Raw genomic sequence first — 115,640 nt, 5'->3', positions numbered from 1 at the left:
TTTATAGGGAACTTACTTGGTAGCATCATGATTATAATGAGATAAATTAGTATTATTGCGTTCATAAAAAGTAGGGCCACAATAATCATGATAACAACCGTTAAACCCACAAATCTGGAGCGTCGACACGAAATTTGATCGGTTCAAACCTCGGACGTGATATGAAGTCAAACTTTGTATTCCAATAAAGTTGGTTTTAGCATTTCAACTTTGTTATACCTACACAGATATCTTTTGGAAAAAATTTCTCCACTCGTGACTTATCAAAACTAATCTATTCTAATAACTGTAATCATATTATTTAAGTCAACTTACATATAATCATCATCATAAGTTTGACATTAATCTCTTTATAATGTAGATATTTATATCCCCAAAAAAAACTATAAAAATATCCTCTCCAATTTTCTCTCCCTCTTCACTCTTATCTTACCCTTAACTTTTATCTCTTTTACATAGAAACACCGGCCAACAAAATTATTTCACCGACAGCAATTCCTCACCTAAAAAAAACCGTCAACAACCGATGATATCAAATTACTCCCATCAACAAACTTTACACTCATTTCTCAACAATTCTTTTTTCTTTTGAATAGGGGGAGACTACAATTGTTTGTCTCTAATTAATACTTACCGAAGGAAACAATTACTGGTAAAGCTTGGCAAGCTCATCACATCCTTCTACCAAAACTGATTTAACATTTCAAGAATCTGCCAAGGTTCAATTGTTTTGGAATAAACCCAACATTAGTCTTTAATTTCCAGAACCAAATGGAGTTTAAGTGGATCCATCAATCTCTCTAGGAGATATAACTTGTCAGCATCAGTCCATACACTCGAGTCTCGTCCAATGGCCCATGCTTTTCTAAAGATGATGCACTATACCTACAACTTAACCTTCCGTGTTAATTTAGTACGAATCAAACAATCTCAATGATTAAAAAATTATTGTTATCTTTTAAAGTTTTGGATTTACATACTATGTATGCATAGATATAAACGTTTAATGTTAAATTATTGAGAGTCTTTGAACAGATAATAACTTGTACTCACCCTAAACCAAATGCTGAGAATTTGTAAGTATCTAATCTTCATTCTTTATTAAAGTTGAAAAAATAATTCGGTTGTCTTGATGATAAAACATGTGAAATTGAATTACTAATTTTTGTTAATAATTTGTTGTATATAAATAATTAAACTATTTAGTTTTATTAACTTTTTACAGATAAATTATTAAGTTTTTGATTTTAAGGTTTACAGTTTAATAGTATAGCCCAGTAATATTATCCAATGGAACAAACTTTTCTGCATAAAGTAACCAAAAATAAATTTTGACAAATTAAGGTGAACAAACAAATTTCTCATTTTCATAAAGTGAAAAGATAAAATTCAGGGTAACGTTTACAAATGATTATTAATGTATGATAAAATAATTTTTTAGACATCGAACTTTTAAAAGTTATATAATGGAAATTTAACTTTAGATTTTGTTATAAGTCATCACGGATGACATGATATGTTAAATTAATGGAAAACATCTCATTTATCTTCTCAATTATAACTTGATGATCAAAGTTAAGTTGTGATGACTTTAGACAGTTCACCCTTTTGGTTTGAGTAAAGAGTCACAGTCGATTACTTGATGGATGAAAAATAGAGAACAGACAGGCTGAAGCCGATAATAAACAATCGACGAGAGAGAGAAAACTCTAGAAAGAGTAAAGTCCTCTTTTTTAGTCTTACATGGTAACTTCTATATTAACCCTTAGTGTTAGTGTGAGGCCTAGGGTAATAATGATTATTTACAGGTTGACAGACTAAATAAATATGACTGACATATCATGAATTGCATATAATATGAATTTGTTAATTATCATATGAAGGTGTTATAGTTATGTCACACCCCAATTTAGGAGCTAAATTCTATTAATTTAAAGTATTGAATTAAAATTGTAACAAGGAAAAGTTGAGGACCAAATTGTGAAATTTTTAAAACTTGCTGCTTCGTTTCAAAACTCTGGGAAATTTAGGGGCTTAACCATGAATTTTCCTATTTTTCCTTAACAGTGAAAAATAACAAAAATACACAAGTTACAGCTGTGGGATCTCGAACCCCTGACCCCTACCTCAGGGAAAGGCCGACCATGCCCTAGCTATTTAGGCTAGGGCATTGTTTGAGATATTTCTATTAAATATATATTATATTAGATTAAACCCAGTTAACCCCAAAAATCCCTAAATCAAAAACCCCTAAATTTCTTCCCTAGCCGAGCCCGAGCCGTTTCCCCTTATTTTTCCTTCGTTCGACCACTGTCTTGCGCGTCATTACTCCCAATTGCTTCGTCGTCAATCGACGAACAAAACCCCCTAAACCCCTCGTCCAAAATTGAAGTCGTTCAACGTAAAACCTGTCGTAAAGCTTCATCGTGTCCACCCCCGATCGCCTCAGTTTTATATCGATTTCGGCCAAACCCTCAACCTTTACGCATCACCTTCCTCTCCATTACATTTGCCGGCGTCGTGCGACCAAAACCCGATCAGATTGGTTCCTCTTCGTCGTGTCGCCATCAATCGCCGTTGGGGGGTAAGATTTGAATATTTTCGATTGATTTAAGTTGTTTTGGGTTGGTTAAATAGATGATGTGGATTATTTTAAGTCTATTGTTGCTCAGGGAATAATCGGTCGTTCAAAATGGCCCTCGTCACCATCGCACGTGCTACCAAACACCTGTAGTGCGGGTAGGATTCGTCCGCCGATCCAAGAAGCTTCTAGAACCGATCCAGTCAGACCGAACCGATCAAGTCAAATCGGTCTTGAACCGAGTCAACCCCGCCTAACCTATTGACATTGACCGACACGTTAACTTTGACCTGACCCATTGACCGTTGACAGGTATGACCGTTGATAGTTGACTTTGACAAAAAAGTCAAAATTTCCGAAAAGTCATATTTTATGTTTTTCGACGTCTTGAGCCCAAATCCGAAGTATGTTTTTCCAAATTTGCAGTCGGTAAGCCGTTTTTCAGTTTTTTATCTGCAGATTCAATTTGGTTTTTCGATTAAGTTCAGTTTTTGACGTAAATTTGTTTGTTATGTATCTGAGACATTATGGGATATGTAATTAAAGTTTGAGGGAGATCAAATAGAGTTTAAATGGTCGATCAATATGACTTGTAAATCGAGGTAATACCTTACTACCTCTTTGCATATTTGTGGAACATGTTGATAATGGATAAATGCATGGATGTTTATGATTGGTCTATTATGCATGTTTGGTTATAGATGGATTCGAACCGAATACGATTTAAGTGATAAATTGGTTAAGACTTGACTGAATTACATAAAGGAATTGGAAGATTGATAAGAAATTATTACAAGTACAATGATTAGTCTGAAGAGCAAATAACCTCAAAATCTCTAAATTTTATTTATCATCACTAAAACCTTTAATACTGAAATAATTATGAAATTGCCCCTATGAAGTAAAAGTTGCTCAGACTGACCTGAGAGCTAAAGTACCTTGAGAATTTGTATTTTAATTCGATAAATCACTGTTCCATCTGTTAAATTCTCGATCTGTTCTTATAGTCACTGATAATCGGATCCTAATATTCGAGAAGGTACAAGACCTATAATTGTTGATTTATCAGCAAGCATCTAAAGACTAAAATATTGGAAGTACTATTCAAGTTTGAATTATTCAAAAAATTGAATTAAATGAAAATATTGGACATAAGGAAAATACTGGAATACCCTTGAATTATAACTTGACCAAAATGCCCTTGTACTGTGAAAAGACCAAGATTACCTCTAAAAGCAAAAAATTATGTTGAGCGGATATATCTGACCAAATTACCAGAAAAGGTACATATATTTGGATTGACCAGAATCACTGAAATGTCCTTGAGCTGCGAAATAACTAAAATAACCTTCAATGTTCAAATGACTAAAATACCATGAACTCTAAAGGAACCAAAAGAACTTAAAGACTAAAATGATCGAATTAACCTTGACTATTGAAGAGGGCCATTTTTCTGACGAATTAAAATAAGTGGATATTATTGCAATTCATGAATAAATTAAACACCACCAAATTATTGGTTCATCATGTGAAGATATGGTCGATGTTGATTATAAAAGAGGTTCGTTTAACTAGTGCAATTAGAACTGGGGTCAGGAATACTTGTTCGTCTTCTTAAGATCTATTCAACGATGATTCGAAAGATGATCGATTCGACTAGTGATGCCAGTATTAAAGTGTGAATATCCTTGAAGTGCATCGGTTTGAATGGTCGACATGTATCAGAGTGCTAGGATTTGTTCAGTTCGAGGTGACTCGCTATCCTGATAAATCAACACGAATCTTAATTACCATGAATCATTGCTCTACCCTTATTGAGTTAAATTACTGAGAATCCTCTAAGAATCAAAATGTACGAAATACCCATATTTGCTTGAATAATGGGAACACTCATGTTATTTCTAAATCTTCAATAACTCTGATGTAAAAGATTTTGAATGCCTTCTTGATTACTCAATTGCCTTTGAAAAATATCTGAATACTATATGATCTTGATAAATCGCTTCCTGAATTGTTGAGTTAATTGATCGATGGAATTGGCCAAGAGGGGGTGAATTGTCAATTAAAATTTTGGTGGAAGCTTTTGTAGAAAATTGAAAGTAATTGCACAACGATTTAGAGTGGTTCGACTTTCTTAACCAAAATCTACGTCCACTACCTTAGCTATCCACACTAAGTTTTTCCACAAATTCACTAATTTGTCTTTCTTTTGAGGACAAAGAGTAACCTTACAAATCCCTCAAGAATTATACCCCAAATTATTGAGAACACTCTCTCCCAAAGAGAACATACCTTAGCTATCCACACTAAGTTTTTCCACAAATTCACTATTTGTCTTTCTTTTGAGGACAAAGAGTAACCTTACAAATCCCTCAAGAATTATACCCCAAATTATGAGAACACTCTCTCCCAAAGAGACAATACAAATTTTGCAAACTTATAAGAAATCCTCACAAGGCAAGATGTTTGCATAATTCTAGAACAAGAAAGAACACTCAAGAATAATACAATTGAGAACAATAAGTGTTCTTGAAAGCAAAAATGAATATTGAATGAAATAGGCTTGAAAATGCTCAAACTTGAGGTTTGATGCTTTCTCTTTGATTCTCTCTTGATTCTTGTTGATTCTTGTTTCTTGTTGTTGATCAATGGCTTCTAAGCTTGTTTAAATACACCTTCAAATGATTCTGAACGTTGGGGATGATTAGTGGAGTCAATAGAGCCGTTTTAGTGTGAAATCAAATTAAAAACACTTGGAGCGTGGGGGGAATCGGTACCCCTCTGGGGAATCGGTTCCCTAAGTGTAAAATTTAAATATTTCGACCGTTGAACAGGGGGAATCGGTACCTTGGGGGGGAATCAGTTCCCTCCGAGCATTCTGTTTTCTCGGAGCCAAACACCATTCAGGGGAATCGGTTCCCTCTGAGCAAGATGGAATTTTTGGCTTGAAATGGTTCGAAATATTTTGTAAAATTGTTTTGAAATTATTTTAAGTTTAAAACTTTATTTTACACTTGAGTAAGGATTAAAAATGACATTTGAAAGATTTGGAGTAATATTTTGATATTCAAATAATTATATCGAATATACTTAGAAAATCTTTTGAAAAATATTAAAATTCATTTATCTTAATTTGTTATATCGAAATATCAAAATGTTTTCAACAATCTCCCCTTTTTTGATATAACAAAACATTTTAGTATTTTAAGATTTGAAATCAAGTTTTGAAATACTCCCCCTTACTCTAACACTTCTCCCCTTTAAAACACTTTAACATTTCTCCCCCTTTTTGTTAAATCAAAAAGACTTTTAAAAGATTTTAAACAAGGTTTTGAAATTATTTAGCCAATTGATGATAAATATATATAGCTTAAGCTGCTAAGATAACAATCAAGAGAAACGTTAGCCATTAGTTTCATAATCAATATTCATAAACAATATGACATGGCAAAATTGGTCATATATCTAACATGATGTAAATGATGCAATAATGAATAAATTTAACCAAACCAAATATATATAAGTTCAAACATCCATAATCCATAATCCATCAAACAAATTCAAACATCCAACAATCTAAACACTAGGAATGTCGGGGTACAAGCGATCAATGTTAAATGGTTAAAAGTTATATTTGAACATATATTACCTTATATATTTGTACGAATTGTAGATTTATATCTATACGCAGGGACGAAGCTCCCTTAGGGCCTCGGCCCCTCTAGAAATTTATATATTCGATAAAATTTGGTATACTATTATTTTGGTTCATGTAAAAATAAATATAAAATTTATTAAATATTTAATTAAGTAGGGATCGGAATAAAGATGGATAATCTCATGTTCTCAAATTTTTTAGTCTAATAAAAATTTAGGTCACTGTAAGTTTAAATATTATACAAATAGGCATTGTCTTCTGAATTTTGAGTTTAAATAACTAATAAGTGATTACATTTTTCTTAAAAATTCAATATTCTGACCCGTCAATATTTAATCCTAACTTTATCCCTGTCTATATGTAATAAAACTTCATTCTAATCAACACCATATCGCATATCATGAATTTTTAGAAATTCACTTAAGAATACCTAGGAGAAATCATTAAATCTTAGAGCTCTCATTTTGATTTGTCAAAGCAAATTCAGAAAAAATCACTTAAGAATACCTAGGAGAAATTCACTTAAGTTTAAAATTATTTAGAAAACGAATATTAATAAAAAATCATCATTTTAGATTAAAATATCGTATAAAAAATCTAAAAAAATAAATATTATATTTAAAAAATCAAATTCTGATCTAAAAAAACAAAATCACTCAAATAAGTGATTAGAAGACAGAATCGTATCTCAATTATAGAAAAAACTCTTATCTCAATCGAAGAAAAAAACATTATTGAAGGGGTTTCTATAAAAATCAATGGAAGAAAAGCTTTGAAGATGAAGAAAATATATAAAGTTCTTGATAGAGTTAAAAATTAAGAAATTGTTAAAATAAAGCAGTTATTGGTCCTTAAACTTTCAAATATTTTAATTTCATCTTTAAAATATGATTATTATTCTAAATTAATCCTCAAACTTTTAAACATTTCAATTTCATCCCAAAACATAACCTTCATTCTAAAATTGGTCCCCAAACTTTTTGAACACTCCAATTTCCCCAAATTATGTATATATACTAATCACATCCCTTTTTAATAAAATCGCTAGTCCAAGTTATGTATATATACTAATCATATTTGTATGAATTTGGGGAAAATTGGAAGATTCAAAGTTTGGGGACTAATTTAGAAAGAGTCATAGTTTAGGGATGAAAGTAGAATGTTCAAAAGTTTAAGGATTATTTAAAATAAGTTATAGTTTAGGGATGAAATTGAAATATTCAAAATTTTATGAACTAATTTAAAATGAGGATTATAGTTTGGAGAGATGTGATGTAATTAGCTCTTTGTTAAGACTAAAAAATAGTAGAAATCGATTGCAATAGAAAATTTTATCAAAGCGTAACTTTTTAAGTTGAATAGAGTAATATTTTTTGTTGCAACAGAAAATATTATATTTTTCATAATATTTTATGTTGTAAGCCTTAAATCATCGAAAATATTTTAAATTTATATAAGTTTGTAAGTTAAATATTATAACATTTTAAATTAAAAATCATCTTAAATTAATCTTATATTAAACTGTCCCATGATAGAATAACCCGAAAAAAAAGTATAGTTTTTAGATGCATGGAACAAGTGATAAATTGTGAAACCCCATAGCCATCCACAACGACGTCACCAAAGCAAAAGGACATGATATGTGTTTGGATAGACGTTGGCCATGTTAGTGGTGAAGTAAAAACAACATGGCACATGCCATCATTCCTCATTTCTTTGACTTGTACACTTAATTTTTTCTTCTTTTCTATTTGCTTTAGGGATAGTTAAAATACTCGAATTCGATCGGTCTCGATCTGACTCAACCATAAAGGGACAGATTTTTCCCCGAAATTTTGGAGCTCGGGACGAGTTATGTAGTATATAAGTTATGAGTAGGGCAGAGTCGAGTTTAAGATGAAAAATCTCTTATTCGACCCGACCTGTTAATTTATAATTTTTATATAAAATATATTTAATATTTTAGATATTTTAATTTTATATTATTAAGATGTGATCTTTAATTATTAAAAATATAAAATATATTATTTTAATAGTTTAAAATATAATAAATAATTATAAATATATTATTATAAAATATATTATTTTAAAATATTAATATATTCGAATCAGATTGGGTCGAGGTTTTAGTCTAAAAATCAGAACGGGTTCAGAACAAAAAAAAAACTAAATTCATCGAGGCGGGATGGGGCCGTGTATAAGAAATATGATTTCGTATATGGGTCGGGACGGCCAAAAACCCGACCTATCTTGTCCCGTGCCAATCCCTAATTTGTTTAGCCTGGGCCCTAAAAACATTAAAAATACTAAATATTGATTTTAATTTTTTGAAATATAATATTATGATATCTCAATTTTTTTAGTTTATTATAGTATACTACTATTTTTAATATTAAATATTATGAATAAGTTTTGAATAAAATATTGCTTGACGCCATCAACTGTGAGGAAAAAGATGAGTAATTATAATTTTAAAAAAATATTTTTTTACTTTTTTTAATGATATATTGATTTTATGTTTAAGTTACGCCAGTTAATTTATTATTTGGAATTTTAATTTTTTTTATATTTTCATATTTAAGTTATTTTGTAGGAGACAAAAATAATTGTTAACTAATACAAATAGAGGTGGGGAATTATAAGGAGTAAACTACGCATTTAGTATTTAAACTATCAGTTTTGATTCGTTTTAAAAGATATACCTAAGTTTAGTTTTTGTTTCATTTTAATACATCGCCATTAAGTTTTGAAAAAAAAAGTCTAGGTACCAAAACACGTTTAGTACCTAAATAATACTTAAGTTTTGAAAAAAATTAAAAATTTATGTATTAAACTGGATCAAAACTGATAGTTTATGTACGAAACACATTAAGTTTTTAGCGATTGAGTATTAAAATGAAACAAAAAATAAATTGTAATTATGATTTTGAAAAAATTAAAAGTTTAAGTACTAAAACAGATTAAAATTAATAATTTAGATACTAAATATATAATTTATTTACCCGAATTATAATTTGGTGGGTACAATTACTCTTTTCACAAACCGCAAACCAACGGACTTCACCAATTTATATTGATGATTATAACTACCTACCTTTGACTGCCTTCGACTTCACCGGCCAACATTGACTCGGTCGGCTGCATAGGTTGGTTTAGGGGCGAGTAAATTCAATTCGATTCGAAAAGTTAATTTTTTTTTAATTAAGTATGTAGTATATTATTTTTAAATTTAAATCGAGTCTCTTAACTTTATATGATATATGTATATCACATATGAAAAAATATAAATAAATATATTGTATTGTATATGGTCCATACTCCAGCAGGTTTCAGCTCCATATCAGTGGTAAAGGGTATAATCATTAACAAACCAGTTTCATCAATGGGAAGAATACACTTATTTGCGGGATTTGCAACCGGCGTGGAGACGACAGCGACAGATGAGCAAGTGGGCGGAGACGACGATCAGGATTTGGGAGAGAGATTTTCCGATTTTAGGTTAGACCAGATCGAAAGATTCCTAAAACTTTGAGATTTTTCTGAATTATTTAAAAATTAAAACCAATTCAATAGAATGTGTAAGTTTTGAGGATTAAAACTATTATTATACAACGTCACGTCACCACTTTCGTTATGCCAACTATCAGATCTAATGACGGATTACCAAAACAAAAACGAAACGTTAGGCACAAATATTTAAATAAATAATAGTAGAGTGACCGAAATAGAAACAAGGTAATAGATGGGTACCTAAATAGATAGTTTATCCTAGAATTAAACATGAGAGTGAGTTTAATTTGGATCCTTTTAAAAATCAAAGTTAAGCCGAATATGAACTCATCTAGTGACCCTAATAATAAAAAAAGAATGTTATTATCTTTAAAGGTCTTGGATACGAGCCATAGTCGGTGTGTTTATGTTGTCACCCAATAGGTTAAGAAAGTTGAGATTGTGATCTATAATCAAATCCATTCAGCATTGCAATATTCCATTTGATATTTAGTTGATGGCTATGAAATAAACAAAAGCCAAAACAATGGAATACATATATCTTCATCCAGTGTTTTACTTAAAACTGCATGTAGACCACAATTTCTTCAATCACTTTAGAGAAGAAGAAAAAAAAAGGCCTAGCGGGTGCCCAATTAACCACCTCAGCAATAGACAGCCACCATTTGGGTTTAGGGTTTCTCAAATACCTTCCCCTGTCTCCAACCATGGCTATTGCAATTTCCAGTAACTACTCTAGAACTGGCCACCTTCAAATGTTTGTCCAAACTGCCAATTCCCAGGTGTCACGTTGTAGCTGGTGACGGTCCTTCCGTCACTAGTTGTGACTTGGAAAGACAAGCTTTGTCCATTCAGGTAAGAGTTGCTCTGCCAGTTTTGGCCCCAGTTTCTTGACATTGATTGCCATCCTGTCTTGGAGCCCTTGATCGACACAGAATGGACATCTCCTGCACCTCCAACGTTTGTGATCAACACCAAGTTGAAGTAAGAGTGGCCGTTGACTGTAAACCTGATTCCTCCTTTCTTCACACCGACGTAAATATGCTTGTTGATTATCAAGAATGTTTATGGATTTAAGGGTGTGGATTGTGGATGCTTACCTTCTGAATGAAATCGGAACGATTCCGGCGCGGTATTGAGCGATTTGCAAGAAGGCAGGGCTCGGCCATGTCGAAGTGTTGGAGGGGAGGATTGCACCACCCACCTTTGTCGTTGGACAATGCCAAGTTAGGGGGGCAGAAGTTGGTTGCGGTGACGATAATGGAACCGGGCAGGCACCATTTAGGGTCATTGTCACACCTCATTTCATAGCTCGAACCGCAGCTCAACCCATTGTTGAACAAGGCTGTGCTGAGTGCTGCGGTGTTGGTCCCATACCCTTGGCTATACAAGTTGCCGTATCCACAAGCACCTCCTGAACATAGCATAGCATTATTCATTAAGCCATTTGATGTTACTTAATTACTGCACTTTTTGGAATTGAAACTTTGGTTTAAAACTCACCCATTGTGCCGGATGCATCACCGCTGCCGTAGAACGTAGCATGGCCACCTTGCCATCCTCCACCGTAGTCACCGAAGACGCTTGAGACGCAAAAGTTGAAGATAAATAGTAGAAGAGAAGTTACAGTGCTGCCATTGCCATTGTGAATGTTAACTAAAAGGGTAGCGTGTTTAGTGATTGATGGTTTGAGTTGTGGGTTTATATAGGAAATGAATGGGAAAAGTGTAGGGGCGGTAGAGTTGAATAGAAAGATAGACGTAAAAATTTATGTTAGGAGTGAACTTAAGAAATTCTATTAAAAGTTTTAGTAAGTGTGAAGTTAAAAAAAATTTAGAATGTGTGAAATCAGATAATCAATAAAACATATGAAAAAAACTTAAAATATAAGAAAATTTAAATTTTTTAAAAGCGTATCATCCACCAGTACCCTGTCGATTCATCCCTGTTTACCAGGGATCAAAACCTGCACATGGTAATGTTCCAGTTACACTACCAACCCTCTCATGGCCCCCACCTCCACATTCATTTCTCCCTCCCCTTTTTATCTTATTCTTGCCATTTCTCATTCACTATCCATAAATAAGAGAAGACTCCTAAAACAATATGATTACTGTTATACAGGTGTATACGTCCATTATGCACCATCTAAACTACTGTTTTGGAGTTAAAAGAGCCTTGATGATATAATCTTTTCTTGTTGCAGCTATGGTTTCACAGATTATGTTCTACAATTCGTTATTACAGTACAATATACGAAAGATTCATGAACAATTCGTCGAACTTCTATTCATTTACACACTTACTAATAACAACGTCAGGTCTGATCTTGAAATGTGAATGTATTTTTAATGGCTTTGATTGTAGAAAAATAAAAATTCCCCTTTTGTCTTTCAGTACAATCGGAACCTTCATCTTCAGCTATCTAAACAGGGAAAGCTTACCAACCTCAAAGCAAAGAGCATCTGGTCTTAAAACCTACTAATATTTTAATACTACATGACACCGTTGAAATATTTTAAAAACTAAAATTTCATTACGTATATATCCATGTAGTAAGAGAGAGTAAGTAAAAAGAATCATTTGTCAGCAATTTGATGATCATTATGGATGATTGAAATCATTAGCATACGTGGAGATTTAATATTTTCTATAAACTCTCGAGGCATGATTAAGTTAAAGGTGATTGTAAAGTAATATATGTTCTAAGTATTCTCAATTATTTAATAATCAACGCTCAATCATCCTTGTAGTTACTTGTGCTCGAATTCGTAACATCTATAAACAATAATTATTCTTTAAACCATTGAAATAAGTTAATTTGTGTTATCGTAATAAATTCGTAAAACATGAAGAAATTGGATTTCATTAAATTTATGTTAAAAAGAAAAGAAAATATTTGATTACGGATGGAAGGGTCCCTACCATGTTAGGGAGCACATGGAATCCACTTGGTTCACGGTCCATGCATCCTTTTCATATGAATTTATTATATGGTTTCCAATTGTAATTCGGTACTGATATGAGAATAAATAAAAGGGATTTGCACATGAATGTGATGTTGATTAATAATATATTTCACATCAGTCAGTAGGTAGGAAAGATTTGTGAACAATAAAAGCTACCACCCCAATATTTTATGGGGACAACATTAAGCAAAGCTTCAAATAATAATGATATCCACAAAAAAGCCATGGGGGATATTCTCCAAACGTTATGTGCTAGGAGCCACTGAGAGTACCCTTCACAAGGGATTGTCTCATAGTCCCCCACTTGGAAAGAACCTAACATCATCTCTTTTCCCTACAAAATCTCCATTTCATTGGAATGGGGGCCCAAGTGAATAGTCAATTACTCACTCATTTCAGCCACAAAATAGAACCCACTTGGGAGCTTAAGAAGGTTGAACCCCTTCACATGTGCATTTAATTGGAACCTCTGGATGTAGGGTTGCTTTGACCCTTTTAAGGTGGCAAGCTTGTTAATTTTTGGTGTCCGAACCCCTGATTTTGTCTACTATTCAAACTATACGTTCCATATGGTAAAAGGCATCACCTTCCTACCACAATGGATTTATGATCCATTTTGTTCTGTGAAAAGGAAATGCCGACCTTGGATGTACAGGCTTTTATACCCCAACCCATTGTAATGATCATTTTTTAATATTTATTTTAATTTTCCAGAAATATAAGATTTTAAAAAAACGGAATCATCATCGATTATATAAGTTAGATTTGATCGATCACCTATTAAAATTAAATATAAAATACACATAATATTAATAGTAATCATTGAGAAATTTTCTTGAATTACAAAAATGATTATAAATTCTAAAGATTAAATAAATATAAATTTTATTTAATTGAGTAAAACTTTTAAAATAAAGTGTAAAATATTTATTCGAAAAAGACAGTAGTTCAATCAGTTTTGAAAGGCCTTACTTTTTAGCCTATTTCTTTTTTCTATTTTGTATTTATTTTCTCTTTTTTAAATGAACAAAGAAATAATTTGCTTATTTTTCCTCACACTGTGCTCCTCACATTCAAAAAGAATGTTAATACTTCATACATATTTTATTAAAAGGAACATCTTTTATTAAAATATTAAAATACTTGGTTGAAAGGCCCAACCAAAAGTCTGAGTTCAAGGCTAGAAATAACCAAGACTCATCTCAGCTACAATACAAACTATACAAATATAATTCGATCCCCTTTCATTTATTCCTTTGTGTTCTCTTTCATATTCCATTTCTTCTTTCTCTTCTATGTGTGATACAGAGTTTACGGTACAGAACCCATCTTGTTCATCCTATTGTCTCGGCTCGTCCGAAATACAATAAAAAAAGTCTCTTCCAAAATAGAGAATCTCAATGATGTATTATCTTTTTTTCATTTTATTTATTAGCCTATCGATAAGAATATAAATGAAACCTCAATTGTTTGAGCTATAAGAGAATGTACAAATATTCCTTGAATATTTGAAGTTGTAATTTAGTTTCTTATCATTCAATGAGCGTCTTGTATTTCATAAAAATTGGGGACAATATAATCCTTTTCCTATGTATCTATAAGAATCAATATTATTACATTCCAATTCCTTACAGATACCCCCAAGGAAAATCTTGAATTGGATCCCAAATTGACGAGTTAGTGTGAGCTTATTCACGCGGTAATACACTATTTGAATAGGAATCCATTTTCTAAAAGACCATGGCTTTCATGCTTTGGCGAGTATTCGAGATCCTTTCGACGATCTATGTTGTGTTGAAGGGATATCTATATAATCCGATCGATTGTGAAAATTCCGCAGTAGCAACGAAACTGGGAAAATTATATAGAAAATATAGTTCTTTTCTTTCTGTTATATTAGTATTTCTATTATATTAATATTTTCTATTCTATTTTTATATTCTATTAGTATTAGATTAGTATTAGTTAGTGATCCCGGCTCAGCGAGTCATTTTTTTCGTGATTAACTGATGGTGCCAGTCCTACATTTTGTCTCTGTGGATCGAGGAGAAAGGGGGCTCCGCAGGAAGAGGATTGTACCATGAGAGAAGCAAAGAGGTCAAGCTCTTTCAAATATACAACATGATTATGGAAATGCAATGGAGTTAGGCTTTCATGCAGATCCGAATGAATCATCTTTCCATGGAGGTAGATCCTTGCCCGCTAGGTAAAAAGATAGCAAGTTACAAATTATGTTTCGATATGACATGCATTTCTATTACTATGAAATTCATAAATAAAATAATTAATCGTGGGGTTACCTCATGTTTTTAGTGACGAACCTTACATGTGTTCCTAAGAAAAGAAAATGAATTTGTCAAAATTTTAGGGTCTTAAAGGGTCGTGGAAACACATAAGAACTCTTTAATGGAACTGGAAGAGAGATGTAACTCCAGTTCCTTTGAAATAGTAAGATCTTTGGCACAAAGAGAAGGGGTTGATCCATATCATCTTGACTTGGTTCTGATTTTTTTAAGAATACTGCTTCTCCTACTCGTATCGAATAGAACATGTTGAGGTAAACATTTTTCATGTAAAACCTTCTTGATTTAGATCGAGAGAATCGTACAGTTTTATGAAATCATGTGTATATGGCTTGAGTCCGTAGTCAATCCTATTTCCGATAGGAGCAATTGACAATTGAATCTAACGTTTTCGATTATTTTTGTATCCATAATAGTGCAAAAAGAAAGCTAAGCTCCAAGTTGTTCAAGAATAGTGGTGTTGTTGAGTTTCTCGATCCTTTGACTTAGGATTAGTTAATTCTATTTCTTGATGGGGGCAGAAAAGGAATATAACTCAGCGGCAGAGTATCAACTTGACTTAGGGTCTCCTCAAATCTTCCATGAATTTCTCTAATGGGGAAATTACGCTATTTGTTTTCCTCTTTTTATACAAAGCTCAAAAATCTATTTTTTTAAACTCTAATTAGGTTAATTTCTCATCTGATTGAACTCAAATTCAAATAATAGAATCTCTATACGAAAATAATCTATTCGATTGAACATTAAGTCAACGTTTGATAGTTGACACAAAATTCGGGTTGTTTCACAATTTTCATGTAAATATTGAACTTTAATACTCTTTGTGATTAGGGATGACAATTTAACTCGAAACTAACAGATTTTGACCCAATACAATATGTTTTTTTAAGAAAAATTGGGTTCTGGTTGGGATCTATATAAGAAGAGGTCGGGTTTGGGTGGAGGTGAAAAACCTCAAACCTAACCCAACCTGAGGGTAATATTATAATTTTTTCATTTAAATTTATTGATAATTGTTGTAATACCCCCTCTCTCTATAGTTTTTTAATTAGGCCCTTATTTTATGTCGAGTTGGATCAGGTTTACACTCCAAAATTTTAAGTCAAAACAGGTTCAGGTAGAGGAAATATGTAACACCCCAACTCATATTCGACCCGAATACAAATTCAAAGTGCCACATTGACTTTTCAAATCTTTAACTTTTAAACAAATAGTTGACAATAAAATTTTCTTTTGAATAGTAGAACATTTTTATAAAAGATAAAGGGTACTACTTTTAAATTTAACTGCAAAAGTATAATTCATCATTTACATAAACACCATAATATTTTTCATTTACAAAAACCTGATCAGAGCATTTTCATTTAAAGCAGGGATACATGCCAACAAAATGAACAAAACGTAACAACCTACTATCTTAAATGATTATGTTATGATCTTCACTACTTATGATGTCATCTCCTACTCTTCACTCTTCAGATCTCTTTGAACCTACGTGGAAAACAATCCACACGCTAAGTCTTTGACTTAGTGAGGCAATAAGTAGCATAAAACATTTAAAACATCTTTTCTATTTAATATATAAACCTTTCCTAATTGAATGAAATTTGGTTTCTAAAAATTCATTAACTCATTCTTTACTCATCTTATAACTTTATTCACTTAACCCAATGTATAACACTGAGAATTTAGGATATCTGAGTACACTAAGGTTGTGCACAATTGTTGTCACCACAACTCATATAATTTGTATCGAAGTGCCACGTAGAATTTGTACCGAAGGACTGCGTAGAATTTGTCCATAAGGACCACATAGAAATATCCTGAAGGATTATATAGATTATCCTGAAGGATCACATAGATTATCCCGAAGGACTGCGTAGAACCCTCGACTCTTGTCATGCAAACTAGACCCCTAATTCTCACATATACACTTTGGGCTTTAACTTATAATTATTTTAAGTTTCACCATTTAAAGTGTATCTTATTTGTATATATATAGCATTTTCGTAGATCATTTACACGTAGGTATTTCGCATTCACATGTCACATGTTCATATTCAAAACAATTAACCATAAAACTTACCGTAACATATAATTGAATAAACATCATAAAATATAGCATAAAAGAATTGAAAGTAGTTTTTGATCGAAAACTTTGAAGTTGGCTTATCGCAATCCGTCCTCAAATCCAATATAAAGCAATTTGATTGCACTCATCTTTGCCTCACTAAAGTCCTTTACTCTTGTGTTCGAAACTTATAATATAGAGTTATCCGAAGGTTGATTTTGATCACAGTCTACACAAAACAATCGAAAATAAATATCGAATCACTTAGCCCAAATCATAATAACTTAATCTGCAAGAAACACTAAATTTTCTCATTTCATACTTAGTATCGGTACTTCCCCAACAGTATCGATACTTCCCTTGGTTGGTATCGATACCTACCTTTGGTACTGATACCATTATTACATACTGGAATTTCGGCTTTAAAATTGATAATGATACCTTACTATTGGTATCGATACTCCCCTTACAATATCGATACCCTAACAATCAGTACTGATACTTATCCTTGATTTTCAATTTTTTAAGCCTTGAAGTATCAGTAATGTTCTTATATTACCGATACTTTAGCCCAGATTTCATTTTTCCCACTTCGAATTTTAACCCAAAATCATCTAAATTCTTTACTTTTAACTCTAATCATCTCCTCACTCTAACTAATACTCATACTAATCACTTATCTTCACTAATTCTCTTATAACATCCAAATTTCTCAATAATATTCTTAAAACTAAGAATCATATAATTTCATCAAACATGTTATTATTTATTTCTTAGCTAAGACTTTGACAAGTCACCTTTAGAATTCATTAATCAACCAATTTCCAAATTTTCACTTCAAAACCCAAATTATTCGTTTCCTAATAACTCCTTATTAACTTAGTTTTTCTTCATTTTCAAGCTTCCTTAATCTTCTCTATCTCTTAAAGCTTTAATACAACCCATAATTTAAGAGAATCAATAACTTAAAAGAAACTCGCCTTAACCCCCAAGAAGGAACGAACCAAGAGAAGAGAAATAAGGAAATAAACTATCCAGAATTTTCCCCCTTCCTTATCCACTTAATATCTTAATATAATATGGATAAAAAATCTATATGCTGAAAAAGACCATCTTGTCCTTCTTCTCTTCCTTATTTGATATTAACTCCTAACACAAAATATCCAACCATTAGTCCTTGAACTTATCACTTAATCCAATTACACTACTAAATTTTAAATTCCTTACATTTCGATCATTGACCCAATGTTTGGGATATTACAAAATATGCTATGTAACACTAAAACTTAGGGCCTAAAAAATTCTTAAAATTCTTTTAAGGACTAAATTAAAATTTAAACTAAATTTAGGGGCTAAAGTAAAATTTTGATTAAATTTAAATCCAAATTTAGAAAGTATAAAAAATTATAGGACCTAGAGTGTAAAAGGATATAACTCCCAAATCTGGAAAGCTTTCCTTATTTGGAAACCCTATTTTCTCACTTTTCAAGCTTTCTTCTTTTAACAAGAAATTTCAATCGTCGTTTCGTCATCAACCGTTGCTCTGTTTTTGATACCTCCCGCACCATCGTTATAACATCCTAAAAATCGAGCTAGTGACTAAAATGTAAGTTTTGAAAATTTGAGGCCAATTTCAAAAACTTTTAAAAGTTTAAGGATTTAATGGGAATATTTTGTGAAGGATTATTTAGCAAAAATTGAATGATATAAGGGCAAAATGGTCTTTAGGTAAGAAATAAATTTAAAATTCATTTTTACAAGATATTTATGCACATAAGAATGAAGGAAAGAAGTATCTAGAAAGTGGTTCATGTTTCTTCTTCTTCTCCCTTTAGCCGTGAGTGTTCATTCCAATGGCGAGTTCTTTTCAAGTTGATTATTTCTTGAATTTTAAGTTGGGTTTTGGTCTATGGGTGATACATAAGCTTAAGGAAAGCTTAATGTTGTTTAAAACTAAAAGATGGATAAGTTATGAGGGGATTTGTAAATAGGGTTTTTGAGTGAATATATGAGAAATGTTTAGGAATTGAATTTAAAGGTTAAATTTGACTTGTCAAGGGTCTAATTAAGAAGTTATAATTTTGGTTATGGGTGATACATAAGCTTAAGGAAAGCTTAATGTTGTTTAAAACTAAAAGATGGATAAGTTATGAGGGATTTGTAAATAGGGTTTTTGAGTGAATATATGAGAAATGTTTAGGAATTGAATTTAAAGGTTAAATTTGACTTGTCAAGGGTCTAATTAAGAAGTTATAAGTAATAGAAGTGGATTAAGAACATGTTGAATAATTGGTATGATTTTTGGCGCTAAGTGTTCTATGGGAATTTTGGATGTTAAAGTGTGTTAAAGTGATATAAGTTAGTTTTAATAAGCATATTTGAGTTTAATGATTTAAAAGGAGTTAAAATAGTGGAAGTTAAGTAAGTTTTGGAAAATTTTTGGGTAAAATAAGTAAGTCTTTGACTTAGTGAGGCATATAATGCATAAATAAAACATTAAAACATTTAATCATATACTTAACTTTTATAAACATCATAGGTTACAGAAACCATCATACATTTCACCAAACAAGAACATATAACATCATGCACTGTCATTTATGTTATTTTTTTATTAGCCCAATGTATATCATTGAGAACTTAAGGTATGTGAGTGCATTGAGGTTGTGCACTAATGCAGTCACCACTGCTCATATAAATTGCACCGAAGTTCCGCGTAGAATATGGACCGAAGTGCCACGTAGAAATGTTCTGAAGGACCACATAGAAATATCCCGAAGGACCACGTAGAAATATCCCGAATGACCACGTAGAATTGTCCCGAATGACCACGTAGAACCCTCGACTCTTGGCATGCCAATTATACCTTTAGCTCTCATATCACATACTTTTGGGCTTTATCATTTATACCATTTCACATAGCTTATATCACATAGAAAAATAATCACATAGATCATGTCACATAGCTTATATCACATAGAAAAATAATCACATAGATCATGTCACATAGCTTATATCACATTTTCATATAATCACGTAGTTCAATATCACATAGCTTATATCACATTTTCACATAATCACATAGATCATGTCACATAGCATGAAATATAAACAATGCATGTTCACGTAGTAACATAATCAAAATTATGCTTATATTCATGTAATCATATAATCATATCATTTCATTAACTTTCAAACAATATTTTAATCAATTATTGGAAATAGACTCATCGCAAGTCTTCTTTCCATAAGACAATATATATAGTAGTATGCACTCACCTTAGCCTCACTTAGTCAAAGAAAAACTCTTATCTCTCTCTTGGTCAATCTTATATCATCGATTCGTTCGGAACTTGCTTTTGTTCGATATCTTCACAAATATATGATCGATATGAATATCGAAATTTGAATCACTATTAATCAATCATCAATAACTTAAGCTAAAAGAAACACTTAATTCAAAATTTCATTTTGAATAGTATCAGTACCCCAGGCCTAGTACCGATACTTTCTCACTATGGTATCGATAATATACTTCAGTATCGATACTCATTCTACATTCTGGAATTTCATCCCTAAAAATGGTACTGATACTTATCCATTAGTATCGATACCTTTAGTATCGATGTTACTTCTTTGGTATCGATATTGTTCTTATTATTCGTACTATTTCATCTTATGGTATCGATACTATTTTTCCAGTATCGATATTGTTCTTCCAGTATCGATACCCAAACCCAGTTTTCACCTATTTTTGCTTTGAAGTATCGGTATTGTTCATCCAGTACCGATACCCCTTGCCCATAACTTACTCATTTCAACTCAAAATTTAACAAAACTCATATAAATTTCCCACTTTACTCTCCTTTTAGGCCTTTAAACTTAACTACACTTATAAAAATCAACTTACATCACTTTAACATACTTAAACCTCCAAAATTCCACATAATCACTTGAAACTAAAAATCATACCAATTTATCAACATGCCCAAAATACTATTCCAACACCTTAGATTTCTTATTCCAACTTATGACAAGTCAAATTTCACTTCAAAATCCATTTACTAACACATTCTCATCAATTCATTCAAAAACCGTTTTATTTCAATCACCCATAACTTGTAAATCTTTTAGTTTCTACTTCTTTTTAAGCTTTCTCAAGTTTTCCTAATACCCCAAGAATCAGAACCAATCAAAATTTACAAGAAATAACTAACCTGAGGATTTCTTTCCTTAGCTCAGAGACTCACGGTGGAGAAGGAGAAAGAAAAGATGAAGAAGATAGAATTCTAGACTTCTTGCTTTAACTCTTTCCTCTCAATCCCACGTGTATATAATTCACCAAAGAATAAATTTTAAATTCATTTCCTTTTCCAATGACCATTATGTCCTTCCATATTTCCATATTAGCTAAACCTACACACAAAAATTCTAATTAAGTCCTTAAACTTTTCAATTTTCCACTTTAATCATAAAATTTTAAAATCTTACACTTTAGTCACTAGCCTAATTTTTAGGATGTTACAGCAAGCATCGAGTTAATCTCGATTGTGAAACCAAAAGAGTTGTTCAGAAGACTCCAGATAACTGAAAGATTGTGATGATTAGGGAACGTCGTGGATTCCTAACCAATATTGTGTCTACTTTGGTAGCTATGAAGGGTTCCAAGGTGTTTCTTGAGTATATTCAAGATACTAGGAGTTCTCGATCTGACATTGAAGGCATCCAGATTTTAAGTAATTTCCCAATGTTTTTCCTGAAGAGTTGCTCGGATTACCGCCGGATAGAGAAGTTGAGTTTGAGATTGAAGTCAATTTCAATTTCGATGGCTCCTTACTGTATGGCCCCCAAAGAAACTTAAGGAACTGAAAATCCAACTCCAGGAGTTGTTGGATAGGGGATTCATTCAACCCAGTGTTTCACCGTGGGGAGCCCCAATTCTCTTTGTCAATAAGAAAAATGGGACATTGAGACTTTGTATTGATTATAGGAAACTGAACAAGCTCACGGTTAAAAACAAATATCCTCTACCCAGGATCGATGATCTGTTTGACCAATTTCAAGGGGCTTCTATCTTTTCAAAGATAGACTTGAGGTCTGGTTATTACCAACTCAAGGTGAAGGATTCTGATGTGCTACAAATTGTTTTCTGTACTCGATATAGGCATTACGGGTTAACTAATACCCCTAATGCTTTTATAGATCTGATGAATCGGGTGTTTTGACCTTACTTGGACCAATTTGTAGTTGTGTTCATCGACGACATACTGGTGTATTCTCGAACTGAAGTAGAACATGATGAGCATTTAAGGATTGTTCTGCAGACTCCAAGGGAAAACAAGTTATACGCAAATTTGAGCAAGTGTGAGTTCTGGCTTAGCGAAGTGGCTTTTCTTGGGCATATCGTTTCTACTGAGGGTGTCCGGGTGGATCCGAGTAAAGTGGAGGCTATTTTGAACTGAAAGCAACCCAAGAACGTCTTAGAAATCCTTAGTTTCTTGGGCTTAAATGGTTATTATTACTGTCGTTTTGTTGAGGGGTTCTCCATTACTGTAGCTCCTCTAAGGAAACTATTAGGGAAAGATGTTCCATTTGTCTGGTATGAGGACCAACAAGCTAGCTTTGAGAAACTGAAGATTGTTTTGACTCAAGCCTCAGTATTGATTCAGCCTAATTCTGTGAATGATTTTTCTATCTACAATGATGTTTCTCACTCTGGATTAGGATGTGTTTTGATGCAAGATAGGAAGATTGTTGCTTATGTGTCACGTCAGTTAAAGATGTATAATCGCAACTATCCACTCATGATCTGGAGTTAGTTGTCGTTGTTTTTGCTTTGAATATCTGGAAACACTATCTCTACAGAGAAAAGTCTTATATCTATACAGATCATAAGAGTCTGAAGTATCTGCTTACTTAGAAAGATTTAAATTTAAGGCAACGTCGCTGGTTGGAGCTTCTAAAGAACTATGATTGTGAGATAGAGTATCATCCAGGAAAGGCTAATATGGTGGTCGATGCCTTGAGCCATAAGGTGATATCCGATCTGAGAGCCTTGTTTGCCAGTTTGAGTTTGTTTGATGATGCAAGCCTATTAGTAAAGTTACAAGTTAAACCCACTTTAGCTGAAGAGATTAAGGCTAAACAACTCCTAGATAGCTTCTTACTTCCCATGATTGGGTAGGTTGAGCAGGGAACGAGTTCAGAGTATACTTTTGGTCATGATGACATTATGTGCTTTCATGGTCGTTTTTGCGTCCCTAAAGATGATGAGTTAAGACGTGTTATTCTTTAGGAGGCTCATAGTAGTCCTTATGCCATGCATCATGGTGGGGACAAAAAGTATAAGTATATCAAGGAGCGATACTTTTAGAGTGGCATGAAGAATGATATTTCAGAATTTTTGGCGAGGTTTCTAACTTGTCAACAGGTTAAGGCAGAGCACCAACATACATCAAGATTGGCAATCTATTAAGATTCCTGAGTGGAAGTAAGTGCGTATTACGATGGACTTCATTACAGGTCTTACTCTTACTCCTTCCAAAAAGGATTTTGTTTGGGTGATTGCGAATCAACTCACCAAGTCAACTTATTTTATTCCTATTTGGGTTAATTATTCTTTAGACAAGTTGGTTAAATTGTATAACTCTGATATCGTTAGACTCCACGGTGTTCCATTTTCCATCATCTCTAACCAAGATCAGAAGTTTACTTCTAGGTTCTGGAAAGCTTTTCACGAGGCTCTAGGTACTCATTTGAATTTCAGTACAACTTTTCACCCGCAGACTGATGGTTAGTCTAAGCGAGTGATTCAGGTGTTGAAAGATATGCTATGGGATTGTGTGATTGAATTTCATGGTAGTTAGGGAGATTTATTTCCTTTAGCAAAGTTCGCTTACAATAACAGTTACCAAGCAAGTATTCGCATGGCACCATATGAGGCTCTATATGGACGTCGATGTCGTACTCCTATCTGTTAAATTGATTTGCATGATAAAAAACATTGGGTCCAGAGCTAATTCGACAGACTGAAGATACTGTCAGATTGATCCGTGATCGCTTGAGAGATGCGTTCGATAGGTAGAAATCTTATGCAGATAAGCAATGGAATGATATCGAGTTTGAGGTTGGGGTTTAGGTCTTTTTGAAAATATCTCCATGGGAAAAAGTGTTGAGATTTGGATGTAAGGGTAAATTGAGCCCGATATTTATTAGGTCATATCGTATTCTGAAAAAAGTCAGACCTATTGCTTATCAGCTTGAGTTGCCTCCCCAGCTCAGTCGCATTCGTGATATTTTTCATGTATCTATGTTGAGGCAATATCGTCCAGATCCAAGTCACATCATTCAGATTGATGAGGTAGAATTAAGACCTAATTTATCTTATGAGGAGGAGCCCATTAGATTTTAGATCGGGATGAGAGAGTTCTTCGGAATAGGCATATTCCGGTGGTCTAATGGAGTATGGCCTCTCAGAAGCTACTATGGAGATATTGGAGTCGATTGAAGCTCAGTTTCCGCATCTATTTCCATCAGGTAAATTTCGAGGACGAAATTTCTTTCAAGGGGGAGAGTTGTCACACCTCAACTTAGGGCCTAAAAGTTTTCTTAAAATTCTTATGAGGACTAAATTAAAATTATAACTAAAATTTGGGGGCCAAAGTGAAATTTTGATTAAACTCGGATCTAAATTCAGAAAGTATCAAAAATTAGAGAACCTACAGTGTAATTTTTCCATGTTCCTTTTTAGGGAATATATTACCCCTAAATCTAGAAACCCTAAATCTAGAAAGTTTTCTCATTTAGAAACCCTATTTTCTTTATCTTTAAGTTTTCATCTTTTAGCAAGAAATTTCAATCATCGTTTCATCATCGACCATTACTCTATTTTCGACACCTCTCGTACCATCGTGTTCCTTGCGTTGTCCCAAGTCTATTGGTGTCCACTTTGTCTCCGTTGTCGCTGGCGTGTGAGGGGATGAGAAATTTTGAAATCAATCTCTCTATCGTTTATCGTTGTGAATCGAGCTCGGTAATTGTCTCAAAACCCTTTAAAAGTACATAGAAATTTTTTTGTAATTTTTCAGACCCCTGAAGGCTCTGCATGCACCCCCACGCGTCACTTGTGCACGTGGGGAAGTTCCACCGCCTGGTGGCCTGCTTGATGATGGGTCAATCCGACCCGCTTGTCCGACCTGATCTAACTCGACCCGAACTGGTCAACCATTGATCGTTGACCGACGTTGACCTTTTTTTAAAACCTCCATCTTAACATTTTTTGACTTCCTGATTCCAATTCTGCGAACCGTTTTGCCAGATTCTGACCCGAAAGCCCCAAATCGAGACCGTTAATCTAAAAATATTTAGTATTTTTAGCGTTTTTGCTTATGTAATTGAGATTTGATTATGGAATTGAATCGAGAATATATTTTTATGAAGGTACTCGTATTTCACCCGACTGAGGGTCTGTTAGATCTGATGCTTCTCGTTCGTCAAATCCACACGATCATCGTTCCTTGAGAGTTACTCGTGGGTATCTTTAAATTGTATAAATAGGGTTTATTATTATTATTCATATTAGGATTATGGTATGGATTTTTTTGATTCATAGGATCTAGTACTGTCACTGATTGTGATCGGCAGAATCAGTAGCAAGCCCGCTTATCAGACTACTCAGATCGGTACATATGTGTTTCCTGATGGTGTTACAATACTGTTTTAAATTGTTCATCTGAAATACTTTAGATTTATGATAATATTGAATATTTTTATGACACAATATCTGATTTTTTTAATATCGTTTATCTGATATCTGATTTACTGTACATTTCTGGCATGATCTCTGATTTCTGTATTTTTGTATCTGATTTCTGAGTCTAGAATATTTTTGTGTTTTACTGAATTAAACTATTATTTTCACTCGAATACATACATGTTTATTACTGTCATTGGGGGTATTATTGGAGGAAGTATCTCAGGCCTAGTTTATGACTTGTAAGTCCTTACCGCAAGCTCCTCTGCTTTGTTCTCAGGGTAAGTCCTTACCACATGTCCTTATGTTATGTGTATAAGGCTCTTACCGGGTGTATAGGTGGGTGTATGGTTATGGGGAACCTACACATTATGGTGATCGGATGAGGGTAGTGTTCATATTTTTAAAACATGTTTGATAAACTGATTTTATTGAAGTATTTTATTTGTATGTTTTTGTACACCGTAAAGAGCACACTGGGCTTTTTAGCTCATTCTGTAAATTTTAACCTTTTCATATAGTAGCATACCGTAGGCTAACAAACTTGGCATCAGGAGGACCGGCTACTCCTATTTTTGTATCACTATATATCTCTATATACCTTTTTGTTATACTTTGATGACACTTGTTTTTGCTTCCGTCTCGATATATCCATACTACCAGTATTTTTCTATGTATATGTTTTATATGGTTTTTCTGATATACATATATATTGATATATGGACGTTTATCGTAAGAACTTTTCTTATGACTAATTTCATATTATACTATATATGGATTTGAACGTTATTGTAAATATGAAAAGAAATTTCTAAATAAGATATGTAACCGCCTAGAATTGGGCATAACGCCCAGGCCGGAATTAGGGGGTTACATGCTCTTCGAGTCGGGTGGATGGTATATATTTTTTGACCCAACCCGTTGACTTCCCTATTTATGATTTAATCCCTAACTTCTAAATTCTCACATTTTACTATTTAATCCTTTATCTTTATTAAAATTGATTCCCTTCTAATTCTAGTTATTCAAATTTAATTTCATATCTAATTTAATTCTTCTAGAATTCTACATAAGCATTAGAATATATTCTCTGATCATATGAAACCAGAAAATACAAAATCGATTTTAGGAATGTTACAATTTTAGTTGCCCTTTTTGAGTTATCATACTTAAATCCATTAGCAATACATGTAAATATATCATTCATAGATATATAAATAACATGTGTATGTCTATCATACATATGAACAACAATATTTTCATGTCATGCTTGTTTTTAGTCTATCTTTATAAATCATCAGTAACATGTGTATGTTATACATAGGAACATCAATGTCATCATGTCATATTTGATTTTGATTAATCATCATAGTTTATAATTAAGGATGCCTAAAATAAACTATAGAATGGGTTTATCTAGGTGACGCGGGTCAATATCGGTATAAATGTCATGAAACTCAACATCAATATGGAACCTATCGCACAAGGTGGATGAACCCGTAGGTCCAAATGCACCATAGTCCTAACTCAACATCAAGCGGAATAACTCTTGTAGGATGAATGAACATAAAGGTCCAAACTCATACCAAACAGAATCAATCACGTAAGGTTGACGAACCCCAAGGTCCAAATGTAACTCAACATCAAGTGAAACTCTCAAGCAAGATGAACGAACCCGAAGGTCCAATATCTAGCTACTCGACCCTAAGCATACAATTATACCACGTGACCTCCATCTAATTTACTTGAGCAATAATATAAACATCATAAACCTATAATCATTTATCATGTCATACATACTCGAACTCGTGATAATTTCATGATTCATGAATTGTTCATCTTTTATATATGAATATCTTTGTGTCTATATATTTTCATGAATATTTTCATAAATGCACATACAAGATGATACGTACAATGCTCTTAATACTTTAAGAACATGAAGTCTCTTACCTTGTCATGATTAACATAATAAATAGGATGAAGCCTCTCGAACTTCATGCAACATGTAATGCAATGTAGAATGCTTCTTAATGACTACATTAGATATACATATAGTATGACAACCAATACTACATCATCAAGTGCTCTTTTAGTAATGTTATGCTTTTAAAACACATTAACAAACGTTAGGGATATTTTGGTAATTTTTTATACATATGAATATTTAAGTAATTACTACGTGTAGTGGATTTGTGCAATGGATTTTCTTCACCGTTGAACCAACCCGACCGATGTTTAATAATTCTCTTGGGTTTTCATCACCGTTGTTGGCATACAAAAAATCTAATGAGGCTTGTGACTATATTTTTGTACAAACATATATAATTCACATCTTCTTGTACATTAAAAAAAACGTAATATAAAAATAAATGTTTAAACTATATCGTTTTTCTCATTTATGTGTTTAAATTATTTTTCGGTCAATATAGATGTCCAACGTTGCAAACGTTATAATTTTAAGTACTCCGACCGTAATAACAATTAAAAAGTCTCGTTAAGTGGAACATATCATATTCTATTAATTTTGAAGAATTTATTTTTTAAAAAAACTTAAAAATAAATTATTATATTAAAAAAATTTAAAAAAAATTACCCACCAAAAAATAGTTTAGACACCTAAATGGAAAAAAATGGTATAGACACTTATTTTTATATTAAGACTTAAAAAAAATACAAACATGTAACTAAAACAACAACAATTTGAAGAAATTCACCAGCAATACAACTTTAAACAATATTTAATCGACAATGCAATGGGAGATGCTGGTTTGAGATGTTGCATTGATAAACTCCTATGGATAAAACTTGTAACCCCATATCATTTCTCCCAAAAGGAAAAAAATGAAATTCACAACAAAAGAATGACATTAAAGGAATTGAATTCAAATGATTAGTACCTTTTCATGTCAACAAGGTCAGTCTATGAACAGTCCAACAAATAGGGGAGGGCAAGGTATCGTAGATCACAGAATCTGTAATCATACTGTTCCACTGCTTTCGGCGGCAGAAATTGAAGGGCCTTCGGATTTCACTAAGTCGAACCCTTGCTACCAATATCAAGCCCTTGCAAGAGGCCAAGAGGATCTTGATGCATTATATCGGCAAAGGCATGGAAGTTGGAGTTGGATGCAGCTACCATAGAAGGACATGGAGTCAATAAGTTAGATTGGAAAGGATGAAAAGGTGGTATTTGTATATTCTGGGAAGGAAGGAAAGACGATTGGGTGTATGATATATGCTGCATTCCTAAATTAAAGGTATCAGTTGCTGTCATTATTTCTCCGGTAGCAGTCTTGAGCCTCTCTACTTCTTTCTTCAACGCTTCATTCAGAGCTGTAATAAAAAACGGACTATAAGAAAAACTATAAATGAAATACCAAGGAATAGATACAATCATAACTCCCTGCCTGCATGTAAATGGACAATATTAAATTTAATGCTATCCAAGGCACGAGCTTTAAAATTAATGCCTAGAACACTAGTTAAAATGGGCATCCATAGTTTTGACTAATTCAATGCCATTTATTATTATTACTAACGTTCAACTTCTATAGGAAATGAACATGCCCATGAATATGATTGGGCATACAATTCTGAAAGCATGCTGCCTGGACAGAACGTACCATCACATAGGTGAGCTTGTTGTTCCATTTCGTGTAGCCGACGCTTAAGCTCAGTGTTCTCAGTAGTTAAGCCTGTCGTATCTCTCTAGAGTATACACAAAAATTTAGACAGTTAACATTCAGGTGTTATAAAAAGCAACATCAAATGGCCAACAAGGAAGACTGATCTCTCTACTATCCCACTTTTAAGGATTTAGAACTAATCCTCGTACTAACCCCTATCCTTTATCAAATGCTGACGGTATAGATTTGTTATTGTTATATATGGTGGCATGAGAAAGTTGTGGCCACCTGGAATGACACATGGGATTATTTTAGTTTTTATTCTTTATCATAATTATATAATAGAACTTGATAGAAAAGTATTCAAGAATAGAACAGAAAAATAACAAAGAAGCATGTGGCCATCTGGCCGAAAAATTGCACTTGTTCATGCCACATCACTCAATCTGACAGCAGGAATTCACATCATGACCAATTAGACTGTATCACATTTGATAAAAGTACAAGGATCAAATTCAATGAAATCACAGAACAAGGAACTAGAACCTAAAATGTGAGATAGTACTAGAGCATATCCAAAAAATAATGGCATTTCCGGAAAATTGGATGCCTTCGACAGATTAGAAGCATGTGAAATCAGGAAATGATAAGAATTAAAGCCCCAATTGTAAAAAGCTTTTGATTTATTTGAAAATACAATTGCCGATTATTGATTGTTTAATGTGTAGATATGAGATTCTCATAAGGTATGCAAACAGCAGCAAAAACAAGACCCAAAATTATGTAATGAGACATGCAAGTGTTTGACAAAAACCTGGAACAGGGTTAAGTGTGTGGACAGAGTAGTTGCTTCAGTTTGAAGTGTTTGGACTTTCCTCTCCAGTTCAGACATATATAGTGCTTTCCTTTCTTTAGAGCGAGTAGCTGAACGCCGATTTGCAATGATCCTACAAAAAAAGCATGTACTTTGTTAGCAAAAACTTCAGTTCAAACCCATCTCACCACATGATGAGATTTGCCAAATTTACTTTTAGAAATTTTTGTTGCAACTAAGGTGAGGTGTGTTGAGTGGACAGAAGAGAATCCCTCTTAAAGTCAGCGCTTAGGCAAGATACAGGTTATCATTCTTACATATGAGAAAATGAACAACAAAAGAAGTTATAGCATTCCAGGATGTATGAAATCAGTGCGCAATTCCTTACCAATCCACACTACCGCAAATTCTGAAGTTTAGAAAGAACAGCTTATTGCTTTAAATCAAACTTAAACGAAACTAAAAGTGCTTGAATGTGAAAAATTCCAATTATAATTTTAACGAATTCCATAACTACCAATAAGTCATTTTATTGACGGATCGAGCGATATTGAACAGGTCGGTAATTTGCGATATGCTAATGGAGTAATGGTAATGTAATGAGAAATTGTGCAAAGCAAATTCTGATCTAATTTACTAATAATAATTAATCTGTTCGGTATTCATGACATCTATTAAACGATAATCAAAGCAGAAACCTCAGGAAAAATAAAATTATAAAACATTTCCGAAGGAAGGAAATGGAAAAAGAAGTGAAAAAAAGAAGAAGCAAAGCATAGAGAAGCCCATATAAATTGAAGACAAGTTGTAGTTCACATGAATTTGATTCATAAAATTGCATACATATAAGAAGTTCTCCGAAATCAAACATCCTACTATAAGAAAATTTATTTCGTCATGGGGTGAGAAAAGTGAAGGGAAAACAAGAAGTTGAGCTAAGAAAAATCAATTTGTAAGCAGAACTTATAATTAGGAAATAATTTATATAATTGAAATAATTTGAATAAATAAAAAGAAATACTTTTAGAAATTCTACCAAACCTCAATTTCTTTCTAAATTGAAAACAAAGTTTCAACTTCGTTCCTCACTTTACTTCCTAAACTGTCCAAAACTCCATTCATACAAAGTCAAAAAAGAAGATTTAAAAAAAATCAGCTTCACCATCATGATAAACAAACACTTTAAACAAAATCATCATAATTTTCCGGGGGGGGGGGAAGAGTCAAATGTATTTACCATAACCATTTATAACCCAAAAATACAATTTCTTTCAACAAAAATATGTCATCCTCTTCTAATAGTTCCCATGTATACTCCACATAAAACAAAATAAACAAAAAATAACTTTATACTAAAAGTTGCAAATTTACAACTTCTTCAATCCCATAAGTACCTTAAACCAAATGCATTAAAATCCGAAAAAGTTAAATCCAAAAGTGGGGGGGAGGGGGAAAGAAGAAAAAAAAAAGTGATTCCCAAACCTTTTAGCTCTCTTTGGGTCTATAGCCCACAATTCAGCAAGCTTATCAGGAGCCATGGCTTTCTTAGCTTCAATTGACTCCATTATGGAGAACCCATCAACCGAATTACTATACCTATGCCTTCTATTATTCTTCTCCCTGTGGTCGGACCCACCAGTCATTTCCTCTCGTTTGGGGTTCTGAGCCGATCCACTGGAGGAATACACAGCAGCTACCTCTCCTTTGTCGACTCCTGTTGATGAGCCCCCTAGCTTCTCAATGTCCATGTAACTACAAAACAAGTCGTCTTCGGATCCCAACCCTTCGAAGGGGTCGGAGACGAGATCCAAGTCGTGTGGAATCCGAAATTGGACTTCGGATTGGGTTCGCCTGTGGTAAGAGCCCCGAAGGATAGGGAAAGACGGCATAATTTGCGGGGTTGCTGATGTATTGGAGGGAATTTGCGGATCCGTGTTCGTGTTCGTATTCATATTTTGCGGATCCTGCATTTCTGGTGTTTCTTTATAGATTTGAGATCAGTAGGCGAACTCTGAGAGTAACAGAGCTGACCCAAATACTTTCCTTTTAAGCTTTTTTTTAATCACAAATGATCATTAAATTATAGGGCAAACTCAAAGTTTACTATTCTAACTATCACTTTTATTCTATTTTGGTCACCTAATTGTTTTTTAAATTCATACATAATGTTACATTTTGGTTCATTTCAGTCACCCACCATTAAAAAGTTAACTGAATTGTTGATATGGCATTTTTATTAAATGATGATGTGGCATTATCAGCATCACTATTAATTTTTTAACGATTGGTGACCAAAATGAAATTAAAACTAAACGTTGGTATGATTTTTGAAAAACTAATTGAGTGACCAAAATAAAACAAAAATAATAATTGAGATACTAAACATGTAATTTACCTTAATCATATAAAAATTAATAATTAAATTTTAAAAATTATAAAATAATTATCAAAATTTTAATTTTATTATAAATAATTATTGCAAATTTAGTTATCATCCATTGATATATATTAAATGAATAATATTTCAAATAATCCCTCCATTCAAAATAAAATTTTATTTAATATTTTTAACAATAAATTTATCTATCTATCTATATATCTATCTATTTATATATCTATTTATCTATTTATCTAACTAGCTATATATATATATATATATATATATATATATATATATATATATAAACTATTTTCAAAATTATTGTTTTAAAATATCTTTACAAAATATTTTTTTTAAACCATTGAATTAAATTAAATTAATAACCAATCTACTTCATGTGATAGCTAAACACAATACTAATTGATAATTATGTTTGAATTTCATTCTCTTGAACCATATGATGTGTTGTAATAGATTCTTGTAACGTTATTTTTAATATTAAAATAATTTTAATATTATAAAAGTTTAATGCAAAAATAAATGTCTGAAATATATTTAAAGTTAACTTCAGTGCCTAAAGTATTTTTGTTAAAAATAGATACCTAAAGTTTTCTTCGTTACACTTTTAGGTGTCTAACTTTTTCAACGTTATATTTTTAGGTGTCTAGACTATAACAACAGTTAAATTCAACCATTAAGCGACATGTGTCAAGAAAAATAAAATTTTATTTAAAAAACACTTAAAATTAAATTTTATTTTTTAAAAAAAAAACTCCAATATTTCTAAAATTATAAAAAAAAAACTCCAAAATCTCGAAAAGCCCTAATTTCAATCCCTTAGTACCGTCGACCGCCACCAATGTCGTCAATCAACCAAATACCCGACGTTGTTCGGCCGACCAACCACCCAAAGATCGAAACCTCTTATTTTCACATTGCAATCTTCGATTGATCGATGCAATTAGAAGTTGGAGCAAAGGTTTCGACTGTTGGAATGTTGGAGGTCAGCGGTGGCAAAGGGATTAAAATTAGGTTTATAAGGAAGTTTGGAGTTTTTTCTAATAATTTCAAGAAAATATGATTTTTTTTAAAAAAAAATTAAAGTGTTTTTTAAATAATTTTTTTAAAATTCTATAAAAATTGACACGTGTCACTTAACGATCATATTTAACGGTTGTTATAGTCTAGGGACCTAAAACATAACGTCGGAAACGTTAGGTACCTAAAAGTGTATTGGTGAAAACGTTAGACTCTTATTTTTAACGAAAAATACTTTAACACCTAAAATTAACTTTGAAAATACTTTGGGCACCTATTTTTACATTAAGTCTGTTATAAACAATGAGTGATATCTAGAAATACATTTTACTACCTAAGTTATGAGAAATCGTTTGATGTAGTATATATTTTTCCTCTTAATATCTAGGTTAGACCCAAGTCATGGAATAATCACACTTGTATAGTTCATCTCATGTTTCTCGATATTTGGAGTAGACTTTAAAAAATAAACAAATGTGATATCTCATATCAATTTATTTGAGTATGACCATAAATTTCTAGTTTTACTCAATCAAGTGTAACAAATATAACTCTCATTATGTATGAGATAAATCATTTATTGATCAACCATATCACATTACATATATTATAGAGTATCTAACATCAATCTTTATAGTACTACCAATTATAATAGACGTTTGAATGTTTCAAAATATATGATTCACGATGTTGGGATAATAATAATCTCAAATCAAAGGATCGTATATATAATTATCACTTAAGATAATGTTGCGACTATTACATAATAATTCAAAAAACATATTCATAGTGGGTCCGTCCAATAATGTTCTATAATACATACTCATGAATTGATTTTGGCATCCCATATTATTGACAATGATTTATTATCAATAAATTACATAGTAATCTTAATATATTATTATTGTTCAAACCCACAATAATAATAATTAATTAAGGTCCTTTTAAGGAAAATTATATTTTCACAAGATTTTATTATAAATCGGATCATTTATATATAAAAGATAAACTAAAATAATAATGACATTGTTTTTTAATAAATAAGGTGAAACAAATATGTATTTAGGGTCTGTTTTCATTGAAAATAGTTTTCGACAAATATTTTTCGTAAAATGAAATATATTTTCTAAAAATCAATTTTTGAAAATTATTTTATGATGTTTGGATGATATTGTGTAAACTATTTCTACTAATTGGTAATTTTTTTAGAAATTATTTATTATAAACATAGAATACAATAAATAATATTTTTTATTATAAAAACTCAATATTATTATTTTTAGAATATTAGAATAATTTATTCAATATTATTTGTACACTCTTATAAATAAAAAATATTAAGACTACTATATTCTATTAAAATAAAATATTATAAATTATATTAATTATTTATTAAAATTATATATGCTATATTATATTTTTTTAAATAATGTATATTATTAATTATATTAAGTAATTATTAAAATAATAATAATGATATTATAATATTATAAATTATAATATTAAAATAAAAATATTATATTATATTTAAAAATTATTAAAAAATATATTTTGAAGAATTTTTTAAAAATATTACTATATTATTATATTAATGTTAAGTGCATAAAATAATATATTCACTATTGATAATTCAATAATATTGTTTTTATGAGATTAATAAAAATATTAATTTTATTAATAATTTATTATATATTATTAAAATAAAAATATAATATCATATATTATTATAATATAATTGAGTATACTGTTACAATATTAATAAATGTTATATTATTAATAAATATATTTTAAATATTTTTAATAATTAATATTTCTATTAAAATGATACTAAAATATTATATTAATATTAAATACATAAAATAATATTATTTTGAATATTTATATTCTAAAATGAAAATTTCAAAAAATGACTTACGTAAAATTAAACTATAAGTCAATTTTAAGTATATACAAAGAAAATTACATTGATTAGGAAAATGAATTATATCGATCAACTCTTTCATCATTCTTGGGTGTTTGAAAGCAAATTGAGTTCTTAATAAGTGAAAAACCAACCAACTTGTAGATCAAATTTATTGGTACAGAAGCACAACAAACAGAATGGTTATCAGACATTAATGCCTGTGAACTTCATTATAAGACTGCATGTCTTCACTTGCATAGCTCGGCCGACAGGCCATTAGCTAAAGATGAAATTGTAGTTGCAGACACTCCTCTTGTTCCTCCCAAGTACCATTTCTTGATCATCTCAACCACATTTGCATTCTCCACTTTGATTTTCGCTTCCTCCTTTCCCTTGCTCGTAAATGCAATCTGTTCACGCACACGCATTAAACCATGAATGATTGGTTTTTTTCTCAAGGATAGAGTTACTAATATGCCTCAAAAATATACCTCTGCAGTTGCTGAATTTGCAGGAAAATGGTATGTGATGATTGAATCCTTCTTAAAGTATTTAGACTGGAAGAATTCAACCACTTTCTCCAAGGCTTCTTCTTCTTCCTCTTCGTATTTGTCGACAGCTGCCAATCGGTCCCTCACAGTACTCTCTAGCTGCACTCCGTATTGGGAACCTTTGATCTCCTTAATCACCACAACTCTCAGAAATTTCTCCACTGGAGCTGCAAATTGTGATCAAAATCGTTTTAAATCAGATACTAATGATAGTTTTGTTACAAATTTGAAGAATAAATGAAAAGAAATGGTTTGTTGTACCATTAACAAGAGCCTCAAAGAAGTCATCATCTTCTGCTAGCACGTTTCCAGGCTTTCCCTTCCATTGTTCCAAGTGTCCTACAACTTCATGTTCATGGTAAACTCCAATCGCTGTGAACTGGATTTGCAGAAAGTGAATCTCAATATCGGTAATACCTGTTGCACCCCCACAAATGAATGTAGATTGTTGAACCATTTCTAGTTTTCATATTGAGGATCATGTAAAACATAGTTGAATTTAACACGACGAGTTCTGATCCGAAGACCCGCTGTTTAATGCAGTTAGTTCATTTATACGGAACATAGAATGAATAAGGATTACCATGACCAAAAAGAGACAGTGGCTTGGTAGTTGTGATTTGTGGGGGAAAAGGGATTTCATCAACCATCACCATTTCAGTACTCACTGAAAAATGCAGAAAATATAGATAGAAACCAGCAAGTCATGTTATTCTAATGAAGAAAAATAGATGGTAAAAATCAAAGCACCATTAGAATTGATCTTACTAGCTATGTTTGCAGGAGGTTGAAGACAGGCAAGGAAGCAATGAAAGGGCGAAGCCGGTTGAGTTTCGAAGTGCTATGGGAAAGTAGAGAGTGGTGATGCCTTTATATCAAAGCATTGATGGCAGAAACTTAGAACATGAGCATTTCAGCATGGGGTAGCTAACACTTTGGTCCCTCTATAAGTCTTGCATGGGTGAAGGTGGTTGGTAGGTTTTCATTTGTGATTCATCTGCTTTTCTCCCGTTTGACTTGCAGTTATTGGATGATAACATTTATGAATTTTTAGGTGAACTAGCAGGGCCAATACCTTTAAATTTGTTGAAGTATAAAATGGATTAGCAAACCTCTCTTCTATTCCTGCCTCTACAAATTAGGGAGTTTTGAGCCTTTGGCATTGGGGCACCCACGTGATTGAAGTGCTAACCACCGTTCGTTTTACCTACCCCTATTCATCTTACTATTATATTTAATTCATCAAATTTTCCATGAAGAAACCCTTTAGGCTTGGGCTCTATAGATTGCCGATCACTAGCACGGAAGAATATATATATATATATATATATATATATATATATATATATATGGGTTAGAATTCACTCATACTTAATATAAATTTTTTTATACCATTTATAAAATAAAGACAAAAAGGCACGTTTGGGACAATGCACCTTGCAAATGTCGAGAGAAGATGAGTCCAAGAGAAAGCGCCTTCGTTGAGGTGGCAGGACACCTAAGAAATGCCTTTCTTAGATTTCCATAAAATATATTTTAAAAAATATACTTTAAAAAATTAAAAAACAAAATTATAAAGACCAGCAATTTATTTAAATTTTATGAGTTAAGGAGCGTAATAGTGTTAATTTATATAGGCATAATGAAGTATTTATGCTATATTTGCTAATAATATGCTATAAAAGTTAAAAAGAGTTCTTCTACTAATTTTTTATTTTTACTTAAGCCATTAAGTTAGAGTTTCTTATTTTTACTATTTAAATATAAATTAAAGTTTATATTAATTGCAATTAAATATTTTTTATATGTTTAAATATTTAAATACTATTTTTTAATTATGAGTTAAATTTTGTTAAGAAATATTTTGATGAGAATATTTAAATTAAAATTAATTAAATATATATATATATTATAATATTTTTATAAAGTATCATCAAATTCATATTGTTGAGGAGAAATTGGTATAATTTGAAGTTGTTAATATTTACATCAGTCGTTGAACTAAACTCCTTTAATTAAAAATATTTATTTGCTTTGTATTTTTTTCCAGGCTGATGGCACACCATAATCCTTTCTTCATTGCTCTGAAGAACTTTGGTAGTAGGCCTCAAACAAAGAAAAAAATTAACTTTGTTTTTTGTTTTGCTCATTGTAAAATGTGAAAAATTCACTTTGTATATGGTCCTTGTTAATCAATTATTCTTGAGTATATAGATGTCAAAGTTGAGATTCGTAGAAATGGAAAATAGTTGACATATTTGCTATTGGAAAGGGATTATATGGATTGACTTCTTCAAATGCATCCAATGTAAACATCAACAAATCTGAATTATATTAGTTTCTCCCCAACAAACTGGATTTGATGATGTTGTATAAAAATATTATAAAATATATAATTATTTAATTAGTTTTAATTTTAATATTCTCATCAAAATATTTCTTAATAAAATTACACTAATAATTAAAAAATAAATATTTTAATATTTTAACATATCAAAAATATTTAATTTTAATTAATATAAACTTTAATTTATATTTAAATTATAAAAATAAGAAACTCTAACTTAATGGATTAAGTAAAAAAAATTAAAGACTATGAAAAAAATGTAGAAAAACTCTTTTTAGCTTTTATCCTACATTATTTGCAAATATAACTTAAACACTCCATTATGTCTATATAAACTAACACCATTAAGAAAAAGACTTCATTATTGGTCCTTATAGTTTTATTTATTTTTAATTTTTTTAAAGTGTATTGTTTTAAATATAGTTAATGGAAATTTGGGCAAGGTACGCCTCATACAATGCGCTTCCTAGGTGTCTTGCCACTTCAATGAAGGCGCTCCCCTGGGAATGTGCCTTCTTGCCACTGCAAGACGCATTACCCCAAATGTGTTTTTTTGCCTCGATTTCAGAAAGGGACTAGTTTAAGCAATATTAGAGAAAGTGTGTTAAGTTGGGAATTTTTGATTTTTTTAAAGTGGGTTTTGGGTAAAATTGCCCATATCACATGGATATAATTGGAATTGTAACTAGCGTTTCTAAAACGAACAATGTATCATAACATGTTTTTTTGTTTTGTTTATAGAGTTGAGTATATGATTCTTTAACTTTCGTTTAGACCACCCAATTTATTTATTTATTTATTTTGGTTGTCCCTTTTCCCATATATATGGGATAAGGAGGAGGTAAGATAGTAGGTTGTCCCCAATACCTGGTTGTGAAGACTTGAATGTTTTAAGGTTTTGTCAAACAAAACGGCGTTAAACAATTGCGTTATTGGAAGGCAACTTAAATGCTTTATTTATTTTTTATATTTTATTTATTTAGCGAGCAATATACTTTGTTTATTCTTTTCATTTTCTGTGAGCAATTGCGCTATTAAAATGCAATCTAAATGCTTACAAAATAGTGAAGTATCCTTTTCTTTTCATTTGTTTGTGAGCAATATACTTAGTTCTACATTGAGAATAATGTAAAGTTTAGGTGTGTTGGAAGATTTTAATGATACATATTATTTTCTTTATAATAATTAACCGTTATTTTCATTTTAGTTTGCGAAAATTCTTCGATTTTTTAGAAGAATTAATTCTTTTTTTACTTGGATTATGGTATTCTTCGTTTCATACATGATGATTTTCCTTTTTGAAACTTTAAATATTTTGTTTGATATCATAAAATACTTTGTAGGTTTTGAATACATTTTTCATTTGAATTTTAATGTATGAAAGAGAGGAGCATGATTAATGTTTTCTTTAAAATTAGTGAGGAGATTTCATTGATTTATTAATTGAAAAATGCACAAGACATGATGCAGATTAGACACTCTCGTAAGCTTTTGAGCCTAAAAGCATTTCAGTATATTTTGCTCTTTAGTTAACCAATTCGAGCCTAATATTCCTTATGAATCATTATAAATTTGATCCTTGATGGCTTTGGTTTGATGATATTCACATAGCATGGCATTGGCAGCAGAGTACTTAAAACTCAATGATTGCAACTTTCAAACCATAAATAAAATAAAGGTGACACTTATCATCCATGACCGTGATATTATAACAACAATAATAATAATAATAAACTTCTATGGTTGCTCATGTTTGTGGCATTTGTTGGGCATAGTTTATTGATTTCAAACTACGAGAAACTGATAATGTAAATAATGGTTGAATCAGAAAACAGGTTGTTGACTTTAGGAGTTGCCGATTAAGACCATCCATGTCCTAAAAAAACAAATATTAATGGATATGTCACAAGCAATGACTTTGACTGCTAAATACAATAATAATTCTGTCAGGCAGTATGTGCAACAAGTAGCTCTATTCAGTCAGGCATTGTTGTTCAGCCAAGAAACTATGGATGTCTTCTTTAATATTAAGCTTCTTTCTTCTGAAACCAATCAACAGGTAATCATTGTGGTGATTTCCCTGGTAACCATTGTTGTTGCTTACTTCAAGTTCAGAATCTTCCCTCTTTTAGATAAGAAACTTCCTCCAGGTTCATTGGGCCTTCCTCTCATTGGGGAGTCCATAAGCTTTATCAGGGCGCATATAAATGATAGAACTCCTGATTGGATTCGAAAGCATGTAAACGATTATGGACCGGTGTTCAAGACTTCACTCATGGGTTCAAATGTTGTGGTTCTCACTGGCCAGGCCGGTAATCGTTTCATATTCAGCGGGAGAGACAACGGCATCGAGATCAACCAAGTCAGAACAGCAGCGGCCATACTTGGAAAACACAGCATCTTTGAGCTTCCAGGGCCACGACATAAGCTTGTCAGAGGTGCAATAGTGAGCTTTTTGAAACCTGAAAGCATCCAAAGATTTGTTTCTTCCATGGACTCATTAGTCCATCAAGAGCTGCTCCAGGGACTAAATGGTAGGGATACAGTTAAAATGGTGGGACTCATTAAGAAAATCACTTTCAATGTCAGCTTCAGTTTACTCTTTAGAGTACAAGAAGACAAGGAGAAAGATGATTTGTTTCAAGATTTTCTTGTTGCCATCAAAGGGTTGTGGACTGTTCCATTGAAATTTCCAGGGACAGCGTACAGTAAGGCGTTGCAGGCACGAGGCCGAATCTCTAGGCTTCTCTCCGAACTAATAAAGGAAAGGAAGAAAGAAATGGAAGAGGGGAGAAAAGGGTCTTCAGATCAGAATGATGTTATCTCCAGTCTGCTTATGCTGAGAGATGAAAATGGTGACCCGTTGATGGAGGAGGAAATCATAGATGATCTGATCTCTGTGATGATTGCTAGCCATGACACAACATCATCACTCGTCTGACATTTTATAAGGCACCTTGCAAGGGATAGGGAGACTTTCAACAGGGTCCTTCAAGGTAATTGGAAATTAAAGTTTGCTTTAAGCCTTTAACCGTTTGATTCAACACTAAATGTGCTTATGAATATTTCATTTGCATCAATGTAGAGCAAAAGAAAGTATCAAAGGCCATTGAAGGAAAAGATGTGAAGCTTATAACTTGGAGTGAAATACAAATGATGAAGTACACATGGACAGTAGGCCAAGAGCTGTTGAGGTTGAATCCCCCGGCTTCCGGGAACTTCAAATGCGCTCAGAGAGACACGACTTTCGATGGCTTTGACATCCCCAAAGGATGGAAGGTGATTAAGTTTCAAAGTTGAAGCTCTATTTAGATGGAAATCTAACATGTCTGACATAGGTACATACATATATACAAATCGCAGGTGTTTTGGTTTGCGGCAGCTACACATATGGATGGCAACATTTTCAAAGATCCAGGTTTGAGGATTCATCAAAATTGCTTCCCCCTTACACTTATATTCCATTCGGAGCCGGACCCCGGATCTGTCCCGGAGGCGAATATGCAAGGATAAAAGCACTTTTGCTTATCCATCATCTTATAATGAACTATCAATGGACTGAATCAGTTCCTGATGAGCCTATATCATGCAATCCAATGTCCTATCCAGCCATGGGGCTTCCACTTAAGCTTCACCAAAGGAATGGTGAACGTACTTAGAATGCACTATAATAAGCATAAAGCTTATTCCTGGGCTGCAATGTCTTTTGAAATGCTACAATCTTTCATGCTTCAAATAACTGTTATGCTTCTATGTCATATCAATAAGTGTTATCTGAAATTTAATATATAGTTTGGAGAATTTTTTGCAATTAATTTAATATATTAGTTCATATGTAAATATATATTTGGTCGGTATGGAAATCAAATTATATGAGAAGAAACTAATTAATACAATGGTGTTACAAACGGTATATAGAGACACTAGGAGAAGAGGGTCTTAGTATACATAAATAGAATCAGGATTAAATTAGATTTTATTATAGTTTTAGTGGTTGAATATTATTTGGTGATTAAATTTATTTGTAAGAAAAATTCTTATTGAATCATGGTTCTTTATGACCGAGTATCTGACTACGAATGTTCAATCACCCTTGCAATCGCCGGTGCTCGAACTCATGATCTCTAAGAACAACAATAATTCATTTAACTACTGAAGTAAGTTGATTTGTGCGAATGTGGATAATTTTAGTATTAGTAGAGATATTCTATTTTAGGATACATGTGATGCATTTATTTGTACTCTTTGTGTTATATACATTTATAGTGGATTATTATTATTATTATTATTATGATTAAGCAAAGTTGGACCACATTAAATCTTGCCTCTAGTATGTGATATTTTTTATGTTGATACCACAATGGTTATTTTTCGCTTAAAAATTCCTAACAAGCAACACATAATCCTCCTTTGTTACAGAGGAGAAAATAATAGCCTCCTTTGACTCAATTAATGAAGATATTACCTAAGAGATCATTGGAGAAAGTAAGTAATTTAGTTTGATTAAAAGTTGGAGTTTTTTTATGTAGAAAATCTAATTTGAGTAGATTTCTACTTTATAAGTTTCATTTGTAATCAAGTAATTATCTATATAAATAAATATTATAGATTAGTGTTAGATATTAAGTTATTATAAGGATTCCCCTTGCAGTCTTCTTTTTTTGACATTAATGAATTTTATCATCTTTTGCCAGTGATTTTATCCGAAAGAGTTTTCACGTAAAATTCTAGTGTCTTAGTGATTACAAGGTAGTACTTGTTTAAAACTCTCATAACCAATTGACATTGTGCACACACCTGACAGACATAGCTGATCGAATCCAAGATCTTTAGGAAGAATAATATTCTCTTTTACCACTGAGTCTAAAGATGTGCAAAAAAACATTGATCCGGCCGATCCAATCCATTGATTTGGTGATTTAATCCAAAAATTTAAATATCTGATATTTTTTCCAGATAATTCATATAGGATATCTAAGACAAAAATTGAATAATTAGATGAAATATAAATCAAGTAGATTCGAAATTTAAATTATTCAAAAATCTAATAAAAATGGGCATTTTTAGATAGCTTTTAAGCTCAATAATTGACAATAACTCACCAAAGTTGTATCCCAATGAAAATTGAGATTTTTAATTGTATATTATGTGTGAATAATTATATATATATATATATATATATTTATGTAAAATAAAGGTATAGAAAATACTTTGCATAAAGTCATAAAATATAAAATTTAAATTTAAATCTTTTTTTAAAATTATATTTTGTATTCAAATGTGGATATTTTGATATCCAAAAAAATTGGATATCTATTTTTTTTCAAAACAGATAAGGATCATAATTTTAGCGATTCAAATTTTTAGATATTTAAAATTTTGGGTCAGATAATATTTAATATTCAAAATTAAAAAATGCATATTCCTAATTAAGACCGCTTTATTGATTAAAAATAGTTTAATAGCTTTTTTAGAAAAAAATAATAGTTAAATGACCGACTATTAACAACCAGTTGATCTAGTAAGATGAGAAATACTACATTCCTTAAGTAATGTTTGGAGTTCGAATCCTGACGTTTGTGAATAGAACTAACTAGATTGAGAGGATTGTTCTTACCACTGTAATATTCGATCTAAGTTAATCGGTTAATAGATCAGATATTATAGTTAAATGACTGACTCTTGGAATTTATCCTAAAAATGTTTGTATGAATTATATAAAAACACATTTTAAATATCATGTTGACATGGAAATCACGTGGCTAACGTTTAAGAAAAACGGTTTGGGGGAGGGCGGTGCGTGTGCCCGCGTATACTCTGCATGCATTGAAGGCGTGCGACCACGTACCATCACCCACTGTCATATTCTCCATCTCTCACCGTCTGATCAAACTTCAACGGTCACTATTATCCGACATCCATATGTGACCAGACATCATGGACAACGTTTCAATTACACAAAAGGACCGGCTTTTCTTGGTAGTGCGGCTCAGGTAATTATCTTCTACATCTCGCCTAACTTGTACTCTCCTGCAATCACCCAAAAGATATCAAGCTATAACCCATAGTTATAACTTCTCTTTTTAACGTATTCTTTGTCAATGTTGAATATTTAAAATTATTATTTTAGGCACGAATCCGTGTTATCATGATGGTAAAAGAATTATTAATATTTTTTGAGGTTTTAGATTCGAGCATCGATAATGTTAGAAATACGAGCTATTAATGTCTAATAGTTGAGAGTTATATTTGAACAAATATTACATTATACTTTACCTCATATTAATTAACAAATTATTATTATTTTGGTTAAAATATGTATTTAGAATATTTTTTTGTTAAAATAGATATATGTAATATATTTTTATTTTTATTTAAATACTTAAAGTATTTTTAACATATTAATATTTTTTTGAGTTTTAATGTAGTCATTAACATGCACTAATATGTAGCTATCATTTTTAATTTAGAGTAAATTACACAAATGATCCCCTATTATAAGATATTATTTTATTGAGTTTTCAATCATTAAGAATTATAAAATGATCCCTTAACTACGAGGCGTTGTTTGTTGAGTTTTCACATTATTAAAATTTATAAAATGATCCCTCGACTATAAGACGTTACTTTGTTGAATCACTTGACTATTAAAAGTTACAAAATAGTCATTTGATTATTCATTCTATTTCATACTCGTCTTTTTTCGTTAAAAAAATAATAATTGTATGAGGTAGACGTTAATCTACTGACTGAGTGTGATAGTTGTTTGAGACTATGTGATCATATTTTATCATATCTTAATCAACAGGTTAGCGTCCAACTTAGATTGTCATCAATTTTTTAACGTTAAAGAACGAGTTTGAAACATATGAATAATCTTGATCATTTTGTAACTTTTAATAGTCAGAGAAATCAACAAAATAACGATTTATAATCAAAAAATTATTTTATAATTTTTAATAATTATAAAACTTAACAAAATAATATAATATAATATGAGACCATTTGTCACCCTTTAATTTACATTCCACTTTTTGACGTAATGGGTTGTACGAATTTAGCGTGTGGATGGGGTAGAGAATCAAAACCTGAGTTGTAATTTCGTGGAAGCCAAACAGCCTTGAAGTAAAGAGAACCTCTTAAACGCTCTTTCGTCCTCAAAATCCAAACTCTATTTATAGGTCAATCCAACTCAATTCCTCCAATCTAATCAAACACCAATTAGGGTTAATTCTCTTTATTATCTGTTCATCGTTATTGTTGTTGCCTTGGGCACGCTAGGTTTAATTTCCCAGGGGAACAAGAACATCAACAATGGCGGTGGTGGGCGGCGTTTCTTGCGGTGGAAACGTTTATCTTCAGCGCCAAGAGCCCTCACATCTCCTCAACTCCCATAACCCAAACGTGCATCCAAGTTCTTTCATGGTTTCAGATCCAAAATCGTTGAAATCAAGACCGTCGACCAAGATCTCCGCATCCAAGGTAAGTCTTCAACCATTGCCTAAACAACAAGAGAAGAAACGGAACGAATTGATCTACCATAAGATCGACGAGTGGATGAGAGATTCGGTCGTCGATATCGTCAAGAACTTGCAGGAATCGCCTCTATTGGTCCACGTGTACTCCGACGACGATAACACGACGAGAATCCGAACGGAAAAGGCCGATGAAAGCAACTGGGTTTCGGTGAAACAAAAATGGGATAAAGGCGAGACTCCAATGCCTGATGGGGTGATCTTTGTTGAGCAAATACAGGAAGAAGAAGATGATGATGATGATGATGAACAGAGCGATGCGTGTTGCAGGGCATGGGGGATTGTGGTACAAGGCCAAGGGCGTGGGCTTGCACCGGCTTGCTATTTGTTGAAGACTTGTAAAGTGAGTTCGGGGGTAGGGTTAAAGTGCACCCATTTTTGTTTGGTGAAGGTTCGGAGTTTCAGGGAAACTGCTTTATCTCAGCTCAAGAATTGTTGGCTGTTGCAGGGGAATTCAACCTAAATGGACAGATTTGATTCTTTTTTTTCCTTATAATTTTTCTTGTTAATAAGGTACTATCGGTAGCAATTTGTAGGGCCTTCGAATGTGTAAGTCGGGTCCTCCTGAATCTTGATTAATCACAGAATCAGAGAAATCAAGAATTCAGAAATTAGACTAGTTGATTCTTAACCATTATTGCATGTTTGGATCACAAGAAAGTTACAAGTAATGAATTTTATTTTGAATTTGATCCTGCAATCCCCCATATGGGTAAACTATGTATTTAATAATTAAATTATAAGTTTTGATTCATTTTAATATTTAATTTTTTTAAAATTATATCTAAAGTTTAATTTTTTTTTAAATTATATCTAAAGTTTAATATCTGTTTTATTTTAGTATCCTATTGTTAAGTTTTGAAAAAAGTGAAAGTCTAAGTATCAAAACATTTAGCACCTACATCATGCATAAGTTTTGGAAAAAACTTAAAAATTTAAGTGTTAAAACGGATCAAAACTGATAATTTATGTACTAAATTTTTTTTACGGTGGGTATTAAATGAAACAAAAAGTAACTTTAGGTATGGTTATGAAAAAATTGAAAATTTAGGCACTAAGACATACTAAAATTAATAGTTTAGGCACTAAGTGCATAATTTACCCTTTTATTTTCAATAATGCTTTTCAACAGTAGAAAAGGGAAAAAAATGTGAAAACAAATCAAGTTGATTATTAAGAATCAATTTCAGGCCAATTCAATTCAAATGTTTTCCAAGAAATTAATTTTCTGTCAGCGTTCTGATGCATGGTGCCATTTTTGTGGTCAAGCATCTCATGAACCATGGCAGATGATGACTTATTCCACCCAATGAATGTCTACCAGAGACTATATCCAAGTATTTATTGAATTCAATTACAAAAGAATCTACACTTGCTAGAAAATTACATATGAATTTGCTATCACTGCTACTTCCCAAAAACACCAATTCGGTCCGCAAATCACTCCTTTTCATTTGAATAGAGAATCGTAATGGGTAAGAGATCGGTAGTTGACCGATGTTTAAGAACTTTGTTTTTATGAGGAGATAAAGAAGATATGAACAACGTTGAAGTGGTTTCATTTAGATCGTATATCGTCACTTGGTAATATTCGAAAGGATTTATAGTAATTATTAGTACGGGTGTCAGTCGAATATAATGACTACTCGTAGGTTAACAAACTAAGTGAATAGGATCGGGTAGTGATGGATTTGTCTCTGGTAGATCATGTGGATCTGTAAGAAGTCATGTTAATTGGTCGTATCTTCTCAAGAGACGTCAAATATTCAAGGTCTTTACTTCGGAGACATTCCTTTTATGTCTTCTGGAGTTTCTGAGGTGTTAGAGATTTGAAAATGCTTCTGGGTTTCAATTGTCTTTTGGTACGGAGTTGATGTGTGAAGAGTCTTTTGGTGGAGGTATAACGCTTGTCCCCTTTAGTCGAAGAAATGTAATAAAGTGACTTAACTTTAGACTTTACTATCGAAGAAATGCAATAAAGTGGCTTAACTTGAGACTTTACTGTTGAAATGTTACCAACATTTATGAGGTGGCTTTTTGGGGAAATGTTGCTTTGATTGTTACTTGAAGAGCTCGGGGCTTAAATGTGTAGCGCCTAGTGTTTAGTGCGGTATAATGGCACGTTGTTTCGACTGTTGAGGACATATTACTTCGTCATATTATATAAAAAGGATTTGGAGATGGCAACTGTAAATCTTATGGTGTTGTTCTCTTTTTGAGAGATTGATTTGTAATTTGCATTTGAGTTTGTGTTTTCGGGATGATGAAGAAGAATGCTACAAGAGTTGTGGAGAAGAGAGAGAAGAAGGTAATTTGCCTTTGAATGTGTAAGTCGGGTCCTCTTGAATAATCTCAGATTCTTAGAGAAATCAAAAGTTCAGAAATTAGAGTAGTCGGTTCTTAACCATTATTGCATGTTTGGATCACAAGAAAATTGCAAGTAATGATTTTATTTTCAATTTGATCATGCAATCCCCGTAGTTTTATTTTCAATAATGCATAACAAGAAAAGTTGAATGTTAAGAATCTATTTCCGGCCAATTCAATTCAAATGTTTTCAAAGAAATCAATTTTCTGTCAGCCTTCTGATGCATGGATGACGCGTGGTAAGTGCCATTTTTGTGGTCAAGCATCTCATGAACCATGTCAGATGATGACTTATTCCGCCCAATGAATGTTTACCATAGACTATATCTAAAGCTTTATTGAATTCAATTACTAAAAGTCAAGAATCTACTCTTGCTAAAAAAATTACATATGAATTTGCTATCCCTGTTACTCCAAAGACACCAAACAACAAAGATGAGTTGATGGGATCGAATGCATCACAATTCACTCATTCTGATCTGGATATAAAATCGTAGTTAGTAAAAGATCGGTGGTTGGTTGATATCAAAGTGCTTTATTTTTATAAGGATGTAAAGAAGAACAAGGGTGAGATGGTTTCATATGGATCATATCTCGTCTCTCAATCATATTCGAAAGAATTTATAGTAGTCTTTAGTACATAGTTGATGTGTGGAAGATCTTTTGGTGGAGGTACAACACTTGTCTTCCTTAGTCGGAAGAATATATTATTTCATTTTCTGTTGGGACAAGAAATGGGTGCCCTCAATGGACTTGTTATGCAGTCTTTCTCCTTTAATAGTGTGGCTCAATAGGATTGAATGAGGTTTTTATACTTTACAATAAGGCGTGAGATTACATTCAAGATTGAGGAGGCAATCGTTAATTAGGCAACAGACTAAGGCTAAACTTAGATATTTAAAGTTTATTAGGGTAGCTCAAAAGTTATTCGGAGGATTCAATTTCTCTCTCCAGTGAAACATACCTGGTAAGCGTCGAGAGTATCTATCCCAACTTTCAAGAATGAAGATCAAAAATAATTTCTTGAGTTAAAGAAAAGAGATTGGTTGGATGTCCTAAGGATAATCTGTGTCAATAATGTTTTTAAACATTGTCTTCAAATAAATAACCTAATAATTTTAGGGTTGGTAGTGAAATGTTTAGTGTGTAGCGTCTACCTAACATTTGAAATAACATAGAGACGTGACTCTATGGAGACGATAAGCAGACGTTTTTTTTTTTTTTAATTAAAAGAGATGCCTAAAACAAAAGGCTAGACAATTGAGGCTGTATTTTGGTGAGATGACGCACCATCAGTAGCTAATAAGTGCACAATATCCACGGAGGGGAAGCATAATGAACCATGTTGAAGTGAAGCAACGGTGGGATCTTGGCAAGACAATCCGCAACCTTGTTTCCAGTTCTGGCCATCCAGCGAAAACGAATAGTCCATTCCCGACTGCAAAGGTTGGCTATGGCTCTAACAAGCGAGTGGTGACTGCGCATTGGATTATTGACAGACAGCAGATTAATGGCTTGAGAGCAGTCTGATTGAACAATAAAGTGTTTAAGACCAGTGTTCCACGCAACGAGGAGGCCTTCATAAATACCCCAGAGCTCAGCTTGTAAAATAGTACTTATTCCGAGATTCCTCTGGAAGTCGGCAAGCTAGATACCGTCTGAGTTCCGAATAACGCCACCAATTGATCCATTCCTTCTGATATGTGAGACTGCACCATCAGTATTCAAGGAAGCCCAGCTTTGGAGAGGCTTGGACCATGTCGGTTCAGCCTGAGAATGTACCTGGCGAGAGTCTGTAACAGGGGAAGGTTTGTCATAGTATATGGCCCAATTGACACTGCACTGAATAACCCTTTCAATCGGCTGGGAGATATTGCAAAAGATTATTTCATTTCTATTTTTCCACAACTGTGAAGTGGCCGATGCAAAAGTTGAAGACCAAGAGGGGTTGCGTCATTATAAGATTATTCAGTAGCCACATTTTTAGGTCCACGTTGAAGGAGTTGCGCATGGCAGGAGGCAGAAACCAATTCCACAAGCCACGTGCTCGACTACAATCTCTTAGCACATGAGTAACAGTTACCAGAGATACATTACAAGATGGACAAGACATGTCATTGTCATGGGTTAACATTCGTTTTCCGCGTTCGTAATTGGTCATGAGTTTTCTTTGATGGGAAGCTAGAGAAAGATACGGATTCGTTGGGGAACATGCGAAGACCAAATAAAATTCCAGCTGCTATCTTTAGCATCCCATTCGTTTTCAAGAATCTTGGTGTAAGATGAACTTACCTCAAAGAGGAGAGTCTTGCTCCAAGGCCAAATAGGGTGGTCAGCAACATCATTATTGCATGGAGGTTTAATATTAACAATGTGGGAGATTGCATCTTGGTGCACGATAAGAGCTAAGGCTGGAATATCCCACTGGCCATGGCTATCAATGAAGCTCTGGAAATTGAGATTAATATCCGGGATGATGGGGTCAAGAACGTAGTTTCGGAGGGGACCAAGAGTTGGAATCCAAACATCATCCCAGAACTTAAAATTCCCTTAAAAACTTCTCCACTTTATCCCTATCTCCAAACCATCTAACAAGAATTTAAAATTTCTTCCATCTAAATCTTGCATGAAAAAAAGAGGGGACGAGGGAACATATGAAAAAGAGAGAATAATGAAATTCAGGGATCCAAAAAACAATGAGCATAAATCAAAGGAGGGGACGAGGGAACATGTTAATTATCTTTTGGCCCCTACAAGTACTATTTCTTACAATTTAGTCCTAACATGTTATTTACTTTTAACATTATTTGCTTACTTATTTATTTTATGTATTATTTATATTTATTATGATAATTATTATTAACATTTTTGGTGTTTCATTTATTTTAAAAAATCTAGATAATATGCATTTTTTCATAAAGGTATAATTTTTGGGCTTTGTTAGAGTACTTTAATTTTCTTTACGCGTAACTGACACTCAAACCCATCTTTAACTCTAGATTTTAAACTTAGACCGTAAAATTATCTATTTTTTAGAATGATGATTTATATGCATTCAATCATATCTACCCTAAAACGAATGATTACAATTCTATCTTTTGAAAGTGTACTCTTAAAGACTCAATATTTTCGAATCATCGCAAAACAATTTCGAGAACTGTTTTCAAAGATGCAACCCTTACTTAAACAACTCAAAAAATTTAGTTCCTTATTTGAATAGTTAACCAACACAGAGAGTTAACATGCGAAAATACATTTCTATCTAATATTTTATCAAAGATAGGTCCCAAAAGGGTTAAGAAGTGAGTACATGATTTAGCACGAACCAAATAATCTCAATAAAAAAAAATTATTGTTATTTTTTAAGATTTTAAGTTCAAATATCATAAATATCATGAATATAAATATTTAATATTAAATGATAAAGATATTTGAACGACTACTATTATATATTTATTCCAAAAAATGAGCACATGATTTGCAAAGGCGGGGTGGGAACTCCCTCCCATTAAACCTCGTATTTGAAATTGAACCACCAAAACACATGAACTTCACTCCAAAAAATTCTCAATTACTTTTGCATATAAAAGTTTCAGAGACAAAATCGTTTGTTTAATCATCTAAAGGGCGCTATCCTTCTCTCTCCAGCGAATCCAAATCCAAAAGATACAAACACCAAATCCCCATTTTGAACTAACAATAGCATTCAAATAAAACCCGGCAGATCTGGTCCTCAGTAAAGTCATCAGTCTCTCTTCACTTTGAACTCTACTTTCAGTTTTTACATATAATCTCGAAAACCCTTTTCAGCAAATTCTCTATTTGTTCCAAAGTTTGGAGCTTTTCTTGATTCTTTCTCAACCCCTCTCCCCCACGAACACGGTTCTTGTCCAACTTTTGAAATTTTAAATTTGGGGTTTCCAAAGAGATGGAAGACCAAGCAGATTCTGCCATGGTTTCTAAAGGCTTGGTTTTGATGCCTGTATCTGATCCCAAGGTTGGATTTTTGTTCCTTTTCCCTTTTTTTGGTTTGGTTAAAAATTTATTATTGATATTCTTGGTTTTGGATTGTTTTTAGACGGTGGGCGTGAAGAGAAGCATTGATCAATTGGAAGAAAGACATGAAGTATCCCCTAAGGGAATAAAAATGAGAGATTTTGATTCTTCCATCCGCTTCGAGGGTAAATTTTTATGCTTTTTTTTGGGGAGGGGGTGCCATTTACCTGAATTATTGGTAAATTGAGATTCTTAAAGCATTTGGGTTGATTACTACTTTGCAGCCTTATAATTTTCCTTTTTGTGCTTGAATTTAGGAGGGGTAAAACAAATTTGTAATGTTATACAAGAATGTAAGTGTTTTTGTTTATTACCAAGCGATGCCATCTTTATAAAGTTTTTCTCCCCATTTGTGCAACAGAAATCAATGGCCACAATTCAAAATCTATGAAACAAAGAGATTCTAGTCAGCAATGTCAGTTTAGTGGAGCTTCGGCATCTCAAGTTACCGAGGCTCCAGTAACCTTCAATTTTGATGCTTCTCAAGCTGAAAGAATTGAAGGGGTAAAAGTATCTCCAATGGCCCTTCCTATCTGTCTGCCTCTTGATCTTAACTCTGACATTCAAATCAACGAATCATGTGATGACAACGTGGAATGCGAAGAAAAGTTTGACAGACCGTGTTCACAAGAGAGTAAATGTCTACCCTCGAAAGGCATTAATTTGGATCTGAATGTGAAAGATGTTTCTAGCTCGATAAACCATGAACCAATTCGTCAGAGACGTATCAAGAATATGAAGCCAAAGGATGTTTCAGAGTGTGGAAGTTCTATCAGTCCAGCCGAGGAGAAAGACTCGCTAAGAGTTTGGAAAGAGATGAAGCAAAATGGTTTTCTTTCATTTTCTCATGGCGTTATATCGATCCAAAGTGGTTTGCTTTCATCTTATCATGGAGGTATGTCTATGCAAAATGGTTTACTGTCATCATCTCATGGGGGAATACCAGTGCCCAAGCAACGTGGGAGGAAAAGTAAGAATGGTGTGCTCAAGAAGATGGAGCTTGCAAAGAAAGAACAGGTAGAGAGGTTCACAAAAATTGCTGCCCCAAGTGGATTGCTCAATGGATTAAACCCCGGAATTATAAATCATGTTAGAAATCGAAAGCAGGTCCATTCCATAATGGAAGCCTTAGTGAAGTCTGAAAAACTTGAAAAGTTGCATTCAGAAAGCAAGCAGGCAAGTCATGTCAAAAGTGGAACCAGAGATGATTATGGTAAGGGGGACCGTGCAAATATGGATGGATCAGGATTTCATCGTCTCCACCGTTACCATGAAGATGGGCCTACAAATACTACTACTACAAATAAGAAAGCAATAAGTTATCCAGTGTCAATGCATCAGCCATTTTCTTCAATTTCAGAGGAAAGAAGTGGAGATGGTGATTCAAGCATTGAAAAACCAGTCAGTGAGGATGATGCACTGGCATTGAAGTTATCATCATCAACTAAAGTATCTGAGAACATTAGCTCTTTGTCTAATGAAGAATCAACGAACGTAACAAGTAACTCTTCTCTTTCTGTAAAAGGTCAGAATTTGTATTTTTCAGTTGTTAAAGATGATTCATGTTTATATGATGATTGTAAAAAAGAAAAGAATGCCCTCACAATATAAACGATGCGTCGATGTTTCAGCTGCCACTGCTGCATCTCAATGGTTGGAACTTCTTCAGCAAGACAATAAAGGACGTCTTTCAGGTATTTTCCTATCACTTAATTTGTTCTTGATATAGAAGATCAACTTATTTACCTTGTTTCTTGTGTTATTCGTTGCACTTGCAGCATTGCGACGTAGCAGGAAGAAAGTACGAGCTGTAATTACCACGGAATTACCTTTTTTAATATCAAAAGAATTCTCCTCTAACAAAGGGGGTGATCCTAATATTGTAATAACTTCTGCTGATGGGTTTCCGCACGATGCTACTGCTGAGATGCATCTAGCCAGATGGAGTGCACTGTTTGATCAGATGGATAAAGCTCTTTCTGAAGAAGAGAAACAGCTTGTAAGTTGCAAACTACGTGGTTTGTTTATCCTTATTTATAGGAATGTGCTTGAGGTTTCACTAGAAAAATACTATACTTACTGTCTCATGTATTAGTTTGGCAGTTGAGGAACCTAGGCTGTCCTGACTTTAAACGTAGGTATTCTTTTATCAATAATCCCTTGCAAACATGAAAGGTGGATAATTTGGTCATACATTTTCATATACCAGAGTCCTGTAGGCTTTGTTTAAAATAGGGCATTGATCAGTTGGCGTGCTACTTAATTGCATTTTCCTCTTCAAGTTTGTTTTCTTCTCAATCTATGTACACTGAGTAGAATCTTTACGTCTACGAAGAGAGCATATATGTAATCTATCTTAATTTCCCACTTATATATGTGTAATCTATCTTATTTTCCCACCTATATTCCAGGAAACGTTGTCGAACCAAATAAAAGGGATGCAACTACATTGCGATCAGGGCTTGCAACATATGCATTGGAATTTGCTTTATGGTTTACCACAACTAGGAGCATCAGAAAATAATATCAGGTTTGAGTACAGTTCTATTCTCATTTTTTTATTATGATGATTGGATAATGGATATGCCTTCGATTTTTATATCCATTGGAACCTCCCATGAGTAATAATTTCTTATGACAACGAAAAACGTTGAAACTGAGTATCCCAAAGTAGTTTTGCCATTGTGCTAAGATTTAAAGCATTTTTGCAGTCATTCATCGTTCTTGATACAGACCCTTGCCCTTGGATATTTCATTCAAGCAACTACAGATATTGGCTTGGTGGCCTGAAATATCAACCCTTACTGGTTAAATCCGGTTTATTGCAAACCACCATGAAAGACCTATATATTCTAATACATAACTCAATATAGCTCAAGAATTTAGCAGATATCAGCATATATAGTCTTCACTGCATATATAGCCTTCTCTGTATATATAGCCTTCTGCATGTTCCTGCATTTTTGTGTCTCGAGAGATTGATAATTGATCATTTTACCTAACAGTCATGAACATGTGATGCAGATCAGGAATTAGGGATAGCCTTGACAGGGAATTGGCTGTCAGAGCAGCCGCCGCTTCCATTTATTCAACTTGTGATTTTATGTCGTCAAAGGAGAACGTAGCATGTTCGCTAATCTGAGTAACTTTGGCTCCTACTTTAAATTTATCTTTCTTACTATAATCTATCCTACAAACATCTATGTTCATTATGCAAACTAGTTATTAGATTGATTTTGGCCTCTTTGGGTTGTGAATTAATTCTAACACTAGAAGCCTAGAACTGGGGCCTTTTGTTTTTGTTTTTTCAATTATATTGTTAGCCTTTAGGCTTTATGAGCACAGGGCAGAGTTTGATTATAGGATTGTAATTGTTGCACTCTGGGATTCTTTAATACACTTCTGGAGAATCATTAAAAGAAATATAAATTGTTCAAACTTTTTGTGCTATTTTCTTGTAGCTTGTTATATAGTTTTAATTGAGAAATTGGAGGATAATTTAAGAATTGGGGAAAGAATTGAAAGAAAGAAAAGAAAAGAAAAGAGCTTGATAGGGTAATTTACCCAAATTCTAAACATATAATTAAGATATTTTCTAAAATTATGGACACAAAAAATTAGTCACTTAAAATCATACAAGCATTATACAAGGAAAATGTTAAAAATTCATCAAAAAAGTTAGAATAAAATATAGTACGAATATATCTGATTACATCGACAAACGAATTACAACATGTGATTAAACTATTAAAAACCTATTGACAATCCCAAAACAGAATTGAGTGTTGTGAGAAAACTATCTTCGAACGTAAATTGTATATCTAAAATCTAATATGAGGGTCCAATCCAAAGTAGGGGAGAGCGGTAATATAATAAATAAGTGTCATATTAATCAGTCGAGACGACATCAAATCTAACCCTGAGAAAATTAAACAAACATAACAAACAAAAGACCAATAAAGAAGATCGAAAACATACCAAAGGAATAGATAAAAAATGTTTAATAACATAAGGACACATTTAACAATGAAAGTTTAAACACCTTTGCAGTCTTTGGTATTCGAACGAGACCTTTAGGCTTAGGCTTACCTAGGCCATAGCCCACCCATGCCCCAAAAAGGGGTAAATGACTTATTTTATCACCCAATTATTAATTAGTTTCTATTTTAGTAATCAATTATTATTTATTTTAAATCACATTTAATGTTATATTTTGGTTCTGTTTGGTTACTTGTCTTTAGAAACTTAGTAGTTATGTTGACGTATCATCATAAGATAACGTCATGTCAGGATTGAAAAAAAAATAAAAAAATGTCATGTTAACATCATTGTTAATTTTTTAACGACAGTTGATCAAAACAGAACTAAGACGTAAGGTTATGTATGATTTTGAAAAACTAATAGTTGTCTGACAAAAACATAAATTAAGTAATAGATAGGTGACCAAATAATTAGTTTACCTAAATAGAAATATGTATGAATTATGTCAAGAAAATTATCTTGGTCCAATTAATATATTTTTTCTAGATTATATATATATAGGGTTATGATCCATTTGCACAATGTAAAACTCTTTAGTTTTACGCAGATGTAGGACCGCTGGATGAGTGAAAATAAATGGCTGAATTGGCTCCCTTTTTTGTCTAGTAAATATATTCTCATTTTCTACTATTAATCTTCGCCATATATTTTCACTCATCCAACGTCCTAAATCTGTATAACACTAAAAGAGTTTTATATTGTATAACTAGATCATATCTCTCTCTCACACACACACATATATTGTAACACCCCTAACTCATATCCGACTCGAATACAAGTCCGAGGTGTCACATTGACCTTTTAAAACATGTATTTGTATAAAATAGTGAGTAATTTAAAACTTTTATAACATATAAATGACTAATTTATATAACAGACATTTTCCTTATTACAAAACCAATCAGAGCGTGTATATTTCACTTATTTATTTACATATAACTATTCGAAATATTTATAAAACTGTTCATAGCTTAAACAATATATTCTTTTGAAAACATGCCAACTAGAACTTTATATACTAAAATACATATTATTCACATCTTTTCTGATCTGACCTTTAGTAAGGAGAACTGACCTGTCTTGCTCCACATTGCTCTTTACTCTTCTCGAAACCTACGTGTAAATCACTTACACGCTAAGTCAAAGACTTAGTGAGGCATATAAACATATAAGGTAAACGGTAACTAATAATCATACCTAAACAATTACTACTATCATTTCATACCACTCATACTTTTACATGTAACAAATATATGCATACATATATGTCATTATCATTCATATCTCTTATCTCATGTTCCTATGATCTCTTATGTCCATATCATATAACATATATCATAACCAATTGCACATATACATATCATGTCATGTAAACCATATATATATACTATCATAAAACATGTACACCCAAGCAACTATATTATCATCTTCATTTCTTTCTTATTTTATCACTATCATTGATTCCTTTCATCATATGGTCTTATAAGTTACCATTTGTACAATCAATATCCCACATGAAATTCCACAAGGAAACAAACATATTATCATATCACTTTATTAATATTATCTATTTAATAGGCCATGATACACATGTGAGAACTAAAGATATTCAAGTACATAGAGGTTGTGCACTAATGCTGTCACCACAGCTCATATAATTGCACCGAAGTGCCACATATAATTGCACCGGAGTGCCCCATAGAATTGCACCGTAGTGCCATATAATACTGTCCATAAGGACCACATATCATTCCTTAAGAATCATATACATATACTAGGGATCAAGTATGTGTCTCACCAGACTTCACACATGTTCCAAAGAATACATATGTCCCGAAGGACCACATATCATTCCTTAAGAATCATATATATATACTAGGGATCAAGTATGTGTCTCACCAGACTTCACACATGTTCCAAAGAATACATATATGTCTCGAAGGACCACATATCATTCCTTAAGAATCATATACATATACTAGGGATCAAGTATGTGTCTCACCAGACTTCACACATGTTCCAAAGAATACATATATGTCCCGAAGGACCACGTAGACCCTCGACTCTTGGCATGCCAACTATACCCCTAGCTCTCATGACACATAACATAGGCATTATCTTTTATATCCTTTTACATATTCATGTAACCATATCATATATTCATATAAGCTCATGGTTTCATTCACATATACATGTAATCACGTAGTTCATGTCGATTCTCATATGAGTTCATATTCATATAAACATAGGATTCACCCTCATGTATCACATATACTTTCTCTTTCATATGGCTCATAACATTTCTCATGTGTTCATATGACATGTAAATCATTGTCATCTTATCATGTTATCACATAAACATATCATCTTACAATACATACAAAACACATCAATACCTATATTCACATATACCTATCATTTCATTATCCTTATTATTATTCTTATCATCACCATTAATCCCTTTTACTTACCATATTCATATCAATAACACATATACTCATGCACACATATAAATCATAACAAATACATACTTCTATGAATTCATGTTTTTCACTATTAGAAATAGACTTATCACAAGTCTTATTTTCCCTTGAACCTCATATACTAGAGAATGTGCACTCACCTTAGCTTTGCTTTGATTCGATTATAATCCTTCAATTGATCCGGAACGGGATCACGTTCTATATCTACATCATCATACATAGATCTATATTAGTATTATAACTAATATACTCTAATGGTTCACTCTTTAGACTAAGAGAAAAGGAAATTTCATCTTTTAATGAAGGTATGCATCGATGCACTACTGATGCATCGGTGCATAAAATGCATTCGATATTGTATTATTACTGGGATGCATCGATGCACGAATTGCATTCGATGTATTTATTTTAAAAGAGTGCATCGATGCACTTCCTGTGCATCGATACACCTTCAAACGATTTCTGGGTTTTAACCTTGATGCATCGATGCACTATGAATGTGCATCGATGCACTCTGCCCAGAACCTCTTTTTGAACCCGAAAATTCATTCTTTTTGGATTAAATCCTTCATATTTCAACCCCTTTCATATTCCTAACTTTCATATACATACTTAAACTCATTAATATTCATTTATCTCATCTTTAACCTTAATATCCTCTCCTCTTTAGGAATTTCAAGAATCATACCCTATTTTCCACATGTTTCAAATCCAATTCTAACACTTAATACTTCTTAATTAAGCTGATGACAAGTCAAATTTAGCTTTAAGTTCAACTTATCAACTCCATTATGGAAATTCACTCAAGAACTCCAAATCTTTAATCTTCCCTAACTCATTTATCTTTTGATTTTAAGATAACTTAAGCTTTCCTTAAGCTTAAGTATCACCTAAGAATCATAACCCAACTTTTAATTCGACAAATAACCAACTAATTAAGAAACTCACCTTTGAGCTGGAGCTTCACGCACAAAGAAGAAAGGAGGAGAAGAGAATTCTGGAAACATTGTTTCCCTCATTTCCCACGTGTAAAATATATATATATCCCCACTATCACATTTTTTTAATTCCTTAAATGATCAAATGACCATTTTACCCTTTAGTTCCTTTAATAATTACTAACAACTTTTAGGAAATACTTCCAAATAAATCACTGAACTAATCCATTCTTCTACTTTAGTCACCAAATTCTAAAACTTTACAATTTAGTCACTAACTCATAGTTTGGGATGTTACATATATATATATATATATATGTTATTATATTTTTAAATTAAAAATATATATGAATTGTTTTAGAAAAACTTTTTATTATGTTTATACTAGCCCAACCTATAATTTGTTTTTGGATTCGTCATCGCACACGTAGACCCTTACATCAGCACCATAAACTATCATGTCATCGTTGTAAACAAACATGTAGGTACCATAACAACTAATGATATTCTCTACAAACATGTAGGTACCATAACAACTAATGATATTCTCTGTTGATCGAAGAGTGACGTTGATTATTTTTGATTTAGACACACATTAAGTGTTAAAAAATAATTGTCACGTTGATTTTTTTTTTAAATTACGAGTCTCAAAAGCCATTAAACTTTCTTTTAATATATGACTTCCAAGGGCAATCATTAAGGCCCTTTGATGGCGTTATCAATTAGAGCTCAGTTACTAAATCAAAAGAGTAGAGGGGAAAATTTCCCAGAAATAAAAGTCAAATGACCAAATATGAAATATCCAATAGTACAAGGACTGATAGAAGAATTAGACCTAAAACACAATTTAGTTCAGAATCGGAACAGAGGTTTTAACAGTACGTGGTTGGTCTGATATGGGTGAATTTGTGGAAGAAAACAAGTTACATTCCACGCGGAAAAAATCCAAGTCAACGGAGAAATCGAAGAGAAAGAAAGGGTTTTGGATGGATTGACCAAGAAAACTGAAAATCCTTGTAATTGCAGAAACAATCATTGATATCAAAGCTGAGAGGAGAGGTTTGATTCAAGACACAGATAAACAACATCAACAAAATGGATTCAAACCAGTTTGTTTCAATCTTTTCTTTCCTTTTACTCTTTCATCATTCACAAGCTCGAACTCTGCCCTCTCCGTCCCCCTCTCCACTGGTATTTTCATTCAATTCCCTTCCTTCTTATTTTCTTTAATAATTTCGATAACAAAACGAAAGGATTTTTTTTTTGCTGGTGTTTAGTTTTCTCCGTCACCTGCGCCTGAGCCTAGCAACAACGGGTGTTGGCTTCAGCCAAATAGTTGTCATAACATAAGCTTAACGGCGTGCGTCGATCCTTCATCAACCAGTAAGTTCTCAAACTTCAAATATTGCATGATAGTGTAAGCTTCTCTGTAGTTTCAATCATGAAAAAGATGGATTTATTGATGCCTGGTGTTATGTTTTTGTTTGAAGGTTCAGAGGAAGTAATATTACTTGTGAAGAATGAAGGTGAGAGATCCCTAACAGTGAATGTTAGTATGTTAAATGGCAAGGCCATGGCCAAACATGTAGACAACACGCAAATACCACCTCACCGTGTTAAAGAGGTTTAATTTCCATTCTCTCTGTTGTTTTTGTTGATTCAGTCAACACATGGTGCTGTATTTTCGTTGATTTTTTGGTGTTACAGATTAAGATTTCAACAGATGTTGGTGGGAATTCGTCCATACAAATAGAAGCTAAGAACATGGGATGTGTGATTTACTTGGTGTCTGCAGCATCGAGTGGCGGCATCTTGGATTACATCCCTTTGCCCACACATATAAGCCCCATCAATGGAGCCTCCTTGCTGATTCTAACCGGTCTGATCATCGGCAGTTGTTACGCCTGCTACAAGCACGGCAAAAGGGGCGACGGAACCCCGTACCAGCAGCTCGAAATGGCGCAACCTACTTCCCCTAACAATGTGGAAACGGCTCGAGGTTGGGAACAAGATTGGGACGACGACTGGCGTCAAATGGCCAATGGCTCATCACAAAATGGCCTTTCTTCAAGGTCTACCAAGCGAGATGATTAGCCATCTTACATCATTGTTACTTTCAAAATAGAAAAAGATTTACTTTAGTTTGACATGAACTGATTTTTTTTTTTACTTTTATAGCATTAGTAATAATTTTAAATTGATATTATTAGTTGCAATTAGGGATTGCAACGGATAGGGTTGGGTTAAATTTTGGCCGAGCTAACTTGATTTGATAATTACATCCCTCATCTGACACCTGACTTGACCTAGGCTTAGGAAAGTTTTACCCTTCTCAAAATCGACTGAATTTAAACTTGATCTCGACCTCATCCTTCATAAAAATTAATCAAATCCAATTTGAAACCGAATTTCAAAAGATAAAAAAGAAAAAAACCAACCCTATAAGATCAAGTGGCTAAAACCCTTCGATATCAAGTCAAATTATCATCTCCAGTTGCAACAGTTAAGGTGACATGACATGGATTTTTTTGTAAGCATTTGAGTCGTGATAATGTGAATGAAACAAATTAAGTTGGGATGTTTATCCTTATGATAAATTTTTGTAGTATTTATTTTATATTAATTAACTAATAAATCAGATACTCGTAAACATTAAAAAGTTAATTTATTTTTAACGTAATTAATTAAATACGTATTTTTTTATATAATGATGTGTAAATTTTAACGTGCTCTTAATTGGAGGACCAAATAGTAGTAATTAAATATTTATGTCATCAAATTTATGAATATAATTAATTTTATTATCAATTTAAATCTAATAATAATATTAATATAAAAAATAAATAATATCATATTAAAATATAAAAATTAAATTTAACAATCATGAACAGAGGGTAGAGTTTCTATATTCATTCCAATTCTCCAAAAGAATATAAAATTCAGGAAATAAAAAAGGAAAATATTACCTTATCAATACACAAGTGACAAAAAAACCCTGCTGGGATAGGTGGATGAAACCCTAAGAAGATTGAGTGAGCGAAGAGACACATTTGATGAGAAGAGTTACAGATCGATTGAATCATTTTGATGAATCCTTCAAACGAGTTGATATACCTGATTCTGGCACATACTAAAGGAGAAGGCATGTTAGGGCTATAGTATGCAGTTAATCTCTTTGTTTTCCCCTGATAGCTAAAGTGATTATAGAGTAATATTTATTTTAAATGTTCTTAATTATTTGACGATGAACATCTAATCACCCTTGTAGTCTTGAACCAATAATATCTAGGAATAACAACGTTTCCTTTAACCACTGGAGTCGTGCTATCCTAATAAATTAATCTATACTATTTCAAACCCTTTTTCCTATCATCCAATACATATTCTGAAAACTAATTAAGCATTAATTTAAGAAGCCTTCAAATCTGGCTTTATTGGATTCCTTTGCTCTTTCCCCTGTTTCTCTCTATCAAGTAAAGTTGCAAAGAAAAGCCTGGAAAAAGCAGGCTAATTTTTAATCCTTAAACACTGCACAAAAAGTAATTTCATTTCATGGAGCTGAAAAGAGAGATGAGACAGAATATCAATGGAAGTGGGTGTGATGATGGTGGTGATGCCTACAATCATCCAACCCAAAACATTGCAGAAAAGGATAACAACTCACAAACAAACATCTCCCAACTCCTCTCACTGTTAATCTCAGGCAAGGCCAATGACAATAACCTTTCGTTTTTGAACCATTCCTTCTTCTCTTTCTTGCTTCATCCACATCACTCATGTTTATCCACAGCGACACTTACATCTGCAGAGATTGGAGCCAAAGTATGCAGAAAAAGATGTGGAAGGAAGGGTTTTTGCTACTTACCTTGTAGCATTCATCACCGGACACGAGAAATGAAATGAGAGAATCTTCGTCATGTCTATTGGATTAAGAAGAGTCCGAGACGCGTGGGCAACGTGTGCTTTTTGTGTTAGGTAATCTTATACTGTTTAGAGATGATATTAATATTAAGGGTAAACTATGTATTTAGTCACCCACCTATTCCCACAGTTCCGTTTTGTTCACTCAAGCTTTGTTTTCTCAAAATCATACCAACATTATATTTTGGTTTCGTTTTGGTTACTCGCTGTTAAAAGTTAATGGTGATACTGACAAGTTACCATAACATAATTTCAAGTCATCAAATTTATCAAGTTTGCAAATCTGTTTATTTTTTAATGATTGGTGACCAAAACGGAACCAAAACATAACATTATGTATGATTTTGAGAAAGAAATAGTTAGATGATAAAAAAAACAAAACTACAAGAATAAGTGTGTGACTAAATATATAATCTATACCTTATTCAATAATATGAGAAACGAAATTAAATCATAAAATTTAAGAGAAACATGATTTAATTTAATTAATTTTAAAACTTATTTTTTAAGAAAAATAATAAAACTAAAAAAACCAAAAGTCAAAAAATTGTCTTAACCTTAATAATAATTAAATTAGAAAATTTTAGAAGAAACAATAATTTAATTACAATACTTTTAAAACCATATTAATATTTATTTATAAAGACAATTTAGTTATAAAGACAATTTAATTAATAATGTGCATCGACGTGTCATATAAGTGATGTGTTTTGGCGTGTAACGCGTATTCTAAACTCATCCTAATTACGATACTTTTGAAACTATTTAAGTTTGACACCATATTAATATGTTAACTTTTATATAAATATATGAATAAATAATTTATGTTATGCGAATATTTGTCCTACCAAATATAAAAGTTGAAAAATTCTTTATTAATATGAAAATATTGAACGTACCGAGGGAGGTTATTAACAAAAGGAAAGTAGCCAACTGGTTTTATTTTAGTCTAATAATGTTGAAATTCCAAGTTGTATGGAAAACAAATAGGGTAAAGTAAACAAATGGTCCTCTAACTATAGGACATTATTTTGTTGAGTCTTTTGACTATTAAAAGTTATAAAATGGTCCATGACTATAGGGTGTTATTTATTGAGTCATCTGACTATTAAAAGTTACAAAACTGTCACCTGACTAGTCATATGTTCCAGATACATTCTTTTACGTTAAAAAATTTTGTGGATGTTTTAGTTGGAAGTTAACTTGTTGACTGAGATATAATAAAATCTGATATCAAAATTGTTTGAGCTGTATTTTGTAGGTTGACTATTCGTTTACATTATGTCGTCGAGCCAATGCTCGAAAGCAACAGCGATGTCAATAGACATCATTAAAAATATTATTTTATCATATCCTATTACGCAGGTTAAAGTTTAGCACAGACGGTCACCAATTTTTAACAGAAAGGAATGAGTTTGGAACATATAAATAGTCGAATGACCATATTTGTAACTTTTAATAATCAGAGGACTCAACAAAGCAACGCCTTATAGTCGGAGACCATTTTGTAACTTTTAATAATTGAGGGACTCACCAAAATAACGTCCTATATTCTAGGGGCCCTTTATGTACTTTACCCAAATAAATATATGAATTATGAGAGACGAATATTAATTAATAAGAAAATTTTGAAGATGCTGAGGGAGGTAGGTTACCAACAAGAGAAAAATAGCCGACTGGTTTTCTATTAAACCCTAAGCATTTTTTTTATAATGTTGTTAAAATATTTTATAATTAAAATATTTTTATAAATGTAAATATAATTAGTCTTAATCGTAATTTAAATTAAATATTATATTTGTGAATCTTGTATCAATTGTTAAGTTGGTGTAGCAGTTAATGTCTTGACCCTCATTTAAATGGTTATTTTTTTAATATGGTGTAAATACATTAATATATATGTTCAAAGACTCTTAACTCTTTGATAATAAATATTCATATTCATGCATACATGATGCTCGAACCTACGACCTTAAAAAATAACAATAAATTCTTTAACACTTGGTTCGTGCTCAAATGGTTAAGTTTGAATTCCTGTATATTTAATTTAAGGATAAACTACCAGAATAATCAATTTCATTTCGGTTTTATTCACTTTTAATTATCGATAAAAAATTATATCTTAATCACTTACGTTAATGATTTATTAAATCTTGCTCATTTATATTGTTGATTGTTATATTTTGATTACTAAATCGTTAACTCTAGTTAGTTTGATGATATAACACACTAGTAAAAGAGATACATTTTTAATTTGACATCTAAACTTTAGATGAAATATCACTTTGACCTTAAGTTTTAAATAAAATATCAACCTGATCATTGAATTTGATCAAAGTCTTTTGTTATTGACCTTCACTCACCATTTTTATTGCAAGTCATCGTCGTCAATGATTGTTGGACCCTAAAAGTTTTAATTGCTCATTTTTTATCTCTTGAACGCGAGTCCAATATCCATTACTATCCAAAACTCCCGAAGCAGAACATCATGGTTCTATTTGGTGTCCAAAGATACCCTCTCGTAATGTACCAGACCGATCGAACCGCTCCCTCAAATGGATAGCGAATCTTAATGAGTCACTTGTTTCTTTGAAGGGTAAACCATTCATTCGAACATTGCGATGCACCAAATGGGGTGACGTTCACAGTCGACATTATTGATGTCGACACTATTGAAGCACCGATGGAAAGGGTTCTATGCATAGTATTTGTCGGAACCGTCTTTCGGTTGGGCCCCGAAATTGGGCTTCGACTTGAAAAATGGGTTGGAGTCGCCACCGACCACTTTAAAACGAATTTAGGTAGGTCGGACACCATCTTACCTGATCTGTGTTTTACCAGAAATGTATCGGGTCCGGGAGTCGGTTACGGTCAAGGAAGGATTAGCACCCTTGAATCGCCCTTTCGGTACCAATTAATTTTCCAGTTATCTTAATCGCGAAAATTAAAATTTAAAAACCCGATTCGAATTACTTACCTTTAATCAATTTAAAAAATATTCCCCTAAAAAGTCAAAATATTAGACTAAATAAATAAATAAATAAATACTAAATAAATCAAATAGAAAAAAAAAATAAAAAATAGAAAAAAAAATAAATGAAGCGTTCCGAGTCTCTTTAAAATAGGAGCAAATGAAAATCTCAGAAATCAATATAACTAAAGCATGTAAAATTTCAATTAAACTTAAAATAGTAAAAGTGGAGCAGGCACAATGTTTCTCCCTTTTCCTGAGTACTCCGAGCGCGCCTGTTGGTGGTCCCTAGCATCAATCGAGCCCCTCCTCGCTCCATCTTTGTGGTTTGGTTTTTTCATCGGAGCTAGGTTCATCCCTGGGGTCGAACGTCAGGTTTAGAAGTCGATGGGGTCGAACCTCGATGGGAATGTAACCGAATCCGGTTTGGGCGGAGCAAATGGATTTGGCTCCGTTTTTCAAGCGGCGACCCCAACTGATGAACTTGGATAAAGTCTTGGACTTGTAAAACGATCCCGCTTGTGTCAGACGATGGTACCCATATGGGTTCCGAGCTTTGCGCGTGAACCATCTGGAAATCCAGACTACCTGTTGGAAGAAGAAGAAATCATTCAAATGGAGAGACAGCAGGGCATTGGACAAACACGTACTGTCCACTCTTGTACCAAAATTGAGGTGGCTTAGACATTTGCAATGTGAGAACACCTCCAGAAGCCATTGAAGCCAGTGATTCTGTCAAAGGGCTTGGGCAGTGTAATCAAGTTCCACCGAAACCATCTTGTTGCCAATGTAAACGCAATGGCCATGAAGATAACCATTAGAACTCCAGTCACTCCTTCAATTCCATTTTTTTTTTGCTTTCTATTGCTCCCTTCACTTTTCGTTTTGTTGTAGGTTCCCCTGTAGCCCGAAATTACAACCATTAAATAATAATTCCCCCTTCCTCCACTTTCATTTCTTGAAAGAAAAAGAAGGAAACGTGCGTGGTTTTAGTTGAAACGTGGGGTGGAGTTAGTAACTAATTGGATGGTGGTTTAGTGGGTTGTTTTTTGGTTGAGACAATGGTGGGGTAGTGGGGTTGTACATGGGGCCTGTAAAATTAAAAATAAAAATATTATTAACAATAATAATAATAAGGAAAATAAAAAATAATTATACGATAAAATGCTTTTTTAGACCCGGACAAAAACGGGTGTCTACAGCTGCCCCTCTTTGTACATTTTTGTGTTAACAAAAATAGGACAAAGATGAAAAAGACATCAAGTGTTTGTCCGGTTCTCTTGAGACTTAATAGTGTTTGTCGTGACACTAAGTCAATCCCTTGGGTACGATATCGTTCTTCGTGAAGTCGAAGTCGTAGATGACCCCTTCGTTGTGAAGTTGAGTCGTGAAGTTGAAATCCAATGTGCTGTTTCGATGTCAATATCCTTCGCTGTGAAGTTGAAATTGACTCTGAATGAAATTTTGTTGACAATCAGCCGCCCCTTCGTCGTGAAATTGAGCTTGTGTTGTCTTGGGTCCAAGATCCTTCGTTGAGAAGTCAAAATTGGCTCTGAAATTGGGAAGTTGTTTATTGACAACCAGCGGTCCATTCGTCATGAAGTTGAACTTGCGTTGTCTGGAGTCCAATATCCTTCGCTGTGAAGTTGAAATTGGCTCTGAAATTGGGAAGTTGTTTATTGACAACCAGCGGTCCCTTCGTCGTGAAGTTGAACTTGCGTTGTCTGGAGTACAATATCCTTCACTGTGAAGTTGAAATTGGCTCTGAAATTGGGAAATTGTTTATTGACAACCAGTGGTCCCTTCGTCGTGAAGTTGAACTTGCGTTGTCTGGAGTCCAATATCCTTCGCTGTGAAGTTAAAATTGGCTCTGAAATTAGGAAATTATTTGTTGACAACCAGCGGTCCCTTCGTCGTTAAGTTGAACTTGCGTTGTCTGGAGTCCAATATCCTTCGTTGTGAAGTTGAAATTGGCTCTGAAATTAGGAAATTATTTGTTGACAACCAGCGGTCCCTTCGTCGTGAAGTTGAACTTGCGTTGTCTGGAGTCCAATATCCTTCGTTGTGAAGTTGAAATTGGCTCTGAAATTAGGAAATTATTTGTTGACAACCAGCGGTCCCTTCGTCATGAAGTTGAACTTGCGTTGTCTGGAGTCCAATATCCTTCGTTGCGAAGTTGAAATTGGGAAGTTGTTTATTGACAACCAGCGGTCCCTTCGTCGTGAAGTTGAACTTGCGTTGTCTGGAGTCCAATATCCTTCGCTGTGAAGTTGAAATTGGCTCTGAAATTGGGAATTTTTTTATTGACAACCAGCGGTCCCTTCGTCGTGAAGTTGAACTTGCGTTGTCTGGAGTCCAATATCCTTCGTTGTGAAGTTGAAATTGGCTCTCGAGCAATATGTGTTGTTTCGAGAGAAACTTTCAATCTGTCGAGTTGGTCGAAGTGTAGCTTCTTACTGCAGAGTTAATCAACCACCATCATTCTTTGAAGGCGCTTGAGAATCGAGTATCCTTCATCCTGAAGTCAAAACTTGACTCTAAAAGCTGCAAAAACGTGTATGCTAAAATGATGAATGTGATGCACCTAAGTATGTTTAAGATGCATGCAATATGAATGAATTATGTGTTATATTCTGGATGGAGTCTCGTGCTTTGTCTGTCAATCAGGTCCTTAAAATCGATCGTGCCCCATTTGCTTCCCGAGCTTTGGCTTTACAGACCTTTCATATCTGAGACTGTTTTGCTTGAAAATGTTTTTTTTTCTCCTTTTTCTTGTTTTAGGAGAGAGACATGATAAAAATGTTGTAAAATATTGTTCGCAATTGAATCAAATTGTAAATGTAAGTTCAAAAAATATCAAAGGAATCAAGAGCTCTTTTAATGCTTTCAGAGTTACAAATCTTTGACAAATGTTCAAATGGATGAGTTGGCTTTAGGTTAGCCTCCTTTCTAAGGTTTTGGTAACTCAAAATGTCATTTGTTTTAAATATCGAAATATGCTTTGGCATTTCATTTGGGTGCGGACATAATGACGCAACCAGGATGACCAATTACTAGACATTTTATTTCGGTCCTCTGAAATCTTCCATTTGTTCAAGCTTTGTAGGCTCCTCCAACAAAGGCAGTGCGAAAAAATATCGGTCTAAAAATGAAATTCTTGAGTGCTCGTGTGTAGTCGACTATAACAGGTGTTCCTTAACTCCCTTAGTCCAACATTACCGAAAATTTCTTGCTCAGATAAATTTGATTTAATTTGTCGTTATCTGGCAAGCTGGATCCATAAAGCCGGGGCGTTTAACCAATTGCTTTAGAGGGATCACTTAACATTATAATCAGTTTTATCAAGTTCACTGAAGGGTTCATTTCATCACAGAGTCTTCAGCCTGACAAGAGCAGTGGAGCAAACACCGAATTGCCAAGTGTCCGAGCAATGTCATGGTTTAAACGTAATCTACTCATAAGACCAGGGCTTTCAAGTTTCCTCTATAACCAATTGCCTTAGTGGAATAGCTCAGCTTTACGGTTTTAATTTCTTAAGATTGTCAAGAAGAACCTGTTATAGTCTAGGTGTTTGTTGAAAGTAAAAAATTTCATCTTTAGAGTTCAATTTTCAAGCAACTGACCTAAACTAGATTCACTTACTCGACTATTCCATCTGTGAAGATCATTATCATCACTGAACGTCTTAAATAAAAAGTATAATAATGTCATATGCAAAAGGATGCCCCATGTTGTCCGCACCTTATGAAAGGAAAATGTTATATTGGCTAATTACAATAGCAGGGTACGGTGTTTGAGTGTATATTCTGGGTAAAGTCAAATTCCTTGTTTTAAATCATGTTAAAATATATGTAACTTTGAACCATTTCAGAGTTTCTTAATTCAGATGATATTCAAAGAATTGCAAGTTTGCAAATGTGATTCATTGCTTATCATCTTTAAAGTAACATAAATTTATTCAAAAGTCCTTATACAAACTTGGGAAATAATGAAAAAACAGATTCAAACAGAATGCCTCAAATGATGAAATGATCTTCCTCACTTGGATGCCCCCAAGTTGTTGAAGTTGATCCGATTCTTGTTACGTATTTTCTGTATGATTCTCTTGATTGTGGAGTAATTCTTGATTGTGCGCTCTGGGACTCCGCTATGATTTTCGCAACGAGCGTTCTCATCATACTACCTGGGGTACGGGGCTCCATAGATTTCCCTGGATATGGTGACACCACATGTGTGTGTCAAAAAGTTATTTGTAGAGCTCTTTGTAGGTCATGAGAATAGGGTCGAAATGTTCCCATTTTTTATGAAACATGTGAAGATAATTAATGTGAATGTAAAGAAACGAACAAAATGCAAAATGTTTAAATGCATGATGCATGAAATGTCCGAGGCATTGATCCGAAAAATGTGCCTATTATTCTGAATAATCCTTATTGGGGACAAAAATGTTATGTCTGAAGAGACAAAAAACTTTTTGATGGTATAGATCCCGCACAACCTTGGGAAAGTTGATTCGTCTTCCGCTTTTTCACCGGTTGAATATCCTGTCGAACCATTTCAGCTCCTTTGGCTAAACTTGTGCGAGTGACGAGTTACTTGCCCCAAAAAAGGTCTAGAATGACTGCATCTCCGACTTTCACTCTCTGTCGAGCTTGTTTATTACGAAAGTGTCATTGAAGTCCTCAATCCGAAGCTTATCGACTTGTTTATGGAATTCATCTTGTTCTCGTAGTTTTCGAAAGGAATCTTTAGGTCAGTAACTTTTTCCTCATCTTGCCCCTATAATCTTGGCCTCTCAAAAATTTTACTTTAGTGTGCTCGGTGTAAATTCCGGTCTATTCGGAGTCATTTACAATGTAGCAATGTGACATATTCTTCGATTGCGGGTACCACGTCTTCTGGATTGAATGTGACACATAGTCGCCCTGTAGACTGTCCTCTGTATTTCATCTCTTGTATTACAACCCCTTTGTCCATTAATGCAGATTATTCATGTTTAACAAACACGTTTTTGGTGGATCAACACCTCTTTAAAATGATGCATATGATGTAAATAAAATAAAAGAAAAAAATGAAAATAGTTAGTAAGGTAAATCAAAATAATAAAATGAAAAATCCTACCCCACATGATATCTACCCGAACATGCTTAGTATTCCTACTCGGACATGATCTCTATCCCGCATGCTACTTTCAAACAAATCCTAACCGCATATTTGTCTAGTTCGCATGCTTTGAACAGAAATTAAAGCATGAAATAATTCTGGCATCCTAAGGTTTGAAATGAGGTTTTGGGGTAGGTTTTATTTCTCCATAGTCTCCTGGTTTAGGTTCTAAAAAAAGGTACCCGAGTTCTCCTTGTTGGTGTCCCCTTGGGCTTACCAGACCCTTAGTCCTAAGCCCATTACAAGCTTATGTGGACTAAGTTAAACTCGGGAGGATACATTCCCTTATGCCCATACGGAGAATAAATTCACACGAAGGCATAAGGTATATGAATCCTGAAGGTTACTTGCTAGGCCCATACGATGAATAAATTCACACGAAGGCGTCGCTTTCACCCCCACTTAAATAGGGTTCGGAGCTCGGGTATAGAGCCTTTAGGCGAAAAATCTTTAAGGGCTGAAATCATTAAAAAACGGTCAGTACAACTATTTACTCGAAAATATAATCAAAGATAAATAATTGGAATCGAATAAAAAAATTTAAATTTAAATTTAAAATTTTCGCAAAAAAAGACAACTGAAAATTAATTTTGGCCTGACTCACTTACCTGTCCCCAGCGGAGTCGCCAAGCTGTCGGAACTGTCTTTCGGTTGGGCCCCGGAATTGGGCTTCGACTTGAAAAATGGGTTGGAGTCGCCACCGACCACTTTAAAACGAATTTAGGTAGGTCGGACACCATCTTACCTGATCTGTGTTTTACCAAAAATGTATCGGGTCCGGGAGTCGGTTACGGTCAAGGAAGGATTAGCACCCTTGAATCGCCCTTTCGGTACCAATTAATTTTCCAGTTATCTTAATCGCGAAAATTAAAATTTAAAAACCCGATTCGAATTACTTACCTTTAATCAATTTAAAAAATATTCCCCTAAAAAGTCAAAATATTAGACTAAATAAATAAATAAATAAATAAATAAATAAATACTAAATAAATCAAATAGAAAAAAAAATAAAAAATAGAAAAAAAAAATAAATGAAGCGTTCCGAGTCTCTTTAAAATAGGATCAAATGAAAATCTCAGAAATCAATATAACTAAAGCATGTAAAATTTCAATTAAACTTAAAATAGTAAAAGTGGAGCAGGCACAATGTTTCTCCCTTTTCCTGAGTACTCCGAGCGCGCCTGTTGGTGGTCCCTAGCATCAATCGAGCCCCTCCTCGCTCCATCTTTGTGGTTTGGTTTTTTCATCGGAGCTAGGTTCATCCCCGGGGTCGAACGTCAGGTTTAGAAGTCGATGGGGTCGAACCTCGATGGGAATGTAACCGAACCCGTTTTGGGCGGAGCAAATGGATTTGGCTCCGTTTTTCAAGCGGCGACCCCAACTGATGAACTTGGATAAAGTCTTGGACTTGTAAAACGATCCCGCTTGTGTCAGACGATGGTACCCATATGGGTTCCGAGCTTTGCGCGTGAACCATCTGGAAATCCGGACTACCCGTTGGAAGAAGAAGAAAGCATTCAAATGGAGAGACAGCAGGGCATTGGACAAACACGTACTGTCCACTCTTGTACCAAAATTGAGGTGGCTTAGACATTTGCAATGTGAGAACACCTCCAGAAGCCATTGAAGCCAGTGATTCTGTCAAAGGGCTTGGGTAGTGTAATCAAGTTCCACCGAAACCATCTTGTTGCCAATGTAAACGCAATGGCCATGAAGATAACCATTAGAACTCCAGTCACTCCTTCAATTCCATTTTTTTTTTTGCTTTCTATTGCTCCCTTCACTTTTCGTTTTGTTGTAGGTTCCCCTGTAGCCCGAAATTACAACCATTAAATAATAATTCCCCCTTCCTCCACTTTCATTTCTTGAAAGAAAAAGAAGGAAACGTGCGTGGTTTTAGTTGAAACGTGGGGTGGAGTTAGTAACTAATTGGATGGTGGTTTAGTGGGTTGTTTTTTGGTTGAGACAATGGTGGGGTAGTGGGGTTGTACATGGGGCCTATAAAATTAAAAATAAAAATATTATTAACAATAATAATAATAAGGAAAATAAAAAATAATTATACGATAAAATGCTTTTTTAGACCCGGACAAAAACGGGTGTCTACAGTATTAAATCGCGGTTGCGGTTGCGGTGTCGTGATTGTAGATGTTACGGACGTTACAATGTGATTTATTTTCTAAAATTGATTATGTTTTTATGTTGCGGATGCAGTTTGCAATGTCGCGATAACTTTAAAAACAATTACGATACGACCGTTACACTGTGTTGCGGCCGCATTTAATACTATGATTCTTTGACAATCCATTTGTCGACCTTCTTCTTATGGACAAGAGAATCACAGATTTTCCTTGAACAGCTCGAAATCAATTCATGTTGCAATTGCTCTTTATGAACTAAAACTGAAAATACAAGATCCCATAAAGAGAAATGAAAATTCTAGAGAGGTTTCAGTTTGAGTACCAAATCCCAACATATGAGTTGATTCATATTTTTTATGGGTAAAGGTGGAGATTAGAATAATGAATTTATTGATTCGTATTCTACTCTATGAGATCCTTACAATGATATCTCATATGTTCAAAGAGGTTGAGTGATGAATGAGAATTGTGGTGTCAAGACGAATCTGAAATCTCTAGATATAATAACTCTCCCTTTAATCACTAAAAATCGTTTAATTCGTACTTAAAACATGATCTTAACTAGTAAAGATTTGGAAAAAAAAATCAATATGTTCGACAACAATATTACAAAAGTTATACTAATAACACATTTACTTTATATATATATCACGAACTAAGCTATTTCAGTGGTTAAATAATTTGTTATTATCTCTTATATATATATAAGGATATGAAGATCCATTGTTAAAAAGTGATTAAGTGTAAGAAGGTACTAATATTAGTGTACGAACGCTAACCTTGGAATTAATCTATTATTAAATGATTAGTGGTATCGAGTGAAGCTGCAAGTTCCATTCAATTACATACATGGACCGATTGTCCAACAAACTGTGACATTCATCTGCATCCTTGTGCTATATTGTAGTATGCGTTTGATAATAGTATTAACTTGATTAGAAAATAGTATAACTTGCATTCTCATTAATATAATTCTTTTACTCGTATCATGCAAGGCATTGGACCTCCATTTAATTTGGCCTGCGAACTACAATGGCTAAAATAACCAACCATCCTTGATCTTAGAAAGAAAAAAGTCTTTTGAATTACTAAAGCTAAAGCCCCAATCACTCATATCAAGATGACGCTTATTTGTTATATTGTTAATCTTTCCTACTTTGAACCTTCATATTAAATTTGGATACATGCTATGTATAACCACCATTTTTCATACACCAACAGAACCCTAACCTAACTATACCCTAGATATATCATACCTTCAGCCACCACCGCCATTTTCCAAGCATGCTCAACAAAACCCCATAATATTCGGGGCATTAAAGACACACTATCATCAACAACAGTGGATCCACAGTATAGCTAGGATTTTTTTATTTGTTTTTTAACCTATGTAAATTGGTTATAAGAACCAAACCATGTAACAGAGAAGAGGGGCTTCCTCTTCGTTTTTTCCAACAGAAATACAAGAGCCTTCTCTTAAGGTATTTTTTTTCTTCTCAATTTCATTTTTCTTTGGTTTTAAAAAGATAATAAAAATTAAAACAAAGCTTAAATAAATTTTTTTTGGGAAAGAAAATATGTTAAGAGTAAGTTTACCTGGAGTTGATTGTGTTCCTCCTTGAGTCGGATCGTAGGGGAAGCGATTAGAGTCGGGTTAGTGTAGTTCGGGTAGTGGCGCCTTCGTGTGTGGTGGCTCTGTTTTGGTTCTTTAGAGTGAGCAACCACCGTGGGTTGAGGGGAAGAGAAAAGGGAGAGAAATAGTAAGGGAATTTTAGAAATCCACGTAGAAATGAGTTCTGGTAAAAGGGGGGAAGTTGATATCTTAGTATTTTTGGGTAAACCACGCTAAAGGTCCCTGGACCTTTAGCATGTTTTATTTGGCCACTAGTTTTAGGTTAAACTACCTTACTGGTCCTTTACGTTGAATGTGATTCGTGATTTAGTAACTTTTTAGGGTAAATCACGTCGTAGGTCCCTTACATTTTAGCGTGTTTCGTGATTTAATCACCATTTCCTTTTATTTTCTAAGATTTACGAATTAGATGTATGGTTTTGTATTATTTTAATTTAGTCCTCTGTTGTATGTTTTTTTGTTCGAAATTTGGTGCTGATATTTATGATATTCCATTTTAGTCCTATTGTTATGGTTTTATTATGATTATAGTGCTTTTGTTTTGGTTATGTTCTTGTTTCATGCCATGATTTTTGTTTATTAATGTTTAATATCCTAAGATTATTATATATTTATTTTTGTCATCATATAGTAAGTAGATTCATATGTATATTATTTATTTTACCATTAAAGTATGTTTTATGTTTTATATATTTATTTTGTTTGTATTATTATTATATATTACTTTGTATATAATATTATAGCATGATAGAAATATTTTATTTTATATTTTATTATATTTTAGAATAAATATCATGTTCTATGTTTAATATAATATTTAGAAAATATGTATATATTTAGCAATATAAAGTTAAAAATAAATTTAAAATGGTTCTTTTAATCCATGAGTTTATATTTTTTCTCTAAGTGCTTCAATGTATCATATTTTATTTTGTTTAAAAGCCTCATTAGCATAACTTAACCGATTACATAATTGGATTAAGGGTAGTATTTATGTATTTTAAAATATTAAGAAGGGATAGTCTTAAGACAACTAGATGTCTTTTTTCGATATTTTAAAATAAATAAATATTCCCACTAGAAAAACCTAAAAAAATTGATTGCATTGAAAATTAATTAATTTTGAAGGAAAAAGTAAATATTCACTATTTTAAACTTATCGAGACAATTTGTTATTTTTATTAGGGATTAAGTTTCGATATTTGTAAATTATTGAATATCACTTATCTTTTCTAATAATATAATTCGGATTAATGAATTTAATTTCTTTCTTTGGTTGAATAAAAATTATTGAATACTTAGGAAAATTATTATATTCCTTTTATTTCAGTTGGAAAGAGAAATACTTGTCTTAAAGTATTTTAGGTAGTATTTTCTCTTCAATTGGAAATAAGAGAATATTTTATATTTTTCTTTAGAATTTTTGTATGGTTGAATTCGGAATAATGGAATCGTAATTTAAATATGTATTCGAACTCTTAGATTTCTACTATTTAGAGATAATATATAATCGACGGGTACCAATTTTGGGCGTTGTGGGGGTGCTTATCCTTCCCCATAAGTAATCGACCCCCGAACCTTTTTTCTTACTAAAAAATGAATTTCTGGTTACACGTGGATCGGTGTATTTTTTAAAATGACATTTTTCTTAAAAACTCTTTTTAAAAGAAATTTTTTTAGGTTTTCGACCTACCTAACCCAAAAGGTCGATAGCGACTCCTAAACGTTTCTTTTACAAAATCGATTTTTCACAAAATAAGTCGAGACTCGTTGTATCGCCGGAAATCGGTTACGACAGCTTGGCGACTCCGCTGGGGATCTAGAGTGTCAAGCCATAAATCGATTATATATTGTCTCTATAGTAAGAAATTGAGAAGTCAATTTTATTTAATTTACGATTCCTTTGATTCCTTTCAATCGTTATTTAATTTTTATATTTTGTATACTAATGTGTGTATTTGATTGATTTTCATATGTTAAAGTCTCAGATTCGCTTTAGTTCATTTTTGTGTGGTTGTTTGTCAAAGGTTTGATAATTTCTCCTCACACACGACACTTGCATTGCATAACATAAGCTCCATACCCGAGCTCTTCCTTTTGAGTGGGAGTGAAAGCGATGTCTTCGTGAGAGTTTATTCTCCGTGTCAGACCTAGCAAGTAGCTTCCGGGGTTCATATATCCTATGTATTCGTGAGGATTTATTCTCCGTGTTAGGCATAGGGAAATGTGCCCCCTCGAATTGAACTCGACCCGCTTAAGCCTATAATGGGTGAGGATTGAGGGTCTGGCCCGCCCAAGGGGGCACTGACAAGGACAATTTGAGTACCTTTACTCTTAGAACCGAAACTCTGCATATAATAAACCGTAGAAACCCACCCGATTTAAGACCAGGCCGAAACTCTGTCCGTATGTACCCAAATAAGTATACACAAAGGAGAAATCAACTCTAACATTTGTTTTTTTATTTTTATTTATTTATTTTTATAAATGTATGTGAATTAGAAAATTATGCAGTTTAAGGTTTATTTTATTATTTTAAGTTTATGGGTTAGAAACCATGTTTGGGTGGGATCACTATTTATTAAAAAGCATGTTGGGTAGCTATCATGATGGGTAGATATGTTTTTCAGAATTTTATTAACTCATTACCTATACTAACTCGTTTTTTTCTTTTATTTTTGATATTTGCATTGCATCATTCAAGATTGAGGGTGTTGATCTTTAGTTAATCGTCAAATTGGAAATGTTTCAGTAATGGACGAAAAGCATTTGAGTCAAATTGTTCAAAACTCTGAGGTACGACAGTGGTCTGAAGCATTGCAAAGACAGGAAGGGGACAGTTTGCAAGCCGATCATGTGTCAAATTTATTGGGTTATGCTCATGTTTCTCTTAAAAGAAATGACGTACAAGACTTACGAGACATTTGGGAAAAATGGGAATCGAGCAAGAAACTACAATTTTACCAGTGTTATGGGGACATTTCTTATCTGTTGTATGTTCACATAGATGATGAGTTGCTCAGAGCCTTGATTCAATTTTGGAAACCAGGATACAACTGTTTCACTTTCAATCAAGAAGATATAGTTCCTACCATCGAAGAATATATTGCTTTGTTGCACATATAAGAGGCTCAAGAGAATCGAATTTATTCCAAGTCCATCAAAACTCAACCCTTTAGAATCAAGTTAGCAAACATTGCAGGAGTGCGCGAGGAATGGGTGGTTGCTCGTACCAAACAAAAAGGCGAAAGCGAAGGTATTTCTTGGACTGCTATTAAGGAAATCATTCAAAGTCATCCTGACGAGAAGATATGATTTCACCTCTTTGCACTGGGTATTTATGGCTTAGCCATCTTCCCGAAGGCCTTGGGATATATTGAGGCTGCAGTTGTGGATTTATTCGAATAGTTACCAAAAAAGATCAACCATGCTCCTGTGATTTTAGCATAGACCTTTCGATCCTTGAATGCTTGTTGAAGGCTTGGAGGTGGTCGATTTTCAGGATGCGCACAACTACTATACGTCTGGATACGTAGTCATTTTTGGAGAATTGAAAAGATCTCATATCATCGTTTTAGTACCAGCTACTCGCCTTTGACAGAATTCCTCGAGCAAGATTGGCCGAAAGGAGTCACTAAAGATATGTAGATAGATACATTCAGAAATATGCGAGACAAAGACATCGTTTGACGCGCCCCTTGGCAAATACAAAGTGAACTTCTCTATAAATATGGTTACTACAATTGGGTGATGCTGCTTGGTTTGTGGGGAGGAATTGGGTACGCATCCCTCTTGGTTTTGAGGTAATATGATGGCCGTCAATTTGTTCCAGTCACTGTTGGATTGCACTCATCTGAGTTCGTGTTTCATGGAAACAATTATAAGAAAAACATCCTTGAGGCAGTTAGAGCATGGAAAAAGACTTTTCGTACTAGAGCTGAGGCAGCCAAAGTGATGTTGACGCCAGATTATGAGGAGTGGAGGTATGCTAGAAAGAATGAAAATATTCCTCTACCTGACCAAAATGAGGATTTCCCTATGGAGGAAAGAAATCGGATAGTCCCATCAGAAGTAGAGATCCTGAGAGCGGAGTTCGAAGCCGAGAAAGAAGGTTGGTCGAAAGAACTGGAACAGATGCGACGAGACAAATACACGTTGAGTATTGATGCTGACTTTCATGCTGCACAATTTGCAATGCTAAAAGTGACAAAAGAAGAAATAGAATCAGATTTAAAAGATCTGAAGAAGGATTACTACAAGCTGCAAAAGTCTAGGTCCACAGTTGGCTCAAGCAGAGCGTCAGCACAATTAACCAATGAGTTAAATGCAGAGAAACATCAAGTCAAAAATTTGAAGGCAAGAAACGATCGTCTACTCAAGATCTTAGAGAAAGGGAAGCAAAAAATAGAAGAGCTTGAGCTTGATAAGAGGGAGCAAATCATAAAATATAAAGCTAAGAGCCGTGAAGCTATGGAAGAATTAAAAAATGAGAAAGTTCGTGTCAAAGAACTGGAAGACGAAAAGAATAGCATTCTCGAGGGGTTCGAGGCTGAGAAGACCATTATGTTCAGAGGATTTGAATCCGAAATGAATAACATGCTTGCCGAACTTGATGTTAGAGGGTAAAGAATCGAAGAATTTGATACTGAAAGGAAGAGATGGGAATTGGAAAAGCAGCACTTCAATACTACGCTTGTAGCAAGTCAAGAGACTACCAATGGCTCAGTATCGAGCTAAAAACACATAATTCAATGATTACATCATACAACTCGAAGAATCTTTGTTCCAAGAAAATGTTCTCCCGGGACCGAGTGATCTTCATGACAGTCTTAAAGAGAATGCGTTGCTGTGAAAGTGAATTCAACATCTGGAAGGTGCACTGTAGAGTTGTCAAGTACGAATTAATGAGTTAGAGCGAAATCTTCAAGGAACTACTGAACAGTGGAAAAAATTAAATGATTTCTATGAAGAACAAAATGCAGCCAGAAGCAACATGGTAGCCGAGGCCATAATACAGATGAGTGAAGTTGCCAGATACATTGGAGAATTAGCTGTCGAAGCAAAGGTCATCGAGCACCATATCAATCCGGCTTCCAAGTGTGGGAAGAAGATGTTGTGGCTGATTAGTGAAATTGCGGAGCTTAATAGAAGAGCTAGGCCGTATCTGTGAACTATTATGTAATGAAACTTTTTGTTGTAATGGAAGTTGAACTAAGTCATATCTGTAGAAGTGAACTATTATGTAATGAAAACTTTTTGTTATAATGGAAGTTGTTTTATGACAATTAACTTTTTGGGATCAATACCTCTTGCATACATTCATTCTTTATTGTATTTATTTATGTATGAATTTTAAATATTTTGCATTAAGACATGCATTCATTAATTAAAAACACCAAAATAATACGATAAGGTTTCCAATCGCAGTTACCCTGGCCCCTATTAGCAACAAAGAAACGTAACATCCTTACTATACCAGGAACGTGAGTAAGAAGATGGACGACAAATTGGAACATATTGAGAAAGAGCAGAAAGATATGCAGGCAGAAATGAGAAGTAAATTTGAAAAGATTGAGGCCAATATTTCCAGTTCACAACTGAATATGCTGCAGAAATTAGAGGACTTATTCAAGAAGCATGCCGAAAAGAGTCATGCTGGAAATCCCACCTCTTCTAACCAAGATTCCATACCCCCTCCAAGGATCACAACAGAATCTGGTCCTCATCCTGGTTTCACACCTATACACATCTCTGCTCGCTCTTCGGTACCTTAAGAAGCCCGATCTCATGCTTATGTCAGTAATGAGAATCAATAACACCAAACGGGATCCATATTCCCAAACAACTATCAGCATGTTCTAGGTGTAAGGCTAGGAGAATTTAGTACTGAGCACATAATCCCAGATTTGAATGAGTTGGCCGAAAAAGAGAAAGCCAATGAAGAAATAACTCAACAGTTAAAGAATTTGGAAGAAAGGGTAAAATCGGTAGAAGTGGTTGAAATATTTTATGGGTTTGACGCCAGAGAGTTGAGTTTGGTCCTAGACTTGATCATCCCTATGAAGTTCAAGGTTCCTGAATTTGAAATATACGATGGCACCACATGCCCTTCATCTCATATCACCATGTTTTGCCGAAGGATGGCCGACCATGTGCAAGATGAAAAGCTACTGATTCACTGTTTTCAAGACAGTCTGAAAGGATCTGCCGCCAAGTGGTACAACCAATTAACTAGGGCTCACATTAAATCATGGAGAGACTTGGCAAAGGCATTCCTAGAACAGTATCACCATGCCACAGATATGGTTCCTGATCGATGGACTCTTCAGAATATGGAAAAGAGAAATAATGAGACTTTCCGACAATATGCCCAGAGGTGGCGTGATGTAGCCGTACATGTCCAACCCCCTTTACTCGAAAAATAAGCTACTATATTTTTTGTCAACACCTTGAAGGCTCCGTACTTAGGGCATTTTCTTGGAAATGCCACTAAAAACTTTGTTGATCTGGTTATCTCAGGGGAGCTAATCGAGAACACTATAAAAAGTGGCAAGATCGAGGCAATTGATGGGTCTAGTTCGAAAAAACCAGTATACCGAAAAAAAGAGAATGAAGTTAATAATGCAAATATCTACAATAAAAATACTACAAAAAGTGTCACAATAACCCAACCAAGAGCTAAAAGGAATGACACGAACACCGCCAGAAATGATTCCAGGGGACCTCGCAAGGATAATGAGAGAATGCCCTTCACACAACTACCAGTACCCTACTATGAGATATACACCTCGTTGTTAAAGATTAATGTGGTGTGCCCCTATCGTTTGACTCCTCTGCAACCACCATACCCTTATTGGTATGACATAAATGCATAATGTGATTACCACGACGGAATTACTGGTCACTCTATTGAGAACTGTTTGGCCTTCAAAAAGGTTATGCAAAATCTGATTAATACTGGGGGATTACAATTTGACTCACCAGATGTGTCGACACACCCATTACTGAATCATAGAGGTAAAGGTGTGAATGCAGTCCATGAGGACAATAGGAGAAAAACGAAGACGGTTGTTGATGAAATCAAATCTCCCTTCAGTTGGGTATTCCAACAACTTTATCAGGCCGACATAATTCAACAAGATTCTAAACCAAAGCCCAATGAATATGGAAATTATTGTGAGTATCACCAAGAAGAAGGGAACAAAATTCAGCTTTGCCCTGAATTTAGGGGATTACTACAAAAGTGGATGGACAACAAGGAAATAGAATTCTTTGATAGATGTGAGGAAACAAGAGGAGAAGACTTCTGCACAACAGAAAATTCCAAGCCAATGCATAAGACAAATAAGCCAGTGGTTATCACTGTGAGACCATCTGTAATGAATTCTGTGACAGTGAAGCCAAAAGTTGTTATCACGGCCCCTTCACCATTTCTATTTAAAGATACCCGCAAGGTGCCTTGGAACTACACTGTAAATGTTTCAATGATAAGGGAATCTGGTTCGCTAGAGGAAACAAAAGTAGATGAAGAAAATGAGAAAACACCAGGACACAACTTGATGAATGAAATAATGAGTAAAGTAGGGCACTTTACAAAAAGTGGGAGGTGTTATTCTCCCGAAACATCAAAAGAAATAGACACGGTGAAAGCAAAAGGAAAAGCTGCAGTGGTACCACAAAAGATATTTGACGATGATCCCCCACCACTAATCAATGAGCCAGTAACTGAAGCACAAGCACACGAATTCTTGAAATTCTTAAAACATAGTGAGTATGGTGTAGTAGAGCAGCTACACAAGAAACAAGCACGAATTTCAATTCTGGATCTGTTAATGAATTCAGAAGTACATCGGAATTCTCTACTCAGAGTACTCAATCAAACATTTATGCCAGAGGATATAACAGTGAACAAGTTGGATCGAATTGTGGGGCATATAGCTGCAGACAATTATCTAACTTTCACTGATGATGAAATTCCTGATGGTGGAATGGGATCGGTAAAAGCCCTTAATATCACAACTCACTACCATGGTCATGTCTTACCAGGTATTTTGATTGACAACGGGTCATTACTCAATGTTATGCCTATAGCCACATTACGAAGATTACCAGTGGACAACTCACATATGAGGGCCTACCAAAATGTTGTTAGAGCCTTTGATGGAACCCAGCGAGATGTGCTTGGAAAGATAGATGTACCACTATTGATTGGACCAACTGTCTACAATATTGATTTGACCAACTGTCTACAATATTGATTTTGTGGTAATGGACATCAACCCATCATATAACTGCTTGCTTGGGAGACCATGGATTCATTCTGCTGGGGCAGTCTCTTCGTCCTTGCATCAAAAATTGAAATTTGTGATAGATGGCTAGTTGATCAGTGTTGGGGCAGAGGAAAAGATAATTGCTTCCCTGACGACTGACACCCCATACGTCGAGACCAATGAGAATGCCCTAGAGTATTCCTTCAGAGCCTTAGAATTTGTCAATGCTACTTTCATTGCTGAAGGAAACAAGATTCCTCGTCCGGGTTTATCCGATTGCACTAAGATGATTGTGTGAGAGACTCTAGGAAAAGGAGCTAAAATTGGAAAGGGTCTCGGTAGATGCTTGCAGGGGACTTTACATCCCAAATTTTTCATGATGAAGATAGACCGCTTTGGGCTGGGTTTGAGCCTGATTATCATCAAAGAATGAAAGAATTAAAGAAGAGACGTGAAGTAAGAAGAGCTAGACTGAAAAGAGAGGATATTCCGTGGGATCGTATGTCTTTCCCTCCCTTAAAGAGCTCATTCAAGTTTGGAGGAGTGTATGATATGGACAACAGTTAGCCAGAACAATTGATGAAGGAGAGCAAAGGAAAGACAAAGACTTGTTTGACGAAGCCATGGAGGGTTTGGTCATCAACATGATAATTGACGAATCCGTCCTTGTTTTCCAGGAGAAACGCTGAAAAATTGGATTGAGAAGGATCTCCCTGTAGTGTTTAAGATTAATTCAGAGTAATACCCAGAACTAATCCTTATACTTGTACCCGCGAGTATTAAGGAATCTTTTTGTAAGGGCAGCTATGTTAACTCTACTTACTTTCAATGAAAGACATATTTTTTGTTTCTCAACTGGCCATCATTATTTACATTTTCATTCTTCATTCTTCATTCTTTATTCTTCATTCTTTATATTCATTTCATAAATTTTGGTCTCTTCTCCCAAATATATATTTGATTCAATTTTTCCCTTTGCAGGTGTTATAATATCAATAGCATGAATGTTTCTGAATTTAATACTGAGATAAACTTGGAGCGGCCCATATGTCTGGAAGAAATCAATGAGTGTCAGGATGAGGTAGAATGTGATGTTCCTAACGAACTATTAAGACTGGTGGAAAATGAGGACAAACAAATCTTACATCACCAGGAGGAAACTGAGATTATAAACTTGGGAACTGATGATGAAAAGAGGGAAGCAAAGATCGACAGTGCAATTTCAGTTAAAATAAGACGAGACCTAATAGATCTGCTTCAAGAATTCAAAGACATCTTTGCGTGGTCTTACCAAGATATGCCAGGGTTGAGTACAGACATAGTGGTGCACAAGCTTCCGATAAAGCCTGTTCAGCAGAAGCTCAGAAGAATGAGGCTAGAAATGCTGTTAAAAATTAAAGAGAAAATGATGAAACAGATTGATACAGGGTTTTTTCAGGCAACAAAGCATCTGAAATGGGTCGCTAATATAGTCTCAGTGCCAAAGAAAAATGGAAAAGTCCGCATGTGCGTGGATTATAGAGATCTCAACAGAGCAAGCCCAAAAGACAATTTTTCGTTGCCTCATATTGATACTTTAATGGATAACACTGCTGGGTATTCGTGGTTTTCTTTTATGAATGGTTTTTCTGGCTATAACCAAATCAAAATGAACACTGAAGACATGAAAAAAAACCACATTTGTGACTATGTGGGGCATATTTTGCTATAAAGTGATGCCATTTGGTTTGAAAAATGCTGGGGCAACTTACCAAAGAGCTATGGTAACTCTTTTCCACGACATGATGCACAAAGAGATTGAAGTGTACGTGGATGATATGATTGCCAAATCCAAGACTGAAGAAGCTTGAGGAAGCTTTTCCAAATATTGAGAAAATATCAATTGAAACTCAATCCAACTAAATGTACCTTCGGGGGTAATGTCAGGGGAACTCTTGGGCTTCGTGGTTAGTCAAAGAGGAATTGAGATCGATCTGGACAAAGTAAAGGCCATTCAAGATCTTCCACCGCCTCGTACACAAAAAGAAGTTCGAGGTTTTCTGGGAAGGTTACATTATATATCTCGATTCATTTTACAATTAACTGAGAAATGTGACCCAGTTTTCAAATTGCTTCGAAAGAATAACCTCGAAGTTTGGAATGACGAGTGGAAAAAGACTTTGGAGGTAATCAAGAAATATTTGTCCAATGCTCCAATTCTAGTATCACCAGCCCCTGGTAGACCATTAATCCTTTACCTAACGGTCTTTGAGAATTTGATGGGGTGTGTGCTGGGGCAGCATGACGAATCTGGAAGGAAAGAGATAGCCATATATTATCTGAGCAAAAAGTTCACCGATTGCGAGATTAGATACCCGCCAATTCAAAAGCTATGTTGTGCTTTAGTATGGGCTACCCGGAGGCTCAGGCAATACATGTTGTACCATACTACTTGGTTGATATCTAAACTTGACCCATTGAAGTATTTAATGGAATCACCGGCTCTAACTGGTAGATTGGCTAGATGACAGATGTTTTTTCAGAATTTGACATTGTGTATGTAAACCACAAAGCAATCAAAGGGAGTGCCATAGCAGATTTTCTTGCAAGTCGTGCCTCGGATGATTATGATTCCTTAAACTTTAATTTTCCCGACGAAGATATGATGTGCGTCACAACCGAGGATGAAATAATTTCAGATGATTAGTCTTGGATGTTGTATTTTTATTTGGGCATCCAATGCTTTAGGACGAGGAATTGGAGCGGTACTGATTTCCCCAGAAAATGTCTATTATCCTTTTATAAGCAGATTGGAGTTCTTTTGCACCAATAATATGGCAGAATATGAGGCTTGTGCCATGGGGTTAAGAGCAGCCATTGAAAGAAAAATTAAAGTGCTCAAAGTATATGGAGATTCCTCACTGGTGGTGTACCAATTGCGAGGAGAATGGGAGACAAAGGATCCGAAATTAGTGGAATACAAAAGATTGATCCTTGAATTGGTAAAAGAATTTGAAGAGGTCACTTTTAATTATCTCCCTAGAGAAGATAATCAAATGGCGGATGCTTTGGCCACAGTTGCTGCAATGTTTCAAGCAAATAGAAAAGCTGACATGATGCCAATTAAAATGAAAAATATATAAAACCCCGGCACACTGTTATAGCCTAGAAGAAGAGGTAGATGGTCGTCCATGGTATTATGACATCTTGCAATACATCAAGCATCAAAAATACCCATGACATGCGTCTGAAATTGATAAAAGGACAATAAGGAGAATAGCTGCAGGATATATCTTGGATGGGGAAGTTCTGTACAGAAAGGGTAGTGATCAAGTCTTGATGAGATGTGTGGATGCTCGGGAAGCAAAAAATATACTTGAAGATGTGCATGAAGGGATATGTGGAACACATGCAAATGGGCTTTCTATGGCCATGAAGATTATGAGATACGGATACTATTGGGCCACTATCCATTCAAACTGTGTTGAATATGCAAGAAGATGTCACAAATGTCAAATCTATGAAGATAAGATCCATACACCTCCATCACCGTTGCACTTGATGATCGCACCGTGGCCATTTTCTATGTGGGGAATGGATGTCATTGGGGCAATTACACCAATGGCTTCGAATGGACATCGCTTCATACTTGTGGCAATTGATTACTTTACTAAGTGGGTTGAGGCTGCCTCGTATGCCAATATCACGAGATCGACAGTTTGCAAATTCATAAAGAAAGAGATAATTTGTCGGTATAGGCAGCCAGAAAGAATCATCACAGATAACGCCACCAATCTGAATAACAAAATGATAGTAGAACTTTGTGCACAGTTCAAGATAAAACATTCTAATTCAGTGGCCTACCGTCCAAAGATGAATGGAGCAGTGGAAACAACAAATAAAAATATTAAAATGATCATTACAAAGACCACTGATACATACAAAGATTGGTACGATAAATTACCCTTTGCTTTGTATGCATATCAAACTACAGTGCGAACTTCGACAGGGGCAACGCCTTTCTCTTTAGTCTATGGGATGGAGGCAGTCTTGCCAGTGGAAGTAGAAATCCCGTCACTTAGAATTTTGAAAGAGGTGAAGTTGGATGAAGCTGAATGGGTTCAGGCTAGGTTTGACCAGTTGAACCTCATTGAAGAAAAGAGATTAAAAGCTATTTGTCACGGTCAGATGTATCAGAAACGAATGATGAGAGCTCATGATAAGAAGGTTCATCCAAGAGAATTTCGAGAGGGTGATCTGGTGCTAAAAAAGATCATGCCAATTCATAAAGATTTCCGAGGGAAATGGATGCCTAATTGGGAAGGTCCATATGTTATCACTAAGGCCTTCTCTGGTGGAGCGTTAATTTTGGCAGAGATGGATGGAAAAAACTGAGAAATCCGGTAAACTCAAACTCTGTCAAAAAGTATTATGCTTGAAGAAAAAATGAATGAATGAAAAATGAAAATGGAAAAAAGAGAAAAAATGAAAAAAATGAAAAAATGAAAAAAAAAGAAAAGAAAAAAGAGGGTTCGAGATGAAATTCCGCAAAGGACATCTTGAAACCAAAGGAAGGCTTTGAGTTGAAAACCTGAAAATGCGGCTCAAAGGCATTTTGAGATTAGGCATCAGGCAGATAAACCCTCTTGAGAGTCTGATATTTTGAGAGAAACTTCACGTCTATAGACATTATGTCAACCCTTGAAGTCCTCCAGACAGAAGCTCAATTCAATGCTCTGAATTATATCAAGTGGTTTGGTTCAGGAACACTCGTGCTAGTGATCCATAGGGATATCTGACTTGTAGTTCTAAATTACTACTATTTATATGATTGCCATCACTTTGTAAATTCAATTCCTTGTCAGTAAATTCGAAGTTTGTTATTTCAAGCCCAATTCTATTTGTTTTGTACATACGCATAAACATCTTGTAAGTAGATTGACATGGCATTAAAAAAGAAAATAAAAGATTTCTTGGTATTACTTTGAACTAATATTTCCACTACAGAGTGTCTAAAGTAAGTCAGGACCCTAATACTCGTGTATATAGTCGAAGAGTAAAACATGGCCAAGGAAAATGCATGTGAGCTGAAATTTCGAAAAGCACGTTGAAAACAATGATATTTTGGTGTGTGCTAAGACTGAATCTTGTCAAGAAATTATTTACCTGACAGAGATGAGCAGTTCAAATGGAAACAGAAAAGGATTTGTATGGGAACGAGAAAATGAGAACTGGTATAAAGTAGCCCAAGCAAAGTGTGGAACGCATTTGAAAGATCAAATGACGCGTTTGAATTGAAGATTTGCATGACAACAGAGCTCACCATATTAAAACGACATCATGCATACATCAGTAGGCATCTATAAATAGGAGCATACTCACCCATTCATGTTCATTGAAATGCTTTAACATAAATGCAGGGATATTCAACAACTATAATTCACCCCAAAAGGAGGTGAATCAACATTTCCAGAAGAGTTCATAATGAGAAGAACTCATGCTAAAGGAGAAGGTTCGTAATGAGAAGAGCATGTTTCTTTCAAATCCACCGCAGAAGGAGGTGAATCATCATTTCCAGAAGAGTTCATAATGAGAAGAACTCGTCCTAAAGGAGAAGGTTCGTAATGAGAAGAGCCTGTTCCTTTCAAATCCACCACAGAAGGAGGTGAACTAATATTTCCAGAAGAGTTCATAATGAGAAGAACTCGTCCTAAAGGAGAAGGTTCGTAATGAGAAGAACCTGTTCCTTTCAAATTCACCCTAGAAGGAGGTGAATCAACATTTCCAGAAGAGTTCATAATGAGAAGAACTCATCCGACAAAAGGAGAAGAAGTTCATAAAGAGAAGAACTTGTTCAACCTTAGCTCGATTCATCGCATATGGAGTTGAATCAACAATACCTCACTTGAGAGATCAACATTTTCAGTGGAGAGTTCATAATGAGAAGAACTCATCTGATCAGGGAAAAGAAGTTCATAATGAGAAGAACTTGTTCAACCTTAACTTGTTTCCATCGCATACGGAGTTGGAACATCACCAATATTTCGTTCATGACAGAATGAGATGGATCAAACATTGTCATCTAAATCCATTGCATAAGGAGTTGGATCGGCATCACTATTGGTGCAACTATCATAGGAAGAGAAGAATCGACATTTGCAGTGAAGAGGTTGCAATGTGACAAGAAGATACCAATATGAAAAATGGTGCTTTTGTATCTTTGCTTCATTCTCGTTTCACAGCAATGAGCAAAGAAGGGCAGCTGTAACCACCATTTTTATACCCCAATAGAACCCTAACCTAACTATACCCTAAATATATCATACCTTCAGCCATTTCCCAAGCATGCTCAACAAAACCCCATAATATCCGGGGCATTAAAGGCACACCATCATCAACAACAGTGGATCCACAGTATAGCTAGGATTTTTTTTATTTGTTTTTTAACCTATGTAAATTGGTTATAAGAACCAAACCATGTAACAGAGAAGAGGGGCTTCCTCTCGTTTTTTCCAACAGAAATACAAGAGCCTTTTCTTAAGGTATTTTTTTATTCTTCTCAATTTCGTTTTTCTTTGGTTTTAAAAAGATAATAAAAACTAAAACAAAGCTTAAATAAATTTTTTTTTGGGAAAGAAAATATATTAAGAGTAAGTTTACCTGGAGTTGATTGTGTTCCTCGTTGAGTCGGATCGTAGGGGAAGCGATTAGAGCCGGGTTAGTGTAGTTTGGGTAGTGGCGCCTCCGTGTGTGGTGGCTCTGTTTTGGTTCTTTAGAGTGAGCAGCCACCGTGGGTTGAAGGGAAGAGAAAAGGGAGAGAAAGAGTAAGGGAATTTTAGAAATCCACGTAGAAATGAGTTCTGGTAAGGGGAGGGGGAGAAGTTGATATCTTAGTATTTTTGGGTAAACCACGCTAAAGGTCCCTGGACATTTAGCATGTTTTATTTGGCCACTAGTTTTAGGTTAAACTAACTTACTGGTCCTTTACGTTGAATGTGATTCATGATTTAGTAACTTTTTAGGGTAAATCACGTCGTAGGTCCCTTACATTTTAGCGTGTTTCGTGATTTAATCACCGTTTCCTTTTATTTTCTAAGATTTACGAATTAGATGTATGGTTTTGTATTATTTTAATTTAGTCCTCTGTTGTATGTTTTTTTTGTTCAAAATTTGGTGCTGATATTTATGATATTCCATTTTAGTCCTATTGTTATGGTTTTATTATGATTATAGTGCTTCTGTTTTGGTTATGTTCTTGTTTCATGCCATGATTTTTGTTTATTAATGTTTAATATCCTAAGATTATTATATATTTATTTTTGTCACCATATAGTAAGTAGATTCATATGTATATTATTTATTTTACCATTAAAGTATGTTTTATGTTTTATATATTTATTTTGTTTGTATTATTATTATATATTACTTTGTATATAATATTATAACATGATAGAAATATTTTATTTTATATTTTTATTATATTTTAGAATAAATATCATGTTCTATGTTTAATATAATATTTAGAAAATATGTATACATTTATAAAGCAATATAAAGTTAAAAATAAATTTAAAATGGTTCTTTTAATCCATGTGTTTATATTTTTTTTTCTCTAAGTGCTTCAATGTATTATATTTTATTTTGTTTAAAAGCCTCACTAGCATAACTTAACCGATTACATAATTGGATTAAGGATAATATTTATGTATTTTAAAATATTAAGAAGAGATAGTCTTCAGACAATTAGATGTCATTTTCCAATATTTTAAAATAAATAAATATTTCCACTAGAAAAACCTAAAAAAATTGATTGCATTGAAAATTAATTAATTTTGAAGGGAAAAGTAAATATTCACTATTTTAAACTTGTCGAGACAATTTGTTAATTTTATTAGGGATTAAGTTTTGATATTTTTAAATTATTGAATATCACTTATCTTTTCTAATAATATAATTCAGATTAATGAATTTAATTTCTTTCTTTGGTTGAATAAAAATTATTGAATTCTTAGGAAAATTATTATATTCATTTTATTTCAGTTGGAAAGAGAAATATTCATCATAAAGTATTTTAGGGAGTATTTTCTCTTCAATTGGAAATAAGAGAATATTTTATATTTTTCTTTAGAATTTTTGTATGGTTGAATTCGGAATAATAGAATCGTAATTTAAATATGTATTCGAACTCTTAGATTTCTACTATTTACAGACAATATAAAATCGATGGGTACTAATTTTAGGCGTTGTGGGGTGCTTATCCTTCCCCACAAGTAATCGACACCCGAACCCTTTTTCTTACTTAAAAATAAATTTCTAGTTACACGTGGATCGATGTATTTTTTAAAATGACATTTTTCTTAAAAACTCTTTTTAAAAGAAATTTTTTTAGGTTTTCAAACTACTTAACCTAAAAGGTCGATGGCGACTCCCAAACGTTTCTTTTACAAAATCGAGTTTTCACAAAATAAGTCGAGACTCGTCGTATCGCCGGAAATCGGTTACGATACTATGCTTTCGTGGATACCTAATATTTGTCGTTTGAATATGTTAGGCAACTCAGGTGTTGAGATTAGAGAAGAGAGTTTTTGCTTCTTACTTCTCTTCAACTTGAGTTTCAGTCCACTTTCCCATTCTCCGTTATCATCTTGTTTTTTTAACTTATGTTTCGGTTCTTTCCAACATTGTTGTCGAACGTGAACCTCATCTTCAACCACATGTTTTCTTGCTTATTGGAAACTCTTGGAATGGATAGGATCATTGTTTTTAAACAAAAAAGGAGTGAACTAAAAATTTTGTACTCCAATTATCGTTGGCATCGTCAGCCGACGATGATGGTGGTGAATGAAGATAAACAATATGAGTCGAATTCATGGATTAAAATGATATTTTATCTAAAGATTAGGATCAATTGATAATGAACTCATATTATATTATTCTTTCTTTCTTTCTTTCCTTCTTTTGGTTACCCTCCCTTATTTTAAGGTTTCACCTTGATTAATCCGGATTAATCCATGTTGCACATCTAATTTTGGTGGATGAGTCTTCTAACAAAGATTTTATACATACACAACGACTTGAACTCAAGATCTTGCTTAAACGATATTAAATTACTTATAATTTGAACAAATTTCTTTTTAAAATTCTTTCAATTTTATCAATATAAAAATTTAGTATCATAAAGTTAAAATATAAAATTAAACAAATATATAGAATTCTTAAGAAAAAAATTATTGATTCAAAGTTGAGTGCATCATTTACATATCTGTCAAGTATAGACACTCGATCAAGGTTAAACTTTAGGGTAAACAATACCTATGAATATTTAACATAAGGACTAAATTATTTAATTGAATATTAAATTTATTTAATTAAATTAATAAAAATTAAATTGATAGAATGTGTAAATATTAATAATCAAATGTATTATTTTACTTACATCACCTCTTTCGTTAATGTTAATGGTTAATGGCTTAATTGACAACAATAAAATAATTAAAGAATTTGATTGACAAAATTAAAATATCGATGGCCAAAGGATTGATTGACAACAATAAAATAATTAAAAAATTTGATTGATAAAATTAAAAGATCGATTATTAAAATATAAAGAACAATAATTAAGCGATTATAGATATAGTTTACCCTAAACTTTAGGGTGTGTTTGGTTGGAAGAATGAATGAAATCTACATTCCCCCGTTTGGTTGGTCGGAAATGTCATTCCCGGTAATCTTACATTACCAATAGTAGATTTTTTGGGGTATATTACCGGGAATGTCATTACCTCCTTTTCCTTAGGTATTGTTGGATTACCAGCGTTTTGAACTAAAATGTCCTTAATTTTTTTTTAAATATCATTATTCTGTCATTGAATAAAAAAAATTATACGAAAGTTAAATTATAAATTTATCCTTAAACTATTTTAGATTTATAAAAAAAAGTCTATAATTAAAATTTTATATGAAGTTCAGGGATTAAAATAAAATTTTACCCTTTCATTAAATATTTTTATATTTTCAATTTTGTAATATATATATATATATAAATTTTATGAATTTAATTTTTTTAAAAAATATATAAATATTTTCTAACTTGTTAAAAAAATAAATATATAATAAAGATAATTTGGACAAATATATATTAAAATAATATTTTATTCCTTTAACTAAATACGATAATCTTATATTTCTGCTAAACCAACCAAATACAAAATATAACATTCTAGTAATTCTATTTCTTGATAATCTTTTATTCTTATTGGTAATCTTTTATTCCGTGAACCAAACGTACATATTTATGTGTACAATGAAAAAAAAAGAAACAAGAAGATACCGGAAACCCTTAAACCTTAAACCTCGGCCGGCCAGCCAGCAGCTGAGAAGAAAGATGAAGAAAACCCAGAAAACAAACAAAGAGAGAGAAGAAAAGACGAGTACTAAATCAAACACCAAAACCCAAACCAAGGAATCGGAGGTATTTGCTTCGTGTTCCTTCTCCAGCCTTGGCCTCCACTCCACTCTTTCTGACCAGCTACGAGGTTGCTCCCCCCGTTGTTTTTGTTTTATAGACATGTTACTTGTGATTTTCTTTGTAATTAATTCTACATTCTAACCCTTTAAACTCTCGTGTACTGAAAATCTATTTCTTCTTAAACAGAAAGGTTGGGTTTTGAATCTCCAACTCATGTCCAAGCTCAAGCTATTCCTGTTATACTCTCTGGTTGTCATGTGTATCCTTCCCTTCTCTACATTTCTGCTGTTTTGTTAAGCATTTTTTATACATTTTTTCCCATTCCGCTTGCGTTTTTAATGTATACTCTCTGTCTCTCTTACACACACACACACACACACTGTTGGGTTGTTTTCTTTAATTTGCAATTGGGTTTGTTGTGCAGTTCTTGTTTCCTGGATCGGAGGGTTGTTTTTAGCTCCATTTAATACAAGTTGTATTCTGCTCAATTGCTTTGTTGCTTCTATTATATTTAATTCGAGGTTTTGTGTTTTTGGTTGCTCTTTCTAGTATTTGATACTACCACTTTTGTCCCATGATAGTGTATTTAGCATTTTATCAATCCAGAGATTTCTTCTTTTTGTACTTGGATTGTTTTTAGCTCATGTTTTCTAGTTTTTTTCCTCATCTTTTTAAGTGATTTTGGGATCCTTGATTGGAGATTGTATTAGACTTGTTAATGCAGAAACGGGTTCTGGAAAAACAATAGCATATTTGGCTCCTATAGTTCATCACTTGCAGGGTTACAGTCCCCGAATTGAGCGCTCTCACGGTACTTTTGGTATGTTTTATGCTTTTAATAGGATGTGTTATGATGCTTATTGTTTTTTGAAAGTCCAGAGTGTTTGTTTCCATTGCCATGTGAAATTTTATTGACTCACAGGAAACTGAAATCAGATCTTGGAGACAGTTTAATGGGAATTAGCCTATTTTTTAGAATGAATAATTTAAAATATTTCCGTTCTGTTTGTTTAAGCATGAATATAATAAAATTTGATGTTTGTGACAGCGTTGGTCCTTGTACCAACGCGAGAGTTATGCTTGCAGGTTTATGAGATTCTGCAGACTTTATTGCATCGTTTTCATTGGATTGTTCCTGGTTATGTAATGGGTGGTGAAAACAGGAATAAAGAGAAAGCCAGGCTGCGAAAAGGTACTTTCATTTTTCTTGGTTTTGCTGAAGTCCTCAGTTTCACGAAGTTTGTAGTTCCACGTTCCCACAAATTCAATTTGGTAGACCTATGAATGTGTGTCGAGTGTCTAAATATCAACTGGTTATATCAAATGTTTTTTATAATTGTTTTTTTAATCTTTTCCTCTTTAAATTAAGTTAATGAATGTTTCATATGATTCATTTCAGGCATTTCTATTCTTACTGCAACTCCTGGACGGCTGTTGGATCACTTAAAAAACACATCATCTTTCATGCACACAAATATGCGGTGGATTATCTTTGACGAAGCAGACAGGTTTAGTGTGATATATCTAAGGTTTCATATGAGTGGATCTTAACTTTCTGTTTCATATAAATCTTTACCTGACTGCATATCTTGACAGAATTCTGGAGTTGGGATTTGGCAAAGATATTGAAGAGATATTGGATCTATTGGGTTCTAGGGCAAACAAATCTGTTGGAAAGGAAAAATCCTCAGAATTTCGAAGGCAGAATTTGCTATTATCAACTACATTAAATGAAAAAGTAAACCATCTTGCCAAAATTAGTTTAGAAAATCCTGTAATGATCGGTCTTGACAACATGAAGACACAACCAGATTCGTCAGTTAACCAATCAGGATCCTTTAGTTCTGATGTAGATGAGGACCTTGATTACTCAGGCAACTTTGTAAGTTCTTCTAGTGGGGATTATAAGCTTCCAGCCCAATTGGTTCAGAGATATGTTAAGAGTATACATTTTATACTCTCTTTCTTTCTCTCTGGTTTGTTGACCTTGCTGAGGATATGTGAATATTAAAACCTTTTACAGTGCCCTGTGGTTCAAGGCTTTCTGTACTTCTTTCTATTCTAAAACATCTTTTTGAGAGAGAAGCTTCCCAAAAGGTAATGCAATAGTATAATATTGTTATCTCTTGTTTCCTAGAACATTCTTTAAGATATTATCCACTGAATCAAATTGGGAAGTAGAAGATGCCAGTTTCCATGCATAAAATTTAGTGTCAATTTTATATTGATTATATTTGTGACCTTGCATCAGAGGATTCCTTTGGTTTGTATTCCCTGAATAACTGCAATTAGAGAGTGGAACTTCATGTGCTTACTGCCTACACTGTTTATAGTACCTTGTTCAAGTGTAAATGATTTGTTCATTGTCTCTGTTGTCTTTACTTTGTTGCTGAAAGTTACTTTTAATAACATAATTCTACTATTCTATACTTGTTTGATCTTAATTCAAATGATCATTCTACAGGTTGTGGTATTCTTTTCAACCTGTGATGCAGTGGATTTTCACTATATGCTGTTGAGTGAATTCCAGTGGTCACTCTACTCGCAATTTGATGAAGAACTCAAGCAGATGTTTCTGAAATACAAAACTTTTAGGTTACATAGGAATATGAAGCAAGAAGATAGAAGAACCACTTTCAGTGCCTTTAAAACAGAAAAATCGGCTCTTCTTGTCTCTACAGATGTTGCTGCTAGGGGCTTAGATTTTCCAAAAGTTAGATGTATCATACAGTATGATTCTCCAGGGGAGGCCACTGATTATGTGCATAGGTATTTAGAGGCAATTTTCTTGGAAATATCTATCTATTCTGCTAGTTCACAGCATTATTTACTTGGTATGTTTTTGTTTTGTCTTGATGGATTTTGACCGTTATTTATTTCTGCAGTGTATTTGGATTCCTCAAATCTTTACTTGCTGTTTGAAGTTTGATTAGCTTCTGTGTGCTCATTCATGCACATTTCTTCAGAGCAAGAGCATTATAAAGAAATTTTAGCATGGATGCTTCTTGTTGATCAAATTTCTAACTGATTATTTGTGAATTCTTGTCTTGATTAGTTTAACTGTAAGAACACTTTCTGCTAGATAGTTCGGTTAACAGTCTTGTTTTCTAATGTGTTGTGCAACTAACTTTTAAGTATATTAGATGTAGCTGACATATGTCATGGTCATATGTTCAAATTCTTGTTGAACTAATGTATATGGTCAATTCAAGCTTAAAGCTTCCTTTGATCTATGATGCAGAGTAGGTAGGACGGCTCGACTGGGTGAAAGAGGAGAATCCTTGCTATTTCTACAGCCAATAGAAGCGGATTACTTGCAAGACCTTGAGAAACATGGAGTCTCACTGACCGAGTATCCACTCTTCAAAATATTAGATTCTTTCCCATTGCATGGTCAAATGCACCGTGTCAAGAAGTTTGTTTCTTTAGAATCACATCCGTGGGTTGTATCACTTCAGAGGGAGCTTGAATCATATATTTCAGCAGAGGTATGATTTATGCATATAGATCTTATTTAGCCATTATATTTTGTGAACTATTTGTCTGTCCTCTTTTCCTCGCTGCCTTCGAATTCATTTGATTTTGAAAGATGGTTATTGATTTTATTTGTTCTCTTTATCTGCTTCAAAATAATGTTTTCCCTGGTATTGTTTTCACAGCCAAAGATTAAGAAACTGGCAAAGGATGCATTTTGCTCTTGGGTTCGTGCATACACGGCGCATCTCGGAGACCTGAAACGAATTTTCATGGTGAAGAAACTTCATTTGGGACATGTTGCAAAAAGTTTTGCATTAAGAGAGCAGCCATCCTTGGTTGGGAAACATTCCAAAACCAAACATCTGAAACCAGAAACGAAAGGGGTATTCAAGAAGAGGTCTGAAGCAGAAACAGAAAGGGGCAAAAAGTTTTGCATTAAGAGAGCCACCTGGTTGGGAAAACATTCCAAAACCAAACGAAAAAGAGGAAGAGGGATCTGAAGCAGAAACAGAAAGGGGTATTCAAGAAGAGGAAAGTTGCCAGTAAAACATGAATCATACAATACTAACTCAATTTGAGCATATTTACTTGTGTTTCTCTTCACAGTTTTTATGGAACTGATGAATTGCTTATATTTCTTGTTCAAAGTAATAGAATGATAATTTACGAGGGTTATTGAACTCGATCAATGATATTCGTATATTTACGCATGAATTATGTTTCAGATGATTTCTGCTTCTGCATGTTGTAAATATATCAGAAATATCATTTGTTGCCTAAAGTTTGAATCTCTACATCTGCTATCATTTCTTTTATCCCAAGTCAAGGTTCACTTTGTGTTAAAAGAAAATTCTGAGAAAATGATGGATCATGAGGTAAAGGGAGAATCATATGAGATGCGAAGAAAGGGGGACAGCATAAACATGCTAGATGAACTCTGAAATTTGTTGGGACATGGGACAAATATGCTCGCTATTCTCTTTTATCCTCCTCGAGCTCTTCGCTGAGCCTGAATAAATCATCATTTGATGCCTTCCTTTCCTTCCTTTCCAGCTTGACTGTCGATTCTCCGGTCAATAGAACACCACTGCTAGTGAGTGAGAAACCCTCCTCTTCAAGCTCATCCCCCGTCTCGCTATACGCATACCTGAAAAATATAACAATTTAACTATTATGATGATGAAGTATGGTTAGAAAGGCAAATAAACATATAGTATGCGAGATGTATATACACATATAAAGTATATTAAAAAGGCCAATCTTACAAGCAGGATTATCGTGCCAAAAGTGAAAAGTGTAGAGAATGTGAAACCAACCCTTGTTGAGTCCCATACCGGTGATATTCTAGATGCAAACAGTGACTCGGGATTGTCTAAAAGATCGCTCTAAAGAATTTTAAGTGAAGCTGACTAGCTCGAGTAAGTCCCGGATTCCATTTAGTTTGCCTAATGCAGTATGCCTCGATAGATGCTCGTATAATATGAAAAGAAACTGCTCATTCTTAAGAAAGCAAAATAACCCTGAGATCGGTTCAAGCTTCACAACTCTAAAGTGACTACCTCATTATTTTTTTTTTCCAGACTCGTAAATCTAATATCTACTGAAAGCTAATTCTTGTGCTTCGAGCACATACAACTGACATGCACCTCAATAGATGAATACACGCTTTTTACTAAAAGAAAATTGATCCAAGAGACAAACCACTCATCTGCCACCAAATATGACATGCATTGGTTCATATAAATCTAACTCATACTCCTTTCAGTAGGTGGATTCCCACAAGGCTGGGATTCGATCCCCGGCACTTGCAATTCTGTTACCCCCAGACCCTAAATACAATAAATGTAACATCCCAAAATCAGGGCTAGTGACTAAAATAAAAGTTTTGAAACTTTGAGGTCTGGTTTCGAAAAATTGAAAAGTTCAAGGACTTATTTGGAAATATTTTGTGAATAATTGTTAATAAATATTAAATGAAATAAAGGGTAAATTGGTCTTTTCACAAGAAAGATTTTTATCTTTCTTTTATGGGATATAAAACACATGGGGATTAGAAGGAAAAAGGAAAAGAAAGGTCTGGAGAGTTAGGTTCAGCTTCTTCTTCTTCCTGTGTGCTCAATTAAAAGGTGAGTTTCTTACAAGTTGATTATTCCTTAATTTTATGATGGGTTTTGATTCTTGGAGGATTAAGGAAGCTTAGGGAATGATTAAGGTGACTTAAAACTCAAAGGTGAACGAGTTATGAGAGATTAAGTAAATAGAGTTTTTAAGTGAATTATTGAAAAAGAAAGAAAATGGATTTTTAAGATGAATTTGACTTGTCAAGGGTCTAATTAAGAAGTTAGAAGTAATAGAAATGAATTACGAACATGTTGGAAATTTCGTAAGATTCTTGGTTTTAAGAATTAAGATGAGTTATAAATGAGTGTTAATTGAAGCATGAGTATCGATACTGGTTGAATGAGTATCGATACCATAAGACACAAAATTATAAATTGTTCAGAGAGTATCGATACCAAAGGAGCAGTATCGATACTGAGGGTATCGATACCATCTAGCAGGTATCGGTACCATTTTGAAATAAGAAGGGCAAAATCGAAATTGGGTATCGATACTACAAGCATAAAGGTATCGGTACTGTGCTTGTAGTACCGATACTACTTAAGCTGGAATTTAGAGATTAGTGCTTTGATTAGCTTGCAATAGTAAGAATCTTTGCAAGTAATTCGAATTCCGATAATTATAGGATTGTGTATTCATGTAGATAACGATCGAGAGCAAAATGCGGACAAGTCGACCAAGTAATAGTCCTCGAGAAAGATATAAGAGATCGACATTGACAAATGAGGTCAGGTGAGTGCATACTAGTTAATATATGATATTTAATGAAAATAAGACTTGCGACTTGTGACAAGTCTATTTCCTATAGTAGAAGGCATGAATACATAAATATAAGCATGTGTTTGATAGGCATATATGTGTTATAGGTTATTGTATATGTCATATAATTTGTGAATACATGTTAGTGTGATAAGCTATGTGCACGTGTATAAATAATCTATATAATTATATAAGAATATGAAATAAGTTATATGATAGGGACATAAGGAATGATACGAACATATGATATAAGCTATGAGCTCTATGAGATATGACCTAAATGATCATAAGAGATAAGACATATGACAAGAGATATGTGAAAGTAATCTATGTGATTATATGTTATATGAATGCAAGAAAATGTGATATGAGATATATGATAAGAAGATATGAGACTCCATGTGGTATTACATGATATATGTGATAAGAAACCATGAGTTTATATATACTTATGTGATATGAATATGTGTATGTGTGATAACATAAATAATAATGCCCATGTTATGTGTTATGAGAGCTAGGGTATAGTTGGCATGCCAAGAGTCGAGGGTTCTACGTGGTTCTTCGGGACATATATGTAATCCTTTGGAACATATATGTGGTATTTTGGTACACTTATTTGATCCATTGAAATACGTATATGGTTCTTAAAGAGTGGTCCTTCGAGACATATGTGTTATATGTGGTCCTTCAGGACATAGTGGTCCTTCATGACATAGTGGTCCTTCGGGACAAATTCATATGCCACTAAGTAGGAATTATACGAGCTGTGGTGACAACATATGTGCACAACCTCTATGTACTCACATATCTTTAGTTCTCACATGTGTACATAGACTAATAAAGAGGTAATATAAATAAACTTGATATGATAATATGTTTGTTTCCTTGTGAAGTGATATGTGTGATATATGATGTGTATAAATGATAAGTATAGGATCATATGATAAAAAAGAATTACTGATAATGCTAAGAATGAAAGTGATGATATAGGTGCATGTGTGTATTTGTTATATGAAAGGATATATGCTTTTATATATGATATGATAATATTAATTGTGCATGCATTGATAGGAGCAAGACAGGTCAGATTTTCCTTTCCAAAGATCAGATCAAAAATGTATTTGAATACATGTATTTTGTTACATAGAATGTAGTTGGCATGTAGTCTAAATATTTGAATTGTATAACCTCTGATATATTTTGTAAAGCCAATTGATTTTAATTAATGTAAACTATTCATTTTCTTGAATTGTGAATTTAAATTTTAACCAATTTGTAAAGGAGAACGCTTTGAAAAGTCAACGTGACACCTTGGACTCGAATCCGGATCAGATACGGGTTGGGGTGTTACAATAAAGCATCCACACTTCTATCAGATCTCTAGTCATTCTCCTTTCAAAGAATAACATGAAAACAGTTCTTATTATCAAATGAAGTGCACATAAATCCGTAATTGACAACAAAACATCACGATACTGAAGTTAAGCTCTACCTAATAAAGAGAGTTTGAGTTTCCATTTTCCAGGGATTACCTTGTCGTATTGTTTGATGGAGCCCAAAGACTGCATATTACCACCAAAAGTACAAACGCAAGGAGATTCCAGAAAGCAGGGATAATCCATGCCCTTTGCCACAGTTCACTTAATGGGTCAGCTGCATTAAAGTACAACTGAACAACGAAGCTTGATTAGACCTATGCTCTATGTGGAATATCTGATATTTATTTAAATGTCCAGAACTATACAATGATATGAATGATGGTTAAAAGGAGTTGGAAAATGGAGAATTTTAGATCCATTCGATCTAAGAGAAACTAGCTTTCTTCTAAATATGGACTTGAGAGTCGAGATGGAGGATAAAAGACATAAAACAATGAAGCAAACTTGTATATGATGACAGAGAAATATATTAAACAACCTCATAACCAACCCAAGCAATGGAGAGCAGAACCGATATTGCTAGTGTATTGGTAAACCTCCGGTAGAGCGCAAACTTGGCCATGCTTCTTCTAATCTGTACAGAACGGAAATGATTAAACCCTTTTAAATTTCAAATCGATAAAATCTACTAGATTCAGAAATGAAAGTTAATAAATCTTCCCTATGTTGCTAAAGCACAGCTGCAAGCTATTATCACTATTGCCTAAAACAAGTAAAAACGAAATTTACAAGCATGAATATGCAGAAAGGATTCACTTATTGATCTTTCACAAAACAAGGCCACAAGAGAATATGAGCAAGGAGTTTAATTTAAGTTACATTTATAGCACCACAAAATCAAGGCTTACATGCAATGTAAGAGTAAGAAATGACATCTGTTAAGATCTAGTGTATTACGAAATTAAAAGGACATATATTAAGGAACAGTCCAAGCTATTTTCTATGGGGTTATAATATGAAAAGAGATGCATGGTGCTACCTGCAGCTTCTCTAGAGTTTGGGACAATGCGGAAAAGATCCAGATTATGAAACAAGCATCCAACAGAGAAACAGGTAGAACCAGAAATAGCCTTGCTTTTCCAGTTAAGTCGTTGATATTCTGCAGATTTTCAACCAGCCCGAGTGCTTCTGAAAAGAAAAAGTAGGTCAGACCAAGAAGGAGAACTTTGAAGATTACAGCTCCAAGGGTCGGTCGCACAACACCATAGCCCATCGAAACCACTAAAAGGAGTGGACGGGACACGGTCTTCTTAACAGCAGTGAAGGTAACAGCCCAAAGTGTGATTCCCATCGGTCTGCTTCCGGTTGCATTAAAATTTGCGTATTCAAAGTACCACAGAGCCATTTCACACATTCCCAGACCAATCACTGCTGTAATGTGGTACTGCAGTTGTATTATATCTTTCCAATATTGGACAGACCACAGAAACCAGACAAGACCAAGGCCAAGGTATGCTAGACATTAGCCCGAAAAATGTCATTAGTTGTGCCATCTTTCCCGGAAGATAACCTCTGGGATTTCTCCAGACAGTTCTTCCACTGATTGTTGTGCCCATGAGTTCCGGATCGCAAAACATGAAATACAAATAGTACATTCCAGTACGATCGATCTCAACTGTTAGTTGCACCATGGTAGTCTCCCCATTTTTTCCTTCGAAGAAGGTTTGTATTCGCTGCGGACTATATGGGTGATTTGGATCTTGGTGAATGATCACCTCCCCTACATTGCAAGATCCTTCCTTAGAAAGATCCGGAGTGCAACATATTGCGGCAGAATGCAAATATGAACCTCCAATATTCTCCCTATCTTTTACCTCAACTATTATAGCCTCAACCAATCCAGTTTTTTGCTGCATATCGTTCTTCTTTTCAGCAGACTCTTTTGTTCTTCGAAAGATGATCGACTCAAACCTGGAAACAACAATGGCATCAAAGGTACAAGAGAAGTTCCAGAATTGTTTAATCTGAGTCAAACAAATAAAACATCTATGCAAGTACATGATACATGGAATGATATGCATAGTGTCCTAAGTATATGATAGATGGATTCATTATATACACAAAAATTAAAACCAGAAACATGCAAGTACATATAAGCTACCACTTTGTTAATTTATGGTAACTTTTATCCATTAAAAACATAATCTAATCATGAAATGAGCAACCCACTTTACTTAAAAAAGGGGGAAATCCTCCAAAATTGATGATAGTATTAACATTGTTCAAATTAGTTCAAAAAACATTAACCTAATTATCGTAATTGAAACTAAATATAATCCTATAATGCAACATTTTCGAATCAAACAAGTGAAAAAGGGAGAGCCGAAACTAAGAAAGAAAAACAGATCAAGAAAAAAGGGGGAAAACGCAATGATGACCTGATAAAAGATTTGCCATTGAGATGATTATCCTCAGGAGAAGGCTTTTTGTTGGGATCAACATGAAGCTTGGAAGCGTAAAGGCCTTCACTTCCACCATGGAAGAAGAAAGAATTAGAACGGCGGAAAAAGCTTTGGTTTTGGTATTCATGGATGGAACCACCCACTTGGGTTATGGAGAAGCAGCTCAAATATATTAATACTACAAATGCAAGTTTCTGAAAGTACCCATTTCCAATCAGATCATAAGATAAGCAAATGAATTCTTTGGTGTTGCCCACCATCTCTCTCTCTCTCTCTCTGTTTTCAGTTCTGTTCTGTCCTTTTTTGCTTTTGTTTTGTCTGTGTTATGTTTTTTTTATGTTTTAATTTGGACAAAAATTGTAATAAAAATATACTTCTTATTTTCATACTGTTTGCCAAAAATTACGGGTAAATTATACCAGATATCACCAAACTTTAGATATTATATTGTTTATACCACTAAACTTTTCATTTTACTAATTATAGCACTGAACTTTGATTTTCGTTTCAATTATACCATTGGGCCGTTAAATAGTTAACAGCCGGACCAAAACAACATCCTTTTGGTGAGGTGTCTACGCCGAAAGTCGTCAACTACGTCATTGTATCGTTAACGATTTAACAATTCAATGGTATAATTGAAATAAAAATAAAAGTTCAGTGTTATAACTAGAAAAATTAAAAGTTCAATGGAATAAATGATATAACGTCTAAAGTTCGGTAGTATCTGATGTAGTTTACCCTAAAAATAATAACAATTAGATTGAGTGAACGATTTCATATTTTATTTGCAGCATATGTTAATGTTTCATGTTAAGTATTGTTTAATCTAATTTGATGTTAGAGGTTTTTTAATAGTATGATAATATTTATTCATTTTTTTTTAATTTTGTAACACATTTTATTTTGTGATGACTAAAATTCAAAAATTTTAGAGAGAACAATACTTATTTTACCAGTGAGGTCATTTAATAAGTTAAATAATTTAGATTTTATTATTGAATTATCATAAAAATATTTATTTAAAAACAATCAAATGATTGCTTTGATACAATAAGTTAATTTTTAATTTATTAATTAATTAATTTATATTTAAAAATTATATAAATTTTATAGCGATGATCCTCACAATTTTTTATTTTACTGTATTTATAATATTAGGATTTGAACCATAGATGTCGTTCAATGAACACTCATCTCAATAAATCGTTTTTCGATTGGGCCCCGAATTGGGCTTCGACTTAAAATAATTGGGTTGAGAGTCGCCACCGATCATTTATTTTATGAAAAATGGGTTGATCGGATACCTTATTTCTTACCTGATCTGCGTCGTACCAAAGATGTGTCGGATTCGGGAGTCGGTTACAGTCAAGGAAGGGTTAGCACCCTTGAACTGCCCTTTCGGTACTATGTAATTTCCAATTATCTTTAATTAAGAAAATTGAAAGTTTAACTTGAAAGGTAAAATAACGATCCCAAATACTTACCCTTGATAGTTTTAAAAGTGTACCCTTTAGGAAGTCAAGAAACATGTTAGATAAAAATGTAGTAAAAATGAATAAAATAAAGAAGGTGAAATAAAAATAAATGCAATAAAGTAGAGAAAATAAAACAAATAAAGAAGATGTAAGCAAGATAAATAAAATAAAATAAAGAGGCACAAAAACAAATATAAAAAATATATATATAAATAAAATACATAAAATAAAGAAGATAATAACAATAACAATACAAAATAAAAATAGAAGATAAAAAAATAAAAGATAAAATGAAATATATAAAATAATAAATATATATAACATAATTATAGTAATAAAATATATAAATAATAATGATATAAAAAAGAATTAAAAGTATATATATATATATATATATATATATATATAAATATATAAATAACGATAGAATATAGAAAAAAAAAATATAAAAAAATAGCCAAATGAAGATAATTAATATATATATATATATATATATATAATAATAATAAGAATAATAAAAAATATGCATGTAACAACAAAGGACTATTATAAAAGAAAAGCTTAAATTGGGGCCAAATTTGAAAGACAATTAACGTTGATATTGTGCATTAGGGGGGGGAAATGAATGTTTTAACTTTAAGCTTTTCTTCTCTATTTTTAAAAAATCCAAATAATTTTCTAAGATCGGGCCTCGGGATTACTAGATCTACAAGATAGATCTTTAAAAAACCTTCCCGTTCATCGGCCAAAAATGATTTTATTTGGGTTTGACTCGAGCAAAAATAATAGAGAAACACACATGCAAAGACTTAAAGCGATAAAGGTACAAGCTTTTACCTTTTCTACTTATTTTCCTCTTCGAGAATCACGTTTTTTGCTCCGATTTGCTAGTAATTTCTGCTGTTTATTTCGTATATCGTGTGTTACAAATGGGGAGGATTACATGTATTTATAGTGAAAAAAACTAACTAACAATAGAATCCTAATGCAACTAGACTCCTTGCTCTGTTGTTGCACATTTGTTGGTGTGGTTGTTGCTTTAAAAGATATGGTGGTGGAAGAGTCCTCTTAGGAGAGGAACTCTTGCTAGCTCTATCTTTTAAGAAAATTGGTGTCTACAGCTGCCCCTCTTTGTCCTTTTTTCGTGGAACGAAAAATAGGACAAAGATAAAAAGATACAAATTTTCGTTCAATGGAGTTGAAGAATAATTCCCTGTCGAATTGAGTTGCGGATGGCTCCTCCGTCGTGAAGTCGAGTCAATCTTGAAATGATTTGAATCAGAATGTTGCTTCTCATTGTAGTTCACTTTGGTATTCTTCTCGGTTTAAAGACCTCAGCTAAAAATTCTACTGGAAAGTAATCTCTTGACTCCACAATGTGGTTGATATGCCCTCGAGCTGAATGAAACCGAACTCGAAAAGTCTTTGCTGACAGATAGTTTTTCTCGACTTAAGCTACACTGACGGAAAAAAGGCTTCTTGCTACTAAGGCACGACTAACCCATATCTTCTTCTCGGCTTACAAACCTCGATTGCAGTAGGACAATAGTGTGATTTAGGTGTTATCGAGTTGAATGGAATCGAACTCGATAATTTTATTGACAGATAGCCCTTCTTGCCTTGAGCTATGCTATAAATGATGTGCCTTGGAGCTGAGCGTAGTCGAACTCGAAGGTCTTTGTTGACAGATAACCCTTCTTTGAGTTGGATATTCTTCGTCATGAAGTTGAAATCCAATCTAGAGATGGATGCTGCTTGTGTGCACGATTCCCTTCGTCGTGAAGTTGAAACCGCGAGTGGCACCTTCGTCGTGAAGTTGAGCCTGGTAATTGGATATCCTTCACCGTGAAATTGAAATCCAAGTAGGTAGTATTGTTCCAAGTCCAATATCCTCTGTCGTGAGGTTGAAATTGGCTCTGGAAATTGTTTGTTGACAGTCAGCCGCCCCTTCGCTGTGAAGTTGAGCTTGTGTTGTCTCGAGTTCAATATCCTTCGCTGTGAAGTTGAAATTGACTCTGAATGAAACTAAAAAGTTGTTTGTTGACAATCAGTCGCCCCCTTCGTTGTGAAGTTGAGCTTGTGTTGTCTTGAGTCCAATATCCCTCGCTGTCAAGTTGAAATTGGCTATGAAACTGGGAAGCCTCTTCGTCGTGAAGTTGAGCCTCAAATGGCATGATATCCTCCGTCGTGGAGTTGAAATCGTGGATGTGCGGGTACGATATCCTCCATCGTGGAGATGAAATCGCCGATGACCCCTTCGTCATGAAGTTGAGCCTTAACTTGGATATCCTTTATCGTGAAGTTAAAATCCAAGTATTGCATGTTGCGGGTGGACACGATTCCCTTCGCCATGAGTTTGAAACCGTGGATGTCCCTTTTATTGTGAAGTTTGGCTTCGAGCTAGATATCCTCTCCGTTGCGAGGTTGAAATCTACTCTCGAACCAATTGTGTCGCTTCAAGTTTAATATCCTTCGCCGCGAAGTTGATATTGACTCTAGCTAAGACCTGTCTGGAATTTTGATTCTGGAATCTTGAAGTTTCGATCCCTGATCTTGAATTTTTCAAATGTTCAAATATGATGTTTGTTTTTTATCCTTGATCTGGGAAATGCTTTTCGACCATCTCAAGTATATGTATGAGCCTTGATCGGCTTCCGAGTATATGTAATTTTCAATGAATCTTTGTACATTAATATGTAAATATCTTTTGCATAAGTAAATAAATCATTAAGCTTAAGCTCAATCCAAGATGCTCAAAAGGTTGGTTTGGAGAAAAAAAAGATTGTCTTTTATTCATGAGGAAAAAAAAGAACAAATAACACATGGCAAATATTCTGGAAGATGAAGACATGATGAGGTGTAAATGAAGGTCTTAGATTTCAATAATGTGGGCACTTCTGAGCTGAAAAGTCGTTAGGTGACCTTGAATACAGCCTTTGCCAAAGGATCTTTGAGAGTGTGACAACATTCAAGAGAGTGCAACCTTTCTCCGACTCGTTGAGTCTGTGGAAAATTCAGATGCCGGGGAGTTTCAACTGTCTGGATTTCTTGAATTATCCAAATCACCCTTTCGGGTTTTCAACTTAGACCCATCCTTGGTTACAAGATGCCCTTTGCAGGTTTTCATCTTGAACCCACCTTATTTTTTGTTCTTTTTTCTCTTTTTTCAATTTTTTCAATTTAGGGCACCATTTCGGGTTTTCACCCTAAACATTTTTCATTTTTGTTTTTTTACTTAGGACGCCCTTTTGGGTTTTCATCCTAAGCAAAGTATTTCTTGACTGCATCCGAATTGATGGGATATGGCATTTCGAGTCCGTCTATTTCAGCCAGGACAAGGGCTCCTCCGGAGAAGACCTTTTTCACGACATAAGGTCCTTCCCATTTTGGTGTCCATTTTCCTTAGAAATCTTTCTGGACTGGCAAAATTCTCTTTAGCACCATATCTCCTTCACGGAATATTCTCGGGCGTACCTTCTTGTCTTGTGCTCGAATCATTCGTTTATGATAGATTTGACCATGGTGAATGGCTTTTAGTCTCTTTTCATCTATCAGATTAAGCTGGTCATATCTGGATTACACCCATTCTGCGTCATCCAATTTAACTTCTGTCAAGACCCGTAATGACGAAATTTCTACTTCAATGGGTAGCACTGCTTCCATTCCATAAGCTAATGAAAATGGAGTTGCCCCAATCGAGGTTCGTACTGAGGTTCGGTAAGCAAACAAAGCGAAAGGCAACTTCTCATGCCAATCTTTGTAGGTCTCGGTCGTTTTCTCCACTATCTTTTTGATGTTTTTGTTTGCTGCTTATATTGCGCTATTCATCTTTGGTCTGTAGGTAGTAGAATTGTGATGCTTTATGTTGAATTGCTCACAAGCAGCTTTCATTATTTTATTATTCAAGTTTGTAGCGTTATCGGTAATGATCCTTTCAGGTAAACCATAACGACATATGATCTTTTTTTTCAAAAACTTGTAAATAACGGATTGAGTGAAACTGACATATGAAGCAACCTCTACCCACTTGGTGAAATAATCGATGGCTACAAGGATGAAATGATGACCATTCGAAGCCTTCGGATAGATTTGCCCAATAACATCCATGCCCCATATAGAGAAAGGCCATGGTGACGTCATGACATGAAGTGGATGAGGTGGAACATTTATTTTATCTTCGTAAATCTGACATTTATGACATCTTCTAGCATAGTTGATGTAATCATTTTCCAGTGTGGACCAGAAATATCCGCATCTCATTATTTGTCTTGACATCATATGTCTATTTGCATGTGCTCCATAAACTCCATCATGTACTTCTTCCATTATCATTTTTGCCTCTTCAGTATCGACGCACCTTAACAGAACTTGATTATGGCTTTTCTTGTACAAGACCTCCCCATCAAGGACGTATTCAGCTGACATCCTTCTAATGGTTCTTTTATCAGTTTCAGTGGCTTCCTCTGGATAACTTCGATGCTTGATATACTGTAAAATGTCGTAGTACCAAGGCTTAGTGTCTTTTACTTCTTCAATCTGGTAGCAATGAGCCGGGTACTCATACGACTGCATGTCAATTGATATCATTTCAGACTCCGCGCTAACTTTGAATGCGGCTGCCAAGGTAGCCAAAGCATCAGCCATTTGATTCTCTTCTCTTGGCACATAGTGGAAAGTGACTTCATCGAACTCTTCGAGTAGATCCAATATTAGCTTCCGGTATTCTATCAGTTTTGTATCTTTGGTTTCCCATTCTCCACGGAGCTGATAGATTACTAATGCTGAATCTCTGTATATCCGCAAGGTCTTTACATTTTGCCCCAGTGCAGCTCGATTCCCAAGACACAGGCCTCCTATTCTGCCATGTTATTGGTACAATCGAAGTTTAGTCTGCTGGTAAATGGGTAGTGACTCCCTTCTGGAGAGATTAGTATTGCCCCGATACCATGTCCTAATGCATTTGACGCCCCATCGAAATACATTCTCCAGTAACTGTCTGTTGAAGTACTTGTTTCTTCTTAGGATAAAGCCATCAAGTCTTCGTCTGGGAAATTAAAGTCTATCAGCTTATAATTCTCATCTATTCTGCTTGCCAAGAAATCTGATATGGCACTTCCTTTTATGGCCTTCTGGCTCACGTATTCTATGTTGAATTCAGACAATAATATTTGCCATCGGGCTAACCTTCCAGATAGAGCAGGCACACCCATCATGTATTTTAGTGGATCCAGCTTGGAAATCAGTCAAGTGGTATGATACAACATATATTATCGAAGTCTTTTTGTAGCCCAAACTAAAGCACAACAAACCTTCTCAATAGGAGGATACCTAACCTCGCAATCAGTAAACTTTTTGCTTAAATAGTACATGGCTCTTTCCTTTCTTCCAGATTCGTCATGTTGACCCATGACACACCCCATTGAGTTCTCAAATATGGATAGATACAAGAACAAAGGTTTTACTGGGATGGGGGACATTAAGATGAGAGTATGAGACAAGTACTCTTTTACCTTCTCGAATGCAATCTGACATTTTTCATCCTATGCTCCAGGGCTGTTCTTTCGGAGAAGGCGAAAGATTGGATCACACACTTATCGGTTAACTGAGATATGAACCGAGCTATGTAATGCAATCTGCCTAGAAAACCTTGGACCTCTTTTTGTAATCGAGATGGAGATAGATTCTGGATAGCCTTAACTTTGTCAGGATCAACCTCAATGCCTTTTCTGCTGACCATGAATCCTAACAGTTTTCCGGACGTCACACTGAAAGTACACTTGCTAGGGTTTAGTCATAGCTGGAACTTCCTCAATCTCTGGAAGAGCTTTCTCAAATGCTCGACATGTTCATTTTCGGTATGTGCTTTGATAATCATGATGTCGACATAAACCTCAATTTCTTTGTGCATCATGTCATAGAACAGGATTACCATGGCTCTCTGGTATATTGCCCCAGCGTTCTTTAATCCGAAAGGCATCACTTTGTAACAGAAAGTTCCCCACATTGTGACGAAAGTGGTCTTCTCCATGTCTTCAGGGTACATCTTGATCTGATTGTACCCCGAGAATCCATCCATGAATGAAAAGTAGTTGTTCCCGACTGTATTGTCCACCAGAGTGTCTATGTGTGGCAGAGGAAAATTGTCCTTGGGACTTACCTTGTTAAGGTCCCGGTAATCGACACACATGCGTACTTTCCTGTCCTTCTTCGGTACATGCACTATTTTGGCTACCCACTCCGGATATTTGGCCACTTGAAGAAAACTGACATCAAATTGTTTCTTGACTTCTTCCTTGATCTTAAAGAGTATTTCTGGTCACAACCTTCTCAGTTTCTGCTGCACGGGTTTGTATTCTGGTTTGATAGGCAGTTTGTGGACTACCATATCTGTGTCTAATCCCGACATGTCTTGATATGACCAAGCGAACACCTCTCTGTACTCCTGAAGTAAGGCTATCAGGTTGTGTCTTCCTTCAGTCGAAAGAGTTGTGCCGATTTTACCTCCTTTCGATCTTCCTCAGTGCCCAGATTCAAGATTTCGATTGTCTCTTTATGGGGAAGTATTTGTTTATCTTCTCTTTCTACTATTCTTAACAATTCGGTAGGCAAGTTGCACTCCTTTTCAGTGTCGTATCCATCAAATTCCCCTAGACAAATGGCTGATTCAAAATCCACCTCCGGATCAGGATCATTAGTGCCTACATTATTATTATCTGGGGATCTGAAAGAAGGGAAAATGTGTATGTGTGAGAGGAAAATATCCCACATGAAATAGTCAAGAATTAAATTTGAGAGAAAGTGAAAATGTAATACTGAAATGTAGAAGATAGACAACAGATTCAAAAAGGAAATAAAGGAAAATTTTGTTTGCCATGAGAAGAGAAAAGAAAGTGCATCTTTTATTGAACTTAAACATAATATTTATTAACCCTTACAAAAGATCACCTATTGCCCCGGGTACAGGCAAATAGGGATAGTTCGAATATTACTCTGAAAGACTCTTGTAAACCACATGTAGTTCTTCGACCGACCAACGGCTAGGTACGAACCCAGGTGGCAAAGGGCATATCCCAGATCTAACTGTGTCTTCAACATTTCCAGTGGTTATGGCATTGATGCTCAGATCTTCCAGAGATGCTCAGATCTTCCAGAGATGTTCAGATCTTCCAGAGATGCTCCTAAATCGGATGAGGTGGTCTCAAACACGTAACCACCCGATTTGAATGTGTGGCAAAGAGGCAGGAATGTCATGGGTTCCTATTGAATTTCACTTCCAGTCAACCTGGCTAGTCTTCTCTCTCGATTCTTCTGAACTTCTTTTCTCTTCTCATGGTAACTGGGCTGAAAGCCGAGCCCAAACCGGTCTGGCTTTGAAATAGTAAGGACTGGATCAATCCTCCCTTGCAGAAACTTCCCAAACCCTTTTCCAGTCTTGGCACCTCGACCCAATGTTTGCATGATCTCCATCCTGGTACACTTGGAAAGCCGGGGTCTAGGAATCGTTCTTCCTTCTGCCACAAAGGTGGCATTCACAAATTCCAATGAACGAAATAAACATTCCACCGCTTCTTTATCTACTCTGATGTATGAGGCCTCCGTGGTCGCATTTGCCACAATATCTTCCTCAGCATTGATAATTACTAAGGCCCCGTCAATAACAAATTTAACCTTTTGGTGCAGTGTGGATGATACTGCACATCTTGATGAATCCATGGCCTTCCCAAAAGACAGTTGTAAGAAGGCATAATATCCATCACCAGAAACTCAATGTTGTAGGTGGCTGGTTCGATCGTTAACGGTACCTCAATCTTGCCAATTACCTCTCTCTTGGTCCCGTCAAATACTCAGACCACGTTCTGGAAGACTCTCATATGAGAGGTACCTATTGGCAGCCTCTTCAATGTCACCAAAGGCATCACGTTCAAGGCTGAGCCGTTATCGATCAACAAACTCGGTAAGTCATGCTCCTTACAATAGGTAGTGATGTGTAATGCCTTAGTTTGGCCTCTTTCTCCGGATGGAATCTCATCATCTAAGAATGAGATGAGATTATCAGCTTGAATATTACTTACCATTCGATCCATCTTGCTGACTGGTATGTCTTGTGGCACAAACGTTTGATTCAGGACTTTCAATAGTGCCTCCCGATGTGCTTCAGAGTTTAATAAAAGTGCCAACATTGAAGTGCGCGTTGGCAAGCTGTGGAGCTGTTCTACAATACTGTACTCGCTATGCTTCAAGAATTTGAGGAATTCTTTAGCTTCCTTCTCCTTTATAGGTTCATTGATAGCCATCACATCTTCCTTGAAGGGCTCTAGCAGTCTTTGCCCCACCTTACTGTCACATTCTTTGGAAGCGCTTACCTGGCATTCGTACTTCCAAGGCACTTGCCGACTATCCTTATATTGAAAAGGTCGAGGTACCGTGATCACCACCTTTGCTTGCGGAGTTGCTGTTATCATCTTTGGTTTAGGAGTAATAACCAAAGGACTACCCCTACCGAGTCTTTTATCTGATGATTCTCCGGTAGCGTAAACATCTACCTCCAGGGAATCCTGAACTTCTTCGTAAAACTCCAACTCTTTCTGGTTCATCATGAGCTGGACTAATGTCCTGAATTCAGAGCATTCTTGCACTTTATGTCCCTCTTCATTGTGATAACAACAATAGTTACCACCTTCACCCTTTGCTGCACATGACTGTGGTGTAAGAAGCTCCGCCTTTACCATTTGGCTCCATACCCAAGCCAGAGGAGCTTTGACTTCTGAAACACTGGTTTTAATTCTCCTACCATTTTTGGTAGTGATTGTATTAATTCCGGTCTCTGGATGATTAGGCAAGGGATTATGGGCAACGTTTGGTGTTTCAGAGTCGAAAGTGATCCAATTCTTGTTCCACATTCGTTGTACAAGCCTCTTGAATACGAGACAACCTTCGATTGAATGTCCCTGCACACCGCCATGATATTCGTAGTGAGCGTTTTCGTCATACCATCTCAGGTACAGGGGCTTCATCGGATCCATTGGGTAAGGCGACACTACATGAGTGTCGAAGAGTTGTTGATATAGCTCTTTATATGTCATGGGAATGGGATCGACCTGCTCCCTTTCCCTTTCATTCCTTGGTTCTCTCTGAGCTTGGTTTGAAGTACCAGATGGTACAACTGCAGTATTTTTTGAGCTTGAGATCGTAACACCCTTGTTGACGTTGTAAGTGTTGACATTGTTGATCTCTCGGTCTTTGTTCTTCGTGGGAGGCTTTTTACTGGAGTCTCCTCCCTCGATTTTTCCTTATTTAATGGCCAACTCGATCATTTCACCGGCCATGCCTAGGTCTGAAAAACCTCCCGACGTAATTGCCACCAGGTTCCTGAAGTAAGGTATCTTCAGGGTTTATACAAACAACTTTCTAGTCTCCTTTTCATCTAAGGGTGAATGAACCTGCACAGTCAAATCCCTCCAATGATGTGCGTATTGTCGAAAACTCTCG

General features: G+C 34.1%; 6 protein-coding genes, 1 long non-coding RNA gene and 3 pseudogenes across 8 annotated transcripts; 5 read left to right on the top strand and 5 right to left on the bottom strand.

Annotated features, from left to right (window-relative positions):
- Nucleotides 1-10,409: 10,409 nt before the first annotated feature.
- LOC120200129 (expansin-A10-like) lies at nucleotides 10,410-11,818 on the bottom strand. The gene is made up of 4 exons (XM_039201038.1): nucleotides 11,703-11,818; nucleotides 11,253-11,410; nucleotides 10,840-11,163; nucleotides 10,410-10,783 (listed from the first exon to the last, which is right to left on the bottom strand). The coding sequence occupies exons 1-4, from the start codon at nucleotides 11,816-11,818 to the stop codon at nucleotides 10,485-10,487; spliced, it is 897 nt and encodes a 298-aa protein (XP_039056969.1). The 3' UTR covers nucleotides 10,410-10,484.
- A 1,937-nt stretch (nucleotides 11,819-13,755) lies between these two features.
- On the bottom strand, nucleotides 13,756-28,201 carry LOC120204699. Its single transcript, XR_005523968.1, has 3 exons — nucleotides 28,190-28,201; nucleotides 17,393-17,402; nucleotides 13,756-13,838 (listed from the first exon to the last, which is right to left on the bottom strand). It is a non-coding gene; the product is annotated as an uncharacterized LOC120204699 (long non-coding RNA).
- Nucleotides 28,202-28,530: 329 nt separating this feature from the next.
- On the bottom strand, nucleotides 28,531-32,291 carry LOC120204680 (annotated as a pseudogene).
- A 3,441-nt stretch (nucleotides 32,292-35,732) lies between these two features.
- Nucleotides 35,733-37,039, bottom strand: LOC120204689 (probable chalcone--flavonone isomerase 3). Its single transcript, XM_039204737.1, has 5 exons — nucleotides 36,928-37,039; nucleotides 36,743-36,826; nucleotides 36,421-36,576; nucleotides 36,100-36,326; nucleotides 35,733-36,018 (listed from the first exon to the last, which is right to left on the bottom strand). Coding segments are annotated over exons 1-5 (630 nt in total). The 5' UTR covers nucleotides 36,929-37,039; the 3' UTR covers nucleotides 35,733-35,856.
- Nucleotides 37,040-40,400: 3,361 nt separating this feature from the next.
- LOC120200117 lies at nucleotides 40,401-42,165 on the top strand (annotated as a pseudogene).
- Nucleotides 42,166-45,720: 3,555 nt separating this feature from the next.
- On the top strand, nucleotides 45,721-46,741 carry LOC120204670. Its single transcript, XM_039204725.1, has one exon. The coding sequence runs from the start codon at nucleotides 45,821-45,823 to the stop codon at nucleotides 46,502-46,504; it is 684 nt and encodes a 227-aa protein (XP_039060656.1). The 5' UTR covers nucleotides 45,721-45,820; the 3' UTR covers nucleotides 46,505-46,741.
- A 5,619-nt stretch (nucleotides 46,742-52,360) lies between these two features.
- LOC120200107 lies at nucleotides 52,361-55,606 on the top strand. The gene is made up of 7 exons (XM_039201024.1): nucleotides 52,361-52,405; nucleotides 52,487-52,589; nucleotides 52,826-53,989; nucleotides 54,096-54,158; nucleotides 54,243-54,463; nucleotides 54,876-54,994; nucleotides 55,489-55,606. The coding sequence occupies exons 1-7, from the start codon at nucleotides 52,361-52,363 to the stop codon at nucleotides 55,604-55,606; spliced, it is 1,833 nt and encodes a 610-aa protein (XP_039056955.1).
- A 5,250-nt stretch (nucleotides 55,607-60,856) lies between these two features.
- Nucleotides 60,857-62,056, top strand: LOC120204660. Its single transcript, XM_039204719.1, has 4 exons — nucleotides 60,857-61,117; nucleotides 61,204-61,309; nucleotides 61,417-61,550; nucleotides 61,634-62,056. The coding sequence occupies exons 1-4, from the start codon at nucleotides 61,022-61,024 to the stop codon at nucleotides 62,018-62,020; spliced, it is 723 nt and encodes a 240-aa protein (XP_039060650.1). The 5' UTR covers nucleotides 60,857-61,021; the 3' UTR covers nucleotides 62,021-62,056.
- Nucleotides 62,057-94,351: 32,295 nt separating this feature from the next.
- LOC120204643 (DEAD-box ATP-dependent RNA helicase 17-like) lies at nucleotides 94,352-98,529 on the top strand. Of its 2 annotated transcripts, none has more exons than XM_039204711.1 (11): nucleotides 94,352-94,539; nucleotides 94,659-94,731; nucleotides 95,183-95,283; nucleotides 95,521-95,664; nucleotides 95,872-95,980; nucleotides 96,069-96,415; nucleotides 96,496-96,569; nucleotides 96,937-97,241; nucleotides 97,714-97,960; nucleotides 98,132-98,284; nucleotides 98,401-98,529. In XM_039204711.1, the coding sequence occupies exons 1-11, from the start codon at nucleotides 94,389-94,391 to the stop codon at nucleotides 98,500-98,502; spliced, it is 1,806 nt and encodes a 601-aa protein (XP_039060642.1). In that variant the 5' UTR covers nucleotides 94,352-94,388; the 3' UTR covers nucleotides 98,503-98,529. The 2 variants fall into 2 exon arrangements, with proteins under 2 accessions (XP_039060642.1, XP_039060637.1); XM_039204706.1 differs by having other exon boundaries at nucleotides 95,183-95,292.
- A 329-nt stretch (nucleotides 98,530-98,858) lies between these two features.
- LOC120204633 lies at nucleotides 98,859-104,998 on the bottom strand (annotated as a pseudogene).
- Nucleotides 104,999-115,640: the final 10,642 nt, after the last annotated feature.

This window comes from Hibiscus syriacus, unplaced genomic scaffold (genome assembly GCF_006381635.1).
Source record: "Hibiscus syriacus cultivar Baekdansim isolate YM2019G1 unplaced genomic scaffold, ASM638163v2 tig00000340_pilon, whole genome shotgun sequence".
NCBI classification, from domain to species: domain Eukaryota; kingdom Viridiplantae; phylum Streptophyta; class Magnoliopsida; order Malvales; family Malvaceae; genus Hibiscus; species Hibiscus syriacus.
The sequence above is the reverse complement of the archived record's forward strand: the minus strand, read 5'-3'. Positions and strand labels throughout refer to the sequence as shown.

Excerpts from the sequence above, each read along its gene's own strand:
- LOC120200129 (XM_039201038.1), bottom strand. The coding sequence starts at position 11,818 with ATGAGAAATGGCAAGAATAAGATAAAAAGGGGAGGGAGAAATGAATGT. Across the intron at positions 11,411-11,702 it reads TGTGCAGGTTTTGATCCCTG|TTTAGTTAACATTCACAATG; the intron begins GTAAACAGGGAT and ends ACACGCTACCCT. Across the intron at positions 11,164-11,252 it reads TGATGCATCCGGCACAATGG|GAGGTGCTTGTGGATACGGC; the intron begins GTGAGTTTTAAA and ends TGCTATGTTCAG.
- LOC120204689 (XM_039204737.1), bottom strand. Across the intron at positions 36,327-36,420 it reads CTTTGAGGCTCTTGTTAATG|CTCCAGTGGAGAAATTTCTG; the intron begins GTACAACAAACC and ends CACAATTTGCAG. Across the intron at positions 36,019-36,099 it reads CAAATTCAGCAACTGCAGAG|ATTGCATTTACGAGCAAGGG; the intron begins GTATATTTTTGA and ends GTGCGTGAACAG.
- LOC120204670 (XM_039204725.1), top strand. The coding sequence starts at position 45,821 with ATGGCGGTGGTGGGCGGCGTTTCTTGCGGTGGAAACGTTTATCTTCAG.
- LOC120200107 (XM_039201024.1), top strand. The coding sequence starts at position 52,361 with ATGGTTTCTAAAGGCTTGGTTTTGATGCCTGTATCTGATCCCAAG. Across the intron at positions 52,406-52,486 it reads TGCCTGTATCTGATCCCAAG|ACGGTGGGCGTGAAGAGAAG; the intron begins GTTGGATTTTTG and ends GATTGTTTTTAG. Across the intron at positions 52,590-52,825 it reads TTCTTCCATCCGCTTCGAGG|AAATCAATGGCCACAATTCA; the intron begins GTAAATTTTTAT and ends TTTGTGCAACAG.
- LOC120204660 (XM_039204719.1), top strand. The coding sequence starts at position 61,022 with ATGGATTCAAACCAGTTTGTTTCAATCTTTTCTTTCCTTTTACTCTTT. Across the intron at positions 61,118-61,203 it reads CTCCGTCCCCCTCTCCACTG|TTTTCTCCGTCACCTGCGCC; the intron begins GTATTTTCATTC and ends GCTGGTGTTTAG. Across the intron at positions 61,310-61,416 it reads CGTCGATCCTTCATCAACCA|GTTCAGAGGAAGTAATATTA; the intron begins GTAAGTTCTCAA and ends TTTTGTTTGAAG.
- LOC120204643 (XM_039204706.1), top strand. The coding sequence starts at position 94,389 with ATGAAGAAAACCCAGAAAACAAACAAAGAGAGAGAAGAAAAGACGAGT. Across the intron at positions 94,540-94,658 it reads TCTTTCTGACCAGCTACGAG|AAAGGTTGGGTTTTGAATCT; the intron begins GTTGCTCCCCCC and ends CTTCTTAAACAG. Across the intron at positions 96,570-96,936 it reads AGAGAGAAGCTTCCCAAAAG|GTTGTGGTATTCTTTTCAAC; the intron begins GTAATGCAATAG and ends ATCATTCTACAG.